We start from the raw sequence: 141,444 nt of genomic DNA, 5'->3' as shown, positions 1-141,444 counted from the left end.
GACAAGGAACCTTCAGTGGGCTCATGGAAAGGCAGGGGAAGATCGGGTTCATGTTGTTCTATCCGAAGAGCAAGGATGGCTGTTCATTGGAATTTATGATGGTTTTAGTGGCCCTGATGCACCTGACTTTCTAATGAGCAATCTATACAAGGCCATTGATAAAGAACTGGAAGGACTGCTCTGGGTTTACGAAGACAGCTCTGAAAGGTGTGACCATGTATCTAATCTTGAAGAAGGTGAATCAGTTGCTGCTTCTGTGAATGCTCCTCATGATGATACTGGCCACTTCCAGAGTGACAATGGGAAACAAGAACCACTTGGTAATTTTGGAAAACAAAATGTCTTGCCTGGAAAGGGTGGTGATGAAAGTGCCTTGCAAGTTCAACCAAACTGTACCAGCTGTGAAGAGAAAGATTTGGCTGCACAGGATTCAAGTAGTGAGAAGTTGGGCAGGGATGAGATAGTTGAGGAAATGGCTGGAGCTGATCTGGGAAATGATCTCCAAAGTAGAGAATCACACAACTCGAACAGAGGTCTTTCAGGTACAGATCTAAACACCAGCTGTAGCTGTGCAACAGAAACTAGTGCCTATTGTGATCAGCATGCCAAGTTCTTGAAAGAAAACAGAAAGAGCAAGCGTCTTTTTGAGCTTCTTGAGATGGAATTGCTACAAGATTATAACAAAAGGTTATCTAAGGCGTCACCAGAGGAAAGGGAAATACCGAGCTTGCATGTTGCACAGGCAGGCACTGCAGAAGGGAGCTCAAGAAACACAGCTGAGATCTCCAGGTGTTCATTGGCAGCAACTGGAGAATGTTTCGATGATTCTGAAGATCTTGGAAGTTCAAGACATGCTGATAGTGTACTTGGCACGGATCTTAAAGAGTGTACAGGGTGTTCAGTATCTACATCTTCATCAGGGCACAAGCAAGTTACGAGAAGATTTGTATTCGGATCAAAGTTGAGGAAGATGTACAAAAAGCAAAAAATGTTGCAGAAGAAGTTTTTCCCATGGAACTACGATTGGCACAGAGATCAACCTCATGTTGATGAAACTGTTATAAAATCTTCAGAAGTCACTAGGAGATGTAAGTCAGGGCCAGTAGAGCATGATGCTGTATTGAGGGCAATGTCACGGGCACTTGAAATAACAGAGGAAGCGTACATGGAAATTGTGGAAAAGGAGCTTGATAGACATCCAGAGCTTGCATTAATGGGTTCGTGTGTCCTTGTAATGTTGATGAAGGACCAGGATGTATATGTCATGAATCTTGGGGATAGCCGAGCTATATTGGCACATGACAATGATCAGTACAATAGCTCAAGTTTCTCAAAAGGAGATTTACGACATCCAAACAGGTCAAGGGAGTCACTTGTCCGTGTCGAACTTGATAGGATATCGGAAGAGTCGCCGATGCATAATCCTAACAGACACCTAAACAGCAATACAAAAGCTAAGGAACTCTCAATATGTAGATTAAAAATGAGAGCGGTGCAACTGTCAACTGACCATAGCACGAGTATCAGAGGAGGTAATAATTCTGTTAAACAAATGCTATTCTTGTTTTCACTTCCTAATGGCATCTGCTATCATGTACATATTTGACTTTGAGTTCTTCATCTACCAATCCTGCAGATTTAACAGTTCTTTTGATCAATTTTCTTTATTTCCTTAAGGAAACAGCGATGCGATATAATAACTTCTAGTTGTGCAGTGTGCCTTAGTTAATTCATCGATGCTTTTTTTCTCGAATACGCAGGAGAGCTGCATATCATTATATTAAGCAATACAGCGATGCTAAAATATGCAGTCTCCTGATTCGAGTTGATTGTGGCACAGAATTTGATAGAATTGATTGTATTAGAGTCTACATCTCTTCATATATCCAAATATTTTACTTGATACTGTAAAATCACGATTGTGGTTTTACAAGGTATTGGTAAGTAGTTCAGTTAAGTTAACAGGAAATTAGCAATCGGAAAAGTTATTTAGAAAATAAACATTATGCTCTAGCTCTTATATGTGCTTCTGTGATTTTTTAGATACTATTCCTTTCAGTTGGTCAAAAATATTCAAACTCACCAGCTACCTTGAACTTTTTGAAGTACTGGTTTGGCCCATCATCATCATGTGTCCAAATGAATTGACCATAGACTTCTTGCTCAAAACTTGTGCCAGTGAATACATGCAAATCACTGTGCCCTTGTGTCCTGAACTGCAGCTAGATAGTCTTTTTTTTCTTCGAACATGCAGGAGAGCTGTCTATTATTGCATTAATAGAAGAAGAGAGTTACAGCATGCACGCACCCACCCCACTGTCATAATAATCTATAACTGCCGCTTTGAAGACAAAGAACGACCCAACCCAACGAACTTAAAAACCCAAGCTAGGAGCAGTAAGGAAAGAGAGCCCCTTAGCTCATGCCGTGCACCAAAGCTGAGATTCCTCCCCAGCAAGACAAAGGGCTGTAACTAGGCTTGAAGAAACGCCATTGAACACACAGTCGTTTCTGTGTTTCCACAGCATGCAATTAGCAATTGAAAAAGTTATTTAGAAAATAAACATTATGCTGTAGCTCTTATATGTGCTTCTATGTTTTTTTATATACTATTCCTTTTCAGTTGGTCAAAAATATTCAAACTCACCAGTCACCAGCTACCGAACTTTTTGAAGTACTGGTTTGGCCCATCATCATCACGACCATAGATTTCTTGCTCAAAACTTGTGCCAGTGAATACATGCAAATCACTGTGCCCTTTTGTCCTCAACTGCAGCCAGATAGTCTTTTTTTTTCTCTTGAACATGCTGGAGAGCTGTGTATCATTGCATTAATAGAAGAAGAGAGTTACAACACGCACACACACACCCCATTGTCATGATAAAGCTATAATTGCCGCTTTGAAGAGAAAGAAGAACGACCCGACCCAACGAACTTAAAAACCCGAGCTAGGAGCAGTAAGGAAAGAGAGCCTCTTAGCTCATGCTGTGCACCAAAGCTGAGATTCCTCCCCAGCAAGACAAAGGGCTGTAACTAGGCTTGGAGAAACGCCATTGACCACACAGTCGTTTCTGTGTTTCCACAGCAACCAGCTAGATAAGAGTCTCAGCCTGACTTCTTGAGTTATCTAAGATGATCAGTCTAGCTTACTCACTAATTTAGCTATGCAGGAACTGCTAAATAAGTTCTGCAAAACAAAAATGTTGACTCTAATATTTCTGTTTGTCCAATATACCAAATTCCATATCTAAAATAATTTTGAAATATAAGGATTGCTATATTGATTATTGAACATTAGTATACCTTGCTTGCTACAATTGTTCTGTACATCCTTTACAAGAGATCTACAGACCACAACCTAGTTTATTTGCATGTAAGCTCATAGATGACGAGAGGTCTAGTGCTAACTTCCATTTAATTGTTTCTCTTCATGAATTCATACCAATTGATTTATAAATTTGCAGTTATCCAGAAGGTAATCTTTTGCAACCTTTCAACATTCATTCTGTGCTGGACATTGCAGCAGAGAAATGAGCCATCAGTACTAGTTTCTTCTTAAACTGCCTGGGTTCACATTATTACCTTTTTAGCATCTAGAGAACTTATTGCTCACTAGTTTGATGCTGGCCTCATATTGCCCGATCTTTAGATTGTAAGTGCCGTTTTTATGTACTTTCGTCCAGTGTTTTACACCTGCAGACATTAATTTGGAAGGGTGTCTAATTGGCGCTGTTTATTACGTCCTGATGTAAATGAAATCAGGCATATCTTTCATCTTCTAGTGATGCTTTGAATGAATCAGTCTGGTTTCTGTAGCTAGGTTATGGTTTTTGAGGCGTCCTGTGGCACTGGGGGTATGCCTGGATGCCTAGGCGATGTGGCGTGACTAAAACCTTGTGGCGCCTGGGCTGGGGTACACCTCAACACCTAGGCGGCGCCTCAAAAACCATAGAAGAGGATATAAGACTATTAGTTTTTTTCTTCATTCCTGCTCAGAACAAATCCTCCAGTTGGTTCATCCAGTCTGTTAAAGCATTTAACTTACTCTTTCAAATTTCATTGTTAAATCTGGTTAGCGTTCTACCTTGAACTATTACAATGGTGACTACTGGCTACAATTTGTTTAACCATTCAGTTTTGTGATGATGCACTTCAGGAAGTCTTGAGGATTAAAGTAGAACATCCTGATGATCCCCAAGCTGTCTTTAATGATCGAGTGAAAGGGACAGCTGAAGGTTACTAGAGCATTTGGTGCTGGTTTTCTAAAGAAGGTAAGTTCATATGACCTTGCATGCCTATGACTGATAATTTGTCGTACCTTAGTATGTCAAACAATTATGTGACTATGTCAGTAGTCTTTCATTTTTTTATCATGCTGAGGTGTGATGTGCCTCTCATACCAGAACCACATCCTTCAATTGTTTCTGTGCTGCTTGTGTTAAATAATGGAAACTAGGTATGTATTTGTCTGGGGTTTGATCAAGGTTAGTGTACACAGCAGACTAACAGAGGGCTCCATGTCCACTAAAACACCAGGAAAGAGTGAGCTAAGATGCTAGTCATTGATGCATATCATCTCCAATAGATGTCATAATGAAATATCTTCCTATCTTATGTCATTATGCATTAAACTGCTACATGCTGGTTCATATGACATTAGCACACGCACACCTACAGTGCCTAGATTTCAAGGTGGCGGTTAGAATGTAGCCATCCCTTATTGCCTTGATAACCATGCAAAGGGCAGAAGAGGCTAGGTCTGGTGGTCACATAACTGAAGATGAACAGATTTTATGGACAATTGTGGCAGTAGTTTTTTCTTAATTTGTTTAACTAAACTTCAAATAAAAATTCCATTGGTCTAGGATGATCTCAGTACTTTCAAGAGGCAAAACATGTTTATTTTGTTGCAACATAATCTTGTGTTCAATTGGTTGAGTTGTCTTTTTTGCCTGTTGCAGCCAAAATTTAACGAGGCACTACTTGAGATGTTCCGCATCGACTATGTTGGAACATCACCATATATCAGCTGCAACCCTGCTGTACTTCACCATCGTCTCTGCGCAAATGATCGGTTTCTTGTACTGTCGTCAGATGGATTGTATCAATATTTCAGCAATGACGAGGTAGTTTCACATGTGTTGTGGTTCATGGAAAATGTACCAGAGGGAGACCCAGCGCAATACCTTGTAGCTGAACTTCTTTGTCGTGCAGCCAAGAAGAATGGTCAGTTCTGCCTCTGCCTTAATTATTGATGGCAATAAGACTATGAAAGTACTTTTGAAATCTTAATTGTTGATGGCAATAGAAAAGAAATTTGTATTTTAGCTAAGTCATTTTTCTGGGTGTTGAATGACACATGCAGGAATGAATTTTCACGAGTTACTGGATATCCCCCAGGGTGACCGCCGGAAATACCATGATGATGTTTCTGTTATGGTAATCTCACTTGAAGGAAGAATCTGGCGATCTTCTGGATGAGTGTTGAAACATGATCCAGTCTGTTCCTTGCAGCCTTGCTTAGTGTAGTAAATCTCAACTAGGAAAGGCACCAATGTCTTGCTCTGTCTTTATTTTTCAACCATGTTCAAATTCTGGCAATCCATGTGCCTTTTCTGTCTTCTACATTTTGGATTTGCGCTGCATCCTTGGGCAGTCCGAGTCCGAATTGACATATACAGGTTTTTCTCTTTTGTTATTAGGAAGAAGAAAAAGGTTCTTTTGAGGGCAGATATGTTTTCCCGGTGTTGTGGGGTTGTTATTTTATGTTTGCTATATTTTTCTCTTTGCCAAAAAGGACCGTTCTTTTCTAAGTTGGGGCACAGGTGGCTGGTGTTCAGGTTGCTGCGAAGCGATGCTGACTTGCTGAGCAAATATGCATTGTACAGTTGCTTATGTAATAGTATAAATTGTTTTGGGGCATAGGGGTTGGAAGTTGCATCAAAGAGCAGCTTGTGCCGGTGACTTATGCAGTGCCTGTCGTCCTACTTTGTCAATTTGATCTGTAGCAGGCTTGTCCGTGCTCAGCAGCGTTTGATCCTTTTTTGACGCTGGGTGAAAATGGACCCAGGCACAGTGAGTAGCTGACTGACTTCCTCGAAGTTTGTCGGTGCACCACTCATGAAATTCAGCTGATCAGACAGACCATGACCTCCTTGCCTTTTGTTTAGATTCCTATTCTCGTTGAGGACCTGTTAGTTACAACCAGGAAGTTCAACAGGAACAAAAGATTCCAGAGGAATGTGGTGGACTGGTGGTTATCGGCCCATGATGAATCAACCTGCAACTATGAGATAATGACAGTGTGATTCTGAACTTGGAATATATGCTATGACCGAACTTTGACCCAGCATTTTTCTCTGGAGCCTCTCACTGCTGGATTCCCCATTGGGACATGCTAGAGAGATGCTGGCTTGCTTGCATTCGGGGTTGAAAATTCTGGTATGGTACCATTGTTGTGTAGTTGGGGTTTGGCAGGTTTGATCTAGGGGCAGCGTAAGTGCATAGAGTGTGAAATGATGTGGTCGATTCTGAAATAACTGCATGAAGTGGGGGAGTCTGTTGAGAGGACTTTTGAGGCGTTGAGGGGAGAGACCACAAAACTAGTTTTATAAACCAGAAAAACAACTGAAATATGGTTTGGTTCACATGATCACTTCCTTCTTGCCAAATGCACATCGTTCAGCATAGGATATAATCATATATTAAAATCGAGAAAAAATAACTCACAGAAACTTCCATGAATTGGACACTAAGAGATACTCTTATTTCTTCCAGAGATATATGCAAATTCTGTTTGAGCTTCCGATCATAAATGTTGTAATAATGGATTAGCTACAATCTAAAAATAGATTAGATGTACCCACAAAACTAGAATTGAATTGTTGGGCTCCTCAAGAACAACCCAATCTTAGCCCATTTTTTAGACAGACCCACAAACTTTGTATTGAATTGTTGGGCTCCTCCTCACAGAGAGAAAGAACCCTCCAAAAATAGGCGTATGCTGCTTGGTGCAGCGGGCACACGGTATTCTTTAGTAAAAGGCGAAAGAATAGTTCGCTCTGTGCCCACTGCGCAGCTGCGTGCTCATCCTGTAGTGCTGTCAGCCCTTGTAAATAGCAGCGCTCCCTGCTGCCACTGGCTTCAGCAAGCGGTTTGGCACTAAAACGACAAACGCTGGCCGCGCCGCGCGCACTGCGCCCGCGGTCTACGCGAACGGTCTACGCTGTGGATTTGCATTTCCTGCAGGCAGAGACAGACTCAGTGATGAATCATGATGCCCACTGGCCCAGAGGACTGAGCAGCCGCTTGCTGTCCGGCCCAAACAAATGCTGTGAAGTGAAGCGCAGGGGCTTGCCGGGCTCGCCCGGCTCCCCAATTTCCATTGTCCATTTCAATCTGTGGTGACTGTTCCGAGTTCCAACGTGTATGTATATATATATCGGGCTTCCGTGAAGAAATCCAGACATTGGATGGTGCCATTGGATTGGTCCTCGTTTCCACGCTTTCCCTCAGGCTCCGTTGATTCCGAGCAGATCAAGGATTAATTTAAACCACGTCCAGTGCCATGGATTGAAGAACTTCTTTCAGACACCATGTCCAGTGCAAGGAAATGAATAAATTTGTTTGCACGAAAGAGTATAGGCGAGTGTCAAGAGTGCAAAAGAGTATAGATTGTCTAGCTAGCTTTACATATTTGACTAATATAAATGAAGTAATCTCTCTCTATACATAATTTTATTTTACTATTCTATAGGCTAGTCATATATGATGTTTTCATCAAATGTGTTATATGAACTGTACAACCCTTTGAGTGACGAGAACACAGTAAGCTTAGTGAATACACACACTCCCTCCATTCTCTTTTATAAGACACACACATATATCAAGAATCAAACTTTAAACTTTAACATTAATTTGGCTAACAATTTTTAATCATTATGATAGTTGGTATGGTTAGATTTGTAATTCAATAATATAGTATCCAATTATCATAAGTTTATAAACATAAACCACACCTTACAAAAGAGAGTGAACACCTTTATTCTATCCAATTATTATAAATTTATAGACATAATATAAAACAAATAAATGGTCAGAGTGTAATTTATGATAAGTGTCATATCAAAATCATGGAACCCCCTCTCCAACGCCGCACCGTCACAGCCCTACACCTCGCCCTCTCTGTCCTTAACGAAAGCCCCAGCGCAACACCAGCTCCACATCACCGCCCTCCCAGCAGTGGCCCCACGTGGGACATCAAGCGTGCAGAGGTGAGCTCCTCTCGATGACATGACATTTATGTGCTGCTAAGGGGGTGTTTGGTTCTTTAGTCGCTCCTAAAATTTATGTCACATCAAATGTTTAGAGGCTAATAAGGAGTATTAAATATAAATTAATTACAAAACTAATTATATAGATGGAGGCTAATTTCCGAGATGAATTTTTTAAGCCTAATTAATCTATCATTAGCACATATTTACTGTAGCACCATGTTGTCAAATCATGGACTAATTAGGCTTAAAAGATTCGTCTTGTAAATTAGTCGCAAGTTATGTAATTAGTTTCGTAATTAGTCTATATTTAATACTCCATGCATATGTCTAAACATTTGATGTGACAGGAATTTTAGGAGGAGGGGAAGGAACCAAACAGCCCCTAATTCTGAGAGAAAGAGAGAGGAGTAACGGAAAAGGACAAGGAAACACAAGGCGACTGAATCGAGATAGGAGAAGTCTAAGATTGACTGAGGGCAGGAAATTAAACAATGGACAAAGCTGGAGGGTCTTTTAGGAATAAAAAAGCGGGTTTGAAGAAACGCTTCGCTGTTTAATTAGGAGCAACTCCGAGAGACTGTTTGTACCTCCAACAATCTCTTTAAATAGATCTCTTAATAGTTAATATAGACATCCTTTATTTTAGAGAATAAAAATAACTCTCTAAAATGTGCATAGTTTAGAGATGGTAAGAGGTTATAAAGATATAGAAAACGATTTTTATTTAAACGACTCTTCAAATAATAATTTAGAGAAAGAATTTTAAAAAGACTCGCAAATGCAATGCAGTGTATCCCGGAAGCACGTGTGGCTATCGCCCGTCGTTGAGCCCGGTAAATCCTGAGTCGGTACATCGTGCTGTCCACGCTTTCAGTTCAGTACGACCGCGACCGATCCTTGGATGGAGGCCTGCAGGCTGCAGCCCAACAGCAACTGCCCGGCGATACCCTCACACGGTCACAGCAACTGCCCGGCGATACCCAACAGCAACTGCTCGTCGGCCAATAATCATTTCGGCAAATTTTATTTTGAGGTATATACGTATGTCGTCATCAACTCTTTTTTTTTATTATGGAATCATCAACTCATCGTACGTAGACTGAATGGTTGCTTGTCTTTGTGCTTTCGTAATAGCTTCTCAGATTCGTTTTTGACAAATTAAGCGAATAGCTAGTAGCTCTATTCGATTAAAGGTATTGCCACATTGGTAGTTGCATATAGCTGTTGTACAAGCAACTAAACTCGTCGTCCAATCATCATCCAGAGCATCTCCACGAGTCTTTCTAAAATTGAATCTCTAAATCATCGTTTAGAGTGTCATTTGATTAAAGATCGTTTTTTATATCTTTATACCCTCCAACAACTTTTTTATATCTCGTACAGAGTCATCATCGCTCTCCATCTTTGGTTAGCGAGAAATCCGAAATAAAGTATGTCTATATTTGGAGATCCAATTAGAGAGACTGTTGCAATATATCCCCCCCCCCCCCCCCCAAATTCTCTATTTCTATAAATTAGAAGAGATATATAGAGTTTTTGGAGTTGCTCTTAGGTCATTGGCCCCGTTCGTTTCGCTGAAAAAACAAACTGAAATACTGTTCCAGTTGATTTGTTAGGAGAGAAAAATATTGTTTTGGCTGAAAAAACAAGCTAAAAAGTACGGATTATAAGATAAGCGAACAGAGCCATTAGGTTACACCATGTCGTCGTCATGTTCCATTGATCATCAGTTGAATGGATAAACTGTGCAAGGGCCGAATGAATAAACCTTCTTTGTTTTTATCTATAGTGCAAAGGGGGACAAAAACTCACCCTTTCAACAAAAGCTTTAAACCATACGTATCTATCAAAGTCGAATATATATGCATTGATTCATCTTATATAATGATGAATGCCGTTTGATCTTTAAAGACGCATGTACAAGAACTGATGATAAAATAATGCATCGTTGCAGTAAGCCACTAACATTGCAAGTACAGAGCTAGCTGAATGAACCTTTGATTAATCTTCAGTCAGAGAAGAAGCAGCTCGCGATCGTCAGAGGATGACGCACCCGTTGCCCGCGGCCTGCTCCTCGTAGCACACCACGGCACCGGGGAAAGGATGCGCGTGCGCCGGGACCAGAACCGGTGGTGGACGGCAGGCGCTGCAGCCGGCGCAGCACGGCGGCGGCGGCGGCTTCTTGGCCTCCTGGTCGGCGGCGGGTTTCTTGGCGGCCTCGTCGGGCTTCTTGGGCGGGCTGTTGTCGGGCTGCTTCTCCGGGCCGACGCTGAGGACGCGCGCCTCGAACCTGGCCTTGCTTAGCGCCCTGGCCACGCGCACCACGTCCACCTCCCCCACCACCGTCAGCGTCCCCTCCCCGTCCACCGCCACCGACTTCACGCCTACGACACCGCTCACGCACAACCAACCAATGCAGCACTACTGGTTAGGTTACGCCGGCCGGCCGCCATTGCAGCTAACAATCACAAGCAATGCAAATTCATGTGCATGTAAAGCGTATGTGATAGTTGATACCCTGGAACTTGGCGACGGTGCTCATGGCTTTGGCCTTGCACGCATCGCCGACGACGTCCACCTTCAGCACAATCTTCTGCAATAATCAAAAGACCCAGCAGATGTATTACTCAACAATGTAGAGCTAGCGATGCTTAGTTACAAGAACAAAATGTGGGGGTTTTTTTTTTGCGTTGGATTAGATGCAGTGAAAGAGGGCGCCAACCGAGGAGTACTAGCTGATGACAAACCTTGCAGTCGGGCATGGCGACAGAGGAGGAATCGATCCACCGGGTACGCCCGCCAAGGGAAGAAGAAGAATATGGAGAGGGAGGCGTGTTGTTCTTGTTCAATTAGTTGGGCTCCCTCCCCCATTGGTGGTGAAGACACAGCTGGGTTATATTATATGGCGCTTAGGAGATACTCCGATCCTCTCGTCATATATATATGACAATTAGCCGCCATCACTCATCAGACATGCCGAGAATTGCAAAATGATTTCCCTCCGATCCTCTCGTCTGGTTGCAGCGCGTACAGTAGTCATGATTGCGCAAAGGTCAACGACCAACGCCGCATCAGGAGATGCACTCCGCAGCTTGATTGGATGACTATGACAAATCAAATGAGCCTTGATTATCTATTAATTTCTCGTATTTTACATGTGTGAGGAACCACAGATTAGTAGCATTGTAGTAACGATGATATGGTTTGCACTGGTGATACTTCTTCAGGAAGTCCCACGGTGGCATTCTGATCGTTCTTTAGCAGGCATGGAAGAGGATGGATGGCGTCGGAACGGAGCGGAGAAGTGAAGACTGAAGAGGTGACGGAGGGAGAAAGGAGGGCGAGGCGATGGATTGGTTGCATCCGATTTGTCTATGGCAGACCGGTGATCCTCCTCTACGGCGCTCAGAGCAAGGCTAATAATACAGCTGATTTACTGGCTGTAAGGTTTTTTGTAGCTTTCTCTCAGTCCACTCATATAGTAGTTAATTCTTTACGGTTAATACATGGCCCACTTGTCTCTCTCACAGATTTTTTTGGTTCTTATACCCAAACCAGCTGTAAGTTTATAGCCTGCTTCTCCTCTCTCTCCTTCCCTCTCTTCTCCATCTCAGCATTTAGTCGGCTTACGGTCTGCTATTATACTTAGCTCTCAGTCCGTGATGGCTGCACGGGACCGGGCAACTGGATAGCCGAGGGCCCGAGGCGCACGCTGACCGACGCCAGGCGGTCAAAACTGCAACATGTGCAAATGGGATAGGCCGCGAGATCTATATCTACTAATAATAATGAATGAATTTCAGGGTAAGCAGTTCTGTTGTTACTTTTTAGATGGAGCGTAATTATGTTCTCAATTAGGAGTACCAAGCTCAAAAGGAGCCTTTATGCGTGTTTGGATTGATGAGAATAGGGTCCATTCTTATAGTGAGATTCTGGATTCCAGACAGTAAACGTAGAAATCTTGATTAGTTTTTTTTTCTCAATCACGCAAAATGTTTGCACGTCTTTATATTAAGGTAGAAAAAGTTTAATATAACACGTCTTAGCCCGCGGCCTAGGGGGTTAGAAGAGTTTTGTATGGACGCTCAGACTCTCCCTAGTATACAAAATCTTGATTAGTGAATGTAAAATCTTGATTTTAGATAAAAGAAAGGGAGATGGATATTAAATCTTATTCTCATGAGTGATTCTTGGCTTTGTATATTGAAAATCTCCAAATGGTAGGTTTGAGGTAGATAATTGGCTCATCCTAGAATCTAAGTGTTTGGAGCTTATTCTCATTTTTGCACTCCATTCTCACCTTTCTTGGAAGATCCAAACAGAACGTAAGGCGACCCACCAGCTCTTCACATTTTTTGTTTGGTTATAAAGAATGAAATACATGGGGTGGAGCTTCTCATAGGCTGACATATATAGGCACATGTAGGCCTGTTCGCTCAGCTGCAGCGACGAACTCCATTGTATGCATACTTAAACAACTTACTAAGGTTTGACACTAAACATTAGTGAAATTTTACGGTGCTTGGAAAAACTAGAACCATCCACTTGTATAGATCAGATGGCTATAAAATCAGAAGAATCAAGATAGTAGAACTTAAGTTGTGGACGAGAACTAGGAATCTATGGGTCCCGAACTAAAAATATATGAGCAAAGAATTATTTCAAATAAATTTAAAAGGTAGAATAGTACTTTATCTTATCTGCCCCTTGTCTCCGAGTTGTCGTCTCTCCTTTCTTGTCTCCGAGCGCAGGCCGTAGTCCTCGCCGGTCGCCGCTGGTGATCTCGTCCAGCTTCTCCGCCTCCGCCTCGATCTCCACCTGACATGTCGGAGGCGGCCTGCTTGGTGTTCCCTGCGTGACGATGACGCCGGCGAGGATGCCGAATCCCTGCATGGCGAAGACGGCGGCGATGAACCTGCCGCGGGTCTTCTTGTTGGCGTACTCGGACATGATGGTGGCACTGAGCGGGTAGTCGCCGCCGATAGACAAGCCGAGCCAGAAGCAGAAGAAGCAGAGCGTGGCCATGACGCCGCGGGCGTGCTCCCGAACGAGAGCCCGGAGGCGAGGGAGCAGACCACCATGAGCAGCAGCGTTATGCCGTAGACGCTCTTCCGGCCAATACTGTCGCTGAGCCAGCCGAAGAAGAGCTACCCCGCGAGCGTCCCGCACAGTGCGACGCCGTTCACCATGGCCGCGACGTTGGGCGGCAGCGTGCCCGGGTCTGGCTTGGTGGGGTCGGTGTAGTAGACGTGGTCGAGCAGCTTGGTGACGAGCGAGATGCAGAAGAGGTCATAGACGTCGGTGAAGAAGCCCATGCCCGCCACTCTGGGAGGCAGCGAGTTCTCGCGGCGCGCCTGCGAGCAGCGTTCGTGGAATTAGGTTAGGGATTTAGATTGTGTACCGTGTACATTAGGAAAAGTACTAATCTGCCCTTAATTATAATTAATTACTGTTCTTAATTTAAGACCTGCGGTAAATATTTTTTACGGGAGCAACCACCGGTTCCTCCGAGCACTGTAACAAAGCTCGTAAGTGTTTGGTTTCTTTACCCGACTATGTTGAAGTCTGTGCTGGTAAGAATCTGCTCGCTCACGTAAGAGCAACTCCGACAGGTCGACTAAAACTAAACTAGTAGTCAAATTTCGTTGTTTAGCAATTTTGTAAAATATAAAACTCTTTAAAACTGAAGAGATCCACAACAGCCTTGTTATTTTACAAAGTTAGATAGTCAGCGTCTGTGGTTGGCTATATATGGCCACTGAAAATTAAGGGATAGCCGGTTTCTATTTTACAAAGTCAGATAGCACATCTGTTGGAACCTATTTTTTGCTATACAAATCGTAAAATAGCATCCACAATAAGAATAGCCAATCTATTGGAGTTGCTCTAAGAAAGCCCGCGCGTGCCGACGCAGCAAGCGAGGCGAGACAAGCGCGTATCGAGAACCGGTGGTCCTATGACCGTTTTATTTACCATGGGTGCGTACATAAAAACTCTATTTCCATCTTACACATTAAATAATTCATGATCCAGCTTAGCTAACCGAACAAGTTGTTAATTGAACAGAGCTCCTGTCTTTACTTAAAAAAAAAACACGTATCGAGGACCAAACAGACCCTTAGGCGGCTGAAGATGCGACAAGGCAAAGATTCTCCAGATAGCCAACCAAGGTGGAATGAGGAGAGGGTTTGTTTGTGGGCAAAATTAGAGGTGGGCAAACAACAAATGTATTAGCTAAGGAGCCATAGTGCAAATCTAGCACGCGAAGACGACATGGTCAATGACCGAAAGAAGTAGAGGTGTGGAAGTACCCAATGGTACATACAAATGAGAGTGTGCTCAAAATTCATAAGATTATTTGTTACCTAAATTATTGATTAATAAAGATTATAATTTTTTTACGCTAAAAACTTTGGGAAAGATCCCCACAGTATGCTTTTCTTCTACAACTAAAAAGACTAAAAATAAGACTATTTTTTTGTGTGACTTTTTTTTAGGTCGCTCCTCCCTTCTGGCCATGCGATACCCCGCGCGATAGAAAAAGAAACTGTCATCTCTGCGATCCCCGCCTGCTTTGAAGGAAACAAACCGATCACCTAAGGCCACATGCATGGAAAGAAACAATAATCATGCATGGAAGAAAACAATTGGCAAAGATCAAGCAAGACTCCTTCCTTCCGGCCATGCGATACCCCGCGCGATAGAAAAAGAAACTGACATCCCTGCAATCCTCGCCTGCTTTGAAGGAAACAAATCGATCACCTGAGACCACATGCATGGAATAAAACAATAATCATGCATGGAAGAAAACAATTGGCAAAGATCAAGCAAGACGACTCAATGAGGTTGACCCTTAATTTTAGTGTTTTCAGCACGCATACCTGAAATTAAAAAGTGGCTGCTCCTTGAGAACATCAGTGGTGCCAAATAAAAGATGTGTAGGTTATACATGGTGAGACTGGTGAACCTTCTGCAATTTCCTAAACGAATATTCCCACCATTCATATATAGGTCCATTCACCTGCGTTTCTTCGTGCTCCAATTAGCATATAATATAAAAGTCTTGTTGTGTTCATCACGACTTCCAGTTGACTACTCCCATTAGCATATACTTTCTCTGCCCCAAAATATAAGTCGTTATGGAATATGTGCATGTCAAACTTTCTCAACTTTGATTAGGTTTATAAAAAATACGTGCAACATTTATATCTATAAATAAGTTTATTATGAAAATATATTTAATGGTCTATGCAATCATACTAATTATATATTATAAATATTAATATTCTTTTATATATAATTGGTCGAAGTTAAAAAAAGTTGACTTCTATTTTGGGACAGATGAAGTATATGAAAGCAGTGTTGAAAATATTTTAACAATTAAGTTCGTCTCTGTCTGATTAGTAAGCTTAGACATCATAATGGCATAAAAAATTTCGACTCTTATGGACATCCTCATGGATCAGTGCAAAGCATCCCAATTCTACAGCATACACAAATAACAACCTTAAAGTTATGATATTTTCAAAGGGTGGACAATAAGGACCATCTTAGACGTTCTAGCATTAGAGTATATACGTGCAGACACATAGGCATGGTGGTGCAAGTGAGCAGCCAGCAGGAGTCGAGAGTTATGGAGTGTTTGGATCCTAAGACTAAACTTTAGTCCCTGTCACATTAAATTTTTAGATGTCAATTAGGAGGACTAAACATGAGCTAATTATAAAACTAATTACATAAGTTGTGGCTAATTCGCTTGTCAGCGTCGTGTATAGGATTGTATGGAGATGTGGTGGAACTTATTCGTATGGATGAAAACGGTACGGATATTTATTCGACCGTCCGTTCGACCGAACAAATATGAACACTTATCTGGATAGTTACTCGGATATCCGTATTTTTTCGGATACGGATAATAAAACGGATATCTTAGGCGGATATCAAATACGGATGTAATATTATCGATATCTGGCGGATATCGGATAATCCGATTAAGTATCGGATATATCCGGATATTCCAAACGGATATTATCCGGATATTATTCAAACGACCTTGGATGAAGAAATGATCTAAAATTTAAACCGTCCAAACTTTCTCAAATGGAAAGTTGACCAAAACAACAATTGTAGATCTTGATGAGTTGAACAAACTTGGTATTCAAAACTTTTCAATTTGAAGTCATTTAGAGTTCATAATACTAGAGTTAAAGTGTTGTTTTTTCATTTGACCAAATTTGACTTGGTCAAACTTGCTCAAATAAGACACTAAATGACCTCAGATGAAAAAACTCTGAATATCAAGTTTGATCATCTCAGCAAGATCTACAATTGTTACATAGCTCATTTTCCCATTTGAGAAAGTTTTATCAAACACTAGTCACAAATTCTTGAATCTCATATAGACTTTCTAAAACTATGTGACACACTTGTGAAATTTGAACTATATTTCATTCAAACTTTCTCAAATGAAAAAATGGCCTATATAAGGTTTGTAGATCTTGATGATCTGAACAAACTTGGTATTCAAAACTTTTCAATTTGAGACAATCTAGGGTTCCAAAAACTAGTTTGTAGGCGTCGAAATTTAAAAATCACAAATTTGAACCGTCCAAACTTTCTCAAATGGAAAGTTGACCAAAACAACAATTGTAGAGCTTGATGAGTTGAACAAACTTGGTATTCAAAACTTTTCAATTTGAAGTCATTTAGAGTTCATAATACTAGAGTCAAAGTATTGTTTTTTCATTTGACCAAATTTGACTTGGTCAAACTTGCTCAAATGAGACACTAAATGACCTCAGATGAAAAAACTCTGAATACCAAGTTTGATCATCTCAGAAAGATCTATAATTGTTACATAGCTTATTTTCCCATTTGAGAAAGTTTATCAAATACTAGTCACAAATTTTTTAATCTCATATAGACTTTCTAAAACTATGTCACACACTTGTGAAATTTGAACTACATTTTATTCAAACTTTCTCAAATGAAAAAATGGCCTATATAAGGATTGTAGATCTTGATGAGCTGAACAAATTTAGTATTCAAAACTTTTCAATTTGAGACAATCTAGGGTTCCGAAAACTAGTTTGTAGGCATCAAAATTTAAAAATCACAAATTTGAACCGTCCAAACTATCTCAAATGGAAAGTTGACCAAAACAACAATTGTAGATCTTGATGGGCTGAACAAACTTGGTATTCAAAACTTTTCAATTTGAAGTCATTTAGAGTTCATAATACTAGAGTCAAAGTGTTGTTTTTTCATTTGACCAAATTTAACTTGGTCAAACTTGCTAAAATGAGACATTAAATGACCTCAGATGAAAAAACTCTGAATACCAAGTTTGATCATCTCAGCAAGATCTACAATTATTACATAGCTCATTTTCCCATTTATGAAAGTTTTATCAAACACTAGTCACAAATTCTTGAATCTCATATAGACTTTCTAAAAACTATGTCACACACTTGTGAAATTTGAACTACATTTCATTCAAACTTTCTCAAATGAAAAAATGGCCTATATAAGGATTATAGATCTTGATGATCTGAACAAACTTGGTATTCAAAACTTTTCAATTTGAGACAATCTAGGGTTCCAAAAACTAGTTTGTAGGCGTCGAAATTTAAAAATCACAAATTTGAATCATCCAAACTTTCTCAAATGGAAAGTTGACCAAAACAACAATTGTAGAGCTTGATGAGTTGAACAAACTTGGTATTCAAAACTTTTCAATTTGAAGTCATTTAGAGTTCATAATACTAGAGTCAAAGTGTTGTTTTTTCATTTGACCAAATTTGACTTGGTCAAACTTGCTCAAACGAGACACTAAATGACCTCAGATGAAAAAACTCTGAATACCAAGTTTGATCATCTCAGCAAGATCTACAATTGTTACTTAGCTCATTTTCCCATTTGAGAAAGTTTTATTAAACACTAGTCACAAATTCTTGAATCTCATATAGACTTTCTAAAACTATGTCACACACTTATGAAATTTGAACTACATTTTGTTCAAACTTTCTCAAATGAAAAAATGGTCTATATAAGGATTGTAGATCTTGAATCCATGACCATGACTCCATGAGACCCATGAAGCCATGAGCTTGGCTATTTCTACTCATGCCGTGAAGATTGGTGCTTGTATGATGTTTGATGTATGATGTATCTGTATCTTTATCTTATTTGTTGCTTTACTATTTAGTCTTTTGGCTTAATCTAGATGGATTATGGACTCATAGAGTGGTGTAATGGTTTGCGCACGTATGATATATATATATATATATATGCTGCTTTTACTCAATATCTGAATAGATATTTGTATCCGACCTTCTCCGAATCCGATTCATACTGTATTCGATACTCATTATTCGTATCCGTAACCGAGTCAATCCGTATTCGTATATGTATCCGAACGCTATCCGTGTCCAAATCCGAATCCGAACATAAATATGAAAACAAATATAATATGAGTGATATCCGTTCGTATCCGATCCGTTTTCATCCCTACTTATTCGTGAATTTGTTGGCGCACGAAAGAAATGAATATCAGAAATCTCTTCCTGCTAGTATAAAAAATGATCTTAGCCGCATCACGAAAAGATCTACACAGTAGAGTTTGTGAGCCTGTGACGCCATGCTCTCTGTGTAAGAAAAATGTACCCTAAGCCCATTTACTTTGGATTTTGGTGTTTGATGACCAACACAATCAAATTGGACTAATGAATTTGCAAGTGTTTGTTTTGTAGTCCAACATGGTGCAAGACATGACTTGGACGAAGGCGACGTGATGATCCGATGATCACCACCTTAAGAAAGACCTTAGGAGCACAAGAAAAGACCCAAGATATCAAGCAAAAAGTCTAAGCTTAAAAATAGGAACCAAGCCGTACGCAAGATCGTGAAGAAACGAGCTCACAGAGGCGACGGACGCTGGACCGGACGCTAGAAGCGCGACCAGACGCTGGACCGGTGGCTCGGTAGACAGGCGACCGGACGTGAGGACCGGACGCAGAAACGCAGCGTCCGATCGAGTACAGAGAGGTTCCAGGCGCGCGAAACTGCGACTGGACGCGTCCGATGGCAGGTGACCGGACGCTGGCAGCATCCGATCGGTGGTTCGTAGCTGCAACGGTCAGGAAGACCAGACGCGTCCGGTCAGAACGATTCAGCGTCCGATCAGTAGCAGTTTCGCGGGAATTCGACCCCAACGGCTACTTTCTCAGTGGGGCTTATAAATACAACCCCCAACCGACCATTTGAGGTGTGTGATGCTGATGAAACATACCAAGAGTGTTGATACACTATTTGAGTGATCTCCACATGCATAGTACTTAGTGTTTTATTAGGTGATTAGCATAAGTGCTTTTGCGAAGTGCTTAGGTTGATTAGACCACCGCTTATGCGCTTGCTCTAGGTATTTGCCTAGTGTTTAAGTGAGGTTTGCATACCTCTTGCCACCCCGTGCTTGCGAGCATAAGTGTTGTACATCAGAGAAGCTTGAAGTCTTACGAGATCACACCAACCGCGTTTGTGGTGTGGCCGCCACCGTGTATCGGAGGGAACAAGGCCCACGGCGTTTCGGCCGAAAAGCTTGATAGTGAAGACGGCGGAGAGCATCTAGGAGAGGCTTGCCGGAAGGCACGTCGGAGACCCACTTGCGCGTGAGGAAGGTCCGAGGCTATCCACGGAGTTACCCGACCAGGAGCTTGGCCCTTGCGAGGGATTCTTTGCGAGGGGCTCCAACGAGGACTAGGGGGAAGCTTGCGCGCTTCTCGATACCTCGGTAAAAATACCAGAGTCGTCGATGGGAGTTTGCATATCTCTACCTTGCTCTTTAGCTTCCGTATTTACATTGATTACTTTACTACGTTTGCGGTAGAGATAGCAATACACTAGTAAAACTATAGTTGCACATCTAGATAGCTTATCTATTGCATATGTTTTGCTAGGGTTAGAAAAAGATATCATAGTTTAGAGTTAGAATTTTAAAGTTACCTAATTCACCCCCCCCTCTTAGGCGTCATGGTCCCTTCAATTGGTATCAGAGCCAGTTGGCTCATTCTTGGACCCTTGGCTTAACCGCTGTTGAGCCGACGCTATTATAGAGTGGTTGGGATGGATACCGCTAGGCCTCCACAATTTGATGGCACTAACTTTCTCTACTATAAGGCTAGAATGGCTTGCCATCTTGAGGCGGTTGATTTAGGTGCATGGAGAGTCACTCATGACGGGATGAAACCCATTAAGAATCCCAAAAAGCCCACAAAGAGTGACAAAAAAGAAATGCATTTTAATGCTAGAGCTAAGAATTGCTTGTTTGAATCATTTAGCATGGATGTATTTAACCAAGTGTTCACCTTAAATACAACACATGAAATTTGGTTAAAACTCCAAGAGCTCCATGACGGCACAAGTAATGTCTGTGAGCAAAAACATTGTCTAGCCAGGCAAAATTATGATTCCTTTGTTATGAATGATGATGAGCTTGTTCGTGATATGTATTCTCGATTGAATCAATCATCAATTAGCTTCATTCAATAGGATTATTAAAGCTATATGATACAGACATAGTGAGGAAGATCATCTCTGTTCTACCACAAAAAAAATATGCAAGCATCATCACCATCCTTCACAACATGGAGAACTTGAGCACCATGACCCCGGGCATTGTCATTGGAAAGCTAGTGGCATTTGAAATGTCACGTAAGATGGGTCAAGAAGAAGCATCTTCATCAAGCAAAGGCAAAGCTCTCGCTTGTAGCGAGAAGAAGAAGATGAAGGGCAAGAAAGTTGAGTCAAGCTCAAGCTCAAGCTCCTCAAGTGAAGAAGAAGATGAGGATGATGATGATGATGATGAAGATTCAAGTGATGATGATCAATCTTCCTCCTCCACCTCCGACCTTGATGAAGAATCAATCAAATTAATCAACAAGGTAGAAAAGATGATCCAAAGGCTCAATGTCAAGGGTGTGCCCATCTGAAGGGTCGAGATGGTGACTAGAGGGGGGGTGAATAGTCTTTTCTAAAACTTAATTGCGTCGGCTAACTGATACAAATGCGGAATTAAAACTATCGGTCTAGCCAAGACTATACCCCACTATATATATTCACTAGCACCTTGCAAAGATAACAATTATGCAACAAAGGTGCCGGGCTAGCTAGAGCTCTCCTAAACAATTCTAGGAGCAAGGTTACACAAACCTAGGCCACTAGTACTTTAAGCGACAAGAGAGCTCCTACATATGCTAGTAAGCAAAAGCACAAAGCTAACGATGCTCACTAGCAATGCTCAATAACAAGGCAACCAATGCCTAATTAGAGAGCGCAAATACTTAGCTACACAAACTAAGCAATGTGACTAACAAGGTTACTAAAACTAAATTAACCACGCAAGGGAGCTACTTCTATGCTACACAAGTAAGAAGGTAATTAGCAAGCTACACAAGCTATCTAATTACAAGAGCAACTACACAAGCTTAATATGTATAAAAGTAATTGCAAGCTTGTGTAATGGGGATGCAAACCAACGGGAAGAATAAGGTTGACACGATGTTTTTTCTCCCGAGGTTCACGTGTTTGCCAACACGCTAGTCCCCATTGTGTCGACCGCTCACTTGGTGGTTCGGCGACTAATTAGCATCACCCGCTAAGCCCGCACGTCGGGCGCCGCAAGAACCTACCCCTTGAGTGAGGGTAGCTCAATGACACGCTTTACTAGAGTTGCTCTTCGCGGCTCCCGCGGGGCGAGCACAATGCCCCTCACAAGCACTTCTCTGGAGCGCCGCACAAGCTTCTTGCGCGCTTCAACGGAGACCACCACTATGCCATCTAGGAGGTGGCAACCTCCAAGAGTAACAAGCACCACCGGCTTGCAACTCGATCACCTAGTGCCACTCGATGCAACCTCACGATGCAATTGTACTAGAATCGCTCACTCACATAATCGAATGATCACTATCAAGTATATGTGTGATGGAGGGCTTCCAAGCACTCTCAAGCATGGACACAAAGTCCCCCAAGGTGCTTAGCACCAGCCATGGCCGAAGGCCACTTCTATTTATAGCCCCAAGGGCTAAACTAGCCGTTACTCCTTCACTGGGCAATGGTCGGGCTGACCGGATGCTCCTGTCGTGTTGATCGGACGCTGGACCTCAGCGTCCGGTTGCTCGCAGATGACCACGTGTCCCGGTTCCAACGGTCATTTGACTTGACTGGACGCAGCAGCACTCAACTGACCGGACGCTAAACCCCCAGCGTCCGATCGTTTCCAGTAAGCTCCCGAGCATGACCGGACGCGTCCGGTCGAACGCGATCGAACGCAGCCAGCGTCCGGTCACACTCCAGCTACTGCGTCACCGTACGTCAGCCTGACCGGACGCAGCCTTCCAGCGTCTGGTGCATTCAGATCCAGTGTCCGGTCAGTTGACCGATGCCGGCATCTTCGCGACCAACTCGTTTTTACTTCTAACTTCTTCACCCTTGCACCAATGTGCTAACCACCAGAATTTGCATCCGGCGCAATAGAAAATAGGCATTCAATTTTCCCGAAAGCACCGAATCCCGACCCAAACCCATCTCACCCCTGCAAACACCACCTCCTTTGTAAATGTGCCAACACCACCAAGTGTACACCACCATGTGTATGTGTGTTAGCATTTTCACAATCATTTCCTAAAGGATGTTAGCCACTCAACTTGTCATGCCACTCGATCCTAGTGATAATGCAAAGTTAGATCACTCGAGTGGCACTAGATGACCGATATGCAAATAAGTTTGCCCCTCTTGATAGTACAGCCATCTATCCTAAACCCGGTCATAAACTTCTCTACACACCTATGACCGGTGAAATGAAATACCCTAGGTTATACCTTTGCCTTGCGCATTCCATTCCATCTCCTTCAAAGTCGATGCAACATATGCACCAACACGATCAACAATGATATGATCCACTTCATATCATCACATGATCATATTGGTTCATCGATCTTGACTCTACTTGCTCTTCACCGTTGCCATCGTCCATCGGCGCCAAGTCTTGCTCAAGCTGCACCGCCACGCGGTCCATCACTCCAAAGCCTTCGACTTGTCCTTCACGCTTACAACCGGTCCATCAAGCCAAGTCTTGTCTTGATCTTCTCTACCTTGATCACATGACTCAATGTCATATCTCTTGTGCATTTAAGCTCCTTCATCATCACATGTGTGAGCTTTGCAACATCTCCAAGCCATTTTCACCTTCATGGCATATGTTGCTCACACACATGTACCTGTGGACTAATCACCTGTGTATCTCACATAAACACAATTAGTCCACCTAAGTTGTCACTCAATTATCAAAACCAAACAAGGACCTTTCACCATCCAAATTCAAGACCTCGTTTTCACTAATAAAAGAAACGAGCAAAGAAAGAGGGGATGCTATGGATGCGGCGAGTTGGGCCACTTTGTGGAAGTTTGTCTAAATAAGCCCACACCCAAGACAAAGAAGAAGGTGTGCAAGAACAAAGCCCTCACAACAATATGGTCATGGGATGATTCTTCGAGTGAAGAAGAAAACCATCACAAAGAGGTGAGGTCATAAGCACTCATTATCAAGCTCTTCTCGTGTGTGCCTTATGGCACGAGGTAACGAAAGCTCATCCTCTAGTGAGAGTGATAGTGATGATGATTTGCCTTCTTATAATACAATTGTGCAACAAAATCTTAAATATGCTAAAGTTTACACTAGTCAACAAAAGAAGCTCAAAACTTTAAAAGAAGAGCTAGGTCGTTCACAAGAAGCATACAAAAATTTGCTTGAACAATATAAAAACTTTGCAAATCTCAATATTGAACTATCTACTAAAATTGAGCAACTTGAGGCTAGTGCAACAACAAGAGCATGCACAATTAATGATAAGCAACTTGAAAAGAAAAATGAAAAATTAAAAGAAAAGTTAGCTAGCTCACAAAATGATTATCAAAGTTTGCTTGCTAAAATGGAAATCATGTACAAACATTGTGATGAGCTAATAAATAAAGTTGCTAATCTTGAGACCGTCAAAAATACCCCACTAAGGCATCTAAAAGAAATGACATAATTAAAAAGGATGCATCTACCTCTTGCAATGATTTATGTTTAGACTCACATTTGTGCAACCAAGCTTGTGTTGAGAAAGTGATTGTAGATACATACACATAAGAGGTTGCAAAAGAGAATGAGCAACTCAAGCAAGAAGTAGCTCACCTCACCAAGGAACTTAAATGAAAGGCAAGGCGAAGCAAACCTAACTTCATCAAGATAACACCGTCAAGGGAGTGAAGAAGCTTGATAAAGGACAAACCGTGGTTTGCTACGTGTGCCACAAGAAAGGTCACAAGTCCTATGAGTGCAAGGTGAAGAATAGAGGAGGAGCAAAGAAGGAGAAAAAGCAAACAAGCAAGCTCTCCAACACCTACACCAACAAGGTGGACAAGAAGGCCTCCACACCTTATCTCTTGAAGAAGAAGAAAAATGACAAAGTGGTGGCCATCAAGGTGAACAAGCAAGCCAACAATGGGGTCAAACGCTTTTGGGTGCCAAAGGAAATTATTTCCAATATGAAGAGCACCAAGAAGGTTTGGATCCCGAAAAGAAAGTGAGAAGTCTGTCAGACCTCGGGGAATTTGGAGACTTGGCAAAGTTTATGTGCATTACATGGGGTGCATCATGAAGGACAAAGTCATTGCCAAGTAGGTTAGTGAATACTATGGACCTAAATTTCCCTTTCTATGTTAGGTAACTAGATGTCATTACTTTCAATTAGTATTTATTTCAATTGGTATTGTCTTTCAATTGGTATACTCTTAAAGCATCTAGTTATCTTTTATGCCTAACGTTTGCATTTACATGCTTAAATATTTTGTCATGCATTCAATAGGTATATCATATGGTAGGCTTGCTCGGTTTTATTATCAACCCTTGGAGCAAACATACATGGTTTAAAATTATTTAGGAGCACGGCACATAGCATGTTTTACAATTAATTATCTAATATGTGCCAAAGTCCAAATTGTAGATAATCTCTCCCAAATATCATCTTTCAAGTGGTATTTTGATACTTAAATCAATGTGCACAAATTTTACAAGTATTCAACACTTGTGTGCATAAATTTAGGGAGAGCTTAATCTACAACTTGGATGCTTTGAGACTAACACTTTTCAAATGGTATCAATTTTTTCAAACCTATGTGTAGTAGTCTCATTGTAAGGAAATTGGAGTCCCCGGAATTAAGCATCATTCTTTAATTGGTATCATCATGTTGTTTTCATTTCATATTTATATGCTTTCTCCATGCATTATATAGATTAAACTCTCTTGTGCAATAAATTGCTATTTATGCATATGCTTTGCTTTCTACCATATGTATGCATACATTTAGGGGAAGCTTAGTCTATATAATGTGAGAGTCAAATTTTATGATCCATTTCAATTCTACACAAAGAATCATGAAATTTGACCCTCCCTTGTGCTACTAATGTCTTTCTTTTTGGTGTTTGATACCAAAGGGGAAGAATTTAAAGGACCAAAGGCAAGCATCAAGTTGATATCTACAAGTGGTTATGGTCCAAGAAAGGGAGGAAAGTGGATTATGGATTAGACTAAGTAATGGTAAAATTTGTAGGAATCTATAATGACACATAGGGACTTTTGTAAGGGCAAGATGGTCTTCGATTGGTATCCGAATAGGTTTTTCTAGCATTATATAATCTTGCCCTTTGCATTGCATCCTAGCAAGTAGGTAGTTTTTAAATTTCAAATTTTCTATCATTTGCTTGCTTTGGTCGTGTTGTCATCAATCATCAAAAATGGAGAGATTGTAAGGAAAATAGACCCTAAGCCAATTTACTTTGGATTTTGGTGTTTAATGACCAACACAACCAAATTGGACTAATGAATTTACAAGTGTTTGTTTTGTAGTCCAACAGGGTGCAAGACATGACTTGGACGAAGGCGACGTGATGATCCAATGATCAACACCTTAAGAAAGACCTTAGGAGCACAAGAAAAAACCCAAGATATCAAGCAAAGTCCAAGCTTAAAGATAGAAACCAAGCCGTACGCAAGATCGCGAAGAAACGAGCTCACAGAAGCGACCGAACGCTGGACCGGACGCTGGAAGCGCGACCGGACACTGGACCGGTGGCTCGATAGATAGGCGACCGGATGCGAGGACCGGACGCTGACGGCAACCGACCGGACGCAGAAACGCAGCATCCGATCGAGTACAGAGAGGTTCCAGGCGTGCGAAACTGTGACCGGACGCGTCCGGTGGCAGGCGGCCGGACGCTGGCAGCGTCCGATCGGTGGTTCGCGGCTGCAACGGTCGGGAAGACCGAACGCGTCCGGTCAGGACGATTCAGCATCCGGTCAGTAGCAGTTTTACGGGGATTCGACCCCAACGGCTACTTTCTCAGTGGGGCTTATAAATACAACCCCAACCGGTCATTTGAGGTGTGTGGTGCTGAGGAAACATACCAAGAGTGTTGATACACCATTTGAGTGATCTCTACATGCATAGTGCTTAGTGTTTTATTAGGTGATTAGCATAAGTGCTTTGCAAAGTGCTTAGGTTGATTAGACTACCGCTTATGCGCTTGCTCTAGGTATTTGCCTAGTGTTTAAGTGAGGTTTGCATACCTCTTGCCACCCCGTGCTTGCGAGCACAAGTGTTGTAATCGGAGGGGCTTGAAGTCTTGCGAGATCACACCAATCGCGTTTGTGGTGTGGCCGTCACCGTGTAATGGAGGGAACAAGGCCCGCAGCGTTTCGACCGAAAAGCTTGATAGTGAAAACGACGGGGAGCATCTGGGAGAGGCTTGCTGGAAGGCACGTCGGAGACCCACTTGCACGTGGGAAAGGCCCGAGGCTATCCACGGAGTTACCCGACCGGGAGCTTGGCCCTTGTGAGGGATTCCTTATGAGGGGCTCCAACGAGGACTAGGGGAAGCTTGTGCGCTTCTCGATACCTCGGTAAAAATACCGAAGTCGTCGACGGGAGTTTGCATATCTCTACCTTGCTCTTTAGCTTCCACATTTATATTGATTACTTTACTACGTTTACGGTAGAGATAGCAACACACTAGCAAAACTATAGTTGCACATCTAGATAGCTTATCTATTGCATATGTTTTGCTAGGGTTAAAAAAATATGCCATAGTTTAGAGTTAGAATTTTAAAGTTGCCTAATTCATCCTCCTTCTTAGGCGTCACGGTCCCTTCACTCTGTAACTGTGTAAATTTCACGAACTTAGCTTTTTGGATTAAATGTCACTTTAACATCGGTCATATATACTTTTACAGTATTGTTATCTTATCGTGCGATTCGTGTGTTTTTAGTACAAAAGTTTAGCTGTCCCATAGCAACGCACGAGCATGAACCTATTTACATATATACTCGAACATGTGTGTACATGATTATATGAAGATGCAGTGGAACTTATTCATGAATTTATTGGCGCATGAAAAAAATAGATATCGTAGAATTCTTTCTGTCGATATAAAATATTATCTTAGCTGTATCACAAAAAAGTCTATACAGTAGAGTTTGTGAGCCTGCGAGTCACGCTCTCCGTGACTCTGTTAATTTCATGAACTTTGCTTTTTGAATTAAATGTCACTTTGACGTCGGTATTTAATTTAACAGTATTGTTATCTTATCGTGCGATCCGTGTGTTTTTAGTACAAAAGATTTAGTTGTCTCATAACAACACACGGACACGCTACCTAGTGTATTAAAATTTTTAAAGGAATTTACAAAGTATAAAGATTATAAAATTTGAATCTACATTTACGTTCACGTCTTATAAACTTGACTTTTGAGAGATTACTTACTTGTTACAACAATGCCAATGCATTTTAGATGCTTCAGTACAATATTAACATGTTTTTATACCTAGAGAAAAATAATGTTGATGTTTCGCTTTTTGGCTAATCTAGCGCTCGGACGTCCGGCGCACCATGCGCGTCCGGACGCCCGCTCAAGTGCTCAACACCCCGCATCCGCTTTCGCCCCCACCCCACGCGCACGCCCCCAACGCGCCCCTGACCCAGTCTGCTAGCCCTTCGGCGAGCCGCATGCCCCTAGCTCGCCAGCAGCCCGCCGTGTCCGCCTTCATACTGCCCCACGCGCGCGACGAGCATGCCCCAGCGCCCCCTGAACATAGCACCCCCGTCCGTCGATCCCCAGTGCCTTTGTCCGCTAGCCCCCGACAAGCCACGCGCCCACGTCCGTTGGCTCGCCCCCCTCCCCCCAACATAAAACACTCAAATAAAATACTTGCAACAATATGAAACAACCGCTGCAACATAAAGACTAAAGCAACTGAAATATTTGGAACATATTATTGCAATATTTGTGTGAAGCATATGAAACAACGCTCGAATAAAACACTTGAAACAACATGGAACAATTGCTGCAACATAAGACTGAAGCAACTGAAACATTTGGAACATATTATTGCAACATTTATGTGAAGCATAGAAAATTCAGATCAGAACGATTGCAACATATGTCTAGAAATAGGTGAAACATTTTGAATAAATGCTTATAATATACCTTTGAAACACTTGTAACATATGCAACATCCCCTGATCTACTTTTGCAACATCTATATGATTCAACTACAACATACCTCTGAAATGTCTGAAATAATTGAAACATACAATTGCAACAGGGGGAAGAAAGAGCCTGGCGCGGGAGTGCCATGGCCGTCGGATCTGAGGGTGTTGGGAGCTCCTTGTGGGGGAGGACGCCGGTGTCAGGAGAGGGGCGCCGCCGGGGTGGGAGAGGGAGGACGCCAGGGTGGGGGAAAGAGCCGCCGGGGTGGGGGAGGAGGAAACCGGGGTCGTGAAGGAGCTATCAGTGTGGGAGAAAGGCACCGCCAGGGTAGGAGAGGAGGATGCCGCGGTGGGGAAGGGCACTGCCGCCGGCCAGGGAGGAAGCCGGTGGCGCACACGATGGAGAGGAGCGGGCCATTGCCGGTCATGAAGGGAGCGAGCAATGCACACGATGGAGAGGAGCAGACGCACATGATGGAGAGGAGCAATGTCGGCGGGGAGAAAGAGAAATACGTTGGTTCTTAACGATCGAGAGTAGTTTTAGATGGGCCACGAGGGGGAGCGAGCCGCGCAGCTCCGTAGGCCCACAGGAGGCGCATCTGGACGGGACGGTTGCACAATATCCAATCACTATCGTTAGCAAAAACGATTTTTTCTCAGTTGATTTTGGAAATATTTACGGTGCATCCTCCCCTATTTGGCTTAGATAGATGATGGCGTGCTTGCAAAACGAAATTGCTGGCTGGAGATCCTAGCCGTCCGTATCAATCTAAACAGTCCAGGTTCACCAAATTTTAACTCTTTCTATAAACCCACAGCTGTCCGCACCGCTCTCCAAATCCCAAAACCCTAACCCATCCACCTCCTCTGCCGCCGCCACCATCACCGCGGACAACATGGGAGGAAGAGGAGGAGGCGGCGGCGGCCGCAAGGCCCGCAACTTCGCGACCTTCCGCCTCTTCCCGCGCGCCGGCGCCGCCGACCCCAACGACCGCGTCTTCGTCCGCGTCGACAACAACGACTACACCGTCCCCGGGTTCGCCGACGAGGACTCCTTCGACTCATCCCTGTCCGACCCCTCCGCCGGCGATGGCAACTTCCACTCCGCCTCCGGTCCCCTCCCGGAACACGTCCGCCGCGAGATCCTCGAGCTCGGCCTCCCCGACGATGGTTACAACTACCTCTCCCACCTCCGCGAGCTCCGTCCCGCCGCCGCCGCCGCCTCATCCTTCGTCCCCAGCTCCACCGCTCGCCCCGAGCCCCTCCCGCTCGATGTCAAGGTCACTCTTTTTCCGGCCAAAGCACCCGTCCTTTTAGCAACTGGAACCGGAACGCTTTAGTTTTTTTTCCCCCTTTTCTATGCGCAGGCTTATGATGCAAGTAGGGTACGGGTTGGTCCCAGCGACGGTGAACTGGACGAGGGGAAGACGATGTGTAAGGTGGCTGCCAAGACTGCACCAGTGAGGCGAATTGAGAAGGCTGTCGACCCAGATGTCGCCAGGTTGCTCGATGAGAGCGATGTGTCTCATGTTGGGTCTGAGGATGAGGGGCTGGAGGAAGATTTTGTCATCATAGCTAACCGGGCTGAGGGGGAGGAGTTGGAGGAAGAAGACATAGAAGAGATGGAAGAGTGGAATGGTGTTTTGAGTGATGTGGAAGAGGAGTTCGATTTTGAGGAGGATGAGCCAAAGCCAAGAGTGAGACGATTGTTGGATGAACAATTTGATCTGGTGAGCCTACTTAACTTAATTCTCCCTCTGTTTCTTTTTATATAAGGCATAATAGGATCTGGGGATGTCTTTTGAAACATCCTATGACCATCATTTACTCTTACAATACTTCATCAATTGCATCAAACAGTTTCTTTAAAAATATATGTGGAATCCAAACCTGTTTATGTAACTTCAATGTACTAAGTATGCATATAATTTGACTAATTATTGGTCAAAATCTACTAAGTTCCTTTTTTGAATCCTAATAAGTCTTGTGTTTTGACACGGAGGAGTAATTTTTAACATTTGGTCTTTTGTACATTTGGAAAAAAAAATGGTGAGTTTGTGTTACATGTTATTATGTTGAACTTTCAACATGTCTGTTATAAATTGGGAAGATTATTTGGAATGCTGTGAGATTATATGCACATAATATTAAGTAATACAATTTCTTACGCAAAAAAAAAGAAAGTTCTCATAGCTTAATATGTAGGCATAAACATCTCTGTTGTGTCAACTGTACCTCTGCTTTTATAGTTTTTTTGGGTGGGGGTGTAGTTTTTTTTATATGGTAATATCAAGGCAAATTGTTATGTTAACTATAGATATAACTAAAGCTATTTCCCCTTGTATTATGTTGGAATCTACCCTGTGTTACTTGATCTTTGTTTATTTATATATAAGTATAAAACTAACTGTGGGCATTTAGGGAGAAGATTTTTCAGGGTTGAGTTAGGCACCTATCAGCAGTAATATAGAACCTCTGGACAGGAAAGACAACCAATTCTTAGTTAACATACATGATGCCTCATCAGCCATTAATGTTTATGACATTTATAATATAGCCCATTACTCCTTTGCTCAAAGTTTTGACTTAGATGTTGTAGATGCTGTGCTAAAAAATACTTCTTGTGAATAAACTTTCAGCTTGCATTGGAAGAATATGGAGACAGTGATGATGATGACAGGGTTGTTAAAGATGGGGAATATGAACTGCCAAGTGAGGCTATAGATGAACTAAAATTGTTCCAAAGTCAGAATGTATGTGTTGATGAAGAATATAGAACACCAGCAGATTTTGTTCGTCAAAAACAGGACTCAAACACAGCAGATGATGTGGATGAATCTGCTCGTGTGATAAAAAAATGTGCTGAATACGCTGAAAGATATTTGAATGAAAGTGCAGAAGAAGAGGTGGCTGTACTTGTTTCGGAAAGCAGTGAGGAATCTGAAATTTGGGACTGTGAGACCATTGTTTCCACATTCTCTAACCTTGATAATCATCCTGGGAAAATTGAAACTCCAGGAATTCCTAGAAAGCGGCTCCCTAGAGTTTTCCCTGGAGAAACAACTACGACAAATGACATCATCAAGCTTCATGGGAAAGAGAAACTGCCAGTAGAATACCTGCCACAGAGGAGAAGAAATGGTGAAAAGAAGAAAGTAAAGCCTGTAGAAGCTTCTGTCACTGATAAATTTAAAAAAGGTGCTGAGAACGAAACAAAAGAGGAGAAGAAGGCAAGAAAGGTAAAAAGGTTTCTAGATGGACCTTATGACTATATATTATGCTTGATTGACTAATGCAGAAGTGGAAAAATAAGTAAAGCACGTTTATATTGTTTAATCAATTGGTTCTTCATTGGGCCAGTGGGCCTAGCTTTCCAAGTTGTGCATGTGACCTAATTTTATTTTGTAAACACTTCTATAGAATAGAGATAAGCAACACGAAGTATTTAGTTCATGATGAACAATATGCATTAACTTGTGATAAATAGTGTCAACCTTTGGTCACAAGGAATTGTCTGTTGGAGATTTTGACATAGTATTTAACACAGAATTTTGGCTACGTTCCTCTATTGCATATTTTAGATCATGTTTTTTTTAATGTTATGGTATTTTGTTTTGTTAAGACAATACTCTATTAATATATTAGTTTGTGATACAAAGTTGATGTCATTCGATTTGTATTCAAAAAGTACTTATTTATGGTTAAAAGTTTGTATCACAAAAATGATAGTAATTATTGGTCAAAGGTTTGTCCTAACAAAACAAAATACGCCTTAGATTCACAGATAACGGGAGTAGTTACTTCCTGTGCCAATCCTACTCTGCACAACTGTTCTAATGTCAATATAGTAAAAAATATCGCTAGCTGATGATTTCAAAGGTTTAAATTCACTCATACCAGAATGACGATTTGGTTATTTGTATTGCATTTTGATCTTCCAAATGGCTTATAGTTAATAAAGTTATCATGCAATGATTCAATGCCTCTCTTTGTCAAGTGTTTTGCAAAACTTTCTTAAGAAAAGGTGATTCACAAAACCTTCTTAAAAAAAGGTGTTTCGCAAAACTTTCTTAAAAAAACGTGATTCACAAAACCTTCTTAAAAAAGGTGATTCGCAAAACCTGCACGGCAGTAGATATCATTTATCTTTATGGAACTGATGAAAATTATTTTCACCAGTCTGACATTTTTTACCTCTGGCCCTTTGCTACCTTTAGGCAGCAGTGAAAGAAGAAAAGAAAGAAGCCCGGAAAGCAAAGAAAGAGCTCAAAGGCCTGTATAAATCAGAAACACAGAAGGCTCAGAAAGTTGCTGCTGTTACTGGACCATCTTCCATACGATTAATGTAAGTCATCATTTTGATTGTAAATTTCATCCTGTCAGCTAAGTAGACTTATAGGCATTGAGTCGTTGCCCTAGAATCAACCAAACTCGCTTTGATCCTGATGGCCATGTTCTCTCTTTATAATGAATTCAACCGTCATCTTATGCCCTGTTTGATGTGGACTTATTTTGGGTCATACATAAACAATTAGCTTGGAGATACTGTGGAAAACACTTTGGGCTGCTTCAGATCATGACGTGAAATTAAATTTGTTCTACTTATACCCCTTTACGGATTCTTAAATGAATGAGTAATGACTATAACAGGTGATGGTTGATCTGTGGCACGTTTACTGATGGAAGTCTTGAAATCCGAAAGACCGCCTGGACAAATGCATCAAAGCTACGAAAGATTTATGATACCCGGTCATCTCTGTGCCATGCTCGTGGATTTTGTTGACAACATACCCAGTGCATAGTACTATTATATAATCCTGTTGCATCATAGAGCTTTTGTGTCTTCTGAAACACGACGGTTGCTATGCTATCCAAAACAGAGGCATTGTACTATATATTAATTCAGTTAATTGGAGAAGATATGAAATTTATAGGCACTTATCGAAAACACTTATCGAAAGCGTGTCAGATCCTTCGGAGACAGGTGATGTTGTATGTCCTGTATGTGGGGTTGTATTACTTGTGCTTGGTATGCGAGACGAATGATGAGATACCGATCAGGGAGCTCCATGCTCGCCTTATATAGCCAGCGGGCAAGGGTTACAAGCTATGCTCGAGCTCTTTTGATTTCGAGACGACCTCGAGCCCAGCTCGCGAGCCCTAAACAGTGAGCTCAAATAGCACACTAAGACTCGTCAGCCATCTCTTATCCCATGCATCTCTAATTTTTTTATTTTCATTATCAATACTTTTCTATTATGGTAATATTTCACTTGTACAATTGATACAATGTGATTTATGTGAAAGATACTATTTATATTGCTTTATTTCAATAAATTTGTAAAATTTCTCGATTGTTTATTGTTTATTATCTTGTGAAATCAGGGGTGAAGCTATATGGGAATTAGGGGTACAAATGCACACTCCTAAAAAATGAGAAAACAATAATTGTGACTAAAATTTCACCATATATGCATCTCTTCCTTCAAAAAAAAAGAGCACAAATATATGCACTCAAAAGGCAAACACACGCCCTCCTTTATTTAAATTGTTTTTATCTTCGCCGTTGTAAAATAATTATGGCTACTTGCAAACGAGACTCACAGAGCCTACTCAAGCCGAGCCCGAGCCCTACTACAAGCTCGGCCGGATCTCAGGCTTGGCTTGAGCTTTTGCCAAGCTCGAGCTTGAGGTGTTAGGCTCATTCAAGCTTGGCTCTTGTACAGTCCTAACAACAGATCATCCCGTGCAGTCCAAAGACTTGCATTTAAACTTGATCAACTCTTTCACAGTGTCACCAACCGATATGCTAAAACAACCAAGTTCTCATCGGATCATCCTGTGATATCTATAGGTGTGCACATCTTCATCTTCATCCTCACACAATGTCATAGGATAATCCACCAGATAATGCGATGATTATCATTTAGAGACGGAGAGAGTATCACTAGATCATCCTATGATCAATAGGAGCCAACTCCGCTGATACATGGTGTCACTGGATGGTCTTCATCAAGCACTTCGCTGCACTCTGAACTTCAAATTTTGAATCCATTTCAATTTAGAACTCCACCAATTCTACTTCTTTGACGCCCTAATTTCTCATCTTCTAGAGCTATATAGTCCAAGCTTTCACTAGTGTGCATCACTCCCAATACTTTTGGTTAAACCCTAGATCAAGCTACTCATCTTAGCCCCTCTGTTGAAGTACATACAAAGGAAAACAAAGGCCTATTCTACTTTTAATTGCATTGCAACACCAAGTGGCACTTGGAGTAATATAATTGTTAGCCTTTGTGAATATCTTATGCATCCGATATACTTAGAAAGTTAGAATCCGACAACAGGGGGCAAAATAACCATTGTGACTAGTCAAAACAATACCCAACAAACACATGTTAATGACAAGAATAATCATCAAAACCAAATGAGGAGCCTAACTGCCCTTCCTTTAGTTTGATTTGAGTATCTGTTTTTAAATATATATATATATATATATATATATATATATATATATATATATATGGCACATAAGACAGGTCATTTGGATAAAAATAAACTAATTAGCTTGTCCTAACTATCCAAAGGTAGTATGCTTAGCTTGAGTCTTGAGAACCATGTCTCCATCGGTAGTTCCAATGCTACTGGTACTAGGCAGCGGTAAAACCGATTGTCAGAGCATATTAGGACAACTCAACAAAAAAAAAGGTGCAAAAACTCAAAATTGATATGAAAATCCTCCATTTAAAGGCCAAGGATTTGATCCTGGAACTAGGAAAGGCAAAGCAAGCATCAATAAGGACAACAAAACCTAACTCACAAATTACTCGTCCCTAGAAATCAAGAATCCTTATAGATAGCTGATGCTACTGCAGCAGACTGAACAATTCAGAGAAACAATATATTCCAGGCTAGAAAGATGAATTTGAAGGCTTTGCCACTCCAAAGAAAATGAGATCACGCTACCCTTTGACGTTTGCTCAAGATGTTCATTTATATTGGTCATGGGGAGCACACCTTTCTTTCTTCCAGTGCAGATTACATGGGGCTTGGCAGAGTCTGGCAAGTTATGCGCTCCTATATCCTGAACCACTAAGACCCCTCTGACATCTGAGCCTCCAAGCCAACACAAATTTCAGATATCCCTCAGCTCAAATATTTTGCCCCAAATAGCCTCTGTAATAAGGATTTAATCTGCTCCTTGCGCTTAGCAGCTGCAGAAGCAGATTCAACAACCAAAGATGCATTTTACAGTAAATTTCTCACTAAAAAGGACATGATATTTTGGGCCTTTATGTGATCACAATGACATTTTTGAGCTTCAAAGGCACCCGGCACAATCTAGCAACCTGTCAGCTCTGGCTATCTTCGAAGTGCACGGAATTTTTCTCGTTTGCGGAAACGCTCAAGCATGATCTCATCACTCGCAGCTTCTCTCCGTCCTGCACCAACACCATCTGTTTTTTTAGTATCTGTTGATTTGCCTCCTGAACTTCCACTAGGCCGAGAATCATTATCTTTGTACAACCCAGGATTCTCTGCATTATAAGGAAATAAATTTAGCACACTTAAATGAGAACAGAAAGGATCCAGATGATATGACATGCTTAGACACCCTTGAATGATAGAGCTCAGAAATAATATCACTATCACTGTGTATTGCAGTAATCTGCTGCAGCAGAACGGTGCACAGAACATAATCTATTTTTTATATTCTAATAACATTCACCATCCATATCCCTAACATTATGTCAATACTCCTGCTACTGGTCCATTGAGTATCTACTTTCATTGTAGGGTACGGAAATTTTCATTTTATTGTCTAGTTCCATCTAGTGGGTTCCAACTATAACAGCCAGATTAAATCTTTTTGTAAATAACCACAAGTACTACTCCCTCCGGTCAAAAGTATATGAAGTTTTTTTTTTACTTTTTTCATTCTTCATTCAAGGTGCGACTTTGACTATAACTTTGTATTAAGAAATAGTTATAATGCCTAATAAATATATGTGATTATGTCATTATGGAAGTGTTATTCAAAACAAATCTATCCATATCATAATTATATCTTTAAACTAAATACTTTGAGAGCTATTAGTTGTCAAAGTTTCAGAAGTTTGACCGGATTTTAGTCAAAGCTAGCAATAGGGCACAATAAGTCGCTCTATAATTTGCCACTAGCGACATAAATACAGGACACTTTCCAGCGCAGTCAGAGCAGAGGACAGCAAGAGAAACCAACAATATTCAAATTCTCCAGGAAGAATTATATCCATACTTTAGTGTACTGAGCATGTTTAACTGGATTGCAAAGCTGACATTTTTGTCATGGTCAGCCAGAGCAGAGGCAACACAGGACCACTCTGGGGCTAACAGATCGGACATGAGGGCTTAGGCAGCCTGGGCAGTAACAGACTCAAGTTGATAGTTACTGTACTTTCTTTAATCACATATCTTATTCGAATTGAACTAGTTTAGTTTCGTTGGTTCTATATAGCTTAGCATCTGTCATCATTAGAATTCAAACATCAACAAGAAATCTGTTGCCCCAACTCCATTTTCTCCAGACGCCCACTGTCCACAGGTTGCCACCACGGCACCTGGATGCCGGGATAATTAATCAAAACAGGGCACAACATTTGTTGCGTATATCAATCTATGCTGGATAAGTTTGGCACTATTTTCTCCTCCATTCTCCACAGACGCCCACTGACCATGTTGCTACCATGGCACCTTGATGCCAGAGACATGAACTTCAATCACAGAACAAAGCACAGTAGTCATGTATGACGAGAAAATCTAAAACTAATCTTTATGTTTTACTCAAAAGGTCCATTTTTTGTTTCCGGACAATCCCCTCAAACATATAATGATATAAATCTCACTTTACCCCCTAATGACATTTGCCCCCTTTTTTTTCCTCTTTGTACACTCTTGTGCATCAAGTTGTAATTTGTTGCGAAATATCCACACTATTTCTCATGAATATTTGCAAATATTTAATATCTTAGGTACACCCAACTTTTACAATAGGTATAATAATTTCATAAATATTATGATATTCACTGTACAATGGCATCTATCATCCCACAAAATTTCAATTTACAGCTTGTATACAAATAACTCGTAAAAACAAAATGTCAATACGGAGTGACGTGAAGTGGTTTTTGTAGTTTGGCACCCAAGACTAAAACAGAAGTTATCTGGAATGCAGAAAAAACTTCAGGAAAGTAAAATGAAGTTTTTACTTAAAAGAAAGAAAACAATCTTGAATGAGAATACTGGTCTAAAATAATTTGTGGTCAAATAAATCTCAAAAGGGATTATCAACAAAAATGTTTGTGCCACAAGCAGGGATGTTGGAGGGTGGTGTAGGTCATAGTCATGGGAAACTGGGAAATACTAGGACGTGGTTGCAAAGTTCTAGGGTCTAGATGACAAAAAACTTTCCTTGTATTAGAGAGAGCTCCCTGACAATTTTCCAAAAACTGCTGAGAAGGATACTTGGTCTTTTATTCAGGGTTCTGGAGAATCTGATACTAAAAGGCCTATCCATCTTTAGCAGGAATCCTGATTCCTGATGGGAGTATTCTTTCATATTTTTCTACAACGAAAAAAACCGAACTAGCAGCAAGCTAGATAAATAGTAAATAAAAGCTGGAGTTATCAAATACTTGTCCTGCTAACACACTGGATTTAGTTCAGCGAATGTTGGAGTATGATATATGTAATATGTCTCTTCAAAATTTTATCTGGATGCAAAATCTTAAGCTGGCTCAGAAACAGTCAGCACGCTCGTTGTGCTCCCTTGATGCCTTCAAAAGAGCAAGTGAATTTCAAAATGATTCCTCCAAAAAACAGAGATAGAAAAATCTTTTATTTGCCGATATAGGGGCAGTTTGTGTTTGCTTTATTGTCATGTACTCATGTGCAGTCTTAAGCAGTTGTAGCTTGTAGGAAAGCAGTCGTGAAAATTTTAATTGGTAAATCAAGTTTGGTTTACATAAACTATGACACTATGTTATGCAAGTACTATACAAATACGATATTGCTTCCCACACATTTGTTGTGTAATTGAAAATGCATTAGTGTTTCTATTTGCAACCTAGATTGAAAGAAAAGCAGCTAGCCAACTGTCAAGCCCTGAAAATTCTAAAGGCAGTTCTACCTAACAAGATTATCCTAATACATATCAATATCAGAAGAAACTGTAGAGTACCTATGTCAATTGCTATATCTGGTCCAGTTGTATACGTCTTGTCTCCTTTTTTTTATTTCTGGCCTTACATTTTTATTTTTTATTTCCCACATCAAATCATATGATTTATCAGTAGGGTTCCCTCCAGTTTCTCATCAAAATAATCTTGAAAAGGGGCATGTAACAAACCTCTTCGCAGTTTCTCATCATATTCTTTACCACGGTGGAAATAATCAGCACTGTAACTTGAAGGAATGTTTGAATCTGATTTTGGTTTACTCACAAGCCTTTTCTCTTGCAGCACCTTTTTAGCTGCCTCAGTTTCTTCGATATTTCTTAATTTGTACCTGTGGAAATACAAAAAATGATAACATGGAATTGCATGTAATTGTGCATCTACCTTTGAAAAGAAAGTCTATTACTAGAATAAAATTTAAAGGGAAAATGGTGTTCTTGCCCCTTACACACATGTGTAATTGTGATTTTGCCCTTGCTTTTCTAACTTTGTGATTTTGCCCTTAACTGTAGCAAAGTCAACGCGTTTTTGCCCCTGGTCAACGCGAATTTGCCCCTGTTTTTACCGTTGACCAGGGGCAAAATCGCGTTGACTTTGCTACAGTTAAGGGCAAAATCACAAAGTTAGAAAAGCAAGGGCAAAATCACAATTTCACGTCAAAGTAGGGACAAGAACACAAGAGCCCCAAATTTAAACTACAACACAGATAAAATTATTAGAAAAACCGAGAAGCTCTGCCTAGGTTACATTGTTGGGTCCATGATGCTCATAGAACTGTGGTGATGCATGACATATCTTTGTAATGGAGTCCTAATTTGAACATATCATTGTTGTATAGTTTAGTCACAATAAATTAATGGTGAGTGAATACATACTGAGATCAAGTTCTGTGTCTACCAATCAATGTATGTCCACTTAATCATAAACTAGACCATTAGCTAGTTTCCTTCTTCACACAATATTCTCAAGAAATTGTTGGCTGCAATATGTAAGGATTTCCAGCCAAATTATCAAAGACAATGTTAAGTGTGGACCAGACTTTTGTCAAACAAAAACAAATAGTGCAATAGAGAAAAAAAATGTTGGGTAACGCACTCAATGGGCAGCTGAACTTCAGCAATGCCAGTGGTCCATTGTGTCGAGCTCTCCTCTGAGTTCTTCTTCTTCACCTGCAAGGAACAATACAACTGGTACCATCATTGCAGTCCACAGAACAACGTGCAATTCTCAGGTTGAGGAACTCGGTTGAGCCACAAGCAAACCTTGAGGTGGTCTGGCACGGTGTAGAGCTCGTCCACATGGTCCATCTCTTCCTTGTGTCCCACATCAACCATCTTACCCCTCTTCTTCGCCAGCTCGGTCTCCACATACCTCAACCTTCAGGTTAAGTCCAACACGTACTCGTGTCAATTCCTCAATCTATTAGATGAAACAACCTGCGTATACAAGTGCAGCACAGTACATGTTGGGGTCCTCGATGGTGACGGCGGTCTCCTGAGCGAAGGTGTCCTGGAGGACGAGGTCCTCCTTCTCAGCCTCGCCGGCGGCCGCTGCCCCACTGCCCACTCGACCACGGGCGGAGGACCCGTTAGTGGATGAGGCGGCGGGGCCGGAGGGGATACCCAGCTTCCTCTCCCGGAGCTTCTGCATGTACTTGATCTCCTCGAGGGCGACGCTGCGGTGGGAGGAAGGGAGGCAGGCATCAGCGAGAAGGCCTAACAAAGCAAGAGAGAGGAGTGGATTGGAGGGATGGGTACCGGCGAGTGTCCTCGTCGTCGGAGCGGTCGTCAGTGTCCGGCTCGATGCCCCGCTTGCGGAAGTTTCTCGGCATGGTGGGGAGGTGTTGCCGTGTTGGGCTCGGGCGGGATTTGAGGTAGGGAGAAGGGTCGACCGGGTAGGGCGACGATCGGCGGGGGTGTGGCCGGCGGCGAGGTGTGCCGATGAGTAGAGCAGATTTGGGATTGGAGGGTTTCAATCCCAAACGAGTTTTGCAGGTCCAGGGCTCCGGACCTCCGGTGGCCAGGCCCAGGTGAGCCCGGCTCGGTTGCACAAACCACAAAGATGAACGGGATTGAGTTACAGTAACTGCCATGTGGGCCGTCCGTCCTTTGCCCGTTTTAAGCTTGAGTTTCAAGCGCAGTTCATTTCGGTTTACCAAATCCCCAAATCCAATAGATAATCTCAAGTTTTAATAAAAATCTACCTGCATTGAATCTATAATCAAGTGTTACAATTTAGGGTATATAGTTGAAGAGTCAGGTACAAGTGACTGTTAGATAGCTTTTCGAGGTGAGTGACTGCTAGGTACCAAATGAAACACATCCTTATGCTATATAGGTCCCGTTCGCTGGTCTGAAACTGGCTGAAAAATACTGTTTTGGCTGAATTGTTGTTAGAGAAAAATACTGTTCCGACTGAAAAAAGAAGCCGAATAAATCGAATATGGGGTAAGCTGAACGGGGCCATAATTAACATTCTACGTAGTCTTTTATGAGAATTGGTCTAAAAATATATTATTTAAGTAATTGGTGCCCTAATTAATGAACATAGAAACCATCTAGGTTCATGGTTAGGAGTGCCCTAACATCTAATGTGGAACTAAACTCCCGATAATATAACATTAATATACACATGTACCGCCATGGGCCAAATAACTGAGCCGATGTCAAAAAAGTTTGTTTTATCTTAAGTGGAATTATCTTGAGCTTACAATATTTTCACGAGAATCACGTGGGTTAAGAACATGAAGGAAAAATAAGTTTAAACTAATACTATGAATCTAAACAGGTTTGTTCATGATCTCGCAAACATGACACTTTTAAGTGAGCTTTTTACTTAAGAAACTATTGTGTATCTATGGATAAGCCCACTTGCATCTCTACTAAGTACGTGAAGAGGAGAAACGATGGACTGAGTTTAAGTTCATGTTCTTATGCTGTGAGACAAACCTCACTTACGAAAATTGGCAAAATAATAATAATTTCCTAGGTACAAGCAATAGGGGCTTTTCTAATATTATCTTAATATATCAAAGGAAACTTTTGTGTGTTTTCATATCCCGACAAAAAATGGATATGTTCGAAAGTGGTTATTGTAGTAGCACTGTAGACAACAACAACCGCAACCAGAGCATAACCAAGCATGCCCATTGTTTGTCTAACATGGCTCTCATCTACATTGTATTGACTTGCTTGGCTAACCTCCAACTCCAATAATTTTTTGGATGCCTAGCATCCTAAATCTATGGAGAAGAGTAGTGTTGTAGACGATGGAAGCCCTAGCTTACCACATGTTGTAAAAAGTCCCAATCCCACGTAAGTTCTAATGATATTGATGTAATTTGTAACCACACCGATGACTGTCCAAAAATATTTACACTCAAGATTTTTATTTGGCGTAACATTTTCTATTGCACTTGTATGCTCGAATCATATCCACTCAAGATGAATTATAGTCATATACTTAGGCAACAACGAGAGCGTGCTTCGATTACACTCATTTTTTGGGCCACACGTGCAATTTGTTTCACGACAACGGGAAGATTTCAAGGTGTAGCCAAATAAACTGCTCACTCCGTCTCTAAATAACTGTCGTCCGGTGGTGTACGTGCCACAAGTTTGACTCGATTTGTAAAAAATGCGTGCAGCATTTGTATTTTCAAATAAATTTATTAAAAAACTAGATTCAAAGGTCTTTTCAATGATACTAATTATGTAATACTATAAATATCAATAGTTTTTAATATATATTTAATCAAAATTATTTTTCGGGAAGCGACGACGTATATTTAGGGATTGGGGGGTAGACGCGTTCAACTTAGGCCCCTTTGGCAGGGCTCTTGGAGGCTCCGGCTCCTGCACTGTAGTGTCCTGTCGGCCGCCCACGAGCCGATAGGTGACCACCGTAGCAGGGACGCCGGAGCCAGAAAAACGAGCTTATCCGGCTCCATGAACAGTCCCGAGCTACAGGGAGAGAAGGAAGTAGGAGTATGAAAACCGGCTCCGAGCTACAGTGTTTCTACAGTGATTGTCAGCGCGGAGCCGGAGCTGTCCAGAGCCGTGCCAAAGGGGACCAACATTCCATGGCTCCCAAAGTCAAAACACGGCGATGGTCAATTCTCAAGCCGTGTGGCTGCTCGCCATAGCCAGGCATGACGACGCTGTGCAAAGAATACTTAACCAGGAGTGACGGGATGGAGATGAGTCAAATGCAGTAATCTTCTAGAGCTGAACAGTTACCGAGTAATTCACCGTTTCAACTTTTCAAACAAAAACAGTCATCAGTAGAGAACTCACAAGCCACAAGGGGTTCGGGTTTTGACCGACCACAAGACACGCCTGCAGGAGTGCAGATTACTCCTGATAGTAGTAGCCCACCAACTAAACACGGATCCACCAGGTGGCAACAATTTTTTTTTGTGCTTGCTGTTGATATTTTTCTCTCAGAACCGTGTTTCGGCTGTTTTTTTTTTCCAAGCCAACGGGGCCGTTGTTGCGGACGGTGGAGCTCGCTGCATCTGACCGGGCCGGCGGGCCCACGTGTCAGCGTCCGGCGGCCGACGAGCTTTCCTCGCAAAGTCGCAACTCGCAAGCCTCTCGCGGCATTCGACGATTCGAATCCCACTCCCACGACACCCGTCCCATCCCGTCCGCCGCTGCCACCACCAGCCAGTCCACCCGCGGCAGAGCAAAGCAAAAGCGCCACCGAGACGAGAGGCCTCCGCCCCGCGCCCCCGCGCGTCATCCGCCGCGGCCGCGGGCAGGGGCAGTTCCGTCCGACGCGTCGCAGGAAGCCCCAGGGTGCAATTAACGCGGGGGGCGGTTTGGTCATTCCCCCTCCCACCTCCCTCCCCTCCCCACTCCGCGCAGGCGCAGCAGCAGCAGGCCAGCAGCGTACGCCCTTTTTCTGGTTCCGTGTGCGGCTGTGCGCTCGCGCTTTTCTTCTCCTTCTTCCTTTCTCCCTCTCTTCTCCTTCCACTGCGGCAAGCTTCCAGAAATAAGGGAACCGGAGACCAAGGAGCCAAGTCGCTCCAAATGCTTTGATCCCTCCTCCATGGCGCGCGTCCTCCCGCTCAGCATCGAGGCGGGGGAGATGGCCAGGTACGCGCGCAGCGGGGCTGCTTCAGTTTTTTCATCAACTTCAGATTACCTCTCTCCTTTATTCCCCCTGGAGATTTTGCTTCAGCGGTAGGCTTGAGACATTCTGGTCGGTATTTCTGTTGTTTTATTTACAATTTCCTTTTGTCTTTTTGAGGTGTAGTGTAGCTGCCGCCCGCCGGCACAGGTGGATTTCGCTTGTTTAGGAGGTTTCGTTCATCCGTCCCAAAGTCGCCAGCTGCAGATTGCGTACAGGGAGGAAGATGTTCTTCTTGCTCCCTTCCGCTTGGTCGGGAATGTCCCGTGGCCCCCACCTTTGCCTTGCTCGGTGCGTTGAAGTTTCCAAGAATGGCGGTAGGTGGTGTCTTCGGAGCAACGGCCGCCGCCGCCGACCAGCCACCGGAGCTGCCGAGCGTTTGTGCCACGCCACGCGTCGCCGTGTGGTCACCACGGGTGCACCCCACGCGTGGATCTTATCTTATAAAACGTACTGTACGGTCGTAAGCTTGGTCGAATTGGGGAGCATAATTATTAACGATGTTCCAACTTCCAAGTTACTACAATCATATCCAATTTCTTAGTCTCTTTCCTAATTATCTCGATTGAACCACTGGCCGTTGCACTGCACCATCCGGTGGCTGGTTTCAAAGACTAGTGTGGTGGATGTGGATGAACATGAACCGATGGACAAGTGCAAGTGGATGCCTTTGACAATCTTGCTAGGCGTAATGTTTGCACTGATATAGTTGGAATATTACGTCAAATAAAGAAGACAAAATGGAAACTTTTGTGCGGGTAATTCGACTTTGTTTCACTAGGGTCGTCAAATATGACTTTGAAATAAAGAGGACAGGAAATGCAGGTCCTGTTTTGCCTACTAATTTTAGCCAGAGAGTACCAGCACTTCAACTTCCATAGAGACTACAATCTAGAACCTATGTTCCCCTTATTCCGGGGCCAGGGATTCTATTGTGCATGCGTAATACCCTGGTATTGTATATACTGCAAAATGAGACCTCATTTGTCATTACAGTAACACGTGAGCCATATGAGGTTCCTTAGTTTCCCTTCTTGGATACATGCTACAAGTATGCCACAGCCTTACATTGACATGTTAATAATTAATTTTCATAATGTTGCCTTTCGTTGATAAACAGAGGCGAAGGGGCAGTGGCAGACATGCCAAGGTCTTCAGCTGGGGCGTCATGCACAACAGTTGACCATTCTGAGCAGAACACAAAGGATGACGAATATGAGAGGCTGGTTACACGGGCTCAATATGCAACATCTGATGTTGGCACGGCAATTTTATCTGAGCAACCAAAGTCAAGATCTTTCATTTGGTGGATGAAAGTTCTGCTTGGCTGCTTCCTTCTTATATTAGTGGGTTATGTCTTCGTGAAATGGGGAGTCCCCTTTGCCTTCGAGAAGGTAAACACTGGTACTCTTTCTCACCACTTTTGCAGGCATTCTTTTCTGTAACCTGAAAGATCTTGTCATCTGCGTAGATGAATCAGATTCTTTGGGTAATGCTAGGACAACAACAATTAGGTTTCAGAGATAAACTGAAATATGCTACTTGGAAAGCTCTTAAAGGATAGTTACAAATTTTTTGTCTGATGGCTTATTTGATCGATCTGGTCCCTGGGGATCAAATCTACAAGAATATATGTTTCTTATGCTTGCTAGTTACTTCAAACTATCATGATAAACAATATGCAAGATGTCTTTACTATTTTGAATTAAAAACAATTAGATTTTAGATGTATATATATGCCCTAAAGCTTGTAGTTCAGAAATTGTCACTCAGTAACAAACACATGGTACCAGGGCCCATGTCTCATTGTATCATACAGAACTTGTTATTTTTCTCTTAAAAAGCAGCGGATATGTTGTACTTTTAATTGACAAACATCCTAGCACACTCTTATCATTTTGTAACAAGCAGTTGATATTTTGTAGTTTAAGTGAAATGTAATTTTTGGTCTATGTATCGATTGTGCCATTCTTCTTCATGCTATTTGTGTCTGTTCTATGCTTGCTCTCAGCATTTCTCCAATGTTGACACAGAAGGTACTTCGTCTATTTGCTGTAGGTTCTCTTGCCAATCATGCAATGGGAAGCAAGTGCTTTTGGGCGTCCAGTATTAGCTGTTGTCCTCGTTGCATCTTTGGCTCTCTTTCCAGTTATTCTGGTCCCTTCTGGACCTTCTATGTGGTTAGCAGGAATGATCTTTGGATATGGTTGGGGTTTCTTGATTATAATGGTCGGGACTACTATTGGCATGGTGGTACCGTATTGGATTGGCTCATTATTCCGTGAACGTCTGCATGTAAAATTTCTCAGCCTTATGTGTGATTTGTAATTTAAGAGGTAGATCTTTTCTATGACAGGATTATTCCCTAATTCGTTTTTTTTCTCTACTTCCTTTTTTTTAAAAAAAAATGCAGGTATGGTTAACAAAATGGCCTCAGCAGATAGCATTAATAAAACTTGCGGGTGAAGGGAATTGGTTCCAGCAGTTTCGGGTTGTTGCACTTTTCAGAATCTCGCCATTCCCATATACAATTTTTAATTATGCCGTGACTGTGACAGAAATTAAGTTCAACCCTTATCTGTGTGGTTCTGTTGCTGGAATGGTACCTGAGGCCTTCATCTATATCTACAGGTTAGATATGATCTCTATCACATTGCAGATTATTGATCCATTCAACTTAGCATGGCTTGTTCATCCACCATCTAAATCTCTAACCTCTACTTGTGTGCTGTAATTCTTTGCACATGATTCACATACTCAAAAACTAGCATGCTGAGTTTCTGACCATGAATCTAGTTAATCATTTTTTCTTATACGAGTTCACCAGTTGAAGGACATTTTGTTGGTACTCTTCTTATAAGCTATAATCTGACCATGTAGAAGTTAGTTTATTTGAAAAGTTTTATGTAGTTTTTTTGGTTCCCAGTAAATTCGACAGCTTACCCAACATACTTACTTCTTAAGTTACTGAATGCGCTCATATGCTTTATCTTAATAGGTACTTTGTGATTTGCTTATTTTCGCTATGTGTTTGGTGCAGTGGGCGTTTAATACGTACATTGGCTGACATGAAGTACGGCAACTATAAAATGACACCAGTGGAAATAGCATACAACGCCATTTCCTTCGTCATTGCTATCGTCCTGACAGTCGCCTTCACGGTGTACGCCAAGAGAGCTCTGAATGACATGAAAAGTTCGGACGGTATCGGTAAAGAAGAAGATCACGGCCCAAATGGCTCAGGGGCGCGTATGAGGAGTCGTCAGGAGCGTGTCGATGCACGTTCCATAGAACTAGATGTTGTATGATAGTGTGTTGACCGGGAGGTTACTTGGAATGAGGCAGGCAGGTCAGTAGGTGCATGGCGGGCAGGTCAGTAGGTGCAGGGTTACGCCAGATAGGTAGCTATAGGTTAGAAGAGGAGGGTTACGTCAGATATTTGCCCGGTTCGCTTGGCTGATAAGCCATGGATGAAAGTACCGTTGACTGATTTGTTGTGAAAGAAAAATATTGTTCGTTGGCCGAAAAAGTACGGCTTATACACACCCAGCTGACGTGGATTCGCATGCTTTGCCTGCACACGGCCATACTGAATCTGAAGGTGCATGACCACTGAGTTACTGACCGAGCGATGCTGCTCTCAGCGATGTTTCTGTGACCATTGTGCTGTTTGTGATGGAGACATTGAGATTATGTAGAGTGAGAAGCACCGCCTTTGCAACGAGCTACCACAGCGGGCGGACATTCCAAGCATATGGATCAACCTTGTCCTTGGTCTGAAGCTTACACTGGAGCTTCATGTTTGTTGAAGCATACATTGGAGTAGTACATTTGTATATAATAACATATACAACTGCTGATATAGTTAGAATATATATGATCTAATTTCAAACAGGAACTCATGAGGTCCGTTCAGCGATGTTCGGTATTTCGTATTTGGGATCTTGAATCTGTGCGTATATGCAGAATACAACTTTCCCCAATTCGTTGAGCCTTTTTGTCTTGCCGGAACGATAAAATCACAGCGGGCGAGCCCGGCAGCTCCACGCCGCCGCTACGCTTCACAGCATTCGAGTACATCTGAACTCATGTATCAACTCACACGCACGTGAGGTGCATCCACGCGTAGGCTGCAGATACATGCACCTGCAAATTTATTATTGGGAAAAATCCCGTGAGGCACGCGAGTGTCCATCCCCGGATCGAAGTCACACCCGGCGAGCGAGCCAACCGAGCTACGCTCGGTCCTCCGCTTCACAGCATTTGGGCCGGATAGCAAGCCAGTCCTCTGGGCCAGTGGGCATCATGATTCATCACTGAGTCTGTCTCTGCCTGCAGGAAATGCAAATCCACAGCGTAGACCGTTCGCGTAGACCGCGGGCGCAGTGCGCGCGGCGCGGCCAGCGCTTGTCGTTTTAGTGCCAAACCGCTTGCTGCAGCCAGTGGCAGCAGGGAGCGCTGCTATTTACAAGGGCTCACAGCACTGAAGGAAGAGCACGCAGCTGCGCAGTGGGCACAGAGCGAACTATTCTTTCGCCTTTTACTAAAGAATACCGTGTGCCCGCTGCACCAAGCAGCATACGCCTATTTTTGGAGGGGTCTTCCTCTCTGTGAGGAGGAGTCCAACAATTCAATGCAAAGTTTGTGGGTCTGTCTAAAATATGGGCTAAGATTGGGTTGTTCTTGAGGAGCCCAACAATTCAATACTAGTTTTGTAGGTACATCTAATCTAATTATAGATTGTAGTTAATTCATTATTACAACATTTATGATCTGAAGTTAACAGAATTTACATGTCTTCGAAAGAAAAAAATAAGAGTATATCTCTTAGTGTGCAATTCATGGAAGTTTCTGTGAGTTCTTTTTTCTCGATTTTAATATATGATTATATCCTATGCTGAACAATGTGCATTTGGCAAGAAGGAAGTGGTCATGTGAACCAAACCATATTTCAGTTGTTTTTCTGGTTTATAAAACTAGTTTTGTGGTCTCTCCCTTTCCTAAAGCTCAACGCCTCAAAAGTCCTCTCAACAGACTCCCCCACTTCATGCAGTTATTTCAGAATTGACCACATCATTTCACACTCTATGCACTTACGCTGCCCCTAGATCAAACCTGCCAAACCCCAACTACACAACAATGGTACCATACCAGAATTTTCAACCCCGAATGCAAGCAAGCCAGCATCTCTCTAGCATATCCCAATGGGGAATCCAGCAGTGAGAGGCTCCAGAGAAAAATGCTGGGTCAAAGTTCGGTCATAGCATATATTCCAAGTTCAGAATCACACTGTCATTATCTCATAGTTGAGGTTGATTCATCATGGGCCGATAACCACCAGTCCACCACTTTCCTCTGGAATCTTTTGTTCCTGTTGAACTTCCTGGTTGTAACTAATAGGTCCTCAACGAGAATAGGAATCTAAACAAAAGGCAAGGAGGTCATGGTCTGTCTGATCAGCTGAATTTCATGAGTGGTGCACCGACAAACTTCGAGGAAATCAGTCAGGTACTCACTGTGCCTGGGTCCATTACTCCATTTTCACCCAGCGTCAAAAAAGGATCAAACGCTGCTGAGCACGGACAAGCCTGCCACAGATCAAATTGACAAAGTAGGACGACAGGCACTGCATAAGTGACCGGCACAAGCTGCTCTTTGATGCAACTTCCAACCACTATGCCCCAAAACAATTTACACTATTACATAAGCAACTGTATAATGCATATTTGCTCAGCAAGTCAGCATCGCTTCGCAACAACCTGAACACCCGCCACCTGCGCCCCAACTTAGAAAAGAACGGTTCTTTTTGGCAAAGAGAAAAATTTAGCAAACAGAAAATAACAACCCCACAACACCGGGAAAACATATCTGCCCTCAAAAGAACCTTTTTTTTCCTAATAACAAAAGAGAAAAACCTGTATATGTCAATTCGGACTCGGACTGCCCAAGAATGCAGCGCAAATCCAAAATGTAGAAGACAGAAAAGGCACATGGATTGCCAGAATTTGAACATGGTTGAAAAATAAAGACAGAGCAAGACATTGGTGCCTTTCCTAGTTGAGATTTACTACACTAAGCAAGGCTGCAAGGAACAGACTGGATCATGTTTCAACACTCATCCAGAAGATCGCCAGATTCTTCCTTCAAGTGAGATTACCATAACAGAAACATCATCATGGTATTTCCGGCGGTCACCCTGGGGGATATCCAGTAACTCGTGAAAATTGATTCCTGCATGTGTCATTCAACACCCAGAAAAATGACTTAGCTAAAATACAAATTTCTTTTCTATTGCCATCAACAATTAAGATTTCAAAAGTACTTTCATAGTCTTATTGCCATCAATAATTAAGGCAGAGGCAGAACTGACCATTCTTCTTGGCTGCACGACAAAGAAGTTCAGCTACAAGGTATTGCGCTGGGTCTCCCTCTGGTACATTTTCCATGAACGACAACACATGTGAAACTACCTCGTCATTGCTGAAATATTGATACAATCCATCTGACGACAGTACAAGAAACCGATCATTTGCGCAGAGACGATGGTGAAGTACAGCAGGGTTGCAGCTGATATATGGTGATGTTCCAACATAGTCGATGCGGAACATCTCAAGTAGTGCCTCGTTAAATTTTGGCTGCAACAGGCAAAAAAGACAACTCAACCAATTGAACACAAGATTATGTTGCAACAAAATAAACATGTTTTGCCTCTTGAAAGTACTGAGATCATCCTAGACCAATGGAATTTTTATTTGAAGTTTAGTTAAACAAATTAAGAAAAAACTACTGCCACAATTGTCCATAAAATCTGTTCATCTTCAGTTATGTGACCACCAGACCTAGCCTCTTCTGCCCTTTGCGTGGTTATCAAGGCAATAAGGGATGGCTACATTCTAACCGCCACCTTGAAATCTAGGCACTGTACGTGTGCGTGTGCTAATGTCATATGAACCAACATGTAGCAGTTTAATGCATAATGAAACAAGATAGGAAGATATTTCATTATGACAACTATTGGAGATGATATGCATCAATGACTATAGCATCTTAGCTCACTCTTTCCTGGTGTTTTAGTGGACATGGAGCCCTCTGTTAGTCTGCTGTGTACACTAGCCTTGATCAAAACCCAGACAAATACATACCTAGTTTCCATTATTTAACACAAGCAGCACAGAAACAATTGAAGGATGTGGTTCTGGCATGAGAGGCACATCACACCTCAGCATGATAAAAAAAATGAAAGACTACTGACATACAGCCTATTCGGCTGGGGTTGAAATGATCGTGGATTATTACTGCTGACTAGTTTGGTGTGAGAGAAAAATATTGTTCTGGCTGGAAATTTACGATCGTTTACGACCAAGTGAACAGACTTATAGTCACATAATTGTTTGACATACTAAGGTAGGACAAATTATCAGTCATAGGCATGCAAGGTCATATGAACTTACCTTCTTTAGAAAACCAGCACCAAATGCTCTAGTAACCTTCAGCTGTCCCTTTACTCGATCATTAAAGACAGCTTGGGGATCATCAGGATGTTCTACTTTAATCCTCAAGACTTCCTGAAGTGCATCATCACAAAACTGAATGGTTAAACAAATTGTAGCCAGTAGTCACCATTGTAATAGTTCAAGGTAGAACGCTAACCAGATTCAACAATGAAATTTGAAAGAGTAAGTTAAATGCTTTAACAGACTGGATGAACCAACTGGAGGATTTGTTCTGAGCAGAATGAAGAAAAAACTAATAGTCTTATATCCTCTTCTATGGTTTTTGAGGCGCCGCCTAGGTGTTGAGGTGTACCCCAGCCCAGGCGCCACAAGGTTTTAGTCACGCCACATCGTCTAGGCATCCAGGCGTACCCCCAGCGCCACAGGACGCCTCAAAAACCATAACCTAGCTACAGAAACCAGACTGATTCATTCAAAGGCATCTCTAGAGGATGAAAGATATGCCTGATTTCATTTACATCAGGACGTAATAAACAGCGCCAATTAGACACCCTTCCAAATTAATGTCTGCAGGTGTAAAACACTGGACGAAAGTACATAAAAACGACACTTACAATCTAAAGATCCGGCAATATAAGGCCATAATCAAACTAGTGAGCAATAAGTTCTCTAGATGCTAAAAAGGTAATAACGTGAACCCAGGCAGTTTAAGAAGAAACTAGTACTGATGGCTCATTTCTCTGCTGCAATGTCCAGCACAGAAAATGAATGTTGAAAGGTTGCAAAAGATTACCTTCCGGATAACTGCAAATTTATAAATCAATTGGTATGAATTCATAAAGAGAACAATTAAATGGAAGTTAGCACTAGACCTCTCCTCATCTATGAGCTTACATGCAAATAAACTAGGTTGTGGTCTGTAGATCTCTTGTAAAGGATGTACAGAACAATTATAGCAAGCAAGGTATACTAATGTTCAATAATCAATATAGCAATCCTTAATGGGCGTACCCAGTGCGGCAGTGCAGAGAGCTCCCGCTCTGTGCGGGGTCTGGGGAAGGGTGTCAGTGGCAAGCCTTACCCTCGTCTGTGCAATGCGAGGACACCGCGACTCGAACCCGAGACCTTCCGGTCACAGGCGGTAAGACTCTACCGCTTGCACCAAGCCCGCCCTTCAATATAGCATTCCGTATATTTGTTTGGGCCGGACAACAAGCGGCTGCCTAGGCTGCTCAGTCCTCTGGGCCAGTGGGCATCATGATTCATCACTGCGTCTGGCTCTGCCTAGGAAATGCAAATCCACAGCGTAGGCCTTTTTGCAGTCGGCCACTGGCCCGTTCGCGTAGACCGCGGGCGCAGTGCGCGCGGCGCGGCCAGCGCTTGTCCTTTTAGTGCCAAACCGCTTGCTGAAGCCAGTGGCAGCAGGGAGCGCTGCTATTTACAAGGGCTCACAGCACTGAAGGAAGAGCACGAAGCTGCGCAGTGGGCACAGAGCGAACTATTCTTTCGCCTTTTACTAAAGAATACCGTGTGTCCGCTGCACCAAGCAGCATACGCCTATTTTTGGAGGGTTCTTCCTCTCTGTGAGGAGGAGCCCAACAATTCAATGCAAGGTTTGTGGGTCTGTCTAAAAAATGGGCTAAGATTGGGTTGTTCTTGAGGAGCCCAACAATTCAATACTAGTTTTGTGGGTACATCTAATCTGTTATTTCAAGTGCCCGTGACATTGCCCTCAATACAGCATCATGCTCTACTGGCCCTGACTTACATCTCCTAGTGACTTCTGAAGATTTTATAACAGTTTCATCAACATGAGGTTGATCTCTGTGCCAATCGTAGTTCCATGGGAAAAACTTCTTCTGCAACATTTTTTGCTTTTTGTACATCTTCCTCAACTTTGATCCGAATACAAATCTTCTCGTAACTTGCTTGTGCCCTGCTGAAGATGTAGATACTGAACACCCTGTACACTCTTTAAGATCTGTGCCAAGTACACTATCAGCATGTCTTGAACTTCCAAGATCTTCAGAACCATCGAAACATTCTCCAGTTGCTGCCAATGAACACCTGGAGATCTCAGCTGTGTTTCTTGAGCTCCCTTCTGCAGTGCCTGCCTGCGCAACATGCAAGCTCGGTATTTCCCTTTCCTCTGGTGACGCCTTAGATAACCTTTTGTTATAATCTTGTAGCAATTCCATCTCAAGAAGCTCAAAAAGACGCTTGCTCTTTCTGTTTTCTTTCAAGAACTTGGCATGCTGATCACAATAGGCACTGGTTTCTGTTGCACAGCTACAGCTGGTGTTTAGATCTGTACCTGAAAGACCTCTGTTCGAGTTGTGTGATTCTCTACTTTGGAGATCATTTCCCAGATCAGCTCCAGCCATTTCCTCAACTATCTCATCCCTGCCCAACTTCTCACTACTTGAATCCTGTGCAGCCAAATCTTTCTCTTCACAGCTGGTACAGTTTGGTTGAACTTGCAAGGCACTTTCATAACCACCCTTTCCAGGCAAGACATTTTGTTTTCCAAAATTACCAAGTTGTTCTTGTCTCGCATTGTCACTCTGGAAGTGGCCAGTATCATCATGAGGAGCATTCACAGAAGCAGCAACTGATTCACCCTCTTCAAGATTAGATACATGGTCACACCTTTCAGAGCTGTCTTCGTAAACCCAGAGCAGTCCTTCCAGTTCTTTATCAATGGCCTTGTATAGATTGCTCATTAGAAAGTCAGGTGCATCAGGGCCACTAAAACCATCATAAATTCCAATGAACAGCCATCCTTGCTCTTCGGATAGAACAACATGAACCCGATCTTCCCCTGCCTTTCCATGAGCCCACTGAAGGTTCCTTGTCACACTATACTCAGGTTCAGGTATCCCAGGTTCCAACCCATTCTGCGAGCCTTCTGATCTGGACTTTGCGTCCCTTGCCCAGGGCAGTTGCGCCATAGGATGCATCAGAAACTTCTGAACCCAGCCTGGATTCTGTGAGCTCCTGCTGAATGTTCTGGACAATGCGGTTTTCATGGGTCTGCTAATCCTATGTACAAGAAGCCCCAGACGAGCCTTCCTCCGGCCATAGGAAAGAGGTGCTGAGAAGTTGCTTCTGCTGCCAGCATCGATTGGACCTGACATGAAGGCTCCCTTGTCCAACGTCCCAGACATGAAGCTGGAGCCTTTGTCCAGCGGGCCGGACGCGAATCCTCTCTCCAGCGGCCCCGACAGGAAGGTGTTGAGCGGCCCCGACCCTCATGGAACATAACAACAAGGCCAGATAACAAGATTGACATCAGTATATGCTTATTATGTATAATATGCGTGCTCATGTGCACACCAGTACAACTACACATATTGTTGCCTAACATATGTAGCCTAGAATTGTACAGCTAAGACATTCCCAGCTTTTTAGAATGTAACTATCTAATGTATGGGCTTTACCATAACTTTTGCACGTAATATAAGTATCCTGTTCCAGCTTATTACATCGGCCGCAAATATGTACCGCAAATCATATACGGTATGAGAATTCTACGGTGAAAAACCTGAGCTTATTCTCTTGTCGTCGGGCGCGAAGGCGCGGGGCCTTCACTAGTGGACAATTGAAACTGGGGAGGCGGGCGAGCCCGGCAAGCCCCGGCGCCCCTGCGCTTCACTTCACAGCATTTGTTTGGGCCGGACAGCAAGCGGCTGCTCAGTCCTCTGGGCCAGTGGGCATCATGATTCATCACTGCGTCTGGCTCTGCCTGCAGGAAATGCAAATCCACAGCGTGGGCCTTTTTGCAGTCGGCCACTGGCCCGTTCGCGTAGACCGCGGGCGCAGTGCGCGCGGCGCAGCCAGCGCTTGTACTTTTAGTGCCAAACCGCTTGCTGAAGCCAGTGGCAGCAGGGAGCGCTGCTATTTACAAGCACAGCACTGAAGGGAGAGCACGCAGCTGCGCAGTGGGCACAGAGCGAACTATTCTTTCGCCTTTTACTAAAGAATACCGTGTGCTTTGTTGTTTTGTTGTTTTTCAGTTCAGCAACCAATGAACTGCACTGACGTAATCTTCCCTTTGATCAGTGCTTGCAGCAGAAACAAAATTACTCGCTCTGTCCCAATTTAACTGTAGTTTTTTTTTTGTCCGTGTCGACTGACTTAATTTGTATAAAATATCGACTGACTTAATTTGTATAAAATATATGCAATATTTGTGTTCATAGGGCTATGCATTTGATAGTCTGAAGAGACTGTCTTTTTAAAACTCTTTCGGGTAGTTTATACTTCAACTGTCAATGAAACACAAGCGAAACCATGCTTGAGCAATAGTTTGAGCAACGTTCAAGAAAATTTCAGCTGCAACTGTTTGCTTCAGGGTGTGTTTGGTTGAGCTGTGGCTGTGAGAAAAAGCTGATGTGGGCTGTGAGCTGTGGGAAAGCTGCTGTGGGCTGTGAGCTGTAGAAAAGCTGAAAGCTGTTTGGTTATACAAGTATAAAATATACCTTCTATCTTTATCTCTCTTGAAACAACTATGAAAAAGCTTTTTATGCCACCAATTTCGAAAAGCAGAAAGCCAAAAGCCAAAAGCAGGGTCAAATTAGCTTTCAGGGTGTGTTTGGTTGAGCTGTTGCTTCTGAAAAAGCAGCTGCGTACTACGGAAAAGAAGCTACTTCTAAAAAAAAGCAGCCTGAAAAAACAGCCCCTTTGGTTGGGCTTTTAGCTTTTTGAGCTAAAAGCCAAAGCCAAAAACTCAACCAAACGCACCCTCAATAGTTTGAGAGGTTCGTTTGACACGAGCTGCGTAGAGAGAGCCTGACTTAATGCCAACATAAACTTGTACAAAATTCCACGCAATACATGTCAAACCATGCTTGCTTCAGTACAGTTTTTTTTATACATGTAATAAGGAATGAAAGAATTTGTATAAAACCTTTGTGGTTAACTACTAGCATCACATCCTTCGGTGAACAATGTGTATTTATTAGTATATGTATATAGTACACTGTATACTACTACCTGTGCCCTATGAATGAGAACGAAATCTATTTAATTCAGTATATATTCCATTATTTTCCCTGGCCCCTACCTACCTACTATACACACCTTCATCCATCGGATTGTCTGAGGATTCTTCAAAACTTTTCACATCTACATTCATCGAATTGTCTGAGGATTCTTCAAGAAAAATTTCAGCTGCAAGCCTGCAACTTTTGTGCGTTGCGTCAGTCAGCTACGGCTGCAACCGCAAGTGCTCCGTGCTGCAGAGGCGATCGGAACGCCTCCCTCGGCGTGGACGCCTCGCACCCCCTCGCTGACGCTGGCTGGTTGAAGCTGCGCCTAAGCGGCGAGGCGAACCGGGAGGCGGCGACGGCGGCGCTGCACCTCGGCGAGAGGTTCACCTGCTCCAGCGCCTGCAGCTGGAGCTCCGACGGGTAGTCGCGGACGCACCCGATCCGGGGCCCCGCCCCCGTGGTCCACTTGAACGACAGCTGCTTGCCCAGCTGGTACGACTTCATCTCCTTCTTGGAGTTGATCCGCTGCAGGATCTTCTCCCGCGGCACCGGCGCCTGCTGCTCTTCGCCCGCCGCCTGATCGACGACGTCTTCTGGTGGTTCTGGCCGTGCCGTTGCAGTTTCTTCCTCGCATTTCTGGGAATCTGTGCTGCCACTGCCAGCAGCTTCAGGACCGGTTTCATCAGGCGCAGCCGTTGTTTGGTCTTGCGTTTTCTGGGTCTCTGAAGTGATTCTCCTGAGACTGCCCCAGAACTCCTCATCCTCCTCATCTGGGCTCATCTGCAGCAAGCGAGTTCACAGAAAAAGAATTAACCTCACATGAACTTCACTGATGTTCAGTTAACTTTCTGAATGATCAGGGTTGTGATGTGCGAACCTTAACATCGGTTAGATCAACCAAGTTGTCCCTGAGGAAGCTCTTGAACTCTTGGAAGTTCTCCTCTGTCGGCCGGTAGTGCCCGCTGTGAGGCCAGATAGCCTGTCACACAAACATAGCACATTTGCCTCAGCATGACATCTAACAAAGTGGTCACTGAAAGTGCAACTGAAAATCTGCGCATGCTAGAATGGTACTAGATTGATAGGTACCTTCAGAGTTCCATTCTCAACAACCAATCGCCCAGCAGCAGAAGTGGCCCCTCCAGCAAGGAAGCTAGAGTGTTGAAACGTTCCCTTTTTCTTCTGCATTTGATTTGAAGTTACAGGACAATGTTACACGATGAACATATAATTCTAGGCTTTAGTGAACCTTTTCCAATATACGACGGCATCAGAATATTTACCTGGCCAACGTACAAGTTCTTAGACGTGCTAAGAACAAAGATCCACTTTGCGTCTCGCGGTCCGCAAGAAGTGTCAAGGATCTGACCACTTTTCTTGTACAAGAACTTGCCGTCCTCGATTACGACTTCATAGTCCTCTCTTTCTTTCTGCGCAAATATAAGCATGGTACATTAGCCATCGTATTTTTTTCACTTTGCTCAGTCGATCTCCTTTGTTCAGTAAATACTTACTGGACCAAGGTACTTGATGCACTGGCTGAGAAGCTTTGATCTTGAGCACTTGCCTTCAAGATTGATCTCTCTGCCTTCTCCCACATCAAGCCTGCATCGCCAAACCAAGATCATCAGCTTAAGTTATCATTGCAGCCAGCGGCTGAAACTATGAAATCCGAGATAGTAGCAGAGTTAGTGCTAACCAGTAGAAGAAAGGCTGCTTGCTTTCGGAGTGGAGCCAGCAATCATAGTAGTAGTGAAGGTTATGGCCGTACCGGTGCCGCGGGTCAATCTGTTCATCATAAAACAATTTTCAGTTTGATGAAAAGTTAGTACTGCATATATTATATTGGCTGCAAAAAGATGAGTAGAAACTAGTACAAAACTGTTCAGATTCGCAGCATGTACAGGCAGCTGATATGCTCACTCACCGCTTCGAGCCAGTGCTGCAACGCAAGCTTCTGAGCGTTCTCGTCCTTGAGCAACCCCTTGCCAACCTTGGCGACGCGCGTCCTCGCCCTTGACCACTTGGACATGGCGGTCTCCTGCTTCTCGATGTCGAAGAAGGAGACGGAGCTGCGCTTGAGCAGCGCGAAGTCCAGCAGCTTCCACCAGCTCTGCTCCACGAGCACGGCGCAGTCGGCGAGCTGGCGGCGCGTGCGGAAGCTCTTGTACACCTTCTGCAGCCTCAGCGCCGCCGCCTCGTGCTTGGGGCTGTCCGCGGCCGCCGGCTCGGCGAACCTCGCCCTGGGCAGCAGGGGCCCCGGCGCGGGCATGAAGGCGGCGTCGGCGGTCCGGATGGAGATCTCGGTCTCCACCTGCAGCAGCGCGGCCTGCGCGCGCTTGAAGCTCAGCGACCCCTCGATGCGCAGCTTGCCGGAGCCCAGCGACGCCCTGAGGATGGCCGGCGCTGGCTCCCCTGCGCCCGCGGTGGAGGACGTCGCCGGCGCCGGCGCTTCCTCCTGCAGGTCCAGCGGGTCGTAGTCGTCGGCGGGGCACGAGAAGAGGACTCCCATGGCGACGCGGCGGCCTTGTTTCCCTTCCTTGTTGTAGCGACTGCAGGAGACCGCGTGCAGCAACCGATTGAAATGCCAGGAAATGTCGCCAGGCAGAGAAGGACAACTAGTAGTACCAAGCAAGAAGATTGGAGCGCGATCGAGAAAAGAAAATGCAAGATGCAAGAAAGAAGCAGCGCCTCCCTAGCTCTCTCACCTGTCACAATGTACGTACGGGCTTGTTGGTGGCTGGAGCTGAGTTCCTCTTCTTATCTTATTGGTTCCTTCTTCCTTCTCCTTCTTGTCAAACAGAACAGAGGGCTGGGCTGGCTGATGAGCACTGGTGGTGGTGGTGGCTAATTATGTGAGAGGATTAGTGTGAGACAAGACCAATATATAGACAGAGCGGGAGCAGGCGAGCAGCTGATGAGCTGGGGCCCTGGAGGAAGGTCGCTGGCGGTGTGGACTTTCTGGCCGGGCGGGCGCGCGCGCGCGAGAAGAAGAAGAACCCAGCAGGGCAACGGGTGATTAGATTTGTGTCCTACACAAAACAAAAAAGGCGATTAGTTTTGTGGCGGTTCCACGTGTTGTCGGGGATGGGATGTCATGTCAGATTGGTCTCGCTCCTCGAAATCAGAACCGTGGAGGGGCGCTAGGCTGGCTGCCGCGGTCAGTGGCTTGGCTGGCAACCGTGTCCGTCAGGCGTCAGTAGCAGTACTGCAGCAGGTGGTGCCGGTGCCGGTCTCCGCCTCCGCCGTGTATGTTCTCCTCGTCCTCGGACGCGCCGGCGCCGGCAATTCACACGGCAGAGGTACCTACGTGGCTAGGTACAGCAACCCTAGCCCCAGTTACTACTGTATTCGCGTCTCTAGACGAAGTCTCGAGTGAAACGAGAAGACTTGAAGCCCTGATTTCTCCCCCAATTTACCAGAGCTGACGCGACGGTTTACCTCATCAAGACTATATGAGCTTTGCAGTTTCCATGAACTAACCTTGTTGTATGTGTTATAGTATAGGGGAGTGCAGATTACGGGTTGGAGTGACGACCATGCCGACGCTCGAGAGGAGGGAGAGGGACACCCTACTACTAGTTTTTTTTTATATGGTCGGTCCGACGGTCGAATCCTCTGTGTGCACTTCGTTTGTAGTTTCTGCATTGTCCAGGATGACCTGTTTAATTTAATTTATTTAATTACTTGGAACGCGGTGAAATCCGCCATATCGCGCCAACCATCATTTTTTTTAGAGAAAGGAAATAAAGAGGACATGTGTTTCAACCTGTTGAGAAATAAATACTTTAAAAAAAATCCTTTGCTCAATATGGCACCACCAATAGTTGAGTGAAGAGGAGGAAACATACGATGATTGGATTATGTAAAAATCGAGACAGTATTCCACCAGATCCATGTATAGAAATCTAACTTTCCGAGGAATTTCTATCAAGAGAATGATGAAATTATGGAAAAACAAGACTCCCATGAAGGTGAGAATCTTCATGTGGTTCGCTGGCAATTTAAGATAGATTACAAGCCGGTGAGAATTTAAAGAAAAGACACCGGAAGGGAAACAAAAAAAATTGTGCTTGTGTGCCTGATAGCATGAAAATTTAGCTGGAAACTGTTAGATGTATAGGAGGTGTATGTGTTTTTCCTCTACTTGGAGGGCTTCTTTGCATATGTACACTGTGTATATTTGCCCTCTTGGGCCTTGCAATACAGTTGGTTGGCCTCATTCTAGTCCTTCTAACATGGTATCGAGCTAGGGTTTGCATCCTTACCTTCTGCTGCTGAGCGACGCCGGCGATTTCTGCCCAACCCCGCCGGCCTCCGCATCCCACCCTCACGCTGCTCCGCCTCGGCCATCCGCCCACACGCGCGACTCCTGCGCCTCGCACCCGTGCTGGCCCGCCGCCCGCTCGCGCGGCCCTGCACACCGCGACGCCCCTCCGCGCCACGCGCTGCCCGCTCGCGTGCCATCGCGCGCTCGCCCGCCGCCGCTCGCGCGGCCCTGCGCGCCACCGCGCCGCCCTCCCGAGCGCCCCTTGCGGCCTCGCGGCTCCCTTCGCGCGCGGACACCGGCCCTGCTCCGCCCCCGCACCTGCGGCTCCGTCCCCGCCTCCCCGAGGGCGCACGTAGCGGGCCGCTCACTTGCGCCCGTGTGTCGGTCTGGTGTTAGTGAGCCGGCCGGTCCTCCTCTCCTCTCTCCTTAAAAAAAGCAGCAGCAGCAGCAGAGAGGCTAAACAAAAAAAACAGCAGCAGCAGAGAGGCTCGTTCTCTCCTCCATGGCGTCCCCCAGATGCCCTGGCGCTGTTCTGGTCCCTCGGTGCCCCGTCAGTTTCAATGGCACCAATTGGGGCGATTTTGTTTTCCATATGGAGGTCCACATGGGGGCAGTTGCTGTGGGGCTACCTCACGGGTGAGTAGATCTGTCCTCCCCGTCCTCTTCTTCCCACGCCGCCCACATACCCGCCAGATGCTGATGATGATGCCAAGAATGATTTACTTGAGGCATTTGAGGCTGAGATGGAGAGCTATCAGTCTGATCTTGGTGTCTATGAGACTTGGCTGCGCGAGGAAAAATCTGCTTAGGCCATCTTACTTGCGAGCATGGAGGTTGATCTCTCGTTATCCCTTAGAGGTCTTGCCACTTCACACCTTATGTGGGATCACCTCCGTCGCAGTTACGAGATTCGTAACGAAGCGATGTACCTTGCTCTTTTCATATGACACCTCATGCAACACACTTGTCCTCTCTATCTTCCCCCGATCCACCTATTTATGTTCGCACCGCAGATGGCACTTCTCTTCCTGTTGCTGGGAGAGATGTTCTTTCGACCTCTTCGTTTAATATTCCTACTGTTTCGCATGTTCCCAAACTAACTATGCAACTCTTGTCTGTGGGTCAAATCACTGATCATGGCTGTCGCATAATCCTTGAGTCTGATTCTTATTGTGTTCAGGATCTCCGTACGGGTCTTTTGGTGGGAACTGGGCCTAGGTGTCGGGACTCCCAACGCCTCTGGGAGCTTGATTGGTTGCGTCTTCCTTCACCCGTTTTGGCTCCTACATCACCCAGTTCTCCAGCATCCGTGTCAGCTGCTTCGTCTACCACTTCTTTTGCGCAGTGGCATCGTCATCTTGGTCACCTCTCTGGTTCTAGATTGTCCACCCTTGTTGGTAGTGGTGTGTTAGGTCCTGTTTCTGGTGACACTACTCTTCATTGTATGGGTTGTAAACTTGGCAAACAGTTGCAACTCCCCTACCCTTCTAGTGAGTCTAAGTCCCAGAAACCTTTTGATCTTGTTCACTCTGATGTATGGGGTCCAGCACCTTTTGTTTCAAAGGGGGGTCAATCATATTATGTTATTTTCATTGATGACTATTTGAGATTTACCTGGATTTATTTGATGTCTTCTCGTGGTCAATTTCTTTCTATTTACCAGCAATTTGCCACCATGATCCGTACCTAGTTCAACTCTCTCATTCGAGTTTTTCGTGCAGATTCTGCTGGTGAGTACATCTCCACTGCTCATCGTTCCTACCTTGCTGAGCAGGGTACTCTTGCCCAATTTTCATGTCCTGGTGCTCATGCTCAAAATGGTGTTGCTGAGCGCAAGCATCGCCACACTCTTGAGACTGCTCGTGCTCTCTTGATCTCTTCTATGCTTGCTCCTCATTTTTAGGCTGAGGCGGTTTCTACAGCTGTTTTTCTTATAAATCGCCAACCCTCTACTTGTCTTTGGGGTTGCACTCCCTGTGAGCGTCTTTTCGGCACCCCTCCTTCCTATAGCCATCTTCATTGTTTTGGGTGTGTCTGTTACGTCCTACTTCCACCTCGTGAGCGCACCAAACTCATTGCTCAGTCTGTTGAGTGTGTTTTTCTTGGGTACAGTACAGAACATAAGGGTTATCACTGCTATGACCTTGTTGCTCGTCGGATGAGGATTTCTCAGGATGTCACCTTCGATGAGTCCTGGCCTTACTATCCTCGTTCCCCTTTCGGTTCTTCTGCTACCACTGAGTCCCTCTCATTCCTCACTTTACCTGAGTGGTATCTTCCGCTGTTGTCTCCATCCTCTTCACCCCCTCAGGTATCTTTTACTCTGCCTCCACCACCACCACCTACTTCTCCACCTTCACCACCTCCTCCTACCTCTCCACCACCAGTCTCTCCTCCACCATCATCGTTGCGTCCTTCCCGTGAGATCACTCACTACTACACTCGTTGTCCGCGCCCTGCGCCACCACTTGACTCTTCTCCGTCCGTCCTTGGACCTCATCCTGAGTCTCCTCCTCGTTATTCTCTTCATGATTGTAGCACCCTTCGTCCTCCTGATCGCCTTGGCTTCACTGCTGCCGTCTTGGCTGAGCCCGCAACCTATCGGGAAGCTGCCGTTCACTAGGAGTGCCAACATGCTATGGCTGAGGAGATTGCTGCCCTAGAACGTACTGGCACCTGGGATCTTGTTCCTTTGCCACCTCACGTCACTCCTATCACTTGCAAGTGGGTGTACAAGGTAAAGACCCGCTCCGATGGCTCTCTTGAGCGCTACAAGGCTTGTCTTGTGGCGCGCGACTTCCAACAGGAGCAAGGTCGTGACTATGAGGAGACCTTCGCTCCTATCGCGCACATGACTACTGTTCGCACTCTTCTTGTAGTTGCTTCTGTTTGTCAGTGGTCGATATCCCAGTTGGATGTCAAGAATGCCTTCCTCAATGGCGAGCTACAAGAGGAAGTCTATATGCAACCACCTCCAGGATACTCTGTTCCTGATGGCCTGGTTTGTCGGTTGCGCCATTCTCTCTACGGCCTCAAGCAAGCTCCTTGGGCCTGGTTTGAGCGTTTCTCCTCTGTTGTTATCGATGCTGGTTTTACGCCAAGTGATCACGACCCTGCTCTTTTTGTTCACACTTCCCCTTGTGGTCGCACCCTTCTTCTCTATGTCGATGACATGATCATCACGGGCGATGATTCCCAGTACATTGATTTTGTGAAGCAGCGTCTCAGTGAGACATTCCTTATGTCTGATTTGGGTCCCCTTCGTTACTTCCTTGGTCTTGAGGTCACCTCCACATCTGATGGTATTTTTCTCTCCTAGGAGAAGTACATTCAGGACATTCTTTCCCATGCTGCTCTCACTGATCACCGCACTATTGATACTCCTATGGAGCTTGGTGTTCACCTATGACCCACTGATGGTGTACCACTTGCTGATCCTACTCGCTATCGTCAGCTTGTTGGGAGTCTTGTCTACCTTGGGATCACTCATCCTGACATTTCTCACTCTATGCATATCTTGAGTCAGTTTGTCTCAGCTCCTACCCAGCTCCACTATGCTCACCTCCTTCGTGTTCTGCGATACCTTCGTGGAACTATCTCTCGATGCCTTTTCTTCCCTCGTTCTAGTTCTCTTCAGCTTCAGGCGTATTCTGATGCGACCTGGGCAAGTGATCATTATGATCGCTACTCTCTCTCTACCTATTGTGTTTTCCTTGGCTCCTCCTTGATTGCCTGGAAAACCAAGAAGCAGACTGTAGTTTCCCGCTCGAGTGCTGAGGCTGAGCTGCGTGCTATGGCGACTGTGACTGCGGAGGTGACATGGCTACGATGGCTTCTTGAGGATTTTGGTGTGCCTGCCACTGCACCCACTCCTCTCTCTTCTGACAGCACCGGTGCGATCAGTATTGCTCGAGACCCAGTCAAGCATGAGCTCACCAAACACATTGGCGTTGATGCTTCCTACATGAGATTGCATGTGCATGATCTGGTTGTGACGCTCCACCATGTGCCTTCAGAGGTTCAGTTAGCTGATTTCTTCACCAAGGCACAGACCCGGGCTCATCATAGGTTTCTACTCTCCAAACTCAGTGTTGTAGATTTGTACTCTCCACCATGAGTTTGAGGGGGGTGTTAGATGTATAGGAGGTGTATGTGTTTTCCCTCTACTTGGAGGGCTTCTTTGCATATGTACACTGTGTATATTTGCCCTCTTGGGCCTTGCAATACAGTTGGTTGGCCTCATTCTAGTCCTTCTAACAGAAACCATCTTGATGCAAACTGAAGACATGGAAGTGGAAGGGCTGATGTGAATACCTGCTGTTTCTTTTGCACTAGAATTAGGTGTAGTTGGTTTCTACCTCGCTCTATCTTGGGGCCTTCTTGAACTTGCGCATAGTTTGTAAGCCGGTATCCCCAGCGGTGGAGTTTGTGTGTTTTTAACACTTTGTAAACTTCATTTTGCTTTCTATAAAAGTATGATCGTTCATTCGTAAAAAAAGAGAAAGCTAACAATCCATTGAATATATTATGCAACAATTATAGGAATCCTGGTTGGATAGGAACATGAGGGATGGCACGACCCAACGGTCGTTCCAACTTGAACTTTTCAACAACACCCCTTGAAGCCCGAAGCTCTCACCAATTCCCCCTAGATCATGACCCGCATCTTTGATACACATCACAATATGTTTGTATCACGACACCAACCATGGCACAAAACCCCAAACCTTTCTTAGCACTTCTTGGCAATGGATGACCTTATTGATTCAATGGAAACCTTTGAATCTAGTTCTTAAAGGATAAGGACTCCAAATTCAGCTCTCAGTTCTCATGATCTCCATCTATTGAACCAAGTCAACCAGGGCCAATCTTGATCAAGTCAATGGTTGACTTAATAATATCCTCAAGGTTATCGCCCGAGAAATGATCTCTGGACCTAGAATGGTTTCTACAAACTCTATAGGGTGTACTAGAGGCCCCAATATCAATCTCTTCTCTCTAAACACAAATCCCAAACTTTATGTCCTATCGGACCGGCTGGGATTATTCCCTCGTAAACGATCGTAAATTTTTAGCCGGAACAGTATTATTCTCTCACTCTAAACCAGCCAGCAGTACTTCTTCACGATCCAGCAACGAACAAGCCCAGCCAAACGAACAGGCTGCATATCATTTACTCAGCACAATCATTTAGATGAGTTGTTCCCCTCTCATTTCTCTTGGCCCCACCTGTCAGCTTGAAATGAGATCTTCCAGGTAGCTGGTTCAACTCTCTCCCCACCCTACTCACTCACTCCCAAATTTGAACTCACTTTCATGGGCCGTACACGTAAGTTACTTTCCAGTATATATTAGTGCAAACCGCTGGATATACGAGATCTTTGCATGCTCCTCTCACCACGTCACCGTTAAATTTATTCGGCTTTAGACACGTCACCGTAATTTCCTAATCCTAAGAAAATAGCGTAAGAACACGTCAGCGGATTCGTATGTCAACGATATTCTAGTTCCTGCGTCATTTGGCCTGGACACTGGTAGTTACAATTGCTCTTGTTTTAGCTGAATTTTGACCTCGAACAAAACTGGTCGGTCGGCTCTGTCATGTGTGTCGTGTCAAAATAGGATTGGGCCACGAATCTCCCGATAAATTTGGACGGTGAGCTTTCTGGGGACAGTATCAGCTAAGTGCTTGTTTGATAAAGGGCTAATTGCTAGTTAACTAAAAATTAGCTAAAATTAATTCGAATTCATCTAAATAGGAGAGTTAATAAGTGAACTAATTTTCAGTTAAGTCTTAAACTAGTAACTAGCTATCTAACCTTAGCTAATTTGAACAAATTCTTAGCCTCGACTAATAACTGGCTATGTATATCCGAATAGACGTTAAGTCTGTTTTTTTTAAAGTTTTGAAAGATGGCTAACCACGCTTGACGCGCGGTATCAGCCAAGACTTTATTGTTTGCGAAAGAAGAAGAAAATGATATAATAATGGATGGACTCGTGTCCTTCAAACTTTTCTTTTTCTAAGATGGAACCAACTTGTTAGTAGTACAAGATGGCGATACTCCCAATTGAGGTGAACAAGCACATTCAAGGGTTTTTAACTACATTTTGATTCACCCCACATTCACATAAATGAAGACGAGTTACGACGGAAAATTAAACCCTCACGTGTAGCCACACTCGGACAACAAATGTGTTCCTTTGTAGCTCCTTAAGGCCTTGTTTGGATGCACGTGTATTCACTTCAATCCACATGTGTTGGAGTGAAATAGAATGAAACTTAGTTTGATTTCACTCTAATGTTCAATCCACTTCAACACACGTGGATTGATATAAATACATGCGCATCCAAATAAGGCCAAAGGCTTAAGTGGAGTTGCGCCTAAGTTTCCTATAGGTAGAGACGTAGAGTAGCCCCTACTCTATCATTTTTACGAGGAAGCAGAGATAAATGGTACTCCTTCCGTGCTAGAAAAAAGAGACTGCATTTTCTTTTTTGACATGTATAGGAACACATTTCTTGCTTCCTTTGAAGTGTGTTCTTTCCTTTAATTTGATAATCCAAAATTGTGCCGAAACTAAAACCTTGTAAGAGTTCGCTCTGTATGTTGTAGAGGCTGCAGGAATTATTCCTTTTTATATAAAATATATCAATCATATATAATAATGGGGTACATTTATTTAGAAGAATTGATTTAAAAAAAAGGGAATCATATCGGTGTCGATTATATCGATCGGTGTTCCTTAAATGAGAACAAGCACAAGGCAGAAAGAATTGGAATATTTAGACACTCACATAAATGAGAAACCGGCTAGACGTACGTACGTTGACCCCTCAACGCAAAATGCTGGGCAGTGCGTAGCCACACAACCGCAAAGAGACGAATCCAATCAGCAAAACCACGGACATATACGTACACACATATATAAATGTATAAATAATGGTAGTATAAGAAGATGCCATGCAAGCAAGGAATTAATCCAAAACAAGTAGAGTACTCGTGTACTTATGAGAAGAGTTCCAAGCATGATGCATATATATGCCTCGTAGCAATAATGACTCCCTTCGGCTTACTTTATGATCTGCACTATTTAACTTGTTTTTTCAGTCGAAATAGTATTTTTTTCTCATAATAATTTAGCTAGAACAGTGTTTTTTTAGTCAATTCAGCCAAATTTCAGCGAGCCAAACAGAGCCAATACGTTCCACGCACTAAACACCGTCATTAGGAGCACGGATGATACCTTAATCAATCCACAACATGCTTTTATGGCAAACCTGGAACGCCAGGGTGTTTCTGACGCTGATCGTACATCCGCGCGATAATTTAGTAGGCAAGCTTGCATCATTACACGAGAGGATGGGTCATGTCTGACGTGGCTGCTGGCGAAACCGCTGCGTACGTGCACTAGCTCCTACAGGCTACAGCTAGCTTTTTCTGCTGGCCCGGAGTGAAGAGACTCACCTTCCATGGAAGCTTCATCAATTCTACCGCATGTTTGTTTCGGCCGGATTGTTCGTATCTAACTTATAATTCATGGTTTGAATAATATTTTTCTCTCATACTAAACCAGTCAATAGTACTTTCAACCATAACTTATAAGTCAATTCAGCCGAAACGGACAAGCTGCTAGTAGTAGTAAAAGAAGTTGGTAGGATAGGATCATTGTTAATTTGGATGGACCGATCGATATACATGACGGTGCACAGCAAGGTGGCAAATCTAAGATGGATGAGACATGTCCTTTGGATCATGGCGAGAACGACAGCCGGATTTGTGGGCTCCGACATGTAATTTTGTCTGTTTATTACTACAATTATCAATCATAGTACGGTGATGCACTTTAGAGTTTGGGCTGCAGCTTTCCACTAGCGGCGGCCGCGCTAGGGCTCTGAATCTGGGGCCCGATGGAACCACACACGAAAGATCCCGCTCCACCTGTAGTGTACGTGATGGTCTTCAGCACCGTCAACTGCCTTTTTCGGGTTTTTCTTTATACACTAGGGAACGTATCTTAGTATCTTCTTTATCTTAGGCCTTGTTTAGATCACCTTCAAATTTCAAGTTTTTTCACTTTCTCTTCATCACATCAATTTTTGGACGCATGCATGGAGCATTAAATGTAGGTAAAAAAATAACTAATTGCACAGTTTGGTTGTAAATCACGAAACGAATCTTTTGAGCCTAGTTAGTCCATGATCAGACACAGTTTGTCAAATACAAACGAAACGTGCTACAGTGTCCAGATTGCAAAAATTTACAATCTAAACAAGGCCTTACTAAAAAGTTAGTAAGTTATTCATGGTTGTCATGATATAGGGAACGCCAGGTACGTGCTTGTGCTTTCAAAACGACGTACAGGCTCACTCGGTAGTAGCCAGGATTTAACATTAATTAAAGTGGTCCAAGTTAATATAAATTTTTATTAGTACATAGTAATATGAATGTAACATATCTGGACATACAAATATATATAATTTATTAAAACAAAATACAAATAGATTGAAAAAAAGTCTTACTAACGTCTTAGAGCTCGCTTGGCGCGGCTCCAAGGAGCTCTCCAGCTATTGTACAATAAAATACTGTTGAACATTGTTGCGCACTGCAGCACAGCAAAAATGGCTCCGGCTCCTGTTCAAATACACTAAGAAAATAGATGAGCTATAGGTTTGGGGCTTCGACGACTCCTCCATAGTAGTGTTACAGTTGTGAAGCTGGAGCTCCTCCAAATAGACCCTTAAAATGAGCAATACACTCTAAAAATTGTTTAAATGAGATGACTAGCATCTTAAAGCAGATTACAATGAACAATTTTCTATACTGTAGTAGATCCGCGTCTTATTGAAATATTCTAATATGTGCAAATCTTATTAAAAGTGCCAAAAGTACAGATGGAGAGAGCAAACTAAACTTGTACATACGCCTCCCTTAGCGGTGCCGGTGCCGGTGCGGGTGAGTGTACTGCCATTAGTACGTACGTTTATGCATTTGGAACATATATAATACTATGATACTAATGTATGAATGAAACTTTACGCTGGAAATTAATGGAGTGTGTCACTTTCGTGTGTGGCTTAATGAACAGGAGCTGGGATAAGCTAAAGCTGCACTTTTAGGACTAATAATGATTGTATCGATCTGGAGGGATTGCAACATGACTATGGGTGGAGTGTGTGTCTGAGTGTCTCTATATAAATAAACATGAGGGAGAAACTTTCCCCAAGTGTCCACGTCGACCAGTTGGTACGGCTGGAGAAATATATGCTTGTCTGAAAAAAGAGATTGTGGTGCAAATGATTAGAATATATTGTTGTGAGGCTGGTGATGAGATGCAGCCTGTTCGGCGGGTGCTGATACGATCGTAGATTATTGCTGCTGACTGGTTTGGTGTGAGAGAAAAATACTGTTCTGACTGAAAATTTACGATCGTTTACGACCAAGCGAATAGGCTGATGGTCCATGGCCAATTTGATAGTCAGTGATCATATACATTGTATTTGTAACGCCCAAAAGGTCATCATTATCAATGTTCCTCTAATTGGCAACTTCACTATTATATATACTCCCTCCGTACGGGTAATTCAAATCGTCCTGTACAAGGCTTTGGTGAAACATTGAGAATATAAATCATGAATAACTTTTAAGTTGTTGAGTTTGGAAATATGGAAACCATATGAACAGACTTGTCTTGAAAAGTACTTTCATAAAAATATACATATATCACTTTTCAGTAAATACTTTTATAAAAATAAAAAGTCAAAGTTATGCTTTGAAAACCGTGTCGCTGTCCAAAACGACTTGAATTACCAATATGGAGGGAGTACACAGTAATTAATTGTGTGCATTTATTCTTTTAGCAATCATTTGAGAAAATAGTTTTCTACATACAGGAACGCGTTTATACGTTCGTGTATATTTGAAGGCATTATTGCTATTATTTCAACTGAATAGATTTTTTGTAAAATGCTTGATTTCTGAAGACCGTAGCATATAGCTAAAAGTCCGGTTTGACCGTCGATAAAAGTTGACTGTGTAGTATGGCAGTGTAGCATAGCATGCATGTTGCCGGACGGTCATTCGTGAATGACAGTCGCGGTTTCCGGCAAGACGGTGAAAAAATACGGCTCGTAAGACGGTGGTGGGTGCAGCGGCCGGGCAGCCGGAGTCGGCGGGGGCAGTCCAGCAAAAAAAACGCCAATACCGGCGCGGCGGCGCGTACCCGTACGTGGCTACGTGCCGACGCGGCCACGTGAAGACATAGATGACGGCGGGTGGCGGTGGTCAAAACTTGCTGCAGTGCCACCGCACAGGCAGGCAGGCACAGGGTGCGAGTCACTCGTACTCGTCGTACGGCGAGTGTACGTACACAACATTAATACAGGGTCGTCACTCGTGGAATCCAAGGTAGAGCCAGCAGTGGAATGGATCGAGCGCGGACGGTGGGCGGTGGCCATGCCGCCATGGACTAGATTCCTAGCTGTCCTTGGATCCGTGGCACAGTACTGTAGGGGGTGTGTTGGTTGCTACTAGGGCTGAAAACGGTCGGAAACGATCGGTAGGATGTCAAATCATTTTCAGTTTCATATTATTTTGGCGAAAACGAAATCGATACAATAATATTGGAAGCGAGAACGGTATCGATATTCTGGTAAATTCGGAAACGAATTTATTCGATCGAAAGTGCATCGATAACGATCGAAAATCATAAAAACGATATCTAAAGTACAATAAATACACCATGGTGCACAGCGTGGCATCACGGACTTAATACAATAATAATTAGGTCTCACAAGCACACAAATAACACAAGTGTGGTCACACAAGCTCACAAACTCAAAAGTACCAGTATATTAGTGACTGAAATACCAAACCAAGGTCTTAGTTCGACACTCCCAATAGTTGAACTTAACAAAGGATAGGACGTAGAATCTAGAATGGATGCTAGAAATATGATTTTTGATAGAACGGTAGTTCTTCACTGTAGGATATAGCTGAACCTCTGGCATGTCATCATCATCTCCAAGGACATAATCGCCACCAATTTCTGAGAATTCATCCTTCAAATTATAATAGAAATAACATGTCAGTACTTCAAATGAATTATATTGTACTGCAGTACATATAAATATAATTGTACCTCGATAAGTAGACTGTTCTTAATGGCTTCAAGAACCTCAAGATCACTAGGCAAAGAAGAAATATTCTTAGAACCAAGGGTGCGAGTCACTCGTACTCGTCGTACGGCGAGTGTACGTACACAACATTAATACAGGGTCGTCACTCGTGGAATCCAAGGTAGAGCCAGCAGTGGAATGGATCGAGCGCGGACGGTGGGCGGTGGCCATGCCGCCATGGACCAGCAGCATGTTCAGTTGCCTGTTTTATATCGTTGCTGGTTTGTGAAGAAGTACTGTTGGTTGGTTTGTGTGAGAGAAAAATACTGTTCCAGCTGAAAATTTATGATTATTTACGACAAGCCACAGCTAAACGAACATGCTGTGAATTCCAAGCTGTCCTTGGATCCGTGGCACAGTACTGTAGGGGGTGTGTTTGGTTGCTACCATCCATGGTCTAGTGTTTGGTTTGCTGGATGGTTAGGACGAGGAAATCACTGGACATGGAATATGCCACGAGACGCTGGATTTTTGGGTTCGTAAAAATCTCGCGGACCAGCTAATCCATGTCTTCTAATCTCTATCATTAGTAAATAAATTAAAGATTATTAGTATGTTATATTATTAGTTATTAATTATGATGGTAGGATTAGTTTTGATAAGTGCTAATACGTTGTTTAGTGCATATTTCGTGTGCTACATAGGATACCAGTGGTGCTAATTAACATATTTTTATTTTAAATTACTGATTATCATGACAAAATTAGTATTAGTGCATATTTATCGGTGTCTAATTAGCCGTTATTATTTTAAAATAATAGATATAATTAGTCAACTATTCTTATCCCATCCACTTTCATCCCTCCAACCAAACAGAAAATAGCTCATCTCATCCATCCAACCAAACATGCAGCATGAATATCCTTATTCCAATATCCATGGATCATCATATCTCATCCAACTTCGTCCTCAAACCAAACGCACCCTAGATCTTTACCATGTCTCTATGGGATACACATCTTCCCTTGACTTAAAAAAAACGAATCACTTATTATTGTTTGATCCAATGAACTCTCCCCTCAAGTTTAAAAGTTTGAATTAAAATAAGTCTAGAAATTTAGTACCCCCGGACCGTTTTGCGCGCGCTACTGGTCTATTTGCGATCACCAAATGCGTGCGGTTTGATTTGATCTGATCTGAATTTGCTTCGTTATAGTGTAGCCATGCATGCATATAGAGATAAGATTTAAAATCGGGTTCCGCCAGCTGCCCACCGTACCCACCACCGATCCAACTGGCTCCTTGCTACTAGTACTACTACCTCTCCTATTTCAGGTGGTCCGACTTTGGTTGACCGCCGGTGGTCCTCGCTTGGTTTTCGCCACTACTCTACTATCATATCCAGTCAGACAGCTAGCATTAGGTTTCCATATACATAATTCCGCGAAAGAATACAATTATGGGGGTAAACTTGTTCAAATTTGACCAAATTTATAATAAATAGTATTAATATTTATATCTTCAAATAAATTTATCATAAAAATATATTATATAATTAATCTAACGATACTTATTTTGTATCATGAATGATAGTATTTTTTTATATAAATTCAATCAAAGTTCAAATGACTTTGGCTTCTCAAAAAATGAGAATTGCGTTCTTCTATGGACAGAGTGAGTACATGGTCAGCGTAGCGTGACTGGCAGTTGGACCGAGTGTGAACTGATGTTCCGGTCTCTTACCTGCTGCCATACAGCTTCGTCATTTCGTAAGGTACTATACTGTATAAAAATACAACGTACACTATAAGCTTGACTGCCATACAGTTGAAGTACGTAGAGGAAGCCCGAACCCGGCCGGCTGTGCGGTCAGCAATCCGCGGTCCCTCCGGGCCGGCAGGCGGCAGGCCGGGTCTCCTTGTTTTGTTGGGCCCATCTACTGCTTTCGGAAGAGCGACTACTGGTCGCGCTGCGCGTCAACTTCAACTCTATATATGCGGTACGGAGTATGCGCATGCGTTCATTCATGCGTTTGTCTGCAATAAAAAAGAATCTAATATAACTAATTATTTATGGCAACATAAAATTGGCTATTAGAAAACATTTCTAAATACAAATCTAATATAACTAATTTCGTATGGTTAGACTAGTTGTTAGTTACATTAAAAAATGAATTTAAATTTCGTGCACATCCTATATTGTTTTGTAATATTGACAGGGTATACGCCTTGTATTCTGGGATGACAGGGTATACGAAGAAAGTAAACTTAGACTTGTCGTGGAGGACTCTGCGGCCAGCGGTCCATCGGAGAGCATGAACCAGCTGCATGCTCGTGATCTATGCTCAGTACTGTTGATTAATTTATCGTGAGAGAAAAATATTATTTATTGACTGAAAATGTATGGTTTATGACCCCACTTCACTGACCAGTGACTTCCGATAGATGTGATGACGATGTAGACCTGGTAGATTTGACAGTGACCTCGTACTGAAAACAAATCGTGGCCGGCCCTGGGCCTTCCCGTAGGCCTACGCCTACGCCTGCCTAACACGTACAGTTCTCGGCTCCTACGGCACACACACACAGACACACTCGCCGTGCGCCGACCGGATGGAGGGATCCACGTTGTACGATGGATATAAACCATGCATGGGACCCGCCGCGGACTAGATCGATCGATGCACCGTCCTAATCGTATCACTATATCGATCAGTTCCTGTTCTGTCCGCTGACATTCAGCCTGTTCGCTTGTTGGTTTCAGCCAACCCAAACCAGTCAGCCAACAGTGTTTTTCTCTCACAATAAACCAGCACCAGCCAGCCCAAACCAGCCCAGAAACCAACCAGCGAACAGGCCGATTGAGATTTTCGATTGACTGAAACCAAAAGGGTAGGGTGTGTGTGCAACAGATGCATCTGTTTTCCTGTGCCTAGCACAATGCCTGCATGTTCATATCAGACCTCCATCGTTCATCAGAATCAAACTAGCATACATGAAACAGACCCAAAAACAAAGTACTCCATACACGCTGGAGCAGTTGAGTTTTTGGATAAACATCGATGCAGATGCAGATGCTGATGGCCCAGCTAACTCAAGCTGCTTTACGACGAGTTCAAAACTACTCGCTCAGACTAGAATTAACCAGCCAGTGAGACAACAAGACTCGTCGTCCTACCAGCGAAACTACCATCAAAATTTCCATTCTTTGTCAAGTACCAGTAGTAGTGGCATTTCCCTCGCTCTCGATCCCATACCCATAAAACATGTAGGTCAACACGGTTTGTATGCAGTGCAGCGGTGTATAAATAACATTTACTCCTTGACCTCACAAGACGGAAGACCTGGGCAGGGCCCGATCCAAGAGCAATGCCACCACCAGCAGGTCTCCTCTCCTCTTGGATTAACAAGGGGAACCAATGCTTCCTTAATTACTTCTATATACCTATCCAAAGGGTCAAAGTGACTCACAGTCCACGAGTCTGGTCTGAACTCGACTAATGACGGGCCAAACTCTTCCCATTGCATATATAGTACATACTCCAGTACAATTTTTGCAGCTGTCGTTCGATTTTCCACAACGAAAAAACGCATGGTTCTTGACGTCCAAGCAAGCCCAATTTGCAGTCGTCTTCAGTTTTGCTCCCTCTGACATGGCTGCAGGGCAACGACGCGTCATGTTGAAGCAATTCACCCCGTCATTGCCGGGCTATTTTTTTTCTCATCACACAATCCGCTCTCCACATTGTCCCAGACTCTATAGAGAGAAGATGAGTTCAAAACTCTACTTGTCCGGCTACAATTCCAAAACCGTGGGAGTACCTACATAATATTCACGTTTTCAAAGAAACAGTTGCCGCTGAGTAAACTGCAAAAATGTTTTCAAAGAAACAGTTGCTACTGAATAAATAGCAAAAACGAGAGGAACTCAAGATACTCCCGGAATTGCACTTCTACCGTACTACTAGTATCTGCGACGTGGCTCTCAAGTCTCAACTACTAGTATCTGTGATGAAGTTGTTCCCAGTCCCAGTGATAGGTTCTCAGCCCTGCGCCTTCCGTTCCATACTTCTGGGCTCAGCGGGCTGGCACCATCGCATGTAACAATACATCACAAGGATAAATAAACCATACAAAAGCTAACATGCAACTACAAACCTCATAGAGACATTTGAGCACTAAGTTCACTGCAATTCAGAAAAGGGAAATGAGGAACCAAATACACATTCTCAGAGAAGCTCACCTGCTCCAAAGAGAGGCGATTGGATGAACCATGAATACCTGAACACTGCCATATCAATTGCAGAAAAAAAAAACCCTTCATATCATATGGGCACCTGTGCAGTGGTCAACAGGTCGAACATCAAGGTTCGTTGGTTCCACAATCCACTTCACTCATCAGAGATTTCAGAATACAAAATACATCATACATGTTCAAAACTCCTAGAGTACACGAGGGTGCTGACAAAAATAATCTTGGAACATATGCGGTTCAGCATAACAGTGACTAGATAGTCACATAGAGCCCTGAGGTACCTCACTCGCTAACAGAGAGAGATCTCTGCCTGCTGCGAGACCTGCTAACACTGGGGCTTGCACTCCTTGATCTGCTGTCAGCAGGTGAACGCGACACAGATCTCTCTCGAGGTCGAGGAGACGGGGACCTGTCAAGAAGGCAGGTGAGCCAATCAATTGAACTGGGACATTACAAGCACATGGAGTTTTCATCAGCACATAGGAGGGGGATGGAAGCAAGTCGTACCTTGAATAGTGCTTTCGCTTAGGTGCTGGCGAGTAGCTTGGGCTGTGGGACCTTGATCTACCCCTAGGAGAATCGATGTAACCAGGTGACCTTGAGTGCAACCTCCGATCATAAGAACGGCCTCTGCCACTACAGAAGTAACAAAATGCAGGAGTAAATTAACTTTTACCTCGTAAAATGCTATGGCAGATAGATAGCTTATGCACAAATGCACAGTTATATAATGGTACCATAAGGGAAGACTAGTACCCCATTCTTTCCCTGGCCCTCATGTCAGAAGGCTTCTTCCTGTTTTCCTCTGCAAAAACAACAGTAATTTCCCTTCCAAGCAGCATCTGCCCATCCATATGGTACTTTGCATCAGAAGCATCCTCAGGATCAAAGTATTGGATGAACCCAAATCCTTTAGGTTCCCTGAAACAGAAAGCAAATTTTAGTATTTTACCAAAAATAGCAATGCTTCAGAACCATTAAGGAGAAAACCCCTGCATAGACAATCAAATTAAGATGCTGCGAACTCTTCCTTCCAAGAATGGTGATACACACAAATCAATTTCAATTGATACACAAATCAATCTCAAAGGTAAAGCAGGCACTAAGCTGCTGACCTTGCACTCATCAGTGTTTAGTGATACACTTGAAATTCTTCATAACTTGCATATCTCTTTAAACCTCTATTTCTTCCTTTTCTTCAATAGTACTCTTAAGACTTGCGTCTTCAAAAAAGTTACTTTCACTGTTAATCTCAGGGGGTGGGTAAAGCAATCCAGTGTAAACCAAAGGAAACAGAGCATAATAATTTTAAAAATCTGTAAAGAACATATTTAATATGTTAAAAACAAGCAACACCAATCATAAGCCTGTTCTGGAGCAAATATACTTTATTATATACAGCTCAGGTAGAGATCGCCAAGTTGCACCTAAGAGTCCATGGGCAAACGCCCACTCACAATAACTAAGACAATGTGTCTTACCGAGTGTAGTAATCCTTTGGCAGATATATGTCTTTAAGGCGGCCAAATTTTCCAAATGGTCTACGAAGGTCATCAGGCCTGCAGTCGTGATAACAGCCAAGTTACAGTTGTGTAATGTCAAAGAATAATCCATTCTCATCGTTATATGCATTAGGAAGCACCTCATAAACATAGAAAACAAAAAGGACTTTGCAACCAAAAACTCAGTCAAAACAGGGAAGGGAGGGGTACGCTTCATTAAGACATAAATTACGAAGCAGAATGCATTATAAATCTTCAGAGTAGCAGACTGTATATTTACAATTTTTCTATCTATCCTGTACGGGAGCTATATTACATGGGACTAATTTGAAAAATAAAAAAGATCAACATGCTTTTTTTATTTGCAAAAAATATATACTAGAAGTCTTAAGCAAAATTAAGAATTCAGTCCTCACAAGCCTGCTAATTCTATTCCCTTTGACAAATTCCAATATTATATTATAACGAATTACCTATTTTATCTTTACCAATTCAATAACTATTGACAGCAGCACCAAAGAAAAGTCAATCTACTACTGATCCAGGAGCAGGGAGAATCTTACCTACAATCCCGACGAAGATTCCTCACCAAAAGACTAGTTGGGAGGTCCCTACCACGGCCTCCATAACGACCACGAGGACTTGGGCTGCGAGTTCTTCTCCTGTAACCTCTTGGCGGCGATGGACTGTAATCATAGCTTCTTCCCATGTTTTTCTAAGAAACCAAGAGAAAATAATAAGATTCGTTAGAAACGCCACAATAGCAATTCCGTTTCAACAATATCATGCATTTACATATCAGACCATCTTCGAACAAAAAGAATCGAGGCCATGAAGAAAATATATCTACCCAAACAGGCACCAAAGTATAAAGTTCTTCACTCTGGACAACCGCCGAAACAAAAGACATGTTATAAACAGCTTGGTTCTTTAGTTGTTTATTATATGCAAGGAATCCAACTCCATCCTCTATCTAGAATCATCTGACCAAAAGAATCAGTTTTAGAAACTGTTGCTTAAGAAGCGCTCATGCGTACATGTCATCTATCATAAACTTAAGCAATATTACAAACCATAAACATAGGAAGAAACAGGTAGCTGTAGATCTGTATGACCAAATACAACTAATAATATTTTTTAAGTGTTGTGCATATTTTGTTTGATTGAAGCCAAGAAAACGAAGTTTTCCTATCTTTTTCTTCTCACAATTCTACTGGGGGACTCTACCAGCACGCATCTACTGCCGACTGCCGTCCATCCCACCCTCCCCGGGGAAATAACAGCTTCAACACGCGCACGGCCCTCCTCCAAGGCGCAAACGACCAATCCCAAAAGAATCTAAAGAGCTCCCCCTCCCTCTCTGCGCAATAAAACCACTCAATCCGCTCGCCACTTTCAAAATTGTGAGCGGAACACGCCCTCAGGCCTCAGTCCAAGGCAACAGGCCGACGCTCCACCTCCCGCAACGCGATAACGAACTAGGGTTCCTCGACCAGGGAAAACGACCGAATCGACTACACGCCGAACATCATTCGGCCGCGTCAGATTCGAAGCGGGGAAGACCACGGGGGAGTGCACGGCAGCGCTCACCTCGGCGGAGCAAATCAGACGGGGCTCCTGGCAGCAAACTATCAGCAATCAGGGCGGCGTAATCTCTCTCCCCTCTGGAATCGGAGGCGTACCTCTTTTTGTCTAGGGCACGGGCCTCTTTTTGTCTAGGGCACGGGTGGTCTCATGTCTCCGGAAGCTTCCGGGACTTTTACATTAACACACATCCAAATATCACTCATATAATAACACTTACAGCTTTACCAGAAGAGAGAAATTTTAGTTTTAGATTTACCACATTTACGCCACGTGGCATGCCACGTCAGCTCGACACGCTATCGCCTAGTCAGTCTGAGCATGTAAAATATCGTTGCTACCTGCCTTGCTCCTCTCTCTCCGTCCCGACAGCTGGGTCCTGCTCCATCCCGACAGCTGGGTCCTGCGGCACCTGTCACTTCCAAGTGGATCCTACTCGTCAGCTTCGTCCAGCACCTAGATCGGAGACAGCCAATCGGCGATGAACTCGTGCAGCATGGGTGCGCCCTGTCGAACACCATCACGGCGTTGTTCAGTCGCCTCCAGTCGCCCGTGGCGTCGTCCACGGCCTGTGCTCCAATGGCGTTGCGGAGGTCGGAGAGCGACCTGAGGACGACGACGTCAGCGTCGAGGTAGATGCCGCCGTACCTGTAGAGCAGCTTGAGGCGGAGGAGGTTGGAGAGGTTCTGCCTGAGCGGGACGCTCCCGAGGCTGACGCCGCCCTGCTGGACAGCGCCTGCGAGCGCTCCCGGCAGCCGCGCCAGCCGCTTCCCCGGTGGCCGTGCTTGCCTCGTGCCCCCCGCGACCACGGCAGCTCGTGCTCGAGCGGTGGCCACACTGGTAACCGCGGGCACCGGCCGCGCTCGCGAGCTCCGGCGACCGTGGCTCGCCTTCCCCTCCGTTCACGACTTTGAGCGACCGCGTCCCGGCAGCTCCCGAGCGCGCTCACGATGCGCCTCCCGGACGCGCCTAGTAGTTGTCGGCAGTCGCGCTACCCGCGCCCCAGCGAACCGCTCGCACGCGTCGGTCCTCCCCACGCATCCCCCGGTGGCCGCGAGCCTGCCTCGGCGGCCTACGCCCCGGCAGTCGTGCCCCCGGCGAGCCGCGCCCCAACGGCCGTGACTCCGGTGTGCCGCGCCCCCAGTGGCCGTGCCCCGGTGAGATGCGCCCCAACGGCGGCGGTCGAGCATGCGCGCTCCCATCCAGGTGCGGGAGCTGGAAGACGAAGCTGATGAGTGGGGTCCACCTGGAAGTGACAGGTGCCGCGGGACTCAGCTGTCGGGGATGGAGAGAGAGGAGCAAGGGAGGGGTAGCAACGACATTTCACGTGCTCAGGCTGACTAGACGACAGCGTGTCGAGCTGGCGTAGCATGCCACATGCGCAAATATGGTAAATCTAAAACTAAAACTTCTCTCATCTGGTAAAGTAGTAAGTGTCATTCTAAGAGTGATATTCGGATGAGTGCCCATCTTTATAATGGTAAAAATGTAAAAGCCCCGAAGCTTCCGAGGTCCGAACGCGACCGCGACGGGTGTGTGAAAGACAAGGAGCGCGGGGTGGGCACTCCTAGTGTAGGAGTTGCAGTATCTGTACTCAACACAACATCCTTACACCACCACACACGCACACCCCTAGAAGCTACAACCTATACATGTCAAGCGTTCTTCTGAAAATCACCAAAGTCACACGAACCTCGTAGACGACAGACACGTCGTAGTTTTATGGTAGCGCCACGCGAGTATCCATGAACCTGCAATTTTTTTTTTGAAATAAATCCCACGGTGAAAAATCAGTGAGCCGAGCAGGGCTCACCATCCGAGCTGAGGCTCAGTCCCCGGGCCGTGCGGTTTTAATTAGAGAAGGGGAAACGACATGGAGTTGTTGGATTCGGGTCGGTACAACAGTTGGGCTGCGTATGTGGAGGGCCACGTTGTTGGGCTATATACTCGTTTGGGCTCGGCGTGGGCCTATAGATCATGGGATTAGGCCCAAAACAGGTTCAAGGTCTCTGGAATTGTGTTCAATATATGATTGTCCTGAATTTTTTTTAAAGTATACTATTTCATATAGTGAAAGTTATGTATTAAGGAATCTTTTTCTACTATTACTCTAGTAATGTCAGCCATAGGTTATCAGTCTGTGTTGTATATACAGGTTAAGTTAAAAAGAATGACAAACTAAAATCTTATCTTATAAAAAAAATTACGTTCAGAAATGGAGAGAGTTTATGATTTTCCTAGTGCTAGCCACTTTAAACGTATACTAGAACATTAGGCGCCCTTCGGGCGCCCTACAATGGCCTAAAGAATGGAAGTTATTATCAAAGTTTGATAGTCATTGCTTTATAACTAAATGATAATGTCAATATCTAAGCAGACATTAATATAGTAACTCTCAATATCTGCGTGGAGTCAACACCTAAGATTAGGATAAGTAAGAGAGTTGTTTTTGTCAGTTTGTTAGCAGCAGTGTCCTGTTAGTTGTAGCAGCTCAGCACGAATCTACATTGTTCCTTGACAGATCCTGTTGGTTGTAGCAGCAAGCTCTTTTTCCAAAAGACCAGTACTTTGCTTTCTAGCCACTGCAGATTGTACAACAATTATCAAATCTAATAAACAATCACAATAATCAATCAATGCAAGAGGAACTGTTTACATTGTTTAAAGTCCACACCTTCAGTATCTGAACCGCTACTTATCCCTCCTGACACCTTCACATATATTGTCAAACAGAAAATCTACATGAATATAGGAAGGAGGGAGCTACAGTCACAAAACTTTTCAATTAGAAGACTCTACCTGTCGAGTCTGAGCTGAAGTTGTTTGACATTCTAGAGAGGCAATCGAAGCACACAAAAAATATCATTGCTAGAGAAATTTCTATTTCACTTCGTATGAATTTGTACCTGCAAAAATATTGACATGGGCAACCACCATAAATAGCCTGCATGTAGAACTACTTTGATTTAGTAGACCATGAAGGGAACTCACATGATCAGAGGCATCATTTTTTCCCTGGTGTGCTTTAGGATGTGTTCCCCCTTCTGTTATCAGTAATACCTTTCTTCACATTGATTGCCTTAAAGAATGGTCTTTCATGTGCCTGCTCTTTTTTGAGAGACGAAGCAATATGTTTCCTTACTTCTTGAACTAACAGCATATCTGTAGAGTTGTATTGATCAACTGGACAACTTCTATTGATCATATGGCATGTACATATATAGATTACAATCGTGGCCTGTGGCCAAGCCTGTACATGCGAGAGCGTTACATGTGAGAGCGGGCGAGCGCACAGAGCGGGAGCGTGGGCGCCATGCAGGCGAATCTAGGATTTTAACTTTAGGTATGCCGCTAAAAAAATATTTCATATATAATTTGGTAAATCCATTTTAGCAATTCAGTAACAATTGTAAATTTTACAACTTGATTTGGTATACATGCACTAAGTAATATGATAAGGCTTAAATTCAAGGATTAAGTTGAAACCATCTACTAGATACAATATAAATAGTTCAAAAGTCATACCGATAGTTTAAATATAGGCATAAAAGAGTACCAGAGGCTTACAATGCTATTTTTTTAGACTGTTTTATTCGACGCTTTCTAAGAAATATGAATGTCTTACTATATCTTCTTCATCAACCAGATCAACCACTGATCTTCCACCACTAGTTCAACCTGATCAGATGGAGGATTAGAAGGTTCAACTGGCTATGAATGTAGCTATGAATGTAGAAAATAATTTTCTAAAAAACACGAAGAGCAAAGATTAAAATTTACCTAACCAAAATAGTGAATCAAGACGATAAGTCCTGGCTGGCGCAACCGTATATTCTGCAGACAGGACGTGGGAATAAGATGGCGATCCTCCGATCTAGCATTTAGAGCATGGCGGAGGGCGGCAGGGCACCAGGGGTCATGGCCAGCCGACTCACCTGTCAGGCGGCGACGCACGTGTTCCTCCGTGGCTCCCCGTCTGATCGAGATTAAATTAGGAAATTCGAACGTATACGGAGCGCACATACCGGACGTTTGAACTTTAGAGAATTTGAGTTCCCTTGCCACATGGGCCACGTCAGTGCATCATATGGGCCTCTTGTCATCACGCGATGGTGTCCACGTATGTTTTTTTTCTTTTTTTTCTTTTTAACAAATACAACGTATATACAATATAATAATATATATACTACTGCTAGCTAGGTTTGCAGGGTATGCCGGTGCATACCCGGCATACCATGTGGCTACGCCACTGGCGCCGTGGAGACCGGGCTCGCGTGGACGCGGTGATCCAATTGTGGGCGCGGCGAGTGCGCGCGGAGACGCGACGAGTGTGTGCTAGGCATTGTAATCCGAACGACCCGGTCTGGCTTAGCCGTTGCAGAGCTGCTTCCGCTGACACCCCCCCTGCAGTCTCGACGTCAAGCGCGGTGACGGAGAGGCTGTCTCTAAAGTCGAAGAACGCTGAAGGCAGCCCTTTGGTGAACACATCAGCGAGTTACCGCGCACTGGGAACGTGTGTGACGCGACGCTCTCCAATGGCCACTTTTTCCTGGACGAAGTGGATGTCTAGCTCAATGTGCTTGGTTCGCCGGTGGTGGACAGGGTTCCTGGACATGTAAACTGAAGATATGTTGTCGCAGAAAAGCCATAGTCGCTGACGGAACCTTGCAGAGGAGCTCGCCAAGAAGATGTCGAAGCCAAGAGCACTCGGAGATGGCGTTGGCGATGGCGCGGTACTCAGCTTCGGCGCTCGACCTTGACACCGTGGTTTGTCGCTTGGATGACCACGAGATGAGTGAATTGCCGAGGAAGACGCAAAACCCTGAAGTCGAACGTCGCGTGTCTAGACAACCGGCCCAGTCGGCGTCGCTATAGGTGTGGACGACGGTTGATCAGGTAGGTCGTCGTGGCCAGCGCTTCAGCCCAGAACACCAGCGGTGCTGCACTGTGAATTAACATAGTGCGAATACAATCGTTAATAGTTCGTAGAATTCTCTCGGCCTTCCCGTTCTGCTGTGAAGTATAGGGGCAGGATAGACGCAGTTGCGTGCCGAGAGAGGAGAGGAGCAGACGCATGGCGGTAGAGTCATACTCCCGGCCATTGTCTGTCTAGAAGGCGACGATGGGCAGACGGAATTGAGTGTGGACATAGGAAATAAAGGAACGAACAGTGGGAAGAACATCAGATTTATTTCGAAGTGGAATTGCCCATAAGTAATGGCTATAATCATAAAAAACGACATAGTACTTATAACCATAATGACTAAGAACTGGAGACGTCCATACGTCTGAATGAACTAGTTGAAAAGCAAAAAAAATTATGTGATGCAGATTCAGCGAAGGAAAGACGAACATGTTTCCCCAGCCGGCAAGAAGAACATGAATGAGCATCAGATTTATTACATTGAAAAGGAAAAGTATGTAAAATTTGAGAAGTGATGGGGTGTCCGGGGTGTCCTAGCCGCCGATGCCACAGAGATGTTGCCGATGAAGCAGTGAGGGCTTGGTGGTGTGGAAGGCGAAGGGGGTAGAGGTCGCTGCTGCTTTCAGATTGGAGCATCTCCGCCCTGGTAGGAAGATCCTTGATAGAGAAACCAGAGGGGTCAAACTCGATAGAAACATTGTTGTCACGAGTTAAGCGGCGAACACTGATCAAATTCTTAATGAGGTTAGGGGAAATAAGAACATTTAATCGGAGAGGGGAGGTGGCAGTAGGAATGAATGTTTGTGCTTGATGTGTGACCGACATACGAGCACCATTGCCTACCGTGGCCGCCATGGCCTACCGTGGCTGGAACGGCAGACGGGGTCCCAGAACGCCGGCTCTGGGGGAGCAAAAAGGCATGGGCCAGGCCTGCACCATGCCTTGCCAGGGATTGTAGCCCACGACCCATGGCGCGGACTGCGCGGTGGAGTTGTTGGGTCGCGGCGCGCCACCGTTGCCGCGACCTCGGCCACGGCGCCGATCTTGGTGGTTGTTGGAACGGTTGTTGCCGCCGCTGTTGGATCGGGGCGCGGTGGAGGAAGAAGACCTGTCCTTGTGGCCGGTGGACGCCGAGTTGGAGGAGCCGCTGGAGTTGTCGTCGTGAGTCACGGCGAGGGCCTGGACAGCTTCGGCGTTGGCGTCGTGCTGAGCGCTGAGCTCCTCGAGGATGAGGAAGGAGCGGGCGCTCTAGAAGGAGTGCGACGGGTACTTGGACGTGATCACCGGCTTGACGTAGCAGTATCGGGGATTGAGGCCGCGAAGGAGGTTGAGCACTTGACTCGGCTCGGAGACGGGATGGCCGATGTCGCAGCTAATCCGCGATCCGTTTCAACTTGGTGCAGTAGTCGTTCATGGACATGTCGCCTTGCTGCAGGGTGCGCAGCCCGGTCTCCAGGTACACGGCGCGCTGCAGCTTGTTGTCCTGGAACAACCCTTCGACGACGTGCCACAGGAAGAAAGCGTTGTGGCGATCGTGGCGAACGATGTCGAAGACGCCCTTGGAGACGGTGGTGAGGATCCAGTTGACGACGCAGGAATCAACCCTACGCCACTCGCCATCGCGTTCCTAGGACGGGGTGGGGGAACGAACATGGCCCTCGAGCCCGAATTTGCCGAGGGTGGAATCGAAGAAGTGGCGCCACTGCCCGTAGTTCCCCTCGTCCATGTCGAGGATGACAGGGCCGTGGTGGCGGATGGAGATGCCCTGGATCCGAAGAGGAGTCGGAGTGGTGGGAGGAGGGCGCCATTGGAGCAGCGGAAAGAAGATGTGGCAAAGGGATGCTCTAATAGAACCTTGGACGATGATACCATGTAGAGTTGTATTGATCAACTGGACAACTTCTATTGATCATATGGCGTGTACATATATAGATTACAATCGTAGCCTTTGGCCAAGCCTGTACATGCGAGAGCGTTACATACGAGAGCGGGCGAGCGCACAGAGCGGGAGCATGGGCGCCGTGGAGACCGGGCTCGCGTGGACGTGGTGATCCAGTTGTGGGCGCGGCGAGTGCGCGCGGAGACGCGACGAGTGCGCGCTGGGCGTTGTGATCCGAACGACCCGGTCTGGCTTTAGCCGTTGCAGAGCTGCTTCCGCTGACAATATCACAGCAGGACTCGTCAGCATTTCTTCCACAAGTGTCTTAGCTAACGACCAGAAAGCACCATCAGATAGCACGTCACCGCCATCTAATTCAGGTAAGCCTAGAGGGGAAAAAAATCCTGCAATCGATGCGAAAATATTACCACATAAGTCAGGACAAGAAGCGGATCCTTCATCACCACTTCATATCAATACCATCATATCTTGTTCAATGTGTGAAGCTTTAAAATACAGGTGGCTACTTTGTACATAATCATTTTGTGCCATTTGAACTATTTGTTTTATTAATGCATATGATTTTAAACTTTTAAACCAATACTATACAGAGTAAATTTCTAATTTCAGTACAACACGATACACGATTTAGATCATAAATATTACCTAGCCAAAGTTATATATGCATATGAAAAAAATTAGCAGAAGCATGCCTGACCCCTAAAGAAGAAACATTAGCATTCATATTTGGACCAGACTACCAGAGCCATTAGAAAGATGCAGAAGTTCCACCTGTAGAGTGATTGTAGAAATGAAATGTTCAATGGTAGTCCAAAGATTAGCCTGACCAAATGCAGATAAGGGCAAAATGGTACTCCTATGTTAGTGTACATTGGTGAAATGCGTTTCAAGCTCTTCTACAACCAAAGATCTAGATTATACTTTTGATAGACGCAAGTTGATTAGAAATAGTGTGCCCTGGCCGCTTGGTCGTTGTGAAGCTCAACACCGTGACTTTGAAGATGCATCACAAATTCACAGGTAAATCAATCAACATTCGGCAGGATTCGAATCAAACTAACCAATCGTGAGCTCACCTGCCAAGAACCGCGGCAAGCATGCCGTGGTGCTAGATCCGACCCAACGCCAGGCTCCAGCTGCCGGATCTGCCGTGTCGGCAGCCATGAAGCACCAAAGCATAAAAAATCCATGAGATCAAGTCCAAATCCCTCCCCACCAAACCCTAGGACCTAAAAGCCCCCACATTTCTCACCTTGAGCCTCTTCGGGGGAGAGAAGGGGGATGGCAATGGGACTTTCGCCTGATCTGCGCACTGGCGGATCTCACAAGCTCCCACATGCCACAGAGGCCGCATGGCTTCCCATGCTCGAGCCATGATGGCACTCATGCCGGGAAGAAGAGGGCGCGGGGAGGAGACGGCAGGGATGAGCTAGCGCTTCCTTATCTGGCGCTGACCATGGCCTCCGTGGGAACCGGCGAGGTCCGCCCGATCTGCGTGACGCTAGATCTCACATGGCGCCAGCGCTTCCCTATGCTGGAGAGGTAGTGCGGTTTCAACGCTCGAGCGACGGCGGTGTGGAGGGTGGGCGGGAGGAAGGGCAGGGAGGGGCGGAGGTGCAGCGATGGCGGCGGGGAGAGGAGACTACGAAGACAGAGGGACAACGCAGGGGTGCCGGATGAGACCAGGGCTGCCGCGGCGCGCGCGCTGGGGGCTTCCTGCAAAACATCACGGGGTTCTGCAAAAAAGGAACAAGTCTCGAATTTCCTCTTCTTCATGTCAGAATAAAATTTACATTAGGGGTTTACGTGAAAAGTATCTCAACGTGGATACTGTTTATGGATGATGAGCTGGACCGCGGGTTAGTTTTCAAACAAATAGAGGGCTTCTCTGTAAAACTGTCAGAGGCGTATGTGCCAGCACGGGAGCGAGCCACGGAGTCCCAAATTCTCTGGTGGCAGCGGACTCAAGTGGGTTTTAACATCTCCCAATATGAAGAGGATGAAGATAAGCTGGCGGCTACAAATCATCAAAACGATTCGTTTCGCTGAAATTTAGCCACCGCGGATGTTGATCCATTGCGAGAGAAAGACACTATTTGTTCGTTGAAAAACACCGCTGAAGTAATGCTGAAGAACAGGACCAAAAGCCTAAAATAGGGTTAGACAAAATCTTTCTCACATTTTTTTTTCTCATGGCAGCGAGTTTTTCATATATTTCTTCTACGTGTTTCCCCCACAAAGGAGGCGTGGCATAGTCCTGACTCCGGATCGTTTCTCTCATTTTTTATCCTTGCTTTTTTTTAACAGATTTATCCTTGTTTTCCTTTTTATTAAGTTTGGTATATAGTATATTGTGGTAATATCGTCGCGGAGTCTCTCTTGGTGCAAAGGCGAACGAATGAAAAGCAATCTGTTAGGTATCTAGGCAAGAAGACAAAACTTGAAAAGAGCTCGGAAGCCATCAGACTGTTCGTTTGGTCGTATTTGGCTTATAAACCATGACTTATCAATCAATGAACAATATTTTTCTTTCACACCAAACTAGCCAACAATACTTTCAGTCATGGCTTATAAGCCAAACCAGGCCAAATGAGCATGGCGCATATGCTTACGTACACCTGTTCATTTCATAAATAAAGTTCGACAAAAGAGGAGGTGCAGCCAAGGTTTTTTTATCGGCCGAAATTCACGAAAATTTTCGAAATTTCCTTTCTATCCACGAGGTCCGATAAAATTTGACATTGGCCAAATTTTTTCCTTCTTTCCTGCTTCCACACAGACAACCCAAATTCAGCCGTGCGACAATCCCACACTATAATATTTTATTCTTGTTTTTATCTGTGAACAAGTGATGTTTAATAGCTTAGGAATAGTTTCAAGTCAAATTCTACGGAATTTTTTCAAAACAATTTGATTTTTTTTTGAATTTGGTCCGATATTTCCGATATATCTTGCTTATCCTATTTATCCATGACCTCCTATAAATTTTTATTTTCGATAATGAAAACCACCACAGCAACGCAGGTTCCAGAGTCCAGAGGAGGCTACCACGTTCAGATTGCCATTTGTCACCAGCCATTGCGATTTGCGAAGCCGATAGTGTACGTGTGCGGGAGCATGGGAGGAGGAGGAACCAAAGGTTCTTTTCTCTCTTGTCCGCTCTGGGAGGCGCAAAGTTTCCTTTGATCGCAGGCATCTCGCGATCCCGAAGGCTTGCGTCGCTGCCTTTGTTTGGCACGACAATGTTCTTACGTCTTCGACTTACCTTGACGGCGACTGGATGCGTACCGCGTAGTATTAGGAATACTCTTCTTTTTTTTTTAGTACCACAAAAGTTAGGCTGGTCGATCATCCGCGAGATGTTAGGTATCTTTTCTTACTAGAAACTACCTGTACACTGCAATAGCAGAGATATTATTCGTTATTTTTCACGAGTTTACGTGTCAAGTTAGAATTCCTTTGTCGAACCATGGGTTTCGTAAATTAAGGGTTCGTTTGGTTTCCCTTAAAAAAAAAGGGTTCATTTGGTTTGTGGAATGAAGTACTCTATCATCTCGTTCTCTAATTTTTCTGTTTGGTTTGCGGAATATAATGGGTTCATCCATTACCACCTCAATCCTCACAGGCTATTAACTAGTACTAGTATGAGAAATATAATCATTTCATTGAATTTAGAAATTGACTCATGATGTATCATCCCATTTAAAATGGGTTAATTCCCTAAACCAAACACTCTGTAAGTGATCATAGAATAGGAAAGTGATTTTATTTGCTTCTAAACCACTAACCTCTTCCATTATATAAAAAATACATAAAATAATTAAACCCTTACATACACATCTAAGTTATCCACGTATGCTATCAATACAAAAGTAAATTAAAAATTCTCTAATCTACACTAATTATCCATCTTTGTCATTGTTATTAAAAGTTTAAATAAACTTCTAAATTTATATTCAAATTACTCAAAATTACTATTACGAAAAATACCTCTTAAGTAGCCGTGTATATGGTTCCAAACTTTACAAGGTTGCTTAAAGCCTTTTAATAATGGCAAAGGTGGATACATTAGATACGTAGTAATTGAAGGGGTTGCTTTAGATTATCATTCGTAAAGCTATAGGTGGGTAGTTTCGATGCTAGTTTATAGGCTTACACGTGGGTACTTTTTAGAAAACAGAATAGATCCAACGTGGATTAAAGTTCGTTGAATTTATGGCCAAATGTTTCCGACCATTCTTTTCTTTTTCTAGTATGTTTCATAAGGATTAAGGCACGAGATTTCCATTGAAAAGCATCAATTAGTAACGGTAAGATACTCCCTATGTCATGTAATATAGTGTATTCTAGGAATTTTAAGACAGATTAAGAGAGAACGTAAAAGAAGCATGTACCCTTAATTTATTTCCTAATCAGACGCTATCATTAACGTGATTAATAGTGATGGGTTGATAAATGAAAAATATTTAATGTAAAACTGATTTTTGTCCTCTAGAACGCATTATATTTGAGGACAAATTTTGAATGCTAGAATGCACTATATTATAGGACGGATGGAGTAATTAAGATGGATTAGGATCTATCTTACAGAAGAAAGGATGATATTAATGTAAAGTAGGGGCCGACAGAGTGGGTGTATCTTTGCTGTGTGCCTGCATGTGAGAACCCCGTCAGCAATCGAAAGGCAGGACGCAGCAAGCACTCGTGGCGCTCTACTTGAGGCTGAGACTTATCCATAATTCATAGGAAAACTTAGCCTTTGGATTCCACTTATGATGATTGATGCAATTCTAAAGTTATTAGCCCGCATGATGGATGGGTGGATGAACATCCCATCCGTGGCTAGCGGCGCGCCGTCACCTGAGTGGACGCACGCACGCAAACAAGGGCGGATGATCTGGCGTGGATGCTGTTGGCCTGTTGCTGCTTTGCTAGCTCGGAATGGTTTCGCTCTGGAGCAGACACAAGCTAAAAGCAGGGCGGGAGGGCGATGTGTATGTGTATGTAGCTCGTGAGACGGGGAAACGAAGTTTGGTTGGAAGAGGAAAGGAAGCTGATGCGTGGATGGCCACCTGCTCGGAACGGCCGCCGCGCCCGCGCCGATAGATGCGGTGGCCGGTCGAACTCCCTCCCTATTCTTTCTTTGGAGCAGTTTGTGCCGCGTGCCTGTAATCGTCGACTTTAGCTCGGGGAGCTTCCGTTAGCTATCAGCCAGTTCTTGCTTCCCCACTTAGGCCCCGTTTCGTTTCTCCGGAATGAAGCCAAGCAAGAATTCCGGCCGGACTCGTTACTTTAATTTGTAGTATAGCTTTCACTAGCCGGATTGATTCCTCGCAACTATCCTAACCGAAGAGTCCTTAACCTGTATGCAATCGGCCTGTTCGCCGATAAGTTTTTGGGTTGATAAGCGATGCTGGTTCGTCGTGAGAGGAAAACACTGTACCCACGAACACGGTGAATACTCCTACTCGGTAAAGAAAGCTGCCTAAAAAGGGATTCTGCATCTGGCATTCCATTCTGCCGCAGCCCGCAAGGAATTGAAATTGAAAATAATTTGTGACTCGTCCATCTTTCGGCGACACCGGCGGCTCAGTTGATACGTGCGTGCCAGGAGTGGCCGCCGCGATCCTACCCGCAGGACTACCGCCAACATATCGTATCGCAAGAGAAAGCCAATGCCGTTTTCGTTTTCTTTGGCCGCTGCACCCACCGCCTCATCTCCAACGTCCTAATCGCGCGCTCGACCCTGCTCTGCTCATTTGCCTGCACCTGGCGCTGCTGTGCGTATAAAGCCAGAGGAGCCTCAGCTTCCAAGCTTCCCTCCCCGGCCCCTAGTGCAACATACCCACACGCCCCTGCTCCTCTCCGCGGTTGCCAGCCACCTGCTCGCTTCACCAAATTAATAAGCATTCCGATCGAGGCTTTCGTTTCGTCCGGGAGAAGCAAGCTAAAGGAAGGCGATAGGATCGGAGCCCATCGGGAAACGGGAGCTTCAGCCCGAGGTACGCCCATGGCTTCCCCCCATTTCTTGCGATCCTCATCGCCTGCCTGCTATTTGCTTTCTAGCTTCTCCTTTCCTCTCTTATTTATTTCTCGTCTGTGTAATTCCTCCTCCTCTTCTCTAGTTTAGTTCTGGGCATGCCGCATGTTTCCTTCCCCTCGCTTGCAACCTACTCTGTTTCCATTCAGCAGCTCTTAGGTTCTTGCACTGCGCCTTCTTCGTTTATCGTTCGATCTCCTAGTGCTGCAATCCATGCACTGCCAGCGCTGATCACACCACACTGGCTGCTGCCTTGCCGAACCGCAAATCAAATCAGATGAATTTTTCCTTATCTTCTCTGGCCCGGTAACAACCACCATGCTGGCAAGGCTACTTCATCTTCTTCATTCCATAGGCAAGGCAACAGTCACTGCTCACAAACTACTTCGATTAGGTGTTTTAGTTCACCAACCCCATCTGGAATAGACGGACGCATGGGTCCTCACCTTCACTCAGCCTGAGTGACACTTGGGCGATGCTCTTGGCCAGATACTGACACCAGAAGAGTCTGCATAGCATATCAGCAGCGAGTTCCGGTCCGTATTCGCATCTCAATTATTTCCTTCCTTCTTTCGCTTCCCCTGTGACGTCGCACATACTGCGCCGTGCGCTGACAGTGATACATACACGTTGCTGTTGGATTGTGGTTGCTTCCGCTTCCACCTCTGCATGGAACTCGAAACATCTGCAACCTAACCTGCCTATGATCTTGACACGCGCTGTCTCACTAGCTTAATTAGTCTTTAATAGTAGCATGTTTTGGTGTCACACGACTCTCTACACAACTGCCCTGCTCTCTTCGTTTCAAATTCTAATCCATAAATGTCGATGTTATTTTCTATAAAATTGTTCACAAACTTTTTTTTTGACTTGCTCCAAATCTAGAATTGCATTTTTCTTGGATGGAGGGAGTAGAACTTTCCTAGCTTTTGAAACAGTCTACAAACGTACATCACTGCAGATAATATCAAATTCTCTATTAAATATGTTTTCCAAGTTCATGTATTTGAACTTGTAGATGTTAATTTTTTATTTTTAACAAGATTTCGAGATTTTTGACATAAGTTGATTCTAAAAAATAAACTGTAATCGGAGAAAGCATAAAATTTCATAGGATACACACGTAAGTCAAATGGCTGCTTTTATCTGGTTGCCATCAGAAAGTAAATACTATTCCTTAAGTTCCAAGGTACATGCAATTTTAATTTTGTTTTAGGTCAGACTTCTAATTTGATCAATTTTTTAGAAAAATATATTAATATCTGCAATATGAAATATATACACTATTAGTACATGTTTCATGTTAAATTCAACAAAACTCATTTCATTCTGTAATAGATATTGATGTATTCTCTTATTACTTGGTTAAATTTTGAGTTAAAATTAAAATATTGTATATTCTTCAACAGAGGAGTATATATTTTTCAGTTATCTCAGCATTGAACTCTGAATACCGTCGAGCTGACAATTTCAGTTATCGGAGGAGTCGCTAGCACAACCCAAGGCCTTCGCTTGCACATCTTGGGGGGTGCGAGGATGTTGCAGAAACGATGGAAGGGATGCATCTTCTTCTTCTCCCTCGCCTTCCTTCTCTGCAACGCATCAGGTATGTATGTTACGTTCTACGCAGGTTTTGACGCCTTTTCCCCTCGAGTCTTCAGTGGCACCGGGTTCCTTCCTCACTTTTCTTTCTTTATCCTTTTCTGTCATCCCTAAAAACGACTTTCTTTTGTGTCCCCAAAGATGCTTTACTTCGCTAGAAATGCATGCATGTCATGTATGCCGATAACTGAATAAAGTGTAGAGGATTGCAAGGGGCCTTTTTTTTTCATAAGCTACAAAGGGGTAGGGATATGCTTGTGCCTTTTACACCCTTTCCATGCCTTATCTCGAGTCAACAAAGGCGTAAGGACACTTGTGCCATGCCCAAGTTTATCTGAACGATCTTCTCACTATTATCTCGTTTTATAAAATCAATGATGCTGTTTGGCACGTGTAACCAGTAATTAATTTCGTCTAAAATTCTGCTCTGAAATACTGAAGTCTGAATTACAGTGTATTGGGATGCATTGCTATTTGGGCTAAAGCCGGATTTACTTATATTACAGTACAAATTTCTATTTTTCACAAACCCGCAGGTGTAGTACTGATGATGGCTTCAGAAAACTCTCCGTCGGAGTTCGCCAAGATCGTTCAGTCTAAGCAGACAAGGCAAGCTCGCGTGTGCGGAGCCGACCCTCAGCTGCTGAGCTCCCTGGCAGGCATCGACGACGCAGAGGTGATGGTCACCATCCCCAACGAGCAGCTGGAGCACGTGGCCGAGTTCCAGGAGGAGGCCGACCTCTGGGTCGCCGCCAACGTCGCGCGGTTCCTCCCTGCGACCAGGATCACGCACGTCCTGGCGGGCGACGACGTGCTGCTGGCGAGCTCCCCGGGCAGCAGCGCCTACTTCCTGGTTCCGGCGATGGTCAACCTCCGTTCGGCCCTCGCCGCCGCGGGCTTCGGCGGACGCGTCAAGGTGTCCAGCGCGCTGTCCGGCGAGGCGCTGGCCGACCCGGCGTGGTCGGGCGTCGTGGCCCACGTCCTGCGGTTCCTCGAGTCGTCCGGCTCGCCGCTGTTCCTCAAGTCGCGCCCGTCGGAGGCCAGCGACGCCAAGGTCGACTCCGCGTACGCCGCGATGCGCGCGCTGGGCGTCTCGCGCGTCCCCGTGATCGCGGCGGACCTCGCGGCCGCCGGCGGCGTGGTGGTGGTGCCGTACTACTACTACGGATACGGCTACGGCTACCCGGGTGCGGGTGGTCAGCGGCGGTCGCTGGCGACGGGGACGTTCTGCGTGGCGCTGCAGAACGCGGACCCGGCGGCGCTGCAGGCTGGGCTCAACTTTGCGTGCGGGCCGGGACACGCCGACTGCTCCGCCATCCAGCCCGGCGGCGCCTGCTACCAGCAGAACAACCTGCCGGCGCTCGCGTCCTACGCCTACAACGACTACTACCAGAAGATGGCCAGCACCGGCGCCACCTGCTCCTTCAACGGCACTGCCACCACCACCACCAATGACCCAAGTATTTTTCTTTTCCTTTTTACCTCAAGAGATTGAGCAGTGTTCGTGAGCACTGATTAACGCCTTCGTGTGACTGCTCGTTTCAGGTTCAGGCTCTTGCGTTTTCGAGGGAAGGTGAGCACGGTTTATATCAAACTCTGCAATTTCTGCAAGCACCAGTTCTGTTATGTTCTGCCAACCACTCGGAACGCTTGCTAGACTGACAGTCTGACGTGATCTCGTTTTCTTGGCACGCGTTGCGGTTTCAGCTCCACGGCGGGAGGCTCCAACTCGAGCGTGCCGGTGGGCGCGAGCCCGCCGACCAGCCTCTCCCCTCCGACGGGCTTCACGCCTCCAGTCGGCTCCACCCCCCCGCCGTCGTCGGAGTTCACCCCTCCGTCCGGCTTCACCCCGCCAGCTGGAGGCGGCTTTGGACCCGGATTCGGCACCCCGCCGGGTTCCTTCAATGGCACCGGGTCGTTCGGGCCGAGCGGCACGCTCAACCCTTACAACGGCGTGTCCCGTGGGTTGTCTCGCGCCGGCTTGACGGCTCTGTCCGCCGCTGCCGTCGCCGTTCTTCTTGTGTCCTTGGATGCGATGTGAATTACCGACGCAGATATCTGGATTATTACCTCTAGCAGAGACTAGACATCCCTTTTCTCTCGTGTCACAACATGTTCTTGATTATTGAGCTACTGGTCATGTAGATGCCAGTGTCAGATCAGATTTCTATTATGTATAGAAGTCGTAAATATGAAGCGAATATCTGTATGTATGTGAGTTGGGACAGTCAGGGTGCCTTGGTTCTGATGAGATGAGCGCATGGATATATGTATGTATGACGACACAAATCTTTAGTACAATGATAAATTACATTTTTACAGGTTTGGAATCAGAAATGTAGGATGTAGCATCCTGTTTTTTGCATCGATATGCCTACCCGTGACAGTTCAAACTTCAAAGTTCAAATTCAAACCGTGTGTGCAGGTGCGACAGCATGATCTCCTTGTCCCTGCTGGCCTTCAAACCTGAGCCACCTCCTGGCCCTGCACAGCCTCATGGCGCCGTGCAAGCCAACGCCGAGCGCCGTGAGCCCGCCGGCGAGCGCGAACACCCTCCACCCGGCCACGACGCACACGTACGCCAGGAACGCGGACGGCACCGCGCACATGGCCGCCAGCGCGGGCAGCGGGAGCGGCACGCGGTAGGGGCGCTTCAGGTCGGGCTGCCTGGCGCGCAGCCAGAGGAACGCCGCGAACTCCAGCAGCGTGCCCAGGCTGTAGAGGAAGTTGGCCGTGGAGACCACGTCGTCGAAGCTGAGGAAGGAGACGGCGAGCGTCACGGCCGTGGAGGCGGCGATGGCCACCCACGGGGTGCGCGACAGGGTGGCGCGGCGCGCGAACACCGCCGGGAGCAGGCCCAGCTCCGCCATGCCCAGCAGCTGGAACGCGCCGCTGCTCAGCTGGGCCTCGAACATGCCCACGGACGATAGAACAGCGCCGGCCTCGGTCCAGTACTTGAGCCATGGGCCTCCGATGATGCCTGCAACACGCGCACGCACCCAAGTTTCAGGCCTTGTGTATGATAGCGGGCCTACTACATGGGCCTCCATCGCCGGTCATGCAACTCTTGATTTGCCGACATTTTCAGATTGATTGAAATAGCGGTCACAGGTCATATACTGTTCATTGCGTTCTTTTTTTTACCCCTGTTTGTTTTTTGAGTGCTTTTCAGGAGAATCTCTATCATCTCGATGTCTCAGTTAGTTAAAAGGTATCTTTAATATTCCGTAGTACAAAATTCTTGACCAATAAGTTTTCTTTGTATATCACCACAAAAATGATTTTTTAATATGTTTATCTAAGCCGCAAACTACATGCATCACCGTACACATTAGCAAAAGTCCGTAACCCTAATGCAACGCAGGGGCATATATATATATATATATATATATATAGAACTACTATCCTGTAGCTGGCTACAGAATAACTTATTCTGTAGCCACTTTGAGTTATGATAATTACTATGTTAATTTATAAGATTATAGTAACTCCTTACTAAGTGGTTTAATATAACGTTATGGTAAATATCCCCATGTGTTATAGTAACCCAACTATCGTAAATATGTATTTATATTATGGTAAATTAGTATATAAAATTATAGTAAATGGAGGTGGCTACAGAATAACTTATTTTGTAGCCGGCTACTGAATAGCCTCTCCCTATATATATATATATATATATATATATATATATATATATAGTTACGAATAAAAACATTTTCTTACGTTTGCCTCCCACAAGATATTTTATATTAGAATAAATCTAAACCACATGGTCAAGAAAAAAGTTCACGAACCAGCACACAAAGTGAACCTTTTTTTTTTTTTTTACTTTTACAATGGGAAGTCAAAACTCCTACCTGTAGGTCACACGTGACATAACAGGTCCACTACCATTACGCTATATGCACGTTGACAGTGAAATGATTAGTAGTAATTTCTAAAAAAATGATTTCAACGTTGTTTGAACGCCGGCCCAATTTTTTTACAATTTGATCTTTTTTAAAGAAAATTTATGTTTAGCTCCTTGGGAGATGTAAACTCATCTTTGGACCATGGAGTCGGAGCCAGGACTCATGGCGCCGAGGTAACACGTCTCGGCGCCACAGATCTTGGCTCCGAGGTGCCTGGCCGAGCATAGCAGGGCATCTTAGGTGACGTTGACGTGGCTGGTACCTCGGCGCCAGAATACATGGCGCCGAGCATGGATTCAAAACCCATGGCCAAGTTTCCCTTGTCGAGGCTGCTTTCATTTCTTCCTCCTACCTCTCGGGTTCTTCCTCTCCTTAACCCGTCCAATCTCTTGAATCAACGAATTTGACCTTGGATACTTGGATTTGATCCATACATCTTCGCGAGCAAGGTATGCTCTCTCCCCTTATCATTTTTACGCATTGATTTGATATATATTACGTCTATTTTGCAACCCTAGATTAGGTGCCAGAGTGCGTGGCGCCGAGCTCGGCGCCAAGATCTGTGGCACCGACCTCGGTGCCATGTATTCTGGCGCCGAGGTACCGGTCACGTCAACGCCACCTAGGATGCCTTGCTGTGCTCGGCCAGGCACCTCGGAGCCAAGATCTGTGACGCCGAGACGTGTTACCTCGGTGCCATGAGTCCTGGCGCCGACCCTAGGGTTCAAAGATGAGTTTATGTCTCCAGAGGGCTAAACGTAAATTTTCTTAAAAAAAGTGCCAAATTATAAAAAATTGGGGAACGACGGCCATTATTATTATTTGATCTGAAGAACCGATGAGGTCACTTAGAGCCAACAAATTGCATTGGTCCAATCCATAGTTGACAACAAACAAGAACTGAACACAAGGAATCATTTTTGTCTCCAATAAACGACCAAACAGGAGAGTATATACGAAGACTCTGATTGCACATACATATATGAGCACTTATCCTATATTTTGCATGTCTGATTTTTTTATTGTTCAGAGGACATGCAATTTTGTTATTGTTTGGCTATAGAAAAAAAATTATAAGTTGTACCTTGTGAGTTGTTTCTTTTTAATTGTAATAGTTTATTGTGTAAGATTGTCGCTTGAAAATTTCAAAAAAATTTAGGCACACAAAGTATATCAACTCCTTCAGTTTGTACGTACCGGCAGCATCGGCCAGGTAGCCGTTCGCCCACGTGTCCGGCGGCGCGTCCGTGGCGCCGGTCGCTGCCATGAGCGGCAGCAGGTAGCTGGCAGCGATGAGCACGACTGCCACGGCCAGCGCCCGGCGAAACGTGCGCTCCGGCCGCTCCACCTCGCCGGCCATGGTGCTGGCGCTGTCCCAGTAGTTGAGGTTCCAGAAGAGCGTGTTGAAGAAGAGGCGCCAGTCCTTGCTCCCCTCCACCTGCACCGTCCACCGCCGCGGCCGCATCTTGGGCACGGCTATCCCGGTCATGAGCACGAACGGCGCCAGGGACACGAGCCCCAGCACGACGGCGCCCCACCCAACGATGCTCAGGCCGGTGTAGTTGACGAAGGACAGGAACAGGGTCATGCCGACCACCGTGCCCGTGCGCGTCCTGCCGCCCGTGCCGGCGGCCACGGCGGGGATGACCCGGCCCAGGTAGTCGGCGACGAGCGCCGGGTACGCGGCGATGTTGATGACGCAGCTGAGGTACTTCCACGTGCCGAGCAGCGAGCCGGCGAACGGGCCGAAGGCGAGGTCGGCCCACCGGACGAAGCCGCCGTTGCCGGGGAGCGCGGCGGAGAGCTCGGCCGTGACGAGCGACTCCGGGACGCCCCACGCGAAGGGGAAGACGAGGAAGCCGAGGAGTGTGAAGAGCGGGCCCGCTGCGCGGACCGCCCGCTCGGAGCCGTACGGACCGCCGGCCACCTCGAAGTAGATGAGGAAGATGAGCGGGAGCACCGTCAGCTTGCTGCTGCTCCGGTGGTGGTGGTGATGGTGGCCGCCGCCTTGCACGGCGCCGTGGCGACCTTGCGCCGCCTGTTGCTGCTCGTCTTGCGACGTGTGATCTTTCACGATGGTGCCATCTTCTGGTGGCAGTGGTAGTTCTTGTTGCTGTTGGCGTTGCGACGGCAGCTTTGTTATTTGGATCTCCTGGTTCATGGTGACTGGTGAGAGCCTCGGTACTCTAGAGAGCTAGCGGAGCAAGTGTGCTGAGCGTTCATGCGGGCATAGTGCGTACTAGGAAACAGGCGCGGCGTTGCCGCGCGCCTCCCTGTGTCATGCCAGCCTGTGATACGTGAGTCCATCCGAAGATGATCAGTGTGTTGCCTAGCCTCGTGCCTCAACGAGTTGGAGCAAACTGACCCATGAATATTTGTCACGTTTGAAATAAGCTGATGATGTCTTGTTTGACGCATACTTACATGAAACCAAGATCGAAAGTATGATAGCAGTTTGTTCAATAATAAGAAGATATAAGATTCATTTACATTAATTACTCATATTCAGGCATAGTTAAATCATTTTCCATTATCAACGCTGAGTAATTTCTATGTAAAAGCAAACTTATGGCCTTAGCTAGGTTGCTAGCCATTCAATTATCATCATTCAAACAAAAGAAGGTCCACAAAACATGAAGTTATAATATGAGAAATCACATGTGAAACATAGTCTCCCTGTAAACCAACTATTGGCCCAAAAAAAATCACGGAAAAAATAAGACAGGAGGATATATTGAGCAAAGATATTACTATGTTCTAACAATTAGAGAATATATTCAGCAAAGATAGTACTGTGTTCTAATAATTAGTATCGTTGTAGTAGTTATATTGTAATTTAGGCCATCAAAACCTAGTTTTAATTTTACTGTGCCTTTGGAGTCTGGAACAATCAACAGAACTACATGCATAGTCAAAATTGGGAAATAACAAAAAGGTAAACACCATCATAATTTGATGAAATTTAAGATATTCATCTAGAGAAGCACAACAGTATTGATCTCAGCATTAGTACTATAGGAACATACAAAGGTGACCCAATAAAATATGAGATGGCATATAGTGAAAGTGATGATTTAGCAAAGCTTTCGTATGTTGCAAATAAAAATTAACATGAGTATACAATCAGTAGAAAGGCAAGGTAATTCCATGGTATTGTGTTAGTCATATAAACAATTTTCATATAAACTCCAGAATCTCCAAGTTTCATATAGTTTATTTGAAATTTTGAAAATGGGCAACAACAGTCATAGACGTGGTTATTTAAGACTACAAGCACCTGCCTGTATTTTAACCGGTGGCAATAATCTTTTGCTTGATCTAGTTTGTCAAATATTATCCAGATGCTAACTGAGATTGGGAATATGAATATATGAAAGTAAATGATTAAAATAATTCAACATGTGAAATGGATATAGAGGGAGAAACTAAATCGCTAATGCTAAACTGTTTACACCAAAATTTGGTAAGCTTTTTCTAGAAAGGAAGAAATCGGTCGATGATATCGAAAGCAAGAAAGATCTCCTAATTGATGTATATTTACGAGCCGACCGGGAAATATTCTCTAGTACATTTTCGGAGAAGCCTCACGTACGAGACCTCTTCACGTGAAGCAGTGAAGGAGATATCGTTGGCAGGAAGTTGGATTTCGGCAAAATATCAAACAGCTAGCGTCACCTGTACATATTGGAGTGGGCAACCGGCAAGGCAAATAGAAAAGGATGAAAGCCCAAGTGCTATACGAACTTGGATACCAGCAAGATTAAAGCAGAGGAGATATACATGTATACGTGACCATTAGACTTGCATGTTTGGTTATTATGGGTATTCATGCAAGTGTGGTCGATTAATATATTTGGCCAGTTATATATGGTAAGACTCACGTGCAAGGCTAAACAGATCAACTAATGAAGAAGGAATATTTTAATATTGTTTGGCGGTTCTGCATAAGGAAATAAATCGACATATCTTTGGATAGAGACACGAAGCTTCCTAACTCCTAACTGCTCCCGTGATGATGATGCAAGATAAGTCCAATTAAAAATATACGCATATACGTAGAGGTGAAAGGAATATTATTTTATCGACGTCAGATGCCACATGATTATATTTACTTACGTGAGGAGAAAGGAAGGGAAGTCAAATCAGACCTGTGTTAAAATACATGGCAGCATGGTGTGGTTACAAACAAGATAGAGTTCGGAGGATTAATGTGCATGCATGTTGAGTCATTATATCTTAATTTTTTCTTTTATTTATATATATTTTTAGGCAAGTTCCTTCAGGACTCTTATCCGTCCAAGGTATAAATATAAACACCCGGTCATTGTAAAAAAAGAAGCAGACACTCAATCAATACAATCTTCTCGGCTTTTACCATCGCATTAGGAGTAGGAGCACTATAGATCTAGGCGAGTTCTTCAGCAAATAGGGCTGCATCGACTGATCGACCTTCAGCTTGCTTGTGAGTACCGTCACGACTTGTATTGTGCTTGTAAAGTTGCATCAGCTGATTGATCTTTTATGAACCATAATATAAGTTAGTTATCGATCTGTATCGTAGTTTGTAAGACTGCATCAGCTGATTGATCTCTTACGAATCATAATATAGATCAAAGTTGTCGATCTTGTGTTAAATAACTTGTTGTTTAATACAATATCACCGGTTATCGAATCTGCTAAGATTAGTAAGATTTTTCTTGCTGTTTTTGGTTGATTTACCAGTTATCGATCTTGTTATAATTAATATTTTATTAATTATAATAAATTATCTGATTGAGATATAGATAGATCGTCATCATATCATCTTAATTGGTCGTCCTTTGATCTGGTCACGCTTTAAATCTTAAAATCGATGGCTTAATTTCGCTAGATCGGTTATTTTATCTCTATTCTAATCAAACATAGTATGCATCTAAAGTTATGTTTCAATCTTGAATAATCTCGCTAGTTAATGAGATCTAATCTAATGACAATACCATAGCTGTATGGATCCAGTCGAACCTCACTAGTAAGACTTTAGATTAGAGATTATCGATTAGTGGTCTTGTTCATGTTCGAGATATGTACTCTGTTTATGTGCTATGACTGCATCGGCTATTTTAGCCGATTTGCCTATACTCTCACGTATATAGCATGTTTTTATGAATATGTCAACATATAGATGTTTTTATAGATTCTTTGGTTTTAGTTTGTTATCATTACCAAAGCTGCATTGATCCGATCGAACCTCACTGTTGATGATAATAGATTAGATCCAAACTATTTATAGATTCATTTATATTAGACAGTCGATTTGTTCGCATGTTATACTATTTTCATCAAACTTATCGGTTCGACGCTTTATATTGATCATGTTCCATTTAGCCGATGATGTTTTCTTATATCGCTTCTTATGGATACGCCGGATATCGACTATTTAGTCGATAGCCTTATTGAATCGGCTATGTAGCCGTATATTTGGAACTGTCTGGTGCGACGCCAACATGTTCCACCTTAATTTACTGATAAGATTTTCCCTCCTCGTCAATTGTAGGTTAAATTGACTGGTACGTCGTTGGGTTTTTAGAATCAACTGGTTTTGTGTTGAAGCCAGGCAGATCTCTGGTCTCGTTCCACTCAGATCTTCTGGCTTACTATGTGTTGATCACATCGCCACATTTTTGTGTCAACACGCTTTTTGGCACGCCCGATGAGGCCACAATTGTTTGATTAGAAGTCGGTCGAAATTGATCATTATGCTGAATCTCCAGGACTGTTTTGAGAACATCATCTATATCGCTAAGATTTGCCACTACACGAAGCTTGAAAGCTAATCTTGCTGTACGTGTCATCTGTATAGGGTTGGTTGTGGCGTGTGTCAACACATTGACACTCTGCTGCTCCCGCACCCCGCCGCTCGGAGAATTATTATGCTGTTTGGCTAAGGAGTATAGAGATAGCTGGATGAATGATCAAGAAGCAACCCATGGAATGTTACTAGAGTGCTGCGTGCTGCACTAAATCAGAAATCTATCGAGCATAATTTATAGAGTTAAATGCAACACTAGTCCATCAACTTGTACCGAAGTTTCACTTAGGTCCATCAACTCTGAAAGTGGATTTTTGGGTCCATCATCTTTGTCAGTGGCGCATTCCTGGGCCATACCGCTTTGTTCTAGTTTTTTTAACCGACATGGCTGTCCATGTGGCGTCTAGGGTGGATCAATAAGCATCTGCTCATCACGTGAGGGTGGAGGGCATTGGGTAAAATTGTAGGCAGCCCCTCTAGACTTTTCTGCTTCCAGTTCTTTCCCCACTCGTCTTGTCGTCAAGGAGATGCAGCTCGAAGGGGTAGGAGAGACCGCGGGCGTGGCGAGCGGTGGCCGTCGGCGAGCGGCGCTGATTCACCACCGAGTTCGGATCCGATCCACCTCCCGCTTGTGCCTTCCTACGCTGATCTCGCAGAATCCAGAAGATGGTGGCTACATTGCGTAGAAAAGGGGATGCACCGCCCCAATACGGTAAGTACTATATCGATGCCCAAATCCTTGGATTCAGTGGTTGTAGATTGTTGTTCTCTGGCTGTGCTTGAGCTTAGATACGAAAAATCATGATTTTGTTGCTGTTAGGGTTTGTGATTTTTTTGAGGTGACGGGTTGGGGTTTTGTAGTGGGTTTTTCTGATGTGTTAGTACGTTCATAATATAGGTGATGATGATGAAGAATTCACGGTTGAGGTTCACCATGGTGGGTACTTTGTTGGTCAAGGTTCTGATAAAGCTTATGCTCATGAAAGGGTCAATTGGTTCGATCACTGTGAAGTAGCTACATGGTCTCCCCGGTGGTTTGATGAGTTAGCCTTTAAGTTGCATTACCCAAGGAATCCAGTAATGAAGGTCTATTGGTTGCTACCAGGACTGACTTTTGAACAAGGACTTAGAGAAATTAGTATAGATACAGACATAATTGTGATGGCTTTACTAGTGCACAGGGTTAAGAATTTTGTTCTGTATCTAGACCATGATGACACTATTAGTGGGCTAGATTGGGATGACCTAGTTGTAAACCCAATTGCATCCTTGCCCAAGGGTCTGAGCCCTCGCAATGTTGACAGAGTTCCTAGTAAAGAAGGTGAAAAGCTTCTAGAGTTCTATTGCGATCTAAGATCTCCCAGTGAGACTGATGATGACTCTGACTTCCATAACTCAGACTATGAAATTGATTAGGATGATGATGATTTGTCAGAAGATTGTGTGGATGACTAAGTGCCAGATGAGGGAGTTGCCACAGGCAAGAAGGTATAGAAAGGGAAGAAGGCACAGAAGGGCAAACAAATTCACAGTATTGTTGATGATATGTCAACTGATGATGAAGATTTGCAGCTGCCAGACTCAGATGGAGAAGGTGAAGGAGGCTTGAGGTTCATTAATTTTAGAGACCAGGACGTGGGCAATCCAATATTCAAGGTGGGTATGCTCTTTGAATCGGTTGAGGTACTTAGGAAGGCTGTCACTGAGTATAGTGTGAAGCAAAGAGTGGACATCTGGTTCTCAAGGAATGAGCAGAAGAGGTTGAAGGCACAGTGTGCAGATGGATGCCCTTGGTTGCTGTATGGATCAGTGGACAATAGGTCAAATGGAATGGTCATAAAAACCTACCAAGGTACCCACAACTGCCATAGGAAGTGGGTTGTCAAGAGGTGCACCTCTAGGTGGCTAGCAGAGAAGTACCTAGAATCATTCAGGGTTGACAAGAAGATGAGCATAGCAAACTTTGGAAGGGTTGTTCAAAAGGAGTGGAACCTAACTCCATCAAGGTCCAAGTTGCAAAGAGCTAGAAGGCTGGCCATGCAAACAGTTATGGGTGATGAGGTGGAGCAGTACAAGTTGTTATGGGATTATGGCAATGAGCTTAGAAAATCAAACCCTGGTACCTCTTTCTTTCTGACACTTGATGGCAATGTTTTCCTAAACGCTAAACGGTAAACAGTCGGTCACCTACCGTTTAGCCATTATTCGGGCAAAACGTCCCATTAAACGGGCTAAACAGCCAATTAAACGGGGTAAACGGGTGATTAAACAGAAACGGCGCACCACTGTGTAGCGTTTACACGGTGTGTAAACGGGCTAAACGACCGTTTAGGCGAACAGTGCTTGATGGTAACATCTTCAGTACACTATACTTGTCCTTAGATGCTTGCAAAAGGGGATTTTTGTCTGCTTGTAGGCCTCTGATATTTCTGGATGGCTGTCACATAAAAACTAAGTATGGGGGACATATTCTTACTACAGTAGGCATAGACCCCAATGACTGCATGTATCCAATCGCACTTGGAATTGTTGAGGTTGAATCACTTTCATCTTGGACATGGTTTCTAGAGACATTGAAGACAGATCTTGGTATTGCGAACACCTTTCCCTGGACCATAATGACAGACAAACAAAAGGTGATGACGACACTAGTTGCATCTATTTATTTCAAGTGCCACAATCAATTGCACTGCAATTCTAACCATCTTATTGCTATGCAGGGCCTCATTCCAGCAGTGCAAAAGGTGTTTCTAGAATCAGAGCACAGATTCTGTGTGAGGCACTTATACTCAAATTTCCAACAACACTTCAAAGGTGAGAATCTAAAAAACCAACTCTGGTCTTGTGCTAGATCTAGTTCAGTTCCTCAGTGGAACAGAAACATGGATAAGATGAGGACACTAGATAAAAAGGCTTATGAATGGCTAGAGAAGATGCCACCACAAACTTGGACTAGAGCATTTTTTAGTACCTTTCCAAAGTGTGATGTTCTTCTAAACAACATGTGTGAGGTTTTTAACAAATACATTCTGGAGGCAAGGGAAATGCCCATCCTAAGCATGCTTGAGCTGATCAAGGGTCAGCTGATGACAAGGCACTATACAAAGTAGAAGGAGGTGGGAGAAGAGTGGCTAGGACACACCTGTCCCAAGATTAGGAAGAAACTGAACAAGAACACAGAGTGGGCATCCACATGCTATGCTATGCCTTCTGGAGAAGGTATTTTCCAGGTTCAGGACAGAGACTACCAATTCATTGTGGATATCAAGGAGAAAAAGTGTGAATGCAGAAGATGGGACCTAACTGTAATTCCATGTGCACATGCCATTTCTTGTCTGAGGCATGAAAGAGTTGCACCTGAATCTGTGCTACCAGAATGCTACTCCACTACTTCCTACCTACTTGCTTATGGACAACATATAAGACCATGCAAGGACAAAAGTACATGGGACAAGGTGGCATCAACAGAAATACTTCCTCCTATTTATGACAAGAAGGTGGGCAGGCCTCCCAAGTCTAGAAAGAAGCAGCCACATGAGTTTCAAGGCCCCCAAGGTCCAAGATTGTCAAAACATGGTGTCACCATGCACTGCAGATATTGTGGAGATGCAGGCCATAATAAAAAGGGATGTACCTTGAGAAAGGCTGGTGTCCTGCCACCAAGGCAGACAAGCAATGCCCAACCAGAAGAACAAGCCCATCTAGGAGGACGCCAACCAGAAGAGATGGATGATGATGGGCCAATACAGAGCTAGGTCTATTAAATTTTTTTTGCCATGCTCTATGTGAAAGGGTACTTTGTGTACTGACATTTTTGTGCACACTATTGTATAGGTGGTTATGTGGTCAGACTCCACTATTCCTTTGATGAGCCAACTCAGTGCCACCATGGTATCACATATGGAACAAGAGGTCAGTCACCAGCCCATCTTAGCCTTTCAATAGCTATATTTCTAACTAAAATAATTTTATGTTGCAGTCAACCCAGAGCAGGATACAAGTGAACCAACCTCTCCCTGACTCAGCTTTCATTAGCTCTAACATTCCAGCAGCAAGACCTGTGCCTCTAACCACAATTTCCAAATCTGAGAGAAAAAGGATTGCAACCATGAAGGCACAAGAACTACACCTGCAGAAGAAGAAGGCTCCAACTGAAGCTGAAAACTAAATTCATGCATGTGTGATATGTAATCCTTTTGTAAAGCAGCAAAACACTGTCTGTTGCTTCCTTCTTTTGTGCAGCAGTAACTTAACTGCTAGCAGCTTTTGTATATCAGCCACTGCACTGCTAACTTTTGTTCAGCAGCTTACCTGATAGCTTTTGGATAGCAGCAACTCTAAGTGCTACCTAGATAGAATGGTTGGGGACAGCAGTAATGTGCATTGTCAGACTAATTTGCAGCAGTAATGTGCATTGTCAGACTAATTTGCTTGCTGGTTATGGTAGTATGCTGAAACATATGGTTTCATTCACAAATGATTTCAGTTACAATGACCTTGCTTTAGTTACAAACAACATTCATTCAGTTCTTTACAAGAATGACACACAACAGCAACAAAAGCACAAACAAGATACATAATAGGAGAAGGCAAGCAACTTTGCACAGGCCAACCAGCACTTTGCACAAGCCAACCAGCTTCTTTATCTCAGTCAAAGCACCAGCTATTGAGTCCTTAATATTTGAGTCACCACCAGTGTCAAGCATTGCTGCTTTATTTATGTTCGAATCTACACCAGTGTCCTTAACATTGACTGAATCATCAACCAACTTGCCTTCTCTTCTCAGTTGCTCCAGATATGCAACGTACTCATCCTTCTAGTAGAAAAAAGGTCCATTGGGCTGTAGGAAACCAGATCCATCACCAATGCGAAGTGGTAATCCAAAATCAGTGCGCCAAAACAGCAAAAATGAAGGAAATCACAAGGAACACAATCTACACTGACCTTGTGGGTTGGACAACAGAAGAACACCTCTCCTTTGCTCCATGGTTTCGTTGAAACCCGGCGTACCACTCGCCTCCGATTGCAATCGGTGCAAATAATCAGTGGTATACCAACTGATGTCAGCGGATTTGAAGCTGATGCAGTGGATCCAACCTCCATACTCGTGGATGAAATGGTGAATGACGCCGGCGGTAAGCACACAGAGAGAAGGGGAACGATTTGGTCAGCCGGTGGAGAGTGAGGAAGAGAGACAAGAGGATGGGTTGCCATTTAATAACTCAGGTAAGGACTTAAATGCATTCTTCCACCAACCATTCTGGCGCCAAAACTCCCGCCAAATCCAACCTGGACGCCACATGGACAGCCACGTCGGTTAAAAAACTGGAACAAAGCGGTATGGCCCAGGAATGCGCCACTGACAAAGATAATGGACCCAAAAATCCACTTTCAGAGTTGATGGACCTAAGTGAAACTTCGGTACAAGTTGATGGACTACTATTGCATTTAACTCTAATTTATAATATAGCTGAACATATATGTGTTCGGCTAAAAGGTAACATGTCAAGAAGAAATATACAAACAAAGCGTCCTTATTGACTAGAAATAGTGCAATCAGGCCAAGCAATAGAAAGAAAAATTCTTGACTAGTAGGAGGCCCACTTCAACGCCATTGGTAATCGTCTCATCAGACTTCATCATCTGCACTGCCAAAGTGTGCATCATGATTAGCTTCTACAGAAGGAAAATATGTATATATCATCTAGAGAGCAACCACAGCCGAGTCGGTATCCACTCGGGCTTTCTTATTGACAAAAGAAGGTGCAAATCTAAGATTTCTGTAAGCAGAGAAGAAGGTCATCTCCATCGACCCTGAATTTTCCTACTATTACTGCTACTGAGCCGATTGCTGGCCCTATTGAGCAAGGAGACCAGGCTGATGATACCGACGGGCCAACTGGAGTTATTCAGGAATCGGCTAAGGTACAGATGCAAGTCGCAACAAATGTCTAGCCGATCACTTCCTAAAAAAGATTGGCCGTGAAATTAGCAAATCTCTTCATGGTACAGTGTCATGCATGCATATATAACGTTCTGACATATAATGGAAGAAGATAGCAAGTGTGTATACGTCCATGCATGCTTCTCAAAATACATGAGGATGATTAGTTGCTCAGAAGAAAGTCATGCACATACAAAGGATTCTTGTTTCAGATTGTTAAAGACCGGAGTGTATTCATGTATAAATAAGAATCGGCTAATCCTTCCCTCCCATCGGCTAATTTGATTTTGAGATAAATAAGTACAGCCGAAGGCAAGATGATCAGATACTGTTGATAGGGCTACTGTATGCGGAAGAAGCTTGCAAAATCTCACTTGATTGGTGGTGGCTCTCCCGGGTTGGCCTAATAAAATACTAATGAGATTAATATATTCATCGGCTATGAACACATCCTTAGTAGAGATATTTTTGAAGGTTCATGTTACAAGATTAAACAGCCAATAATTATATTTCAAAATAATGATATCCGCTTGGAAGATCATGAATAAATTCTATCTACTCATCAGCTTGCATGAAATCCTAAGTGGCCTCCAGGTTGCCTACCGGCTTGTACAAAATAAATATAGCTCATCGGCTGTAAAATCTAAATAGCCGATGGAGTATTAGTTGAATGGAGTTATTTTATTGAGAAGCTAATAGCCGGTGGAGCATGATCACGTAATGAAGAACAAGTTCGAAAGAAGAATGATGTGGACCCTGAACAGATCATCAGCTCTGCCGGGAGAGCAAGAGTGCCAAGAAAAATCCACACGCTGATCGGCAAGCTACACCAACTACGACTTTCACTCTCTGGGCATATCATACCAACAGGTCCCTGAGAAAAGGAAAGCGCCGACGAACCATGGCAGTTCATCGGCCTCCTGCCGCTGTTCGATCCACTGCGACACGACAACATGGAAAACAAGGCCGACGATGGACGGTCCGATCAACAAGGTGGACGTATCCACTGGGATGTTCCTAGAGTGCAAGTATGAGAAGTGGCTAGACACATCTACGGCATGCCGGCGATGGCGTGAACAAAAGGTCGGCAAAGAAGACGGACATCGACATCACAGTTACCGATACGATGGATACTGCCAAGATTTAAGGTCGAGATGGAGACTAGAGGGGGAGGGGTGAATAGTTGTTTCTAAAACTTAATCGTGTCGGCTAACCGAAACAAGTGCGAAATTAAAACTATTGGTCTAGCCAAGACTACACCCCTCTTTCTATTTTCTCTAGCACCTTCCAAAGATACTAATTAAGCAACAAAGATGCTGGGCTAGCTAGAGCTCACCTAACCAATTCTAAAAGCAAGGTCACACAAACCTATGCCACTAGTACTTTAAGCAACGGGGAACTCCTACATATGCTAGTAAGCAAAAGCACAAAGCCAACTAAGCTCACAAGCAATGCTTAATAACAAGGCAACCAATGCAAAATTAGAGAGCACAAATACTTAGCTACACAAACTAAGCAATGTGACTAACAAGGTTACACAAACCAAATTAGCCACGCAAAGGAGCTACTTCTATGCTACACAAGCAAGAAGGTAACTAGTGAGCTACACAAGCTAACTAATTATAAGAACAACTACACAAGCACAATATATATGAAAGTAATTACAAGCTTGTGTAACGAGGATGCAAACCAATGGGAAGAACAAGGTTGACACAGTAATTTTTCTCCCGAGGTTCATGTGCTTGCCAACACGATAGTTCCCGTTGTGTCGACCGCTCACTTGGTGGTTCGGCGGCTAATTGGCATCACCCGCCAAGCCCGCACGTCGGGCACTATAAGAACCTACCCCGAAAGTGAGGGTAGCTCAATGACACTTTACTAGAGTTGCTCTTCGTGGCTCCCGCGGGGCGAGCACAATGCCCCTCATAGAGCTCTTCTCTGGAGCACCGCACAAGCTTCTTGCAGGCTTCGACGGAGACCACGACCAAGCCGTCTAGGAGGTGGCAACCTCCAAGAGTAACAAGCACTACCGGCTTACAAGACGACCACCTAGTGCCACTCGATGCAACCTCACGATACAATCGCACTAGAATCGCTCTCTCACACAATCGAATGATCAATATCAAGCATATGTGAGTTAGAGGGCTCCCAAGCACTCTCAAGCATGGACACAAAGTCCCCCGAGGTGCTTAACACCAGCCATGGCCAAGACACCCTTCTATTTATAGCCCCATGGGCTAAACTAGCCATTACCCCTTCACTAGGCAAATTTCGGGACAACCGGACGCGCAGGTCGTTTGCACCGGACGCAGCACCGGACGCACCATTCGTGTATACCGGATGTGTCCGGTCGCCATACCAGACGCGTCAGGTATCTGCCTGACCACCACGTATCCCATTCAAACTAGCCGTTGCCTCCAATGGCTCTCTAACATGTCTGATCGGACGCACTGTTAGAAAACGACCGAACGCTGAGCCGTAGCATCTGGTCAAGTCCAGTAAGCTCCTAGGGCCGACCGGGCATGTTGCTAGAAAATGACCGGATGCTGAGCCTCAGCGTCCGGTCGACTCCAGTAAGTACCCAGGCTCGACTGGACGCATTCGGTCACTCTGGACTAGACGCTCCCAGCGCCCGATCAACTGTTTCACTAAACATCGACACTCGCTGATTCATACTGGACACGTCCGATATGGCGACCGGACACGTCCGGTCGCTTATAGTTTGTCGCTCACCTCGGGTTCAAATATCAGACTCATCTGGTTGACATACCAGACACGTTCGGTCACTTCCGTCTGAAATCGAAGTCTAGATAGAATACTGGACACGTCCGGTATCCACACTAGAAGTGTCCGGTCACTCTGTGACCAGCGCGACTAACTCCTTTTCTTCACCAACTTCTTCTCCTTTGCAAATGTGCCAACACCACCAAGTGCACACCACCATGTGTATATGTGTTAGCTTTTCACAAACATTTTCTAAAGGATTAGCCACTCAACTTGCCACGCCACTCAATCCTAGCGACGATGCAAAGTTACATCACTCGAGTGGCACTAGATGACCGATATGCAAACAAGTTTGCCCCTCTTGATAGTACGGCCATCTATCCTAAATTTGGTCATCAACTTCTCTACACGCCTATGACCGATGAAATGAAATGACCTAGGTTATACCTTTGCCTTGCGCATTCCATTCCATCTCCTCCAATGTCGATGCAACACATGCACCAACACGATCAACAATGATATGATCCACTTCATATCATCACGTGATCATATTGGTTCATTGATCTTGACTTCACTTGCTTTTCACCATTGCCATCGTCCATTGGCGCCAAGTCTTGCTCAAGCTTCACCGTCACGCGGTCCATCGCTCCAAAGCCTCCGACTTGCCCTTCACGCTTGCAATAGGTCCATCAAGCCAAGTCTTGTCTTGATCTTCTCCACCTTGATCACTTGACTCAATGTCATGTCTCATGTGCAATGAGCTCCTTCATCATCACATGTGTGAGCTTTGCAACATCTCCATGCCATTTTCACCTTTATGGCATATGTTGCTCACACACATGTACCTGTGGACTAATCACCTGTGTATCTCACATAAACACAATTAGTCCACCTAGGTTGTCACTATCTCCCCCTTTTTGTTAATTGATGACAACTCTACAAAGATATGGAAATTAAGCTCTTTTGGATTCATGTTGCTTGCCCAAGCAATTTTACCATATGTAAATAATTTTGGACAAGTACCACAAACCCGAAATGGTAGTATTAGCTCCCCCTACATATGTGCTAGAGTGTTTGGTTTGAAGTTCGCACATATGCATAGATTAGAAATATGGGAGAGTAATTACTACCAAATGATGCTAAGGTGTATAGAGCAAACCTTTGAAGTGTGATACCAATCAGAGTTGCACCTTTAAATTCATCCTTAGAAACATGGTTAGCTAGATAACACTTAGAAATGAAAAGCACTAGATACCTCATGAGATCAACATTAAAAGCAAGGTACTAGCATTACTTGAAAAGCATACCAAGTGTCTAACTATCATCCTTTGCATGCTAGTTTTCATTTCATCAATTAAATTCTACAACTAGCATACATCACACAAGCATGCATATTGAATTTAAGAACTTATGCAATGCAAGCAAGCGCATGAATATGCACATATCAAATACAATCAATCAAAGCTCATGAGCTTGCTCCCCCTACTTGTGTGCTTCTCTTGTCCAAGAATTTTGATCCATCTCTTTTCTTCAATGTTGCTCCCTCTTTGTCCATGTCCATGTCCAACTTCTACTTCTTTGTCTCAATATCTCCCAAAGTTTTCATATCTTATCTCTCCCTCTTGTACAATCTCAATCTCAAAGCTTTCATATCTTTGTACAATTTCTCCCCCTTTGTCATCAATTTCCATAAAAGGTGTGCTTCTCATTGATGCAAAGGTATGCATTTGGGGTAGATGGTTGATGCTTGAATCTTGCATTTTTTATGGACATCACTTGATTGTTGGAATGACACCACTTGTAGATACCACTTGTAACTTGTACCACTTGTATCTTGTGTAGGGCTTCTTGAGATACCACACATAGGATCTTTGATCTTGATATCAATTTGTGGGACACCTCCCCCTGTGTGATAGCATGGGTCATCCATTTTATAGACTTGAGCTCTTGTAGGTGAGGGACACATTCTTCATTTGATGATCACTTAAAGTTGAGGATCACTTGTGGAACCATTGTCTTGTATGATTGATACCACATGGAGATGTGATACCACTTGAAAGAATTTTTTAGTTATGGAACCACTTGTTGGATTTATCAATAAAAACCATTTATTGAACCTTTGTTATCTTTATGAGTACCACTTATAGGATATCACTTGTGAGTTGATCTAGACATCACTTGTGAATTCTTGATGAAATACTTGAGTCTAGATACCACTTGAAATAAACAAACTAGATATCCATTTGCATTGTTGTCTTGTGCTTGTACTCTTATCACTATTATGAGCTTCTATAGTTGACTTGAACTAAATTGATTTGCCTAAGCTTCCAAGTCTAGTTTGAACCAATGACAAACTTTTTCACACCTCTTGCAAGGGTTATCTTGCCAATGTTGTACTTGTCACTTGTTGGCAATCCAAATTAAATCAAGTACTTGGGTTTACTTAGCTCATGAACAAATTCATGTACTAACCATTAGATTAATTAATCATTCAAGCAATAGTGGTAGGCTATGAATTTAAACATTTTATTTGTTATGCATGATCCTATGAAGTATGAACTATATGTACTAACCGCATACTAGTAAGGAATAAAATGACCATACACATTACAATGATACCTTTGCTATGTTGGAGTAGAGGATAGTCACATAGATTCCAATTTATTACTCTAATAGCAACGTGAAGTCCAATTATAAGCCTGGTGAAGACCAATAGATACTATTTTTAATTCCATTCTTCACCCATATGAAATAAATACCACTTATGATCAAGTGTACTTTCATGTTGTGGTTGACTTGTTTTATATTTTGATCAATGCTTGCATGAGATCATTAATGTGAGAATACCACTTGAAATATCATGAATAGCTCTCTTTTGGGTGTTGCTTGCTTTTCTTGATCAATCCTTTTGATAGCTTCAACTAAGCATCTCAAATGCCCCTTGCATCACCACTTCCATGTTAGCCTTCCAAGTACCACATTTGATTTACCTACACATAGGCGGCAAGTCCCTACACTAGGAAGAAGTGACCTCTCTCTAAGAACCATTCTTGAGTTTGATCTTGATCTTCATCTTGAGTACCAAAAGTGTGCAAGGTACACTCCATAATCAAAAGGCCTTGTACTCTTTGCTTGTCATGCTTTTAGATTATCTCAAAACCAAACTTGGGTGCCTCAATTACTTATAAACATGTTTCCAACTTGAGGACCTTTCAATCAAAGTGACTATAGATCAATCCAATATTTGTCACTTTTCTGGTAGATTTTGTACTCTTCAAAGAAAAATGAATATCTCCCAAAGTACAAATCCAAATACCACGAAATTTGGTGGAGATATGACTCACTAAGTTATCTAGCAGCTGTAAAAATTTGAGCTTCATTTGACTTTTAGATTGCTACCAGATTTTAATTATTCCACCACTGCTACATGCTGAAAACTGCTGCACTATAGCTGACAAGATCCACTCCAAAACTAAAGCATTTCTTATCCAATTCTCATAAAATTTGTACAGAAACTTATACCATAAGTTTAGAGCATGTGTACTAATTTTTATGCCAATAAAATAAGTTTTGGTTACTCAAACATGGCTAAGATAACAGCTAGCTCAGATTTTGCAATATAGGACAGATTTCAATCACTTGAGCTATACTTCATCAAATGTGAATCAAACGTGAAACCAACTTGTTTAAATACTTTCACAAGACATAAATTCATTCAATCCACTTATAGCAAGCAATATTGCATATTTATCCAATTCAGTCAACTCATGCATCCAAATGAAATGACCAACAAGAGATATACCTTGGTTAGCTCATGATCATCTAACTAGCAAGCTTCAACTCAAATATTTTGCAAGCCATCTAATTTATCCAATGAATTACCAACAACTTGAATTATAGCACTTGTATGATGTAGCATATTTAGACTTCACTCAATTATCATGGCATTGGGTTTGGATATGCACTAGGCTTCATATCTTGATTCAACATATGATGATCAATATGAAATCAATTGAATCAAGCCTCCAATGCCGATGGTACCTACAAACAATCATCCACTTTTTGATGGTACCCAAATAATTTTGGGTCCTCTTAAGTTAGAAGCAACATACTTAGGCATAGCCTTAGTATGAGTAGCGGGATGTATTGCAATAGTAACCATAGAGGTACCATTACCATCCTTCCTAAGCATAGAATCATCATCAATTGAAATAGGCTTAGGAGCGTTACCTAGGGGATATGAATATGCCATATGTTCCCTTTCCTGGCATGAGTAACAAACTCTCTTTAATTGAGCCTTCTCTTCCTTGCTCATGTGTTGCTTCTTATTGCCTTGCCTCTCATGGATTGATTGAGCCTTCTTCTCAAGTTTGGTAGGACACTTAGAGGCAAAGTGTCCCGTACTTCCACACTTGAAGCACTTGATATGAGCATAATCTTTCTTTTCATCTTTATTCTTGCTCATCATCTTAGCATCTTGAGTTTGCATTGGATGCATTGCCTTTCCACCCCTTCTTGTTTTCTTCTTCTTTATCATCAAATCACCACCATCTTCATGGTTGGTCTTGATTTGCTCTTAGGGTGTCTTCTCTTGCTCAACTTGTGGCTTTGGTTGAGGCTCTTCTAGTTGCTTCACCATTTGCTTGGTTGGGCACGTTGAGGTAAGGTGACCCCAAGTGCGGCACTTGAAGCACTTCACATGCTTGAGCCTCTCTTCTTCTTTTATCTTCTTGAGCTTCTCAATGTTAGGGCAACCATTTGCAAGGTGTCCCGCTTCATGACACTGGTAGCACATGGTATGAGAGAGCTTTCTTTGTTGTAGCTTCTTCATCTTTCTTTCTCTCTTTATTTCGCCCTTTGTCATCTTCTTTTTGAAACCAAGGCCACACTTGTCACCATAGTTTCTTTGAGTCTTCAACATGTGCTCAAAGGTGACTTTTGAGTTGTAGCACCTCTCTAACTTGTTGCTCAAATTCTTCACTTCATTTTTAGCTCATTGTTCTCCTTTAAAAGGTTAGTCTCACAAGACATAGAAGTAGAACAAGCATCTATATGTGAAGAGCACGGCATATCTAATAAATCATCACAAGAGGTGGACACATGCTTCTTTCCTACATCACAAGGGTTAGCAACATTTTGCAATTTATCATTTGATCCATGTGATGAGCTCTCATTATTTTTAAGTTTCTTTGTAAACACTTTAATGAGAGAAGCATGTTGTTCTAGTAATTCATCATGAGATGCAAGTAGTGTCTCATGATTCAATTTTAGCTCATCATGTGAAGATTTAAAAGCATCAAGTAATTTCTTATGTTCTTCACAAGAGTTCTTTAGAAATGAGTTTTCATTTTCCAATTTCAATGTTTTAGCTTTCTCATTTTCTAAAGACATGGTCATGCTAGCAAGTCTACTCACAAGCTCATCATATGATTCAACATGATCAACCACATTATCATTTGATACCTTGGTGTCACCTTATGACATGAAGCAATGCGGTGTAGTGGATGGGCTTGTAGTAGCATCACAATCATGGCTTGAGCATGAACCATCATCACCATCAAGTGTGCATGGGGTAGGATCATCATATACATCACTTGAGGCATCACCATCAATCTTGTCAAGTGAACTTGTAGTAGATCGATCATCATCATCACTTGACCATGAGGTGGAGCAATCTTCCACAATCACCACGTTGTGGTCATGCTCAACATCCTCATGCGCCACTTTCTTGGGCTCATCCTCCTTGAACTTGCCATCATCCCATGTGGAGGAATCACTGAAGGTGCGCTTGATGGACTCCCATATCTCATGAGCGGTTCCTGTGATGTTTACTTGTTTCATCAAATCAAAACTCAAAGCATCCATTAGAAAACAACAAGCATGTGCATCAAGTTCATAGAGAACTCTTTGAGCTTTGGTGACATTTCTATGATCCAAAACATGGGTGACACCACTAGTGACAACCCACCAAAATTTAGGTCCCTTTGCACAAAAATGATCAAGCATGTGATTTTTCCAAATTGCAAAGTTTATGCCATAAAAAATATGTGTCTCACAAACATCTAGCCCATTAGACGCCATCCTCTCGGGTCGGTGAAGACCACAAATAAGAGACCTGACTCCGATACCACTTTTAAGGTCGAGATAGTGACTAGAGGGGGGGGGGTGAATAGTTGTTTCTAAAACTTAATCGTGTCGGCTAGCCGAAACAAGTGTGGAATTAAAACTATTGGTCTAGCCAAGACTACACCCCTCTTTCTATGTTCTCTAGCACCTTCCAAAGATACTAATTAAGCAACAAAGGTGCCGGGCTAGCTAGAGCTCACCTAACCAATTCTAGAAGCAAGGTCACACAAACCTATGCTACTAGTACTTTAAGCAACGGAGAGCTCCTACACATGCTAGTAAGCAAAAGCAAAAAAAAACTAAGCTCACTAGCAGTGATCAATAACAAGGCAACCAATGCCAAATTTGAGAGCACAAATACTTAGCTACACAAACTAAGCAATGTGACTAACAAGGTTACACAAACCAAATTAGCCACGCAAATGAGCTACTTCTATGCTACACAAGCAAGAAGGTAACTAGTGAGCTACACAAGCTAACTAATTACAAGAGCAACTACACAAGCACAATGTATATGAAAGTAATTACAAGCTTGTGTAATGATGATGCAAACCAACAGGACACGGTGATTTTTCTCCCAAGGTTCACGTGCTTGCCAACACGCTAGTCCCTGTTGTGTCAACCGCTCACTTGGTGGTTCGACGACAAATTGGCATCACCCGCCAAACCCGCACATTGGGCACCGCAAGAACCTACCCCAAAAGTGAGGGTAGCTCAATGACACGCTTTACTAGAGTTGCTCTTCGTGGCTCCCGCGGGGCGAGCATAATGCCCCTCACAAAGCTCTTCTCTGGAGCACCGCATAAGCTTCTTATGGGCTTCGATGGAGACCACCACCAAGCCATCTAGGAGGTGGCAACCTCCAAGAGTAACAAGCACCACTGGCTTGCAAGACGACCACCTAGTGCCACTCGATGGAACCTCATGATGCAATCTCACTAGAACCTCTCTCTCACACAATCGAATGATCACTATCAAGCATATGTGAGTTAGAGGGCTCCCAAGCACTCTCAAGCATGGACACAAAGTCCCCCAAGGTGCTCAACACCAGCCATGCCTAAGACACCCTTCTATTTATAGCCCTATGGGCTAAACTAGCCATTACCCCTTCACTGGGCAAATTTCAGGATGACCAGACGCGCAGGTCATTTGCACCGGACACACCGTTCGTGTATACCAGACGTGTTCGGTCGCCATACCGGATGTGTCCGATATTTGCCTGACTGTCATGTGTCCCATTCAAACTAGCTGTCGCCCCAATAGCTCTCTAACATGTTTGATTGGATGCATAGTTAGAAAACGACTGGACGCCGAGCTGCAGTGTCCGGTCGAGTCTAGTAAGCTCCCAGGGCTGACCGGACGCGTCGCTAGAAAATGACCAGATGCTGAGCCTCAGCGTTCGGTCGAGTCCAGTAAGCACCCAAGCTTGACCGGACATGTCCGGTCACTCTGGACGGAATGTTCCCAGTGTCCGATCAACTATTTCACTGAACATCAACACTCGCTAATTCATACCGGATGTGTCCGGTATGGCGACCGGACGCACCTGGTCGCTTACACTTAGTCGCTCACCTTGGGTTGAAATATCGGAGGTGTCTGGTCAACATACCAGACACGTCCGATCACTTCCGTCTGAAACCGAAGTTTAGATAGAATACCGGACACGCCCGGTATCCACACCGGACGTGTCCAGTCACTTTGTGACCAACGCGACTAACTCCTTTTCTTCACCAACTTCTTCTCCTTTGCAAATGTGCCAACACCACCAAGTGTACACCACCATGTGTATGTGTGTTAGCTTTTCACAAACATTTTCCAAAGGATTAGCCACTCAACTTGCCATGCCACTCAATCCTAGCGATGATGCAAAGTTAGATCACTCGAGTGGCACTAGATGACCGATATGCAAACAAGTTTGCCCCTCTTGATAGTACGGCCATCTATCCTAAATTTGGTCATCAACTTCTCTACACGCCTATGACCGATGAAATGAAATGACCTAGGTTATACCTTTTCCTTGCGCATTCCATTCCATCTCCTTCAATGTCGATGCAACACATGCACCAACACGATCAACAATGATATGATCCACTTCATATCATCACGTGATCATATTGGTTCATCGATCTTGACTTCACTTGCTTTTCACCATTGCCATCGTCCATTGGTGCCAAGTCTTGCTCAAGCTTCACCACCACACGGTCCATCGCTCCAAAGCCTCCGACTTGCCCTTCACGCTTGCAATAGGTCCATCAAGCCAAGTCTTATCTTGATCTTCTCCATCTTGATCACTTGACTAATGTCATGTCTCATGTGCAATGAGCTCCTTCATCATCACATGTGTGAGTTTTGCAACATCTCCACGCCATTTTCACCTTTATGACATATGTTGCTCACACACATGTACCTGTGGACTAATCACCTGTGTATCTCATAGAAACACAATTAGTCCACCTAGGTTGTCACTCAATTACCAAAACTACACAAGGATCAAAATGTCAACAAGGAATTCCCCGTCAGGGGTTACTGCCCGATCCCCATCCCCACGGAGGCAAATTTCCTCCGTCCCCATCCCCATGAAAGGTCGTGGGGAGCACTTCTTCCCCATCCCCGTCCCCGCTAGGGGATTTAATCCCCATAGGGATCCCCATCCCTGCATCAACTGCACATAGAAAAGACCTAGTGCCACGTCCGTTAGCGAGCGACGAGAGCGAGAGGGATGGGGAGGGTGGAGCCACTGGAATCTTCGACCAGACGGAGGGGCACCACCACCCCCATTGCCTGGGAAGCTAGGCGAGCACGCTGCCATCGCGAGGGAGGAGCTAGGGGTCGCCATACCAAGGACAATGCCTCAGGTGGCGCCGAGGAGGGTGCCGCCGCCCCCAATCGCCTTGGGAGTTGGGTGGGAACACGGCCATTGCCAGCCATGAAGAGATCTAGTCACGTGGAGGAACACGCCGCCGCCGATCACGCGGAGGAGGTCGAAGCTATGGATTTGCACCACCACATCACGGCCATCTCCACCACCACCATTAGATCCATGGCGGTAGGTGAGGAGGGCACCATCAGTCATGCGGAGGAGGGCGCTGCCGGTTGGATCTGCCATGGGCTTCAATAGTGGAGGAGGTGGGGCGCCATCACGGTCGCCGTCGCCATCGGATGGAGGGGAGAGGCCACCATCGGCAGCATCAGGTGGAGACAAGGGGGCTCTACCTCCATGGTTGCTGCTTGGGTGTGGCATGAGGCAACGATGGCTAGGGGCGACAGGGGAGGGGATTGGGAATTTGGGAACGAATGGAAAGGATAAGGGTAGGGTTACAAATTGCCTTATATATGTACATAGGAATTGGGCCTTCTCAGATGGACCTTAAACATTTTGGGTCCCCGTGGGGAACGGGGACAGGGGCATGTATACCATCCTTGCCCCCGTCATACTCGATGGGGATGATTTTTTCCCCATTTAATTCCCCATGGGAAGAAGATTTATACCATCTTCGTCCCCTAATGGGTGAATTCCCCATGGGGAATCAGGGAATAGGGCCCCATTGACATCTTTACACAAGGACCTTTCGCCAAAGTGCGTCCAACATCATACTGATGAACTCGGACTGAGTGTGATCATAGGCACCGTGATAGCCAACTACACCAGCTATGGTGAGGGTGAGCGAGAAGCGCTGGCCACGGTGCAAAGGATGATGCTGCATGGCCCCAACTAGGCCACCGCTAATTCCAATTTCTTCGGCGACAACCAAGACTGCCATGAACTATTAGAACTTGCCATGCAGGTTGCAAAGTATGTTGAGGTAATCAGGTTCAGGGAACTGCACATGTTCAAGGGGAATCAAGAGTCCAGATGCATCACATTGAATTGAGCTCCATCTGTTGCTCACCTTCATCATCTCCAAGAACAGATATACAGAGATCGGCTGGGGAGGCCAGTACTGGCTCAGTTTCCACTTCAGCTGATGCATCAGGTGATGGAGCCATTTGGCCTAGCAGACACGACATGTGCTTCAACAGTGGATGACCATGTAGAGCTACCGCTAGCAAAGGTGCTTCAGCAGTGGATGCCCATGTGCAACATGGAGAGCCTAGATATATTGGTGGTGTTCTGAATGCACAATCGACTATGTACAGCCGATGCAACCACAATTGGCTAAATTTGCTGCTGAAACTAAATAAGGAAAGGTTTCCAGAGTCATCACTTGAACAAAGTTGAATTTCTTCATCGACTCTTGGTTCATCGGTCCTCGATTTTCTTTTCAATGTGAGGCATAGTCGATAGACAAGCAAAGGATGTGGAAGAGTCTAGATTATGACGTGACAAGCAGCTACATGTCGGGTCTATTTTTCCATTGTGATGGCAAGCCGATGGAGCTCTTGAAGTTAAATCGACTGATTTTATTGGAAGCTAATGATGAGTTGGAAAGCAATGGACCAATAGAGCTGATGAAGTTAGCTTATTATGAAGCAAGAAGGAGTCAAGTCGATCAGTAGGAGGTGCCCAAATACGTACGCTATAAGGCTAAGAGACATGGCTCAATGAGTTACTAAAAAATCCCGGCAAACAACAGTTAGCGTGGCTAGTCGATGACTTTGAAAGTCACACATGTAACCCATGGTAGGATAGATAGAATGATCGGCAAAAATTGTTCAAAAATCAATGGACTTTGTAGCCAATCGGCTAGGCCATCGAGCCAATGAAGGAACATGGAGGAGTTGGAGCAAGTATGGATGAAAATTTGCATGATACCAACATAATAAGACGACTAGTACACCAGATTGCCATTTTTGGGAAATTCAGTTCCTGTCACATACATGTTAGTAGGTCCTAATGATATAGCAGAAGTTGACATGTTGCCCACGCATGATGGTTTGTGTACTGCAGTTGCTGCCACGATGGCACCGAGGACACCAGGTGTTGCCTCGCCATCACCAAGGGAACATGGGGCTGCAGTTTCATAATCATCCTCTATTCGTGTGGGCCTAGGAAACTAGAGCGCTGATTATAGCTGCGTCCGCATCAATTGTTGAAAGAACTACAGGCCATGTCATCGTCGTCACGTAGCATCCAGCAGGTTCCAGTTGATCCAGAAAATTCTGATGATCTAGTACATCAGTATTTCTTGCTTGCTCGGTAAAGTGTACAAAGGTCAAAATAATAGCCAGGAGACGCACGAGTCAATGGAAGTGGTTATTGAAATTCAACTGATGACATTGACATGACTGTGGAAAGCTAAGTGATAGAAGTAAACAACCGATAAGCTGAGATATTCTTTTCCACCATCGGCTAAATAGTTTTGAGCAGTAAAAGTTACATACCAAGTGCTCATGCTCATGGCGAAGGAGTTGAGCCAGTAAAGATAATAGCCGATCAACAAAGATTTAGGCTCTAATTATTCTTGTTGCCGCCGCATAGGCTAATCGTACTAGCATGGGTATACTCTTCCCTTGACGTTTGTCGGAGACTGTTGATTGGAATTCATCTGTTGATCTAAGAATTTGGCTCGTGGAAGAATTCGTATGCGTTTTGTTTGATTAAAGTAATCGGCCAGTGTTTGGATTGCCATTCGCTGTTGAGGATCCAATCATTGTTGCTACTAGCTACGCATTGCACATGGCGCCATTGACAAATAGGGATGTGGCGTGGAGCTGTCCCTATTGAAGTCTACAAGGTCGGCGGGACCCACGTAAAGGAGAAGAAGGACCCGACAATCCTGGAGAACTTCTCCTTCACATTTTCCTCTCATCCCTCCTCTGTAACCCCTGCTTTCCCTTGGCCTATAAAAGGGAAAGCAGGGCATCCCATTAAAGGCATCGCACATCAGACACTCGATCCGAACACATCTAAACTCATCTGAACCGATCGAAACTCATCACAACACACCACCAGAGACTTGGGACCTGTACCTCTCTCGACTATTTGTAACCCCTACTATGAATCTTCAGTGCTAGTAACACGAGCAGCAGCAACGAACTAGACATAGGGACATTCTGCCTGAACTAGTATAAATCTCATGTCCTCTTAGCACACCATCCGGGCCAGACACGCAATAATACAAATTTACTTGTTGGTGGCAACTCAAAACACCAACAGTTGGCACGCTAGGTAGGGGCCTTTTGTGCATCTCGACATCAACACCAGGCCTCAAATGGCTAGTCACAACCTCAGCTAGGTCCTGGGTGCGCACGTGCATTTTGGGGACCTGGACTTCATTGTCATAGAGGAAGGAGAGTTGGCGACGGCTCCCGCCACCGTCTGACCTCTCCACTCCGCCAGCCTCGACGCAATCACCAAGGTGCTTGAGGAGCTGCAGCTGCACGCACTGGAGGCCCATGCCTCTTGAAGCAACTAGCTTCTCGACTTCGACTATGGGAGGCTAGAGCGCCAGCTCGGTGCCTTCCTAGGACCCCAGCCATCCTAGGAGGACTTGCGCTACCTTACCTTCTCATTCGCCAACATCATGGCATAGCTTGTTAGAGGGGAGCCACTCTCTCTAGCATACCTTGTCCGAAGCATCCCGACAGTGCTCCCATTTGGTCTCTGCACCACCATGGAGACCGATGGCCACCCTGTGGCGCAACGCATGCCTTCATCCCCCATGAACGACGAGTTCGTGGGGATGACCGAACATGTTGTGGAGTATTTCCTTGACCTCCTCACGAAGGAAACGGAGTCATCCTTCACCTCTGACTCCAGCAGGGGGAGCCATCACCCTTCTCATGAGTGTTTTATGGCAGGTACCCCCGAAGGACACGTCGAAAGCATCCACAAGGAGGTGGCTACCCCGACTAACAACCTCAATGACGAGGTCGAGGGGGAGATAGGGGCCCCACCCCACCTACGGGTGGAGCAGCTGAAGGCTTAGCACCAAGAGCTCGAGGAAGCATGACTCCAGCTCGAGCAGGAACGCACAGAGCTCGATCGGGAGACCAAGCGCCACAGAGACGGTGGGCGCGCGTGCACCATGGACCGCGACGTGAACCAAAGGATCATCGTGGACGATGAAGCCCTCCCACACTTTGCCCAGGAGAGCCAGAACATCGCTGCTATGGCGACTTTGCTCCATGGGCTTCCGGGCCCATGACACCCAAGGATCATCGGGCCCACCACAAGATTCACACGGTGCTCGAGCGTGCGGCGATGCAGCAGGCCTAGAGCTCGTTGTCTTGGTGAAGCAAGCTCGACGCCAACCAGTGCACGCCCTTAGAGTGCCTCGACAAGGACGCGTCAATCCACCAGGCACCACAAGGCGGTAGGCAGTGCACCACGGTCCTAGTGCATCAGTGTCTCGACCGCAACCATGACGCACGCAACACCCTCTATGCCCATAGACATACCCATGACGACCCAAGAGAGGGAGCTAGCTACATTTATCACCCTCGTCATGGTGGATGCTACAACAGTGATGAAGACCAAAGCCTGAGCCCTAGCCCACCGGGCCCTTTGGCCTTCGGCCAACACGTCCTCGACGTCGTCTTTCCGCTAAGGTACCGACTACCAACCAACATCCTAAAGTACTCTAGGGAACCAAACCCCAAACACATCCTCGAGGATTATCGGCTGGCCTACTGAAAGCTCTAGTTTGGTTTTGGTGAATTGATGAAACCCTAAGTGTTAACCTAGTTTATCAAGTGATCATGAGATAGGTAGCACATTCCAAGTGGTGAAACAAATGAAGATCATGACATGATGATGGTGATTCCATGGTGATGATCAAGTGCTTGGACTTGAAAAGAAGAAAGAGAAAAACAAAATGTTCAAGGCAAATGTTTTGGTGATCAAGACACTTAGTGAGTGTGATCACATTTAGGATCAATAGCCATACTATTAAGAGGGGTGAAACTCGTATTGAAATGCGGTTATCAAAGTGCCACTAGATGCTCTAACTCATTGCATATGCATTTAGGATCTAGTGGAGTGCTAACACCCTTGAAAATGTTTGTGAAAATATGCTAACACGCATGTGCACAAGGTGATACACTTGGTGGTTGGCACATTTGAGCAAGGGTTAAGAAACTTCACCGACGGAGTGTCCATCCGTAGAGTGCGGACAGTCCGACGGTGCCACCGGCGCTCTATATAGAAAAGACGGAGGTCACTGTAAGTGACCGGACGCTGGTCTCGGTTGGACCGGCGTGTCCAGTCAGTAGAAGCTGCAAAGATGCTGGTGTCAGTGTCTGACTAGACGCTGGGTCACTTAGTGATCAGACGCTGGGTGAGTCTGGTCGAGCATGACCGAACGTGTCCGGTCATGATTTCTCGCTTCTAGATGCTTACTGAAAATGACCGGACACTGTGGTCCAGTGTTCGGTCACTTCACAGCAGCGCGTCCGGTCATCACTTAACTGTTAGGATCGGGCACTCAGTATTTGAAGAGAGGGGACACGTGGCGTGCATCGTGCGACCAGACACTGAGGTCCAGCGTCCAGTCAATCTGACCGGTGCGTTCGGTCGGCACGTGTTCAGTGCAGTGAGGAGCCCAACGGCTCTATTTCGTGGGGGCTTCTATTTAAGCCCCATGGCCAGCTCAAGCTCACTCTCTTGGCCATTTGCAATGACATAGCAACCTTGTGAGCTTAGCCAAAGCTCTCCCACTCATCTCCATCATAGATTCAACATCTTTGTGAGATTGGGAGTGAATCCAAGTGCATTGCTTGAGTGTTTGCATCTAGAGGCACTTGGTGTTCGTGTTTTGCTACGGGATTCACTTTTTACTCTTGGTGGTTGCCTCCACCTAGATGGCTTGGAGCAGCGAGGATCGTCGAGTGGAGGTTGGTGATTGTCTTCGGCTCCGATCATGGTGATTGTGAGGGGTTCTTGACATTTCCCCGGTGGAGAGCCAAAAGGTACTCTAGTGAATTGCACGTGGCTTGTGTGATCCTCATCTTGTGTTAGTTGTGTGGCACCCTATTGAGGGTTTGGCGTGTGATGCTAATCAGCGCATGAACCTCCAAGTGAGTGAATTGCCACAATGAGGAGTAGCTTGCCGGCAAGCAAGTGAACCTCGGTAAAAATCATTGTGTTTATCATTTGATTTCGAGGTGATTGGTCATCATTGATATTGATTCTTGTGATTGATTGGTTCACTCCTCAAACGGCGGTATAACTATCTTGCTCTCTCTCTCTTTACATTACCGCAAACTAGTTGTCAAGCTCTTTAGTGTAGCTAGTTGTGAGAGCTTGTTAGTTTGGTTAGTGTGGCTCTTTAGTTAGCTTTTGAGAGCACACTAACTTAGTGTAGTGTCATAGCCATTATGTGGATAGAAACTATATAAACTAGAATTGTGGTAGGTGGCTTGCTATTTTAGTAGGCTAGCGCAACACTTGCTTCATCTCATAATTGTCTAACCAGTTTGTTAAGTGTTGTTGTAGAAATTTTTAATAGGCTATTCATCCCCCTCTAGCCATTAGGACCTTTCACCTGCCAAGCTGGCGGAGCAGATAATGACGATTTCATTATCCAGAACCTTCCATTGTTCCTGGCCAATTCAGCGCGAACATGGTTGGAACACCTTTCGCCCAATAGAATCCAAAGTTGGGCGGACCTGAAAGAGATCTTCATGGGGAACTTCCAGGTAATGTACAAGCACTCTGGAAACCCATAGGATCTCAAGAACTGTTGGTAGAAGGCTAGAGAAACCCTCCGTGGGTACATCTGGCGCTTCTCCTGGTAGTGCAACGAGCTGCCTAACATCGCCGACGCCGACATTATAGGAGCTTTCCTATCTGGGACCACCTGCGAATCCCTAGTTCACAAGCTAGGACGTAAGGGCCCATGAACCACCAAGGAGCTTCTTGACATCACCACCAACCATGCCTCGAGCGAGGAGGCGGTTGGAGCGATCTTCGCCGCCTCAAGGGCAAGGCAAAATAGGATGAGGACGCTGGCGAAAGCACCTCCAACCATCCTGTTAAGAAGAAGAACAAGCAGTGGTGTGAGGGCTCGCTTGTAGCCACCACCAACCGTAGGGGGAGTCGGAAGCCCGCGGAGGGCACTCTGAACCACTTTGAGAAGCTACTCGTGGGGCCATGCCTGAACCATCCCTTCCCCGTCAAGCATCTATACAAGGACTGTGACCTCATGAAGTAGTTCTTAGCCGGATGCTCCAACAAAGGGAAGCATAGGAAGGACTCCGACCCAACCACGGATGACACTGAGGGGAAGGACGGCAGTTTTTTGACGTTGGATGGCTGCCTCATGATCTTTGGAGGGTCAGTAGCCTATGACTCCAAGCATCGTCAGAAGCTCATGCGCCGCGAGGTCTATACGGCCGAGCACGCCTACCTTCCTCCGGTGGTCGGAGTCTACCATAACCTTTGATCGGACTGACCACCCGGAGAGCGTCCTATAGCCCAAGAGATACCCGCTCGTGGTTGGCCTAATCGTCGGCACAAAGTGGCTCACCAAGGTACTGATGGATGGAGGCAGCGGCCTCAACATCATGTACGCCGAGACGCTCGACGCTATGGGCATCGACTGAGTGTGCATTTGACCGACTGGAGCATCTTTCCATGGCATCGTGCCTGGAAAGCAGGCCATGCCACTTGGGTAGATCGATCTGCCCGTCACCTTCGGGGGTCCGTTCAACTATAGGATGGAGACCCTCACCTTTGAAGTGGTTGGGTTCCATGGAACCTACCACGCAATCCTGGGATGACAATGCTACATGAAGTTCATGGCTGTCCCCAACTACACCTACCTAAAGCTAAAGATGCCGGGCCCAAGCAGGCTCATCACCATCGGCACCTCCTTTTTAGCGCACCTATGAGTGCCAGGTCGAGTGCTACGATCGTGCCATGGCAATTGTCACCTCCGAAGAGCTCGCAACCATTAGGAAGGAGGTCACTAAAGAAGTACCTGACCCCAAGCGGTCAGCTGGGTCTTTTGAGCTAGTGGAGGCCTCCAAGGAGGTCTTCATAGACCCTGGCAACCCCAAGGGCAAAGTGGTGCGCATTAGCACCACACTTTCCTCCAAATAGGAAAGCACGCTCGTCGACTTCCTCTACGCCAACAGAGATATCTTTGCGTGGAAACCCTAGGACATGCCTGACATTCCTAGGGAAGTCACCGAGCATGCCTTGAAGATCCACCCGGGCTCCAAACTAGTGAAGCAACACCTACGTCACTTTGATGAGGGGAAATGCAGGACCATTGGCGAGGAGATTGCGAAGCTTTTGGTGGCTGGGTTCATCAAGAAAGTGTACCACCCCGAGTGGTTAGCCAATCCCATTCTTATATGAAAGAAGAATGGGAAATGGAGGATATGTGTTGACTACATGGGTCTCAACAAGGCATGCCCAAAGGATCCATTTCCTTTACCATGCATAGACTAAATAGTTGACTCTACCTCAGGGTCTGAAACCCTTAGTTTCCTTGATGCATACTCCAGGTACCATCAAATCGTGATGAAAGAGTCCGACCAGCTCGCGACATCTTTCATCACCCCCTTAGGATCATTCTACTACATCACAATGCCGTTTGGTCTAAAGCACACTGGGGTACATACCAGCTTTGTATGCTCAAGTGTTTTGGAGACCACATCGGGTGGATCGTTGAGGCTTATGTAGATGACATCGTGGTCAAGTCCAAACAGGCTAACCAGCTCATAGCCGACCTTGAGCAGACCTTCGCAAAACTCCAAGCAAATGGCATTAAGCTCAACCCTAAGAAGTGCATTTTCGGGGCCCCGAGGGGCATGCTGCTTGGTTTCATCGTCTCTGAGCATGGCATCGAGGCCAACCCAGAGAAGATCTCGGCCATCGCAAGGATGGGCCCTATTCAAAACATGAAGGGGGTACAACGAGTTATGGGGTGCCTCACCATGCTCAGCCGCTTCATCTCATGCTTCGGTGAATGAGGTCTCCCCCTTTATTGACTTCTAAAGAAGGCCAACCACTTTGAATGGACGTCCGAGGCCTAGGAGGCACTTGACATGGTCAAGTAGCTTCTGACGAAGGCCTCAATCCTGGTTCCTCCGATCGATGGAGAACCCCTTCTACTCTACATTATGACCACCATGCAAGTGGTCAGCGCCGCCCTGGTAGTGGAGCAAGAAGAAGAGGGGCACGCCCTCAAAATACAGTGCCCCATGTACTTCATTAGTGAGGTCCTATCTGATTCCAAGACCCGCTACCCCCAAATCCAGAAGCTCCTGTATGCCACCCTCATCGCTAAGAGGAAGTTATGCCACTACTTTGAGTCACATCTGGTGATGGTCGTGATGTCCTTCCCCCTCGGTGAGGTCATCCAAAACTAGGATGCCACGGGAAGAATCATGAAGTGGGCACTTGAGATGATGGGTTAGGGCATTGCATATGCCTCCCGAATGGCCATCAAGTCCCAAGTGTTGGCTAATTTTGTTCCAGAGTGGACCGAGGTCCAAATGACACCAACGATCATCGACCAAGAGTACTGGACAATGTACTTCGATGGATCACTGATGAAGAAAGGCTCTAGTGTGGGGTTGGTCTTTGTTTCGCCCCTCGGGGTATGCATGAGGTACATGGTCCGCATCCATTTCCCCTCCTCCAACAACGTGGCCAAATATGAGGTGCTCATCAATGACCTACGCATTGCCATCCAGTTGGGCATCCGATGCCTCGACGTCCGTGGCGACTCCTAGCTGGTCATCGACCAAGTCAGGAAGGAGTCAATCTACCACATTGCCAAGATGGCCGCATACTGCCGAGAAGTCCACCAGCTAGAGGACAAGTTCAACGGACTCGAGCTTAATAACATTCTGAGGCATCTCAACGAGGCAGCCAACGTGCTGGCAAAAGCAACATCTGACCAAGAGCCGATGCCAATGGGCGTCTTCCCTAGTGATCAACATAAGCCCTTAGTTCATTATAAGGGGTCAGAACAAGCCAGTGATGGTCCACCCACTCTGAGCTCAGGGGCTGACCAACTATCGGCTCCATTCGACCCTGAGATCATGGAGCTCGAAGAGGACCCAGCAACAGAGCTTGACCCTCTAGTCGACTAGAGGACGCTCTACCTTGACTACCTCCTCTATGAGGCACTACCGACCGACAAGATGGAGGCTCGATGGCTCGCGCATCGCGCCAAGTCCTTTGTCCTTGTTGAGGGTGAACTCTACAAGCAAAGCCACACTGGGATCAAACAACACTGCATCCCTATCGAACAAGGGAAGCATTTGCTGAGTGATATCCATAGTGGGGTCTATTGTCACCATGCCATGCCTAGAACCCTAGTTAGAAACGCATTTCGACAAGGCTTCTACTGGCTGACTATCGTAGCCGACGCCGATCAGATCATGCACACTAGTGAAGGGTGTTAGTACTATGCTTGGTAGACTCACCTACCAGCCCAAGTGCTCTAGACGATCCCCATCACATGGCAGTTCATGGTCTGGTGGCTTGATTTGGTCGGACCTCTCAAAAGGGCGCCCAGGGGCTACACCCACTTGCTTGTCACCATAGACAAGTTTACAAAGTGGATAGAGGCTCGGCCGATCTTCGTGATCAAATCCAAGCAAGCCGTAATATTCTTCCTTGACATCATCCATCACTTTGGAGTCCCAAACTACATCATCACGGACAACGACACGTAGTTCACCAAAAAGAAGTTCCTCCAATTCTGCGGTGAATACCACATCCGGGTCAATTGGGCCACCGTGGCGCACCCTCACACGAATGGGCAGGTCGAGCGCGCAAATGGCATGGTCCTACAGGGCCTCAAGCCTAGAATCTCCAACTACTTGAACAAGTTTGGTGGACGATGGGTCGCCAAGCTCCCCGCGGTGCTCTGGAGCCTAAGGATGACCCTAGCCGAGCCATCAGCTACATGCCATTCTTCATGGTCTATGGTTCTAAGGTCATCCTCCTGACGAACAGGGAGCCGAGGCATCCCTCGAGGATGCCATGGACTAGCTGGATGAAGCGCACAACATTGCCCTCCTCTACTCGGCCAAGTACCAGCAGGCGTTGCGATGGTACCACAGCTGATGAGTGCGAGGTTAGGCCTTTAACGTTGGAGACCTGGTCCTCCACCTCGTCCAGAGCATCAAGGACCGCCACAAGCTCTCCCCACCATGGGAGGGACCATACGTCATCGTAGAGGTGCTCTGGCTAGGCGCATATAAGCTCAAGACCATCGACGGCGAGGTCTTCACCAATGTCTAGAACATCGAGCAGCTACATCGCTTTTACCCTTAATAAACACACACTTTTCTCTTATTAGTTTTGTTATCAAACTCCCCAATCTTTCATGACACCCGACCCTAGCAACGGTAGGGGGTCAGGCCTCACCCGAGGGCTAATAAGAGCATATCTATTTGGTAGACAGTCTCTACATCTGGCCCTTTCTCATGATTAAGACCCAAAAGCAAAGTTTGTAGAAATAAATGCTGAGTAAAGCTGGTCGGACTATGAGAAACCTATGCATCGGCGGCTACGGTGACTTTGCTCACCAGCATAATCAGAGTTTTTTCCACACCCTGGGCTTTTTGACCTTAGCCCTTGAAAGAGTTGTTACGCGTTTAAGAGTCTATCCACCTAGCAAACGTTCTCTATGCCCAACCCCCTATCGCATTAAGACCTAGGAGCTCGAGTTATGGGAACAAGCTCTGAGTATAACTGGTCAGACTGTGAGAAACCTACACCCCAGTGGCTATGGTGCCCTTCCTCACCAGCGTGATCAGAATTTGCTCGCCCGCACCCCGAGCTTTACGACCTTAACGACAAAAAGGATTAGAATGCACTAACCTTTTTATACAAAAGGGGAGAAGGGCTAAAAATTGTTTTGCTATAACAAAATTTAAGAGCTTGTCCATTTATTACAAGTTCTCCGCCTGGCTTATCTTCCTAACTAAATTCTTGCACGGGATGCTCTCATCCTCTATCTCCATAGGAAAGTCTTATCTTAGTAGGTAACACAAGTCAATCGGATGGCTTGGCCACTGCCGAGAAATGGGTAGGGAGCTGTAGGATGCCCCACGCGGGTTATGCCAACCCCGTCATGAACAACGGACATGGATCCCGCTCGATCATATCCGGTAAGAGCTCCCTGAACCCATCTATCGATGAAATATGGTCGGCAGTCTACCTAGGGGTATGCCCATGGTAGTAGATTGTCGGCAGACAGATGCGTAAGCCACAAACAAGACGGTGACACAAGACAGACATGAGGTTTTATCCAGGTTCGGCCGCCAAGAAGGCGTAATACCTATGTCCTGCGTCTGATTGTATTGCTGTATGTCAATGAGAGATGTTTTCTAGAGGGGTCCCCTGCCTACCTTATATAGTCTAGGGGGTAGGGTTACAGATTTGGAAACTAATCCTAGACAGTTACAATTGCTATAGGTGGCTGGATAAGGATTCCTATTTTAACCGACCAGGATCTTGCTTGATCGCCAAATCTATCTTGACTCCTTGCGCGGGACTCTGAACAAGTTAGCCAGGCCGCGCGTCGTCTTTTGGTGGACCGGACCCTCTGAGCTGGGCTGGCCCAAGCCTAGCCGTAAGGGTATAGGGGTTAATACCCCCACAGCTAGTCCCCGAGCACCATGTATTATGCTGCGACACGCCATTTTAACCTTCTCCAAACAGTGAGGCTTGAGTTCTTGACATCTCTGACCACCATTGTCATCGGAGAAGTAGGTTGTCCGAAGAATGTATGGTGCTTTTAAGAAAAAAGAAAAAGATTTCCATCCTGGGAAGTGTGCCCACTTGTATTTCTGAAAAGAAATGTAAGTGTGTCTTGAAGCATAGCGTCCTTGATCACCAGAGGCGTACGGGTTGAAAAACAAACACATTCACTGCAAGGTGAAGTGTGCTCACTTAGTGCCTGAGCCTGGTAGTAGGTGACGCAGGCACGTGGTGCCAGGGTCTAAAAAGAATTCCCAGTCAAGTCGAAAATCCAATCATGATATAAGCCATACGAGATGCATCGGCAGGTGCATCATACCGATATAGTCCCCAAGCTTGCTGGAAGGCAGAGTATAAGCCTTGTAGTAGGGTCTAAATAAATGTCTCTCAACTGTATGTGAGTACAAATCACATATAGCTGAGGAGAGCGGTCTCCGAGCAGTGGTCGGGACAGTTCCCGAGCATGATAGTAATCCTGATAATCAGTCAAAGCATAGGGGTCGATTAAATAAACACATTCACCGCAAGGTGAAGTGTGCCCACTTAGTCCCCGAGCCTGGTAGTAGGTGATGCAGGCATGTGGTGCCAGGGTCTAAAAAGAATTTCTACTGGAGTTAAGAATCCAATCATCGTACAATCAATACGAGATGCACCGGCAGGTGCATCGTACCGATGTAGTCCCCGAGCTTGCTGGAAGATGAAATATAAGTCTTGTAGTAAGGCCTAAATAAACGTCTCTCAACCGTATGTGAGTACAAATCACATGTAGCCGAGGAGAGCAATCACCGAGCATTCTTCGTAACAGTCCCCGAGCACGGTAGCGGTCGCAGCAGTCCTTGAGCACGGTAGTGGTCGGAGCAGTCCCCGAGCACGGTAGTGGTCGGAGCAGTCCCCGAGCACGGTAATGGTCTGGACCATCCCTAAGCACGAGACATGCAGCGAAGAAACGAATGCCGCTTGTACTATTATTTGGTGTATTTATTTATCTTCTTACTTGTCAAGTCCAATCTGACACGTCTGATCAAAAAAGCAGACGGGTATAGCACGTCATACTGCCTTCTTGTCCTTTCAAGCAAACAGTCGCTTGGCACCTATAAGGAGGTGCATCAGTGTGGGCCCTCTCACACTTGCAACGAAGAGGCGCGTACACTGGTAATGAAGGGGCGCATATATTGGCATAGATCTCAAGGTTGTGAAAACAACCGTCTGTGGCACGTGCGCACGTCTCCCAAGAATCTCGGGCAGATGAAACGGTGGAACTCTTGGTTATTTATAATATAGAACTGGTAAGTTACTTTTTACCGATCCCCATTACCATTCGTCGCCGCAGCCTTCTTCTTCCTCTTGCCAACCCTAATACCTCCGAAATCATTACCAATCACCCCTCCACCGCATCCACCTCCATCAGCAAGGGCGGATTCATGGCAAAGAGTGACGCCCAGAAGAAAGCCGAAGTCTAGCAAAGGAGTGGTAGAAGTCAAGAACCAACGAACAGACCCTCGAAGACCTCGTCACCATGGGAGTACTCCACAACAAGGAACTCGTGGGATGGCGCGCACCGGAAGGAGAAGGGTACCCTGATCCACAACCAGGTGAGATTGTGGTTTTTGAAGATTTCTTTAAGTGGGGTTTTGGGGTTCCAGTGCACCCTTTCCTTCAGGGGCTCTGCTTGTATTACGAGATTGGGATTTGCAATCTACATCCCAACTCGATTCTTCTTGTCTCCACCTTCATTCATCTTTGCAAAGCATATGGTGGCTTCCAGCCCCATTTTGACTTCTTTTGCCATCTTTTCTGTCTGTGGAAGAAAGGAAGCAGCGGCTCGAAGATAGCCGGAGGTGTGTACCTCAATCTACGTGACGGGATGAAGGCCCAATACTTGCACTGCCCTTGGAACACATCGCTGGAGGACTGGTACAAGAAATGATTCTACATCCACAAGGAGCTGAACACAATCACATTGTGCAACATGGGGTTCATTCTGGAGAAGAAGAACAGCTGGTCAGAAAAGCCCAAGCACCTAGAACAGATCCAAGAACTAATTGGTTTGATCCCGTGGAGGAAATTGGACGGTCCGAGCGTGGTCGATAACTTCATTAGTCGAAGGATCCAGCCTTGCCAGAGGAGGGTACATCCCGGCTATGAGTACCAAGGTAGCGTAGACCCAACTAGGACCAGGCAAGAGGCGCTTGACAAGATAGAAGTCAAGGCCAGGATTGGAGAGCTATTCAACTTAGCTGATCCAAATTATGTCAGGTTGAGCGACATCGAGCACGCTTTCAAGCTGGCCCGACCTCCCCCAAAGGTAAATTATGCTGCCTTGTACCCGTAGAGTTATGTTGTAATAGAAACTTACTGTGTTGTCGCCTTTATGTTTCCTAGAGTAATGGTCGTGATAGAGAAATAGTGTTCGTGTCTCCACCCCCTGGTGTGGATTGGCCACAAGTTGCCAGCCCAACCGCCCAGACCAGCACCAGGATCGAAGAGGTCGACTGGGCCATACTCGGGGTTGGGGAGGAGGCAATGGCCAGGGCTGCTGGTAAGCGGCCGGCGACCAGCAAGCGTCGTCAGGCCATCTTTACACAGTCAGATGATGAAACAGAGGACGCAGACATCTTCCAACTCGTCCCTCAAAAGAGGAGGAGACAACAGGAGTCAACGGAGTAGGGTGGCTCCTCCGTGCCAGTGGGACTCGCATCATCGACCACTGCAATGTAGAGGACAAGTGGCAAAGGGGTCGATCATTGAGCCCCAGCGCCGGTACTGGTCGTGGAAAGAGACCCAGTGGCACCCGCAAAGCACGTGGAGCAAGCATGGACGAAGCGACGTGCCTTCGCCACATCATTCCATGCTTCCAAGCTATAAGTATTTGTAACCTTGATATAAGCTTACAATTTATATTGAATACTATTGTCTTCTGAACTTATCTCTAATATATTAGGTCGGCATCCACCAAAAATCCCGACCAACTAGCTAGGTGCGGCATGGCTCCACCAGCAATGGCGGAGAAAACTACCCAGCAGCCGGCTATGGAGGAACCTATAGCAGAAAGTTTGCCGGAGCCTCAGCAGATGAGCGACCAGACGATAATCCTCGAGCAGTTGGTCGAGGGGAGAGCTGAGCCAAGTACAAGTGCTCCGAGCACTGACCCTACTGAGGGGAATACTTTGACACCAAGGGTATCAGACCAAACCGAGGAGCAGCAGCCGGAGGTGGCACAGAGCATGTTTGCCGATGCTACGGCCCATGGGAAAGCCATAGTGATCGTAGAGACTGCAAACTCCAGACCAGCACCGCTACCCGAACAAGAGGCCGAAGAGGACGAAGTAGAAGAGGTCCTGAGCCATCCCTAGGACAAGCGACAACATGTATATGTGTTGCGCTAGCGGAACGACCAATGGGTTATGCATGAGGAAATCCCAGAGGTCGAAGAGACCATGAAAGTTGAACGAGCGGCAAAACGTCTGGTGACGGAAGTCCAAGTATGTTTGGCTTGACCACTTGATCCTGCTATCTAGTCAAACTATCTCACTTAGCTTTTTTTACATGCATGACTTGATGAAGACCGCTAGGTACTGAAAGAAGTGCTTCGACCAGATTGAGGGGATAACAGCAAGCAATAGAGAACTGGTGGCCGAGGTGGAACGCTTGTGCCACCAACTTGAAGCCATCGACCAGGAGAGGACGGAGCAAGAGGCACAGAACTAGAACCTGGTCGTCCAGCTCAGTAACAAAGAGCAGGAAAAAACAAGTAAGTTGTCACTTTATCACAGCAAGTGCATGACACATGTTGTTGCATTGTTGCTAATAACAGCTGTAGTGCAGGCTTAGAAGCCGAAGTAGTCCGTCTCCAAGAGGAGAATAGCCGTGTGGCCATAGAGTGTAGTCGCCTAAAGGAGGATAACAAGAAACTGGCGCACGACTAGTCGCAACTTCGGGACCACACAACCAAGATGAAGGAGGAACTAAAAAGTAAGTGTTGCAGACCACCTTGCTCATTCGGTTACCCATGTTATCTTGTCGTGGCGTGACATTTTAATATCTTGTGTGGTTTGCAGTTTTGAAAGTCAATGCCAAGAAGCATCTGGAAACCGTGATGAAAGATCATGATGGCTAGAAGGCGCGATGCCTAGAGATCACCGAGGATCAGGACACATGGAAGAACCGGTGCTAGGAAGTGGCAACTGGTATTTTGCCCGTCCTCAACCTTATCGACCCAGCGCTTACAGAGGAAACGCCAAGGACGCCATAGCTCGGACTGGTCAAGAGATGCCAAAAGGCATGGGAATGGTTCCAAGAGTTCGTGAAGGAGGCGGGTGAGTACATAGGCGCACATGTGCTAAGCACGGTGCATGCCCACTACCCCCTAATCGATCTCAAGCGCCTGGAGGCTGGGTACCCAAAGGAGGTAAATCTAGACAAGGCTGAGGAGCTTCAGATGGCCCAGCTGGACCTGTCTTCAAAGATAATTGGTGATATTAACCTGTGTGGAGGTGGGACATCACCTGTACAGGGTACGCCATCAACAAGCCAGCTAGAAATGCCATCAGTTGTGAGCCAACCAGCGAAGCCTGCGGTCTTGACCAGCCAGGCATCGGCGGGGCCATCCTCTTCAGCTCGACCAGTATAAGAGTCCCTAAGACTCGAGCGGGATGTCAGAAGTAGCGAGCAGTAGGTGCTGCGTGCCTCGACCAGCCAATAGGATAGGCTAGAGCTGTAGAAGAAGGATGTAGTTGTGTTATTGTAAACTTGTACCTCTTCAGGCAAGCTTGTAATAACGTAACTTTATATCATTATAAGCTTGTTTGTTTTGTATAAAACATATTTAAGCTTGAAACTCGTGTTGGCATAACTAAGTGAGAACATGTTAGCATTCTATTTAGTTGTACCAGTTTACTCGACACGTCATCCTGAAAAGTTTGTACGGCCCTGATTTGGCATGTGGTCGGAGTGTGAGGTGCGTGACCTGTGCACACGTAGACGCGAATAAGTCAAACTAGGGGGACCTGCCGATCACCCGTAGCGTAGAGAGCGGATCCCATGCACATGTTGAGAGGAACCGAAGTCAGGGCCTACTCCAAAAACCCATGAAGGAATGGTGGTCGGCTTTGACTAGCTAAGTTAGAATAACCGTAAAATTCGAAGTGACACAATCATAGTGGTCGGAGAAATCATAATAGCTTTATTGAATTAAATCGAAAGTACAAGAGGAGTACATATCTCAGTAGTTAAGCATAGAAACACCTAAGCTTGTCGATGAGCCATGAATTTGGTACGTCTGTACCATCTAGGTGAGCTAACCTGTAAGACGTTGGTCATGTGACTTCCTTGATCATGAAGGGCCCCTCCCATGGAGTTGCGAGTTTATGGACACCAGTCTGATTCATCTTCCATTTCAGGACTAGGTCCCCGACTACAAAGAACCGCTCTTTAATGTTCTTGTTGTAGTACCTGTGCAAAACATCAAGGTATTTGGCTATACGTACGCAAGAATCGAGTCGCTTCTCTTCTGCACTATTCACTTCTAGCTCCCGTACTTCATTGACCTTGCTTTCGTCGAAGTTCTCTACCCGTGCTAATCTGAAAGCTATATCTGCTGGAAGGACTGCCTTAGCGCTGTAAACCATAAAGTATGGTGAGACGCCTGTGTTACAACTGGGCTGAGTTCTGAGGCCCTAGACCACAGCTGGTAACTCTTTGAGCCATCTTCCGGGAGCTTTGTCATTTTCTTTGTACATCCTCTTCTTCAATGCATCCAAAATCATACCATTTGCCCGCTTGACCTGTCCATTAGCTCTAGGGTGCGCCACCGAGACGTATTTTACTACTATGCTCCTTTCATCGCATAAGTCCCAAAAAGCGTTCCCGGTGAACTGAGTACCTAGATCAGTGATGATGCTGTTGGGTATGCCGAAGCGGTGGATGACCTGGTCGAGGAATGTAACAGCCTTTTCTGAGGATGCTTGTACCAGAGGCATGTACTCTATCCACTTAGAAAATTTGTCGATCAGCACAAAGACACATGTAAATTTCCCAGGAGCCGGTTTGAAGGGCCCAATCATATCTAGTCCCCAGCATGCGAAGAGCCAAGAGGCTGGTATTTTCTAGATCTCATGAACTGGTATGTAGATTCTCTTGGCGAAGAACTGACAACCCTCATATTGCCGGACTAGCTTCTCTGCATCAGCTACCGCTGACGGCCAATAGAACCCCGCTCAGAAAGCTTTGCCGACCAGCGTTCTCGAGGCTGCGTGGTTGCCGTAGGAGCCAGAGTGGATTTGGTCTAGGAGATGTTCGCCATCGTCCTAGGTTATACACTTCATCAAGATTTCCTCCTTTGCATTCTTGCGCCATAACTTGCCATCGACGAGCAGATACTGCTTACTGCGACACATCAGACGCTCGTTTTCTATCTGATCAGTGTAACCACTACCATCTATCAGGTACTTGATGAAAGGTTCTCTCCAGTCAGGCTCATGCGTGGTCGGAGGTGGCTCAGTGGTGCTCGACGCCGAAACCGTAGCCACCAATTGCTTGTCTAGAAGCTTGTCGACCGTGGGATCTTCCTCCTCGATGGAAGGCATGAGCAGGTTTTGGACGAATATGCCATGTGGGACTTTGGCTCAGGATGATCCTAACTTTGACAGCGCATCTACTGCTTGATTTTTGTCTCGGACCACGTGTGTGTACTTGATGCCATAAAACCTGCCTTCCAGCTTTCTGATCGACTTACAGTATGCACCCATCCTTTCACTGGTCATGTCCCAGTCCTTGTTGAGTTGGTTGATGACCATAGCCAAGTCTCCATAGACATAGAGATGTTTAACACCGAGCTTGACCGCAATGCGCAAACCATGTAGGCATGCTTCGTATTCGGCGGCATTATTAGATGCTAGAAAATAAATCCTGAGGACGTACCGGAGCTGCTCCTTGGATGGTGACATGAAAAGGACTCCTGCTCCTGCGCCATCGATGTTGAGAGAACCATCAAAGTATATCTTCCAATACTCATCGGGCCCCTGAGAGGCAGGCGTGCTTAAGTCTGTCCACTCGACGATGAAATCGACGAGTGCCTAAGACTTGATTGTAGTACGACTTGCGAATTCCAAGGAGAAGGGGCATAGCTCCATTACCCACTTGACGATGCGCCCGTTCGCATCCTTGTTGCTAATGATGTCTCGCAAAGGGTACTCAGTCATGACCACCACGCGATATCCATCGAAGTAATGTTTCAACTTTTGGAATGTTATCAGTATGGCGTAGATCAATTTCTGGATCTGTGGGTACCTGGTCTTGGATTCATTGAGCACCTCACTGATGAAATAGATTGGTCGCTGTACCTTGTAGATGTGGCCGGACTCATCGTGCTCGACCACCATGGCAGTGGAGACCACTTGATTAGTCGCCACAATGTAAAGCAGGAGTGTTTCATCTTCTCTAGGAGCAGTAAGGACTGGAGGTGACGTAAGGTATTGTTTCAGCTATG

The 141,444-nt window shown here is 44.9% G+C and overlaps 9 protein-coding genes, 1 long non-coding RNA gene, 3 other non-coding genes and 4 pseudogenes across 18 annotated transcripts; 8 read left to right on the top strand and 9 right to left on the bottom strand.

Annotated features, from left to right (window-relative positions):
- Window positions 1-5,730, top strand: part of LOC136544497 (protein phosphatase 2C 32-like) — a 7,279-nt pseudogene extending 1,549 nt beyond the window's left edge.
- A 1,230-nt stretch (window positions 5,731-6,960) lies between these two features.
- LOC136512502 (U5 spliceosomal RNA) lies at window positions 6,961-7,080 on the bottom strand. The gene has a single exon (XR_010773105.1). It is a non-coding gene; the product is annotated as a U5 spliceosomal RNA (small nuclear RNA).
- Window positions 7,081-10,303: 3,223 nt separating this feature from the next.
- On the bottom strand, window positions 10,304-11,038 carry LOC136498508 (heavy metal-associated isoprenylated plant protein 43-like). The gene is made up of 3 exons (XM_066494426.1): window positions 11,024-11,038; window positions 10,794-10,869; window positions 10,304-10,660 (listed from the first exon to the last, which is right to left on the bottom strand). The coding sequence occupies exons 1-3, from the start codon at window positions 11,036-11,038 to the stop codon at window positions 10,314-10,316; spliced, it is 438 nt and encodes a 145-aa protein (XP_066350523.1). The 3' UTR covers window positions 10,304-10,313.
- Window positions 11,039-12,947: 1,909 nt separating this feature from the next.
- Window positions 12,948-13,686, bottom strand: LOC136465797 (probable inorganic phosphate transporter 1-12; annotated as a pseudogene).
- Window positions 13,687-29,690: 16,004 nt separating this feature from the next.
- LOC136498490 (uncharacterized) lies at window positions 29,691-33,813 on the top strand. Of its 2 annotated transcripts, XM_066494415.1 has the most exons (5): window positions 29,691-30,141; window positions 30,229-30,591; window positions 31,501-32,100; window positions 33,079-33,206; window positions 33,512-33,813. In XM_066494415.1, the coding sequence occupies exons 1-5, from the start codon at window positions 29,758-29,760 to the stop codon at window positions 33,513-33,515; spliced, it is 1,479 nt and encodes a 492-aa protein (XP_066350512.1). In that variant the 5' UTR covers window positions 29,691-29,757; the 3' UTR covers window positions 33,516-33,813. The 2 variants fall into 2 exon arrangements, with proteins under 2 accessions (XP_066350512.1, XP_066350518.1); XM_066494421.1 differs by lacking the exon at window positions 33,512-33,813 and having other exon boundaries at window positions 33,079-33,210.
- Window positions 33,814-35,828: 2,015 nt separating this feature from the next.
- LOC136498473 (protein COP1 SUPPRESSOR 2-like) lies at window positions 35,829-41,138 on the bottom strand. Of its 2 annotated transcripts, none has more exons than XM_066494405.1 (6): window positions 40,833-41,138; window positions 40,538-40,750; window positions 40,338-40,452; window positions 40,171-40,244; window positions 39,343-39,406; window positions 35,829-36,399 (listed from the first exon to the last, which is right to left on the bottom strand). In XM_066494405.1, exons 1-6 carry the CDS (start codon window positions 40,904-40,906, stop codon window positions 36,214-36,216), a joined length of 726 nt encoding a protein of 241 aa, XP_066350502.1. In that variant the 5' UTR covers window positions 40,907-41,138; the 3' UTR covers window positions 35,829-36,213. The 2 variants fall into 2 exon arrangements, with proteins under 2 accessions (XP_066350502.1, XP_066350499.1); XM_066494402.1 differs by having other exon boundaries at window positions 39,249-39,406; window positions 40,833-41,133.
- Window positions 41,139-43,844: 2,706 nt separating this feature from the next.
- On the top strand, window positions 43,845-48,080 carry LOC136498457 (uncharacterized). Of its 2 annotated transcripts, XM_066494387.1 has the most exons (6): window positions 43,845-44,174; window positions 44,335-44,358; window positions 45,329-45,602; window positions 46,267-46,503; window positions 46,622-46,839; window positions 47,249-48,080. In XM_066494387.1, exons 1-6 carry the CDS (start codon window positions 44,128-44,130, stop codon window positions 47,514-47,516), a joined length of 1,068 nt encoding a protein of 355 aa, XP_066350484.1. In that variant the 5' UTR covers window positions 43,845-44,127; the 3' UTR covers window positions 47,517-48,080. The 2 variants fall into 2 exon arrangements, with proteins under 2 accessions (XP_066350484.1, XP_066350491.1); XM_066494394.1 differs by lacking the exon at window positions 44,335-44,358 and having other exon boundaries at window positions 43,851-44,174; window positions 47,249-48,079.
- Window positions 48,081-48,708: 628 nt separating this feature from the next.
- LOC136512495 (U5 spliceosomal RNA) lies at window positions 48,709-48,828 on the top strand. Its single transcript, XR_010773104.1, has one exon. It is a non-coding gene; the product is annotated as a U5 spliceosomal RNA (small nuclear RNA).
- A 1,241-nt stretch (window positions 48,829-50,069) lies between these two features.
- LOC136465787 (protein phosphatase 2C 32-like) lies at window positions 50,070-56,799 on the bottom strand (annotated as a pseudogene).
- LOC136512509 (U5 spliceosomal RNA) lies at window positions 53,136-53,255 on the top strand. Its single transcript, XR_010773107.1, has one exon. It is a non-coding gene; the product is annotated as a U5 spliceosomal RNA (small nuclear RNA).
- Window positions 55,599-55,696, top strand: LOC136512543 (U5 spliceosomal RNA; annotated as a pseudogene).
- LOC136498443 (IQ domain-containing protein IQM2-like) lies at window positions 56,522-59,497 on the bottom strand. Of its 2 annotated transcripts, none has more exons than XM_066494381.1 (8): window positions 59,362-59,497; window positions 58,581-59,271; window positions 58,353-58,441; window positions 58,168-58,258; window positions 57,937-58,083; window positions 57,743-57,835; window positions 57,531-57,632; window positions 56,522-57,433 (listed from the first exon to the last, which is right to left on the bottom strand). In XM_066494381.1, exons 2-8 carry the CDS (start codon window positions 59,163-59,165, stop codon window positions 56,864-56,866), a joined length of 1,677 nt encoding a protein of 558 aa, XP_066350478.1. In that variant the 5' UTR covers window positions 59,166-59,271; window positions 59,362-59,497; the 3' UTR covers window positions 56,522-56,863. The 2 variants fall into 2 exon arrangements, with proteins under 2 accessions (XP_066350478.1, XP_066350475.1); XM_066494378.1 differs by having other exon boundaries at window positions 58,581-59,205; window positions 59,362-59,482.
- Window positions 59,498-76,308: 16,811 nt separating this feature from the next.
- On the bottom strand, window positions 76,309-79,533 carry LOC136498426 (serine/arginine-rich SC35-like splicing factor SCL33). 2 transcript variants are annotated; one of them, XM_066494364.1, is made up of 6 exons: window positions 79,389-79,533; window positions 78,362-78,513; window positions 77,778-77,855; window positions 77,053-77,217; window positions 76,804-76,932; window positions 76,309-76,705 (listed from the first exon to the last, which is right to left on the bottom strand). In XM_066494364.1, exons 2-6 carry the CDS (start codon window positions 78,505-78,507, stop codon window positions 76,579-76,581), a joined length of 645 nt encoding a protein of 214 aa, XP_066350461.1. In that variant the 5' UTR covers window positions 78,508-78,513; window positions 79,389-79,533; the 3' UTR covers window positions 76,309-76,578. The 2 variants fall into 2 exon arrangements, with proteins under 2 accessions (XP_066350461.1, XP_066350466.1); XM_066494369.1 differs by lacking the exons at window positions 78,362-78,513; window positions 79,389-79,533 and adding an exon at window positions 77,412-77,519 and having other exon boundaries at window positions 77,778-77,795.
- A 6,650-nt stretch (window positions 79,534-86,183) lies between these two features.
- Window positions 86,184-87,793, bottom strand: LOC136498420 (uncharacterized). The gene is made up of 3 exons (XR_010769620.1): window positions 87,459-87,793; window positions 87,283-87,351; window positions 86,184-86,589 (listed from the first exon to the last, which is right to left on the bottom strand). It is a non-coding gene; the product is annotated as an uncharacterized lncRNA (long non-coding RNA).
- A 4,219-nt stretch (window positions 87,794-92,012) lies between these two features.
- LOC136544486 (glucan endo-1,3-beta-glucosidase 4-like) lies at window positions 92,013-96,117 on the top strand. The gene is made up of 5 exons (XM_066536640.1): window positions 92,013-92,208; window positions 93,721-93,852; window positions 94,385-95,308; window positions 95,394-95,421; window positions 95,556-96,117. Exons 2-5 carry the CDS (start codon window positions 93,783-93,785, stop codon window positions 95,887-95,889), a joined length of 1,356 nt encoding a protein of 451 aa, XP_066392737.1. The 5' UTR covers window positions 92,013-92,208; window positions 93,721-93,782; the 3' UTR covers window positions 95,890-96,117.
- A 129-nt stretch (window positions 96,118-96,246) lies between these two features.
- LOC136544477 (probable polyamine transporter At3g13620) lies at window positions 96,247-100,131 on the bottom strand. The gene is made up of 2 exons (XM_066536632.1): window positions 98,960-100,131; window positions 96,247-96,828 (listed from the first exon to the last, which is right to left on the bottom strand). Exons 1-2 carry the CDS (start codon window positions 99,921-99,923, stop codon window positions 96,257-96,259), a joined length of 1,536 nt encoding a protein of 511 aa, XP_066392729.1. The 5' UTR covers window positions 99,924-100,131; the 3' UTR covers window positions 96,247-96,256.
- A 4,964-nt stretch (window positions 100,132-105,095) lies between these two features.
- LOC136465769 (uncharacterized) lies at window positions 105,096-107,718 on the top strand. Its single transcript, XM_066464378.1, has 6 exons — window positions 105,096-105,669; window positions 106,119-106,186; window positions 106,271-106,364; window positions 106,770-107,047; window positions 107,385-107,462; window positions 107,530-107,718. Exons 1-6 carry the CDS (start codon window positions 105,096-105,098, stop codon window positions 107,716-107,718), a joined length of 1,281 nt encoding a protein of 426 aa, XP_066320475.1.
- Window positions 107,719-141,444: the final 33,726 nt, after the last annotated feature.

This window comes from Miscanthus floridulus, chromosome 1 (genome assembly GCF_019320115.1).
Source record: "Miscanthus floridulus cultivar M001 chromosome 1, ASM1932011v1, whole genome shotgun sequence".
Taxonomy (NCBI): domain Eukaryota; kingdom Viridiplantae; phylum Streptophyta; class Magnoliopsida; order Poales; family Poaceae; genus Miscanthus; species Miscanthus floridulus.
The sequence above is the reverse complement of the archived record's forward strand: the minus strand, read 5'-3'. Positions and strand labels throughout refer to the sequence as shown.

Bases quoted from the DNA above. Each gene is read 5' to 3' on its own strand.
- LOC136498508 (XM_066494426.1), bottom strand. The intron at 10,661-10,793 runs GTATCAACTATC...GCGGTGTCGTAG, and splicing joins CACCGTCGCCAAGTTCCAGG to GCGTGAAGTCGGTGGCGGTG.
- LOC136498490 (XM_066494415.1), top strand. From the start codon at position 29,758: ATGGGAGGAAGAGGAGGAGGCGGCGGCGGCCGCAAGGCCCGCAACTTC. The intron at 30,142-30,228 runs GTCACTCTTTTT...TTCTATGCGCAG, and splicing joins CCCTCCCGCTCGATGTCAAG to GCTTATGATGCAAGTAGGGT. The intron at 32,101-33,078 runs GTAAAAAGGTTT...TGCTACCTTTAG, and splicing joins AGGAGAAGAAGGCAAGAAAG to GCAGCAGTGAAAGAAGAAAA.
- LOC136498473 (XM_066494402.1), bottom strand. From the start codon at position 40,906: ATGCCGAGAAACTTCCGCAAGCGGGGCATCGAGCCGGACACTGACGAC. The intron at 40,751-40,832 runs GTACCCATCCCT...CTCCCACCGCAG, and splicing joins GACGACGAGGACACTCGCCG to CGTCGCCCTCGAGGAGATCA. The intron at 40,453-40,537 runs GTACTGTGCTGC...CTTAACCTGAAG, and splicing joins ACCATCGAGGACCCCAACAT to GTTGAGGTATGTGGAGACCG.
- LOC136498457 (XM_066494387.1), top strand. From the start codon at position 44,128: ATGGCGCGCGTCCTCCCGCTCAGCATCGAGGCGGGGGAGATGGCCAG. The intron at 44,175-44,334 runs GTACGCGCGCAG...TTTGAGGTGTAG, and splicing joins GAGGCGGGGGAGATGGCCAG to TGTAGCTGCCGCCCGCCGGC. The intron at 46,504-46,621 runs GTAAAATTTCTC...AAAAAAATGCAG, and splicing joins TATTCCGTGAACGTCTGCAT to GTATGGTTAACAAAATGGCC.
- LOC136498443 (XM_066494381.1), bottom strand. From the start codon at position 59,165: ATGGGAGTCCTCTTCTCGTGCCCCGCCGACGACTACGACCCGCTGGAC. The intron at 58,084-58,167 runs GTAAGTATTTAC...ATATTTGCGCAG, and splicing joins GCATCAAGTACCTTGGTCCA to AAAGAAAGAGAGGACTATGA. The intron at 57,836-57,936 runs GTAAATATTCTG...AATCAAATGCAG, and splicing joins AGAACTTGTACGTTGGCCAG to AAGAAAAAGGGAACGTTTCA.
- LOC136498426 (XM_066494364.1), bottom strand. From the start codon at position 78,507: ATGGGAAGAAGCTATGATTACAGTCCATCGCCGCCAAGAGGTTACAGG. The intron at 77,856-78,361 runs GTAAGATTCTCC...TCACGACTGCAG, and splicing joins AATCTTCGTCGGGATTGTAG to GCCTGATGACCTTCGTAGAC. The intron at 77,218-77,777 runs GTAAGACACATT...TTTCTGTTTCAG, and splicing joins CCAAAGGATTACTACACTCG to GGAACCTAAAGGATTTGGGT.
- LOC136544486 (XM_066536640.1), top strand. From the start codon at position 93,783: ATGTTGCAGAAACGATGGAAGGGATGCATCTTCTTCTTCTCCCTCGCC. The intron at 93,853-94,384 runs GTATGTATGTTA...ACAAACCCGCAG, and splicing joins CCTTCTCTGCAACGCATCAG to GTGTAGTACTGATGATGGCT. The intron at 95,422-95,555 runs GTGAGCACGGTT...TTGCGGTTTCAG, and splicing joins TCTTGCGTTTTCGAGGGAAG to CTCCACGGCGGGAGGCTCCA.
- LOC136544477 (XM_066536632.1), bottom strand. From the start codon at position 99,923: ATGAACCAGGAGATCCAAATAACAAAGCTGCCGTCGCAACGCCAACAG. The intron at 96,829-98,959 runs GTACGTACAAAC...CGCGTGTTGCAG, and splicing joins CTACCTGGCCGATGCTGCCG to GCATCATCGGAGGCCCATGG.
- LOC136465769 (XM_066464378.1), top strand. From the start codon at position 105,096: ATGTCAACTGATGATGAAGATTTGCAGCTGCCAGACTCAGATGGAGAA. The intron at 105,670-106,118 runs GTACCTCTTTCT...CATGGTTTCTAG, and splicing joins GCTTAGAAAATCAAACCCTG to AGACATTGAAGACAGATCTT. The intron at 106,187-106,270 runs GTGATGACGACA...ATTGCTATGCAG, and splicing joins TAATGACAGACAAACAAAAG to GGCCTCATTCCAGCAGTGCA.